Below are 144,179 nucleotides of genomic sequence, written 5' to 3' on the forward strand. Positions count from 1 at the left end.
CAGCTGGTTTCATGCTATTGATGAAGCCTAGAAAGATGAAAGTGATGCTTAATTCCACACAAATAGTCACCATTTGGAGAGCAGTAACTACAATGACAGTTTTATTGAAGACTGGCTAGTGCAATCAGGTCTATGAAATGTGTTTAGAATAATATGTGTGCTCTATGCCATGTATTTGAAGACTCCTAAGGGCTGCTCTGAGTAATGCAAATGCATTTCAACGTGAGTAAAAAGATGAAGATGAAAAAAAAAGAAGGCAGTAACCTTTAAGGGCTGGCACACACACACACACACACACACATAAAAACCAAGGAGATTAAAAATTAAGCCTTAAAACCATTTTATAATATTGATTCAGTACATTGGAGAGAGTAGAGCATTAATGGTAACTCAATAGAAGAGTAATTAGGGATAATGGTGTATCTACCAATTAAAGAGTTTAAACATGTTTTGGCAATGTTTTCTCATTTATGGTTTTTCTGAAAAATAAAATGCACCTTCCCCAAGAGTTTTCTCCTATTATCGATCAGATATTTGAAAACAAGATGGTACTGTCTGAAATGTAGAGACTATGTTGGAGCAGGAAAAACTGAGGTAGGGGAAATTAAGTAGGAAGTTGTTGCTTAAATTCCCACAAGAGATTATGGTGATCTAAAAAGGAGATATTAAAAAGTGTCAGTGGGATGGAAAGGAGTGGGTAACCTGAAGATATGTAGACGGAATAATGATCAGGACTTGGTGTTTGCTTGGGTGGGAGGAGAAAGGGTAGAGGGGTTAGTGACTATACACAGGTAAGGAGTTTGGGTATCCATGCAGGTGGTACACCTCTAGGGCATCCACAGGGAGATACTAGTAGGCCGCTGACTACAAGGATCTGGAGCTTCTGTTTTCCTATGGAAATCTACACATTTAAGTCCTTTGTCTGAACACTTTTCCCCAAACTCACATCATGGTACCCACCCTATCTTACATGTTCTGCTTCGCCTCCTAATGCTCCATCATCACACTCCATTAATTTCTTTTCCAACAGTTCTGAAGCATCCAGGACTCATGCTCTTCTCCAAGTCCTCACAAAATCACCCCTTTCAGATTTTCTCCTTTCTCCTCATTTTCAACAGGCCCACTAAAACGAGCCAACTACACACACTACCTTGCACAGGAAAGAGCCATAATACAAACACAGCCCTGTCTCCATTCATTTCACCCAGGAAGCATTTCTCTCTCCCCTTTATAGCCTCACTATCACCTAAAGCCACAACAATAAGAACCCAACACAAAAACAGAAGTCTGGAGACATTGGTCCAATTGCATACGACAAATTTCATTTTCAAACTAGAATAACACAATTTCCACACTAACAATGGGCAGGTTCTGACTGTTCTACTTGGCGCACCTTAAGGACCCTTTTATGTGGTCTTTTGTAAAACAAAGTCACGGTCTTCCAGAAAAGTGAGTTGAAATCTCAGTCTTTAAAGGGGGGCATTGCTTGTAACTTTCAGAAGACAGCTCCCATTTAGAATCCCCCATTTAATTGCATGATAATATGACCCAATGAATTATAATGAATATATTTAACAAATTGGCATCATTCTCTATATAGAAAAGCATGAAAAAGATAACAATATTGGAAGAAAAATTCTCTGGCTTACATTACTTAGGATTAGCTTTGGCTCTGATAACAGAGACCCAAACAAGTGGCTTGGACATGAAGGAAGCTTATTTTTCTCTTACCTCCGAACTGGAAGTGGGCATTAGGGGCTCTGCTCTTGGACTTCTAGAGACCTTTGATTCCATACAGCTCATCACTCTGTCATCTCTAGGCGGCAGGCTTCATCCTCCTGGTGCAAAATGACGTCAAGAGTCTAGGTTTCACATCCACGCTCTGGGCAGAAGGACGGAGGAAGAGTCTAAAAAGAAAGGAACAAGTACACAACAGACAATCTTTTAAGAACTGAGTTTAGGAATTGCCATAGGAGTTTCACAAGCCATGCCTAGTTGTAAGAGGGGCTGTGCTTTCTTTTTACCAAATGGCCATGCACGGGCAAAAATAATGGACAGTTTCTATTACAAAGGAAAAGGAGAAAATCGTATTTTAGGGGAAGACTACTAGGTCTGCCACAGACTGAATTTCTGAGCATTTCCTTAAAACAGATTCCTAGATTATTGGGTTAAAGTGTATATACTATATTTTAAAAGTTTCTAGCTGAAACAGCTAGCCAGTCATCAGAGGTGACATTCTTCTCTTCTTTCTGGACACACAGGCGATATTTCCCAGTCTCCCTGACAGTAAGCTGTGGTCGTTGACTGAACGTTGTCTCATGCAGTTTGAGCAGGAGTGATGTATGCCACCTCCCGGCCTGGTCCTAGAAAGTCTCCCGTGTTTCTCCCCGTTCCCGCTGGTCGGAATGGAGATGTGCTCCACACAGACTTGGGAGTCAGATATTAAAGATGAAGGCTGGTGGCATATGTCCTCCTACATAGTATTTATTATGTGTGCAAGAAACAAACTTCTATTGTTTGATTCATTATGCGTTTGGGTGTATTTTTGTCATAAGAGTTGACCTACCTCAACTGAGGCTCTTCACAAATACTATGACCTACTTTCCAGAAAGAGTCTATCAGTTTACATCCCATCAAACGGAGATTTACAGCAAGATGGAAACTTACTGTCCTGATTCCTCCCTTCTTTCTTCCAGCCCAGTTTTTCAGTTTTACCCTGACTAGCCTCCCGGTAAAAGGAGATTGCTAATGAGAAATTTAGAAAACAGATTAGCAGACTGAAATTCTATGCAGACACTTTTAACCAGATGAGCTTTGTGCATAATAGCTCAGAAGCTTGTACACAGTTGCAAGGACTGAGGGTGGGGATTTACTTAGCTATTCACATTTGCTAGGCTCTCCTGATGGGTAGTTCTTGACTGAAACACTACCTGACCAACACAAAGCATCTGTCAGTTCCCTCAGCATCTCGACCTCTGCTGAGGATGCTTTAGAGGAGGGCACACTCACACAGGCTCTGGTAGCCTGCAGCTTGAAATCTCTGGAGTGTCTTATCTCTGGCCCATGAAGGGGGAAGGGAAAAAGGACCTGGATATCCTAGGGCTTATTCTTATGCAATGGTTGTTTGGTTTATTCCCTGAGTGTGACTAATTGGAATTCTCCTCCTGCTGTGTTTTTCATGTTTTTTTTTTGTTTGTTTTTTAGGAGGCTGGATCTGAACCTCATCTATAACTGACATCTTGCAATAGTTGTGCTCTCAAAAAATGTTCTATTTAAAATATTCAGGCTATTGTAACTTCAAGTGGTTGTTTGTAAACTTAGAAAAACCTGGGAGAAGCAGAAATATCTTTCTATAAATGAAGTAACAAATTGGTAGTTGCTTTATTTCACACTTTTGGATAAGCACTTTTTTTGCATGATATTACTGAGGCAGTGCTCTAATGCAGCTTATTTTGTCAGTGCACATTACTTTATTGACATTAATATATTGTGCATTACATTTTTTCCTATAAATATGCACATGCTTCACTCCCTGAGACATTCTAAGATAATTAACCAACAAAATGTAAAAAAAAAAAAAAATTGTTCTAACTAGTTGGTTCACACCATAAACATTAAATGAACTATTTGCCTGAATTTCCCATCTTCCAACTGGTGACTTTTGCATGTTTACAAGGTTCAGCTTCCTGATTTATCAGCTTATGGCCTTCATTTAACAATACTGAGTGCCTGTTAGGCCAGGTACTGTTATAGTCCCAGGGTCTTTGTTTTGCATAAACATACAATCTTTGCTGTCAGGGACTTGAGACCTACCAAGGATAGATAAATAAACAAGCAAATTAGAAAACAGATTGTCACAGAGCGATAAGTGCTCCAGGGAAAATAAAGCAATGTACTGGAGAGTTCCTAGTAATCAGGAATTCAGCCACGTGAAGACCTGTGGGAGCAGAACTCCAAACCAGGAGCCATGTTCCTGAGGCAGTGGCTGAATAAAGTGGCTGAATCAATGCAAGGGGCTGAACCAAGCTCTAGTCCAATGGTCTCATTCATTCATTCACTCATTCAACCAAAGAGAGCAACAAAGAGGTCCCAGCTCCTGTACTGGAGTCTAACTTATCTCTGAAAATGTAGAGGTCACTCTTTTCTAACTCTCAGCTTTCAGTCATAAAATGCTGGGGGTCACACCCACTTCTCATCTGAGGTTCTGCTAGTTTCTCAATGGAGATCTCTATAGAATTAGGGCTTAGTTGGCTCAGTTACTCTGCATCCTTTTCCTTGCTTTCCAAAAAGTTTCCTGCTTGCACACTTCAATGTCTAGTGCCAGTTAGTTGTCAGGTTCATTCCCTGGACCCTCAGCCAAGATCTCCATTTAGCTTTCTCACTCCTTCCTCCTAAATCTACTATTGCCAGTTCCATTTACTTTGACACGGGTTATGGTAAAACGCTGGAAATAGAACAGATGAAAAGCGCTGACCTTCAGAATTAGGGAGGAGTTAGCATTGTCCCTTAGTGAGACGTGGCTTCTGGGGTGGAGGCCTCATGCTCTGCACTAAGAATGCTGGACAGGGGAGGCATCTAGAAGCTCTTGGGGCTCTCAAATCTTCCAGCCGAATTCCTCTCCAAGGACTTCAAGTTGTGCAATAGTCTTTAGTCGCTCACTGCCTAGACTACATTTCTGAAACGTTTGCAAATAAAGCACCAAGCCTTTTATAATAATTCTTGGGGAATTTCAAGATATATTCTTTGGCCAGCACAGAATCTGAGATTTCTTACTTTGTCTTGACCATTTCTTCTCTGCCACACTTGATGAAAAGAAGATGTACTTATTTTCCAGGGTCCCCTAAAATGCAAGCAGGCCCTTGTCTTTCAAATATCTCTGGAATTCATTCACTTCATTCCATCACTACCACCTGAGTTTACCATCTCCTCTGACCTGGACCACTGCATTAGACTTATAACTCATCTCCATGTCATTCATTCTCCACTCAGCAGCCAGAGTGTCCTGTTCAAAATGCAAGTGTGATTTTGTCCTGCTCAGGCTTAAAACCTCTCAATGGTGCTGCTTTGCTCTGTGATAAAAATAAAACAGAAAGGCTCCTACATGCTCTGGCCCCTCCCACATCTCTGGCCACCTTTCCAGACCTGTTTCCTTTCTGTGCCTTCCTGGGCAATTTACTCAACATCTTTGGGCCACAGTTCCTTTGTCTATAAAATACAAAGAATATCAACTATAAGCAAAGGAGATAATGTGTGCAAATCTCAGCAAGTATTGTGGGAGGCACAAGGCAAACAGAGAGGAACACTGAAGATGGAGACGATCATGAAAACTGAGCTGCTTCAGCCCCATTCTTCAGCATTTATTCAGAACTAAGCAGCCATTCCTCCTGGGGCTGAGGACCCAGCTTACATGGAGCAACTCTGGCTCACAACTCCTGACCCCGCTCCCCCCCGCAACCTCCCAAGTGAATCCCCAGGACCCCAAGGTTTCCAAAGCGATGAGCCAAGCTGGAGAGAGGATGGAGGGGTGAGCACCCAGCCTGATAACAGCCATGGCACACCAGGCTGCTGCTTATTGGCCTTGTTCCCCTTGGGCTTTCTGCCTCCTGGTTGCCAGGGGGATCCCTCATGCATCATCCTTGCTGGGCCTTGAGGCCGAACAGTCATCTCGGTACCCCAGAGTCATTTATTATTTCTTGCCATGTCAAATAGCCTTGAAATGTTGATTAATTGCTAGGCAGCCAAGTCTCAGTTTCAAGGATGCAGAGGCTGAGCTACTTATCTAGGATACACTCTCTGGTCTTGGGTGGACAAGTTTCCTTTTGGCATCCTGTAGCCTCATAGTCACTTCTAGTTTCCCCTTTCCAGCTTTTTTCTTGGGTTACAGCCAACTCATCTCTTCAGCTTAAAATAGCAATGGCCAGCCAGCGCCCTGGTGAGGCATGGCCTGCCAAAGGATAGCACTCACAAGCAGCCTGTCTTGGAGCTGGTGGTGACCCTGAGACGTAAGTCAAGGCCACAGTACCGTGTAGATGCTGACCCTGTGTATTAAGTGCAGGCTCCTTGCTTGTCTTAAAACACACACACACACACACACACACACACACACACACACACACACACACACACCCTCCAACACTTTCTACTTGCCAGACTTTCTACTATGCTAAGTACTTTATGCATAATAATTAATCTTTACCACAAATCTATAAAATAGAAACAATTATAACTTTCACTTTAGGAAATAGCCATTGAAAGTTTAAATGATTTACCCAAGGTTATTTAACTAGTAAATGACTGGGACTGACTCCAGAGCCCACACTTATAATTAGCCACCATGCTCCATGGACCTTATAGACCTTCAATATATAGACTCTCCGACCACAGGAACTGAACAAGTCTATAAATTTAAAGTACTCAAAGCAGTACCAACAGAGTAAGTGCTCAGCAAATGTGCTTCCATTCATGTAGCGACACCACAGAGTCATAGTGAAAGAACGGGCTCTTAGCCAGGCAGCCAGCTCTGCCACCAGAAATGGGATCTTTGCAAGCTATCTCTTTCCTTCAATTACCTCATCTGTGGATTGGAAATAACAGGGCAGTTATTTCCTAGGGTCACTGTGAGAAGTAAATGAGTTAATAGTTGTCAGTCACTTAGGACAGAGCCTGGAACTTACAGTGCATTTGCACACTACATATAGGTACACATGTATGAGCATACAATGAGCTAGGCACGGACTCTGGGCTACAAGTCCTAGTTCTTTCTTACTGTCTAAGTCACGTTGGATAAATAACCTGCCCTGACCAAGCCTCAGTTTCCTTACCTGTAAAACAGAATAAAAATATCTATGTATAGAGCTATTTGAGAATGAAATGAGACAAGGTATTCATGAAAACACAGAATTAAGCACATATTAGGTGCTTAATAAATGTTATTTCTTCTCTTTTCCCTAGCAGGGCTCTCCTTGTAGTCTCAAAGGTGTAAGATCATTTCTGCCCTCAAAGCTTTGCTACTGTCTCTCCTATTATGCTCTCTTGTTTCCCATTCCCCTTATTGCTCTCCCCTCTGTCATCTCGGGAACCTTCTAGTTGTAACTTTCTGTAATGCTCTGGGGGCCTTAGAAAATCTTGGAGATGTTTAATTACAGTAATTTTGAATTTCTAAAGGGCCATAGGTCAGTTGGCATGTTTCTTGGCCTTTCCTGTTGAGCGGAGCACAGGACAGTGTGTGTGTCCCTCCCAGACAGATGTGGCCCTGTCTGCTCTGCTCACTCTGGACATTTGAATTCCGACAGCAGTTGTCAATGGGATCCACATGGGATCCACCTAGTGCCGGTCCCTCCCTTGATGGTGTCTGTAGGAAAGAATTTACTTGGGGCATATAAACACATATACTAGTAAAGGGATTAAGTAAAAAGAACTGCCAATTCTTTGATACCTGCCTCAATTTGCCAGCATGCTGTGTACTCCTTGTTCAGGGACTTGCCTTCTTATCTTCCAATCATAGTTAGCAATTAGATTCCTATATTATTGTCCCCATTTAACCTGAGATGATTCACCCATTGAGCCTTCCAGCTGAGACAGATGGTTTAGGGGAGTAAATTTCTGAAAACTGGCTGAGCATCAGAATCTTCTGGAGTGCTTATAAAAAATGCAGGTGAATTACCATTCCAGACCTATGGCCAGTCAGGGGCCTATGCAACCAGGATATAGAACCAAAGACCCATGTTCAAATGCCGGCCCTGCATCTATAGTCTGCTGCACTTTATTGCTATTTGCAGCACTGGGGCAGAGAAGCAATAATCAGAATTTTCTAACAATCTACTCAAGTTAAATTCAATGCTCCAGGTAGCACTGTATAGAACCTTTCTGTTTGGGCACAGTAATACTTTTTGGGGGAAATGACATCTCCATCTGAATAAATGCATTTCATCCTTTTCGGATCTTGACTAGGCATAGAGTTGCATCCTCAGGAATTCAACCCCCAAAAGATAGGGGTTTCAAATCCACCACAAACATTGGCTTGATTAGGCTTTCTAGTGCAACATCTTCTTTCCTTCCTTCCAGTCTTTATTTCTTGACTATGGTTCCTTTACCTTCTATTAAAAAATAGCAGCTCTTTGATATCACAAGTTTTCATGTAAAGCTTCTGCAAATCCTTTTTGGAACTAAGCTGGAATTAAGGAATAGGCAACAATCCGTGTCCCCTAAACTCAGCTATCTGGAGTGAAACAGGCCTTAATTAATATGAGACACAAAGCAGTGTTTTCTAGATTTACCCAAATCACTATGTAGATGTTCCAACTAACTATCTATCCTCACATCAAGTTTATTCCCCAAAGTCTGGGAATCGCCAGTGATTCTCCTACAGGGACTGAACACCACGGCCCTGCTGTTACCACGCGCACCTTCTTGTGCTTACCGGGCTGAGGTCTCCGTTGCTGCCAACACCTAAGTGGCCTTCTGAGGCACTGCCTTTGGCCCTGTTCATGCCAAAGCTGTGCCTGCCCAGGGTCCAGGAAACGACATCTGCCTGGCTCGAGGCTGCTGCTGCTGCTGCCGCTGCTTTCTGTAACCTGGAGACATTTGAGCAAAAGTCTATTTTAGTTTTCACTTGTCCTTTCATTCCAACACCCTCGACTTAAGACTCAGGCACAGTCGCTGGGTGCTAGGCCAGAAGACATCTGAGTGACAAGCACTGTGCTGTTTCCAAAATACCATCAGGACTACCCAAATGCCACCCCAATCCTGGACCATTGCGATTGAACCTAGTAGGTGTCCTCCACTTCCTCTCCCGGTGGAGTGAGTCCTTCCTCGGAGGCTTCTGTCCCTCAGGTATACAGACCCATGGTGGGCCCACCCCACAGATCACCCAGGCATCCCCAGACTTAAGTCAAATCCTAATGGGGGTGGGATGCTAGCTAGCTTAAGCTCAGATCCCAGATATAGGTAATAAATGAATAATTGAGTAATTTAATAAATAAAAGTGGGAGAAAGGAATAGAAGGAAAAGAAAAATGGAAGGAAAGAAGGCAAGTAAAGAGAAAAAAATAGAAGATTTTGGAAAGCAGATCTTCATTCAAATTCTAAACACACACACACACACACACACACACACACACTGTCTCTCCTTCATTTGGTGGGGGGTGCAGAGGAAGAGTTTGTGGGAGATCCCACACTGCAGTACACATAGCAATAGCTTGGTGTAGAGAAACACATGTAAATGGGAGGGCTAATGCTCTCTGAGGCTGAATGAGGTCCTCTGCTCACTCCTGGTTCTCAGGAAATTTGGAACCTCTAGGGAAGGCCGGCAAACCGGAACAAGCTTTGACCTCTTGTCAATTTATTGTTCTAGTGAGAGAGCCTTGATACTTGGGATTTCCCCAGGACATCAAGGTGCAATGATTTATTTTAGCTTAATTTCATCTGTGCTGCTTGGAAGCTGTATAACTTCCTGGAATAAAGACTCCAGATAGTCAGGCAATGAATTTGAGATTCCAGAGCCGCTTTAACATTGCCCCATAGCTCAGCACAGCACCACATACTATGCTGGAAAGGGTCACAGGAAAACCATGAAGTAATGCGTTCCTTTTTCCTCAGTCTTGGAGAACGAGTTGTCTACTCGTTCCTGAGGACTGGGGAACAAGCTCACAGGCTCCTTAGCTCCTTTGACCATTGCTTCACATTTGCAACATCTAGAGCTTTCATACATGCAGCGGGGTCAAGTATCTGGAAACATGTAGGCCTTTAGCACAGCCTACTCCATGCAGGCAGAGCTGTTGGTGAGAGGAAGGAATGAACGTGAACATGGAGTGAGAACGTGAGCCTGCCCAGGGTCATCTTAAGTTTGGGGACTTAGCCTGACTGCCATCAGGGGAAGGGCCGGCTTCAGCCTCCCCTTTTCCTCCACCTGTCCTTTACTTATTCTGGCTTTGTACAGCCCATCTTTCTGTAGTCCTTGCATGCTTCATCCCTCTTCCTTGAGGAATAGGTGAGGTGCCTAATAGATCCAGTGATCCAGTCTTAGGTGGCATTCAGTATCTCTTTGATGAATGAATAAAGAATAAATGAATAAATGAATGAATGAATGAATGAACAAGCGAACAAATAATGGTCTAAATTATTATGTACATTTTAAAAATATGCATTAAAATAATTTCTCTATCTCTATAGCATGGAGGAGTGAAGATCAATGGCTTTTACAATGTCTTGCTAAACCAGAGAATTTAAGGAACATATTCTTTGTTACCTGATTTCAGAGTTAAATTATAGAAAATCAGGATTACTTTTTATTTGGCCATGGTGAAGGAAGAGGGGGTTGGGTAGGAGAAGGAGAGGCTTACAGAAGGGGAGAAGTCCATCATGGCACAGTGGGGGTTAGCTTCTGCCATTCTACTCCTCCCAAACAATTCCCAAGTGTCAACTTTCAATTCCCAAGGAAGGCTTGATGGATGGATGTTGACACCTGATGCTGACAAACCCATAGCAGCCCTCCCCTCGGTCTGCTGACTCTGAGCATCTTCCTCTTTCCCGCTGCTGTGCTCTGAATGTTCATGTCCCCCCCAAATTCACACGTGACATTCTAACCCCCAGGTGATAGTGTTAGGAGGTGGAGCCCGTGGGAGCCCCCAGGAATGGGATGAGTGCCTTTGTAAAAGAGGCTCCAGAGATCCTGAGCCCCTTCCAGCACTGAGGCCACAGCGAGAAGGTGCTGGCTATAAACCAGGAAGGGGGCCCTCACCAGAATGTGTATGTTGGAGCCTGGGTCTTGGACTTAAAGCCGTGAGAAAGAAAGGTCTGTTGTTTATAAGCCCCCAGGTCTGTGGTACTTTGTTGTAGCAGCCTGAACGGACTCAGATAACTATTCTCTTCCCTCTTACTCAAACTCAGGGTCAGACTGAAAAGCTAGTCTGGCACCCACTTTCCAGATGGATTAAGGTGACCCAAGTTTCAGAAACTATAGGCCCCCCTTGCTAATGTAGCACCTTTGTAAGAATTAGAAATAGGGATCCCGATGACTGGCACAGCTCCACAGGTGCATGGTGAAATGAATGGAGAGGTTGCTTTGTGTTAATGAGAAAAATATTCTGAATTAGCCCTGGTCCTGGCAGGAAATAGGTGACAACTGAAAACTGGATAATTGAGAAGAGTGCAAGGAAGACACCATTTATAGAGATGTGGGACAGTTTCAGGGGAAACCACAAGGAATGGCACACAGTACCCTGGTGCTGGCAACAGTGGGCAGTCATTAGCACCCAGGTCTGAGGAGCAAAGGGAGAGGACCCTGTACTCAAAACCCAACAGTAGCTATGGGAGCTGTGACCCTCAGCAAAGGGAGAAATAGACAATGGCCAATGGGGGTCGGGGTGGGGAGTGAAGGGGAGCCAAGAGAAACAAATTCTCTTCCCTTCGATCTCCTGCCAGCACGTCCCACTGGTGGAACCCAGCCAGAAGTTGGGAGTGAGGGATGCAGACCATACAGGCCAGCCATCCAGTCCACAGAGGAGGGCGGATGGTGGGGAGTGGCTCTGGAGAGGCAAATGGAAAATCTGAGCAGGAGGTGTCCCCTCCTTCTAGGCAGCTGCGGCCCTGGCCAGGCACACCTACGGAGCCAGCTGTGCACTGCATTTCAGCACCACTGACTCTCCTTGGCCAGACGCCCTTCTGCAGGGCACAGCCAGCTTATATAACCATATGTGGGAGTCCTAAGAACTTTGAGGACTACACCCCTTTTCCTGTGCAAAAATAGTACAAAAGGATCCAGTGCCCCAAACATAAACAGAGGAAAAGAAAACATTCCAAGGAGATGTCTCCTCCTACCACTCTTCTAATTCTGCTCTACTTTCTCTGTGAACCTCTTCCTTCCTTCACCAAATGGCACCACCATCCATCTGTTCACCTGAGGTGGATCCTGGGATTTATTTTGACCATCTCCTCCCTCGTCTTCCACACCCAAACAAACAATCGCCAGCATGCAGGTTCCCTTTTGGAAATGTGTCACCTCTTCTCTATCCCCACTCTGCTGCCACAGGTCATTATCCTCTCTCCTCAGACTAACCACTACAATCATTTCCAAACCCAGTTCCTGCTCCCACATGTATCCACTTTGTCTTCCTTTCTTTTGCACCATGGCTAGAGCGATCCTTCTAAAGAGCATTGATGGGACCACACCATCCCACTGCTTAAAATCCTTCTATGGTTTGCCTTTTTCCTTTGGCAAATTCAAATGCGCTAGTCTGACATAGAAGGCTCCTGAGGATCCTGCCCCACTAGTCCTGCAGCTGCAGCCTCATCTCTCACCATGTCCAGGCATGCTCCTCCTCCTCTGAACCCTGACCCTCTTGCAATTCCTCCAGTGCCCCATGCTCCCTCTCACCTCTAGGCCTTTGCCCAGGCTCTTCTCTCGCCTGACATGCTCTCTCCCCAGGACGACATCCAACTAAGGTCAATTTCTCCATCGAGCCTGAGGTGAAGTATCTCTCCTTTTTGGAAAGCGGCATTGGCCCTTCCTCTCTTCCCCTGCAAGCCGCAGGTGCACGCATTTGCACCCATTTTCTATACCCCATTAACACCTCTGTACACCCGTCTTGATAACATTTATGACATTTGCTCTCACTGTTAATTTTCTTGTTGCTCTCACCACCCTGCAGCCCACTGCCAGGCCCTGCCTGCCACAGGTCCTGCACGTGCGACCGGAAATGAAGTGGTAACGAAACGCAACCTTCCCGGGTTGCTGCTGCTTGACTTCAATTCACTGAATCCATTACCATGTGTGACTAAGGACTATGTCAACATGCTCTGCCCACCGTGTTTCTGACTGAGGGTAATTTGCCAGGCTCTGCTTTCCCCATGCTTTATAAGCTTTTAAGACAGAGAGAACACTATCTCCTAGTTCTGAATGATTTCTCACACAGATTCTGTTTGAGCATTTTGTCAGACACTGGAAAAAGCCAAAGGAAATTAAGGACATTAATGGGGTTACAATACAAGGCAAAGAAACCGTCTCTCAGCTCTCTTCTCTCAAGAATATGGCCTCCATGAATTTTTCAAATAAGCTATTTTAAAAATACCAGCCTGCCATCATTTACTTCATTCAAATCTAATTGAATGTGAAAGTACCTGAGTAAGATATATTTATTTATCTCTCACTGATAGGAAGCTTAGATAAAGAGCTTGGGATACTTCTGTATTTGCTCCTTCACCCCCCCTTACTTACTCAGCCAACTCACATTTGTGTTTTGTTTAATTGTCTGCCACATGCTTTCCTGGGGTATGAACCGGAAGACAACCATAAGGGTCACAGTGGTGGTGTTTGCATAGTGTTTGCAGATTACAGAACTCTCCCACATAGAGACCTCATTGAACTCACACATCTAAGCCAGGCATTACCATCACTGCATCTGTTTTACAGATGAGGGGATCAGAAACCTCAACTTCAAACCCTTTCATCTCACCTCTTACTCCAGTCACTGCCTCATCAGCCAGTTCTCTGCATTCCTGCTTCCTGCCCTGGGTGTCTCTGACCACTCAGATGGAGGATCTGCTGCATCTGGTGGAAACTCATGTATTGTGAAACTTAGAATGAAGAGGGGTCTGTGCTCATGTGGGCTCCCTTAATCAGTGGGAGACTGGCCAACAGATAAATGCTCCCCTCAGTCATCTGAGACCCATTTCATAGGGCTCCTCCCAATGCCCAGAGGCCCATCAACCTGTAGCAATGTCCAGCTCAATAACCTATCCTTGTGTTGGCTCTTCCTCCTTTCTCATTTCACTTTCCATTCCTCACGTCTCCTCTTTGGGGTCTTTTCCCAAACAAAATACTTATACACAAGCCTTTATAGCCCCAGCTCTGCTTCCAGGGAACCGAGACTAAGATAATGAGATTCAATGACTTGTCAAGTATCCAGAGTTTACATGGAAGACAAATTCAGCGTCAGGTCTTCTGACTCTAAATTTCATGTGCTTTCCCCTCTATCCTCCTTCCATGGGGAGAACTAATAGTCTGAGTTCTGAGAGACTTGGATATAGAAACAATTAACTACAAAAGAGAGGTGTCAATCAAAGGTAGAAGCAAATGAAGCAGAGAAAAGTGACTGAATCAATGTGGGCTGGTGAGGAAATGCTACACAGAGTAGTAACCAGGAGGCCTCTCCTAACCACACTCTCCACAGTCAGTCCATTCTGGTATTTTCTCTCCTAGCACAGTCATGTTCTTCTTAGAACTGATCACATTGTGTAAATATATACTTATTTCAGTTTGTTTAAGAGACAGATGTCTGTTTGGTTCACCACAATATTCTCAGCACCTAGCACAGTACCCGGGACATAATTGGTGATCAGCAAGTTGGCAAATCAAAAAATCAATCACAATTGGAAAACAAATCAATAAATTTGTTCCTGAATGAACAAATGGATGAATAAATGAATGGTATCACAGGCAACATGAACAGCATAAACAAAGGCCTGGAAGAATATGAGAATACAGCCTGTTCAGAGAATGTGTATGGTTGGTTATATAGGATGTATTTGTTCGGAAGAGTGGGGAGGCCAGGAGTAGCTGGGGAAAATAGTTTTTTTATGGTAATATTGAGGCCTCCATCCCAAAGCTACACAGCTGAGTATTGGAAGATAATATTGCCTCTGCCTGATAACTGGTTATGTAACTTGGGTTCTAAGTGTCTGCTATGGCCTGCAGTAGGTAAGTGTGTTTTCTTCTCTGTTAGGCATTTGGGACAGGTGTCGGCAGGGCCTGACCTTGTTTGCAGGAGTGGGCTCTCACATCCCAGGAATGCCTTGGATTATCTGCTGCTATTGTCACCTGTTGCCCTTTGTACAATTGGGTCCTGGCAATTCTCAGCCACTGGCTGTCCTTCCAGTTCTGGCTAGCTCAGAGCATCTGTTTAGGAGTCTTGGTGCCCTTCATTCTCTGCCTTGCTTTTCTCATCTGAGCTCTTACAGCATTTAACACCAGCTTTCAGATCCCTAATAATAACATAAGGCAGTATAGGATACCTTTCTATTCATTTATTCAAACGCATACTAATGGTACACTGTGGGACAGACACTGTCAGGCTGGTTCCTGATTCTGTGCATGCCGCACTGTTCAGATGCCCCTCCACTGCCTAATGATTCAGAGATTCATCACGGTGTGCTCTCGGCCCTGGTTTGCTGTGGTGGACTCACCAAGCTTCAGTTCTGTCCCTGTGCATTATGTGTGCCTAAGGAACTTGCTACAAAAAGATCAGATGATGGAAGAACTATTTCCTTGTGGTCCTGCCTTTTGCATAATTGAAGGAAAAAATCAAGATATTCTAGCTATTCGGCAACCCTCTGACAGTTTCTCTCCTCATTTGTAAAATCCCAGTTAGAAGTGAATAGCCACCTGTGTCTTCCTCGCTCCTTGAGAGCTAAATTTACACGTTTGGTGCACTGATATTTTAGGAACCAATAAAATTCACCTTTACCACTGTTTATTTTTAGTTTCCCTGCATTTATATTTAGAAGAGAAGCTCTGAAAGACCTCCAGGAGCACCATTCCTGCGATTTTGCCGGAGCATGAGGAGGCCACGAGGAAGGAAAATGAGTCATGCGTGTAATTTTCCATTTATTTTCTGGAACCAGTGATACTGCACAGACACATGTACCCAAACAGAGGAGGAGAGAGTGGGAGTCAGGACTCACCTTCCGTTGCTCAGACCTGGCCATTCACCAAGCCTCCCAGCTGGCACAGGTCTGCTGCTTTACTTGGAGGGTTCCTGAAAGAAAAGGCAAGTCAAAATTGTGAGAATCAGGAGGGGTGCTCCCTACACACTGAAGTAACATCACTCCCAACCTGCAACTTGCCACATTTTTACTTCTTTCCTTTTCAGTTTCTACAAAACATATCCCAGTGTGTTTTTTAAAGTTCTAAATAAGTATTATACTCACGTAGTGTACAATTCAAAAGGAAGACTGTAACATATATATCATAGACAAAGGGTTACTATCTCTAATATTAAAAATACCTCTTAGACACTGAGGGACAACGGTCCAAACACTTGATAGAAAAATGAGCAGAAGACATGAACAAACAATGATAGGGACATGTCGACAAGGACACACTGCCCAAATTCAAGGAGCTCTTCCTAAATGTCGGTAGATTATAACACACACAGTAAAATAAATATCCATGAGTCTGTACATAAATAATTACAAAAATAATTACAGTGGGAAAGGGAAAGCTCTTTCTCACAACAGACATCCAGTTTCTAATTGTAGGAGGAAACAAATGTGTAGAAGGAATGATGAAAATAGAAATTACTAATTGGTAAACACCATTAATTATTGTAGACAAGAATCACCCATAGATGCTGAAGTTATTAGGGTAAATATGTTGAGAAAAAAACATTTGTGTATCCTCAAAGTATATCTCCACAAAGTAGGGGAAAACAATAACTTTTTAAAAAATTATCTTTATTTGTTGAGAGTATTATAGATGTCCTCCCTTTTTTCCCCTTCTTGCCTCCCACCCCCTGGCTCCCACCTCACCCCAGGCCTTCACCTCACTATTGTCTGTGTCCATGAGCAATGCATATATGCATATAAGTTCTTTGGTTATAACTTTTTAAAGGAGAAAACTGACTTAACTATGTGTCAAAGTTAAGGTCACCAGTAACTAGACATACTGACATCACACGCCTCCTGATAATGATGAGCTGAGAAGAACACAATACAGATTCTGTGCTATTCTTGCCAAAAATGCATTACCTGAATTTCAACAGGAGGAAACATGAGACAAACGGAAATTAGTACCTTTTACACAGTAACTTGACAGTATTGGGCAAGGTCATGAAAGACAAATAAAATTAGGAACTGCCCTGGCTGGTTTGGCTCAGTTGATAGAGCGTCGGCCTGCAGGTTCGATTCCGGTCAAGGGCATGTACCTTGGTTGCAGGCACATCCCCGGTAGGGGGTGTGCAGGAGGCAGCTGATCGATGTTTCTCTTTCATCGATGTTTCTAACTCTCTCTCCATCTCCCTTCCTCTCTGTAAAAAATCAATAAAAATATATTTTAAAAAATAAAATTAGGAACTTTTTTTAAATTGGAGACAACATGAAAACTTGAATCTGGAACAGAAAAAGGACACCAGTAACATAATTGATGAAATCTGAAGGTCTGTAAATAGTTAATAGTATATTAAGATTAATTTTCTATATGGTGGTTTTATAAGGTGTTAACATTCGAAAAGTATAATACAAGAATTCCTTGATATTTTTTGCAATGCTTTTCTAAGTCCAAACATTTTTCAAAATGAAAAATGAAAAAGTAAAAGTGAATAAAAATTTAAAAGGAAGAAAAGGGTATACAGTGTTTCCATTAACCTATTCTCTATGAATCAATTTCTTCCCAGCAGCTACTATTAACAGCTGCTCATACTATATCCTCCCAGAAATTTTGTATACAAATAAGTACATGTTTATTCATATGTGTTTATGCATATTTATATATTAGAGATCCTCCCCTACATGTTATTCTTTTAATGACTGCATAATATTACATAGGTAATATATATTATATATTACTTTAATTACTGATGGTCATTGATGATATTTCCAATATTTGAGTATTAGAAACAATACTGCAATAAATGTTTCACTTCCTATATAGTAGTACTTGTAGTATAAACTTCTAGAAGTGGAATTTCTGGTTCAAAGGGTATTAAGAGTTTAATTTTTATTGATATGGCCAAATTGGCTTCATGGATATTTTGACAATTGTGTCTGGAAGATCTATCCATTTATGTCAATAGGGTGTTGAAATACCCTACTGTGACTGTATTGCTGTGAATTTCATCTTTTATGTCCACCAAGATTTTCTTTATATAGTTAGGTGCTTCTATGTTGGGTGCATATATGTTGACAAGGATTATATCCTCTTGTTGGATTGATCCCTTTAGTATTATGTAATGTCTCTTGTTATGGTCTTTGTTTTGAAGCCTATTTTTTCTAATCTAAGTATTATTATCCCAGGTTGTTAAACAATTTTTATTTCCATTTGCATGGAATATCTTTTCCCATCCCTTTACTTTCAGTTTGTGTGTACCTTTTTTTTCTGAAGTGGGTCTTTTGTAGACAGCATATATATGGGTCATGTTTTCTTATCCACTCAGCTACCCTATATCTTTTGATTGAAGCATGTAATGCATTTACATTTAAAGTTATTGGTAGGTACTTATTTATTGCCATTTTGTTCTTTATACCTATGTTTCTCTTTCTCTCTATTTTTGTTTTTCTTTGTTTTTTTAAAGAACACCCTTTAACATTTCTTGCAATACTAGTTTAGTGGTAATAAACTTTTATATATATATATTGGTCTGGGATGCTCTTTATTTCACCATTAATCCTATCTAATAAAAGAGTAATATGCAAATTGACCATCACTCCAACACACAAGATGGCTGCTCCCATGTGGTCAAAGATGGCTGCCCTCATGTGGACACAAGATGGCCACCACAAGATGGCCAGCAGGGGAGGGCAGTTGGGAGGGACCAAGCCTGCAAGGGAGGGCAGTTGGGGGCAATCAAGCCTGCAGGAGAGGGCAGTTAGGGGTGACCAGGCCAGTAGAGGAGGAAAGTTGGGGGCGACCAGGCCTGCAGGGAAGGGCAGTTGGGGGGGACCCAGGCCTGCAGAGGAGAGCAGTTGGGGGGGACCAGGCCTGCAGGGGAGGGCAGTTAGGGGCAAACAGGCTGGCAGGGGAGCAGTTAGGGATCAATCAGGCTGGCAGGGGAGTGGTTAGGGGGTGATCAGGCTGGCAGGCAGAAGTGGTTAGGGGCAATCAGGAAGGCAGGCAGGCGAGCAGTTGGGAGCCAGCAGTCCTGGATTGTGAGAGGGATGTCTGACTGCCCACCGGGATCAGGTCTAAATGGGCAGTCGGACATCCCTTGAGGGGTCCCAGATTGGAGAGGGTGCAGGCTGGGCTGAGGGACAACTCCCCCCCCCCCCCCCCCCCGTGCACAAATTTCATGCACCAGGCCTCTAGTTTTAAATAATAGCCTTGCTGGGTAAAGTAGAATTGGTTATAGGTTCTTGCTTTTTATCACTTTGAATATTTCATGCCAATCCCTTCTGGCCTGAAATGTTTCTGTTATGAAATCAGCTGACAGCCTTATGGAAGCTCCCTTGCAGGTTTCTGTCTTCCTCTTGCTGCTTCTAAGATTCTTCCTTTGTCTTTAACCTTTGCCATTTTAATTACAATGTGTCTTGGTGTGGGCCTCTTTGGATTCATCTTGTCTGGGAAGTTTTCAGCCATTATCACTTCAAATAAGTTCTTGATCTCTTCTCATTTTGGTACCCCTATGATGAGAATGTTGTTATGCTTGATGTTGTCCCAGAGGTCCCTTAGACTGTCCTCATTTTTAAAAAATTCTTTTTTCTTTTTGCTGCTCTGTTTGGGTATTTTCTGTTATCTTGTTCTATATATCACTGATTCAATCCTCTGCGTCTCCTAACCTGCTGTTGATTCCTTTAGTGTATTTTTTATTTCACATATTATCTTCTTGATTTCTGACTGTTTCTTTTTAATGGTTTCTATGTCCTTTCTCATGCTTCTATCTCTTTAAGTTTTCATTGAGATCCATTCTTCCCCTAAGGTCCTTGAGCATCCATATAACTATTATTTTGAACTTGGCATGTGGTATCTTGGTTGCTTCCATTTCATTTAAATTTTTTTCTCTGAGGATTTCTGTTGTTCTTTTATTTGGGGCATGTCTTTTGTCTCTCCATTCTACCTACCTTTTTAAGTTTGTCACAGTGTATTAGATAGATTTCTATGACTCCAAAACTTATTATGTGGTTTTATGATAAAAATCTTCTCTGGGGCTCAGTGGTGCAATTTAGATCACCTGATCTAGGTGCTCCAGGAATGTCTCTTGTGTGGGTTATGTACACTCTCCTATTGTAGTTGAGTTTTGAATGCTGTTGGCCCATGTGTGGGTGAGTCTAACCCTCAGGCTGACTGTAAGTATAGACCTCGATCACAGTGTATCACCACAACATGAGGAACTGTATTAAAGGGTCACGGCATTAGAAAGGTTGAGAACCACTGCACTAGGAGGAGGGGGGGCTAACAAAAAAGGGGATTAAAAAACCTGTTTCATTGGTGAAACTTTAGTTCCTATGGATTGACTAGACATCCTTGCACTTGTGTGAATAGGAGTAAAAAGCTAATGAGTGCAGAAGCCCAGCTCTCTTTGGGTTAGGCTTCTAAAAAAACACCCCCAACATACAGCCCTCCTCCTATGAAGGGAAAAACCAAGTTCTTTCCTCCTCCTGTGTGTCTCCTTTATTACCCACACCACACATTTCACTTTTGATTCCACTAGTCACCAAGTGTGTGGAGGTTTTCTCCCACATCAAGCAATTCTCCACAACACCATGGAGTGCCCTACAACTTAACTCAGTTGTGACACTGTCTACCTGGAGACAGTGTCATATCCCATGGGTTAAGGGCTCAGTCCCACAAGACTGCCCCCATCACATTTCAAGTGCCAATTGCAAGTAGTAAGTTCAGATATTACCCACAGCTTCTATCCAACTTGGGTACAAATTAGTGATTCCCATGACATCCTTTCGCTTTGGTTTTCAATTTGATAGGATGACTCACAGAACTCAAGGAAACATTTACTTATGTTCCCCAGTTTATTAAAAGATATGAAAAAAGTATGCAGATAAATAGCCAGGTGAAGACATACATAAGGTGAGATCAGGGAAGTCTGAGAGGGTCCTGAGTCTAGGAGCTTCTGTTCCTGTGAAGTTAGGGTATGTCACCCTCCTGGTTTGGATGTGTTTGCCAACCTGGAAGCTCTCTGAACCCTGCACTATTTGGATTTTATGGAGGCTTTGTCACATAGGCAAGATTAATTATTAACTCCGTTTCTAACCTCTCTTCCCCTCTCTGGAGATGGGGGGTGGGGACCTGAAAATTCCAAGCTTCTACTAATCATGACTTTGTCTTTCTGGTGACCAGCTCCCATCAAGGATCCCACCCAGAGTCATCTCAGTAGAACAAGATATTCCTAGTGCTCTTACGACTTAGAAAAATATAAGGGTTTCAGAAGTTCTGCGCCAGAAATAGGGGACAGAGATCAATAAATATTTTCTATTATCTTACAGTTTCCCTTTCAGTTTGTATGCCATCACTTAGAAAATTGTCCTCTTATCCAACTAGATGTCTAGTGCATTCTCCTGACACTAAAATGCTGTTCACATTCTGTGTGGTTTTTTTAACCTTTACCCAAGGATACTTTTTAGAAATTGATTTTAGAGAGACAGGAAGGGGGAGGAGAGAGAGGGGGGGGGGGGGTGGAGAGAGAGAGAGACAGAGACATCAACGTGAGAGAAATGCCAATTGCTTGCCTTTTGTATGTGCCCTGACTAGCTGGGGATAGAACACACAACCCAGGCATGTGCCCTGACCAGGAATTGAACCCTCAACCTTTTGGTGTACAGGATGATGCTCCAACCAATGGAATCACCTGGCCATGTAAACAAACTTTTGAATAAATCTTTCCTGCAAAGCACTTGACAAGTGCCCAAAGATCAGAGAGCTGGAAGTGAGTTTACTGGAAAAGATGTCACTATTGTTACTTTGCCTGCTGGGACAAGCTTATCTGGGAGGCCAAATTCCACCTGCCTTCATGGTAGCCCAGCTCTAGGCAGTGACATTGAGGAAAAGACACAGTTTTCACTCACCTCTAATCATTGTATTCAATTTCTTAACCTAAGTCCAATTGCCTTAGATCAGTGAGCAACACTATTCCTTCCTTTCAAAACCTCTGCACTCCCAATACTGTTCCCTCCAATCTTTGCTCACACGATTGGTCCCCTGGCCGCTCTTTCCTGGGGCGGAGCTTTCTGGTTTTCTCAGGCCCCAGGCAATCCATCTCCACTTTATACTATCTTTCCCTCTTTGGGCATCTCGCATCCTCTGAATGTCACAGCTACCAGTTTAGCTGCTTATCATTCTCAGATTATTCCATATGTGTTAATCTGATCTCCCCAACTAGTAGACAAGCCCTTAGGATCAGGATCCCCCTGTCCCTCTCTTCCATCCTTTCATATTTTAAATACTTATGGTCTGACTGTACCCATGGCACCAGAATACATATAGTGCTGGTAAACAAGGCAGACAGCTCTTACTAGTTTAGGGGCGGAGACACACTAGAAAGTGGGCAATTACAATAGAACATGATAAGGGCTAGCAGTTTACTCATTCATTTATTCATTCATTTAGATACTGGGGGAGATAAGTGCTCAAAATGCAGCCTGTCGATAAACTCATAGTCCAGGAAAGAGGAAGTCCATGATAGGAGAGCTAAAGGCGGGTCAACGTTGAGAAGGTGAGAGGGAGGTTGAGTACTAGAGGATGGGTAGTTGGAACTGAGGTTGATAATCACCGTTTGGTTGGTGCTGAGCTACACCTGAAGCTGCTGGGAATCCTCAGCTCTCCTTTCCCTCCACATATCTCTAGTCCAGGCTCTCTTCCTGGAGAAAATAAAACCAAGAAATAAACTACACAGATTGCATATGTGCGTGTTGCACAGTGAGGGCACCCCCCTCTCCAGGCTAGTGTCTCCCAGGAAGCAGCTTCTGGTGGTGGAAATCTCCAGAGAACACACTAGTTTGGGGAGCAGCATATTCATATTTTCCATTGAACAGTTGGATGTTATTTCCCCCTGAAACCTGCTAAGAATCCCAAACTACATGGATAGTCAACCCATAGCAATCCCTTTCTCCTTGAGGTAATAGCCTATTTGAAGAAACAGATTTCTCAATGGGAATGAACACAGCAAAATGTAACAAGACCGGCAGAGTCACCTTCAATTCTTTATCTCTGCTTCCAAATGGCTCCAAGCTCCTCTCCTGTCGCTAAGGTGGATGAGGGGGGCCTGAACAAAGCCTGCATCAGTCCACAGTTCTGGAGCTCTGCTCGGCCTTCTACCAAGCTCCTACTCTGTGTCACACAGCTTAGTGTTCCCAGGCCCCCAGTAAGAATTCTGCTGTGTGAGGATGAGTTGGCAGAATTTTGCCAAAGCCTGGGGTGGGAGGGATGGGCCCTGTCAACTCTGCATCATGACTGGGGAGCTGCAGACTCATCTCTCTGCTTGGCTGGCTCTCAAGGTCCCAACAGCAGACGTCACTCAAGATGAGGGTGGGGCAAATTCCAAATCCCCAGAATGTGTTCTGTATCCCCAGCATGACCATGCAGACCTACTCATAAAATTATAGGCAGGAGAATGTGCAACCTCTCAACACCAAATAAACAAATAATACTAATTTACATTTTCTAAAGAATAAAATGAATTTTTAGAGGCGGTGAGATCTATTTAGAGGGGAAAGCCAGCCTGTGGATAGAGTGGAGTAGCCTAGTTTTACAAATAGTTTCTCCCTCTGTGGTGATCTTACATATCTAACACAAAGGCTTTGTTCTTCCTTCAGTTTTAGAAATTTGCCTTTTGTTTTGCTTTACATTAAATACAAGCCACTAATAATTCCAAAATCTCATTGGAGACAGTAATTTTAAACTTCTCTTATAAGGTAAACTACCATGTACATATTTTGATTCCATCTCCTTCCACTTTTTAAAATTTCTCCTGGTGGTAATACTAACAAGCAAGGAAATTATTATTTTTTAAAAAGAATACTTTGTAAAGCATTGAAAAACACACACACATTTCTCCTTATGAGCCTCACATCTTCTCTCTGTAGTGAGAAAGGCAGGTAGGTTTTACCGTCATCTTTCAGATGAGGAAACAGGCTCGAAGATTTAGTATGACGTAGCCAAAGTTGCACAAGTGGAAAGTGGCAGAGTCAGATCTGAAATATTTTTTCTTTGTGTACTCCATGTTTAAGATTTGTTTTGTTAAAATGAGCAACAAAAAGGAAAAACTAAAGACCTGGATAATTCATAGTAGGATAACCAGTCCACTAAATGGGTTAATGGTTTGTTAATTTTTTAGTTACTGATGTTCCCTTCTATTAAAATTATGATGGGCATACAGCTAACCAAATTTCCCACTGATGATCACACTCGTATAGGATTACTGTACTAAGATGATTAGATGTTATTACGGAAATTTCTGAAAATACTACATGACAGTGTTAAAAGGGCCCAGAGAAGGATATGTTTTGATTTTTTAATGACTACTCAGCTTAACTCAGCGTATTTGTCCAGGTTTTGCCCTCAGGCATTCCAAAATATTCTGCAATTAGCTCAAGTGACAATGAATAACTGTTAAAAACTCTCAGTGATTAAAGCCTCAGGAAAAGCTTATCTAATTAAGATGAAAGATGCAGGCATGTATCCACTGAATCTTGGAGAAGACTAGGTAGGGCAGAGGGAGGGGAAGCAGGAGGGTTTGGAAAATTCCAGGAGGGGCATCATTGCTGTGGGACAGATTCAGTCTTCGTATCTCCTTGTTGAGCAGAAAACAAGAAACTAGCTTCCATGGCTCTCCCCACTCCTGGGTCCTGGTGTCCTCTCTGGCTGTCTAGTAGCCTTTCTGCTCTCCCAGATTCCCCGGGGAGGCAGTGTTCCAGTAGGTAGCTAGATACTAATAAAGAAAGGGAGCAAAGGGAATTAGACATTTTTAAGCATAATCAACTAGGAACATAGCCTGTTTAACCAGGAAGCTACAGCTTCACAAACTCTAGGGGACAGCAGCATTGTCCCACCAAGGGGATTAACCCCTCTCTTCCCCCATCTGGGGAGCAGCCTGCACATGGGTACCTGGGGAGCAGGGGAAGGTAAGCACATTGGTAATTGCTTAGGGGGTTGGCCCATTGGAAGCCTGTGAAAGCTTGGAAAGTTGATTGGTTAGTTTATAAAGAACTCCTGGTCCTTCCCAATCCTGAGATAATATAATCCCAGCTAACAAAGCCTCTCTCTCTCTCTCTCTCTCTCTCTCTCTCTCTCTCTCTCTCTCTCTCTCTCCCAGCAACACGTGCTTGCCAGTTCATTCATGTTTGTGTGTTCTCTCAGTACCAACCATGTGGCTCTAGTACCCACCTGGGCCCGCCGCAAACTGTGTGGCCTCCAAAGGACTAAGCTTTACTATGATAGACACTCTGGACACTGGTCTTTGTTTTGGCCTTGATGAAGACAAGATTGAACTTTTTCCATGGCGGGATGGACAAAGATGAGCCATTGGAAACCCAGGGTCAGCTTTCCATTTCCACCTGAATAAATCTTACCATACCACAATGCATGGATTGCTTTCCTGGTGATCCCGTGAAAAAATACAATTTCCATGGACAGCAGAAGAAATCAGTAATATTTGTCCAACTGCTGACTTTACACACCCAAAACCATTGTTTTCCATCCATCCCCCTGGAGCCTGTGGGTGACTGGCCTGTGAACCAGATAAGACACTGCAGCTTTACCCTCGAAACTTTCTCGAAACTTATTTGGGAAAAAACCTCCTACTCACCACTCATTCCATTTCCTGCACAAAGGGATTACATTTAGTGGGAAAAACAAATGTAAAACCCTATCATTTGTTTATCAGTGGGATAAGTTCAATTGGAGGAGGCTCCGCACAGGCAGGGACACTATAAGTCCATCTGAGAACATCAAGCAAGGCACACAGGACTGGTATTCACCAGACACAGGCAAGGAAGAGCATTATGGGTAGAGGGAACAGTGTATGCAGACTCAGAGATGTGGGAAAAAGGCATGCTTGGCAGACAGCAAAAATGTCTGCATTGTTGAGAGAGAGAGAGAGAGAGAGAGAGAGAGAGACAGAGACAGAGACAGAGACAGAGACAGAGAGAGACAGACAGCAGAGTGGTTGAGGACCAGGTCAAGTTGGAAAGACCTCATGTGCTTTGCCTTGGAGTTTGCATTTGACTCCACACCAGTGAGGTGGGCTGTTAAGCAGGAGAGGGACATGGTCAGCCGGGAGATTTAGAAAGGAGACCCTGGTTCTGTGGGTTAGAAGGGAAGAGACTGGAGGCAAGGAGGCCAGGTAGGACCAGTTGTAGGACTCTCAGATATTACAGAGGACAGCAGGCCCAGCCAAGGTGGGCAGTGACTCCACAATGACAGTACTTATAGGCACTAAAAAGGAAGATACCTTGTAAATAATCCAACTGATTAATGAAAGAACTGAAAATTCCTGAATGCCAGGAGTCAAATCTGGGGCTTCCATGAGAGGCCTTTCCCAAATAGAACTCAAGCAAGCTGTGCATTCAGGAAGACTGTAATGAAATGGGCAGAGAGGTTTAGGTTATTTTATAAGTTTATTTATTTTTTTATTTCCAAGGAATAGTGAAAACACTTAGAAAGGCTTTAAAACCAGTGTTTATTTTTTAAAAATCAAGTTGAACTTCTGATCAGACAGGTCTCTCACACAGAATTTTATAGGGGGGCAGGATATTTCTTTATTTCACTTTGGCTGAAGAAATTTCTCTATTGCTTCTGCACTAATTTGTTTCTCCTGCAATTAACCTGCCACCGTGTGGCCTAAGGAGAAATTTCAATTTTCATAGATTGGAGAGGGAGGATCGATGAAGTAGGAATCAATATTCTTTTGGCTAATATAGCATTGGCACACTATTGACTGCCAAGAATACATCAATGCAAGATGCCTTCCTCTAACTATATAATGCTCCTCTTACCCGCAATCCAAAGGGCATTCCGTAATTTCCCAAGAACACACGGGATAATAAGGAAGTGCTTTTTACACCTGTATGCTCTTGACTCCATAAAATGAAAACTAGTTTGGCCTTTGTATTCTAATGGAAAGAGAAATTGCCCTAAAAGCTATAGAGTCTCATAAGAATAATTTCAACTTAAAAAATTTTCTTAAAATGAATAAACTGAATTTACAAACACAGACGAAGCCTGGATTCTGAGCTCACACCCATTAAATTGAAATAAAAAGTGTGAACACAAACTGATGAGTGGCATCTCTTCTCTGGTAGCATCATGAGAGTATGTAATAATTGATCTTCCTGAGGAACAAGAAAGGGCTGCTTCTATGAGAGATGGGTGGTGCTTGATTCTACACAAAACAAATAAAAAATGACCCCGCCTGGAAATATGCCCTTTAGTCAGGAGTGCAGGGCAGTGCAGTGCAGTGCAGTAGGGGGGTGAAAGGGGCTGGCCCAGAGTCTGCTGGCCCTGCTGTGTAGACTTTTAACCTTTTAGTTCCTGGAAAACAGTGAGGCCAAGAAAAGAGTCCCAGAGAAGGGATTTGGGGGGAGGGGGTGGGAGTGGAGAGAACTGAAGAGCCAGACTCTGCAGACAGACTGGCTGAATTTCATCCTTGCCTTTACATCAACCCATTCTCAACCTCAGAAATGCTGTCTTTATTTTTTTAATTGAAATATAATTGACATGTAATGTTATATTACTTTCAGGTATACAGCATAATGATTGGATATTTGTATATATTGCAAAATGATGAAAGATATATTTTAATAGTTATGTTCTTCTAATACAATATTTACAATATAAAATTGTTAACATAGATGTGGCCAAAATTTCTTTTTGCCCTATTGTGAAGCAGGGGTATGCAAAACTAATTAAAAAGCATAATTTTTTAAAAATTTATTTATTGTCTAAAGTTTTACATATGTCTCCTTTTTTCCCACTTGACTCTCCCCCTGCCAAGCCATTCCCACCCAGGGCAAGCCTCCACCACCTCAGTGTCTATGTCCATTGGTTATGCTACATAAATAAAAATTTTATAGGATGTTTAAACCACCTAGTGCTAGTGGTTTCCCTAAATTTCCATTTTTGTATCTTTATTTTAATCTGACAACACAACTGTCATTAATTCTAAAAACTATTTCAGTCAATCCTCTTGTTTTCTAGATCTAAGCACATTGTTCACAAATGGTGATAATTAGTGTCTTCCTTCCTAATAGTTATACTTCGAATTTGTTATATATCTTAAGGAATTGGCACACAAACTGCATAAACTGCTTTGTTAATTTGATAACAATTTGTTATGAGTCTTAATTACTCTTTAAAACATGAAATAATGCAGTTTTGGGACAATGTGTGCTTATGATTTTTTTTTATTTTCTTTTTTCACGAATTTAGAATACTGACTTCCCCCTCAGTTCAGATGATGATGATGATGATGATGATGATGATGATGATTTACTTTACTTGTGATGTATCAAAGAATGTGAGAGCTGGCAGAAAATTGAAAGGTAATTGAGTCCACTTAACTACTGTTTGAGTTACTCCTTTGGTTTTATTCTGTTCTGTCATACAAATTGATGGAGAGGAAAAGGCTACTGTGTATAGAATCATGGAGAATATTATGCAAATCATGGAGAATATTATGGAAACAAAAGTGATGATGCTTGGACCCTCCCAGAGAGAGAAGCCGAGGCAGGCAGCAGGCATGGCTGGAGTTGGGTCTCAGAGTCTGGGACAGAGGTAGTTGTGAGTAACAGTGTACACCCAGGAGAGAGAGCTAAGGGTCACACCGTGTACACCCAGGGTCAGAACAGTGTACACCCAAGAGAGAGAGAGAGCTAAGGGTCACACAGTTTAGACTTGGGGAAGACATGAGGTAAGTACCAGGTGTACCGGTTAATAATGAGGATTTTGTAATCAAAGAAAACATGATAATTTCAAGAGAAAATTCAAAAGTGCTTTATTCAAAGTAATGTCCATCGCTAGCTACACATTTCCCCATCTTTCAGGTAATTTGTGGATACCATCCCAATAGAACTTGTTTTGAGGCAAACCATTCAGAGACCCAATTTTCCACTTCTTCGTATGTTTTGAAGTGCTGCTCAGAAAGTGAGTGTGCCATCAATCAGAACAAGTGGTAATCTGAAGGAGTAAGGTCTGGTGAATACAGCGGGTGCGTTACTACTTCCCAGGCAAGATCTTTTAACGTGTCTTTTACTGGTTTTGAAGTGTGTAATGGTGCATCATCATGAAGCAAAATTGCTGTGTCTTCTGGAACATTCTGGTCATTTCATGATCAAAGCATGGTTCAAATTGATTATTTGTTGTCAGTAGCGATCAGTATTAATGGTTTCACCTGGTTTTAGAAGCTCATAATACACCATACCTTCCTGATCCCACCAAACGCAGAGCATTGTCTTCTTTCCAAAGCGATTTGGCCTTGCAGTCGATGTTGATGGTTGACCTGGACCAACCCATGATTTTGTGCATTTGGGATTCTTAAAATAAATCCACTTTTCATCGCCAGTCACAATTCGATGCAAAAAAGACTTACTTTCGTGCTGTTGAAGTAACATTTTCCTGATGACTTCGGTTTTCCATTTGTCTTTCGTTATAGTTGATGTGACACCCATTTTCCTTCCTTTAAAATCTTTCCCATTGCTTGTAAACGATCGGAAATTATTTTCTGAGCAACAGTTAATCTTTCTGCAAGTTGTTTTTGAGTTTGACACGCATCTTCATCCAATAATGCTTGCAATTGTTGGTCTTCAAACTTTTTCGGTTGACCTGGATGTTCTTTGTCTTTCACATTGAAATCATCACTTTTAAAGCTTTTAAACCAGTGTTCACAAGTATCTTGAGATGGAGCATGTTCACCATAAGTTTCCTAAAGTATTCAGCAGCACTTTTCTTCAAAATAAAGTAATAAATTATAACTTCCTGCAAATGAACTTTTTTTTGGCACGAAATTCGACATTTTTAAGTGTAAAAATATCTATGATGTTAACACCTTCAGCAAATTTGACATTTGAAGTTTTGAAGCTTGTTGTCAATACAACAAAATAGCACACATATCAAATCACATATATATCAACATATGTGTAACTCCATCTATTGAAAAAAATCCGCATTATTAACCAGTACACCTAGTACATGGATCAATCACTTCTCTTCGAGATTGTCGCCTGTTGGATGGAGTGCACAGGAAAGAAAGGAAGTCACACAGATTCTACTCTCAACAGAGTGCAATGAAGTAGAAAACTGTGTGGTGACCTGGAGAGTGGTGTAGATCAGTAGTTCTCACCCTGGTTGCACATGAGAGTTACCTGGAGAGCTTTGAAAAATCCTAATGCCCAGGTCCCCCACCCCACTTTGGGAGTGAGACTCAGATATCATATTTCTTAAAGCTCTTCAGGTGATTCCAGTGTGTGGCCAAGGTTGAGAAGCACCCGTATATACAACATTCTTATGGGATTTCTACCTCCCAGCAGGTAAAAAGGCTATGTGATCTCAGAAGATTAGAGGCCACATAGCTATTGGCCTGCCTTTCCCAGACCCCTGAAAAGAGGTACTCTAACCTGTAACCTCAGCTGTAAGGAACACTTGGTTTTGTTCGGACCAGGGTTTGGATTGTATTAGCTCAGTTGTCATCAGCTGGTGGGAGAGCTGGATTTAATTTTGCAACCCTGATCTAATTTATTCCCAGGCACCCCATTCTCAGAGAGTGTCCTCCTGACTGATGTTTCTAGGTTTCATTCCTGTGCCTACTAGAACTAGAATCAAGCTCAACACACCAGCCAACTTTACTGGGATTCCCTTCTCCCTAGAGCTAGATTGTGACCCTTTGTCAACAGCTGCTAGTTGAAGGCTGATGGATCTTACCATTGGCTCACCAGGTTGGACATCTCTGGTGTCAATTCTAGCATGGAAAGAGCTGAGGTTCTAGAATCCTCTGGGGCATGGGATTTGTGTTGCCAGCTCCTCTGTGGAGGTCATCCCATGTCTGGGTAATTTTCTGGAGACTGAACATCCCGGTTCTCAGTTGCCTCCCTTGTCCACTGGCCCACTGTGCCAAATGGTTAGAACTCAACATCATGCCACCCAGATGGTAGGAGGGTAAAGCCTGAGCACTCCTCAGGCAGCTCCAATGTTTTGGTGACTGTGAAGTCTGTGGAAGGTGCTTAAAGAACACACACAGTATTCCTCCATGAACTCATCACCCAGAGTCACCATAAAGGCTTCTGAAGGAAAGAAAGGGATGGGGCAAATGAGATATGAGTAATGGGTAACAGAATAAGGGGCTCCCTGCTTAGAGAGTTGTCTAAAGCAAAAGTGTGCAATCAAGGTACTGATGGACCTTCCCATTTCTATAACAGACATCACTCACTGATTTCAACATTCTTGCCTCCTGCACCCAGACTTGGACTTTAAATTGATCTTGATATAGCATTCTGGGCATGCACTTTGAATGAGAGCTGTCATGGAAGTTGAAAACCATCATCCAACCTTTCTTCTTCCTAAGCCACCAACACAATGTAGATGTGCATGGATGAGGGGAAGTCAAAACAGGAAACCAGCCCTGACCGGTTTGCTCATTGGTTAGAGCATTGGCCTGCGGACTGAAGGATCAGAGGTTTGATTCCAGGTCAAGGGCATGTACCTCGGTTGCAGGTTCAATCCCCAGCCCCAGCTTTCTCATGTTGATGTTTTCCTCTCTCTCTCCATCTCCCCCCTCCTTTCCACTCTTTCTAAAAATCAATGGAAAAAATATCCTCACTCCTTGGGTGAGAATTAAAAACAACAATCAGGATACCAGAGTGGGAGCCAGTGCTATGGTGAAGCAAACTAGTTTTTAAAGGTCTTGTAGTATTAGAATTTAATACTTTCTCTATGTAATCATGGCTAATTTACACAATTCTTTTTTTTCTAATTTTCTTTTTACACCTAATGCCATTTCCTCTCAGCACAGTTTCTCCCATAATCCCATCCCCCTCTTTTTTCTCTCTAAATCAGTGTGCTGTGGAATTGAAAAAGGAACATGGCTGCCTCGAAATCCCTCCTGACCTCAGGCAGGCTGCCAATGTGAGGCTGTGCACAGAAAGGAACCCAGGAGCAGTCATGAGATCCAGAAGTGCCTCTCCATGCTGAGTGGCCATTCATTCCTATTGGCATCTAATTTGTGATCCTTTTCCAACCCCTGCCAGTGTTCCCTGAGCATGTCCTTTTTCTCAAAGTCAAACAAAAACACAAGAAAAGAACATGCAGTCCAATGGAAGGGAAAGAAAAAACACAGAAGCTGAAAGATTGCTTTCAATGTGGTTTGGGGTGGGGCTGAGGGTGGAGGGCTAGATGAAATTGAAGGCTGTTACCGTTCCTTTAGAATCTACCAACTACAGTCTGGCAGCCACTCATGATTAAAGCTGTTTTCATGTCTCCAACTGTTGGCAAAATGTATCCACTTGGATGTCCCACTGTCAACTATGAATGTTATCATCATTATCCTAGTGCCCCCAAACTGAAACCTCAGAGTCATCATTGATGCTCCCTTCTTTTTAATCTCTAGCATCTAACGGCATCAGATTCTCCTCTGAGAATGTATATAGATACACTCCTTTCTCTACCTGTGACTGCCACCTGTCCTTGTCCTCATGGTTTCTTCCTTAAATTATTGCAGCCACTTGGTCTCACCTGCCCTCCAGCTTCAACCCCTTCACTACCAGACCAATATTTCCAAACTCAAATTCCATCTTTCTACTACCCTCCTCAATAATCTCCAATGGATTCCCATGCTGACATTCAAATCCTAAAACTCTCTCTGGCTGCATTGAAAATCCTCAATACAGTAGTCTCCCCTTATATTTTGGGAATACATTCTAAGACTCCCCAATGGGTGCCTGAAACTGTAGTTAATACCAAAATCTGCACATACTATGATTTTTATCTACCTATATACTTGTGATAAACTCTAATTTATAACTCAGGCACAGGAAGAGATGAACAATAATAAGTAATAACAAAATAAAACAATTATAACAATATACTTTAATAAAAGTTATGTAAATGACACTGGGGCTATTATTAGGTAAAATAAGGGTTACTTGAACACAGGCACATGGATATCTCCATAGTCAGTCAGATCATGGAGATGGCTACTAAGTGATGAATGGGCAGGGAGCATATACAGTTGGATACAGTGGACAAAGGGATGATTCACATCCCTGTGCAGCAGGACAGTGCAAGATTTCATCACGCTGCTCAGAATGGTGTGCAATTCAAAACTTAGGAGTTACATATTTCTGTAATTTTCCATTTTAGACCAAGGTTTACCAGAGGTAACTGAAACCATGGAAAGTGAAATGGCATATAAGGAGGGTACTATGTAATTGGTCACCATATTTCTTATCTACATCATTTCTAATTATCTCCTAATGGCTGCACGTGTGCTTCAAAAATCATGTTTTCATACACACAGTAAGCCCCTTGCTTTTGTACAAGTAGCCTTCCACTGGCCTTTTAGCATCAATGTGTTCCTAGCAAGACCTCCCCACCCAACCTCACCACTACCTTTGAGGCTAATTTTATTCTGCCTTTTACCATTGTGTTTGTCTCTTTGAAAACCTCAGGTCTCCCTGTTCATCTCCATCTCCGGGACTCTAACTCACATTCCCTTTTATCACCCCACCTCCCACTGTTTCTTACCTCCTGAAAGAATTTCCATATGCCTTTTGGAACTTACTGTCCGTCAGCAGCAAACCTTCCTATATGCTCAACTTCTCCTCTGAATGGAGAAGATGAATCTCCTTCTTCCTCTTTCTCTCACTGAAAGTCGACTCTCTCCTGAAGATACAGCTTAGATAAAGCTGCTCCTACAGCTTTCTCAAATAGGGGCTGCTTTCCCTTGCACATCTCTCAGGCCAGGGGGTCTAGGGGAGGGACAGGATGGGAGGAGGTTGGTGTTTTTCCTTGTTTCTATTTGTTACTTCTAGATCATTCTCCTTCCTCTCTAAAATCATCCAGCTTTTACATTATGCCATTATATTATACTAGAGGTCCAGCGCACAAAATCGTGTGCAAGTAGGGTCCCTAGGCCTAGCCTGCGATTAGGGCCATGTCCGATGCTCCACAATGCCCCGTGATGCCCCGTGACCCTCGCTGCCCCGTGACGCTCTGCGATGCTCACTGCCACCGCCCCCCCCCCCCGCCCCCTGCGCTGCCCTGTGACACTTGCCGCCCTGCAACGCTCCATGATGCTCCGTGATGCTTGTCGCAGCCGCCCCACGATGCTCGCCACTGGATGCTCACTGCCGCTCGCTGCCCGCTGCTGCTCAACAGTCCCCAGTCCCACCCTGCTGCTACCCCCCCACCCATTCACCATGCTGCAATAGGAGCCTGTGAAGCTGGGGGGAGGGGAAGGGGAGGGACCGAGAGGTGGTCAATGCACCTCATGGCGACTGGTCGAGCGGTCGTTCTGGTTGTTAAACTTATGGTACTGGCCTTTTATTATATAGGATTGCCTACTGCTCTTCTTTGTGACAATCACCTATCAATTCACTGATTATATTCCATTATTCCATGAAGATTTCAACTCCTGACTTATTGTCACCCTCCCCAATATACTCCTGTTATGATTATTGATGATGTCAATATAATTGATCCTCCAAATAAATTGATTCCTCAGTTCCTTGACCTCATCTCCTCCAAAAGTTATATTATAGATTTTAGATCTACCAATAACTATAATCTTCCATATTATATATTTTCAATCATCACTAACTATCTTTAGCTTACTTCCTCTAGTGCCTGGCTTCCAAGAATCTTCAACCACATCAAAACATATAACGTATTGGTTTCTCCACCTTTTCACTAACCCTTGCTGACCTCTTATCCTCATTTTCCTATTTTCCAATAATTATATTTACTTGCTTGCATAGAGCCTGAGTTTCCTTGCCTCTCTTTAATTTTGTTGTACTCCCTTGTTTTAAAGAATAATGTTTAAAGATTTAAAAACTGGACTCCGTTGCAAATATTAAATGAATAGAGATCAAATATTTTATTCAACTAATTAATTAATGAGGGAATTAGGAATAAGTTATGATTAGTTCAAAAAGCATTTAAAAAGTTAAGTATAAGATTGCTAATGAGATACAAACCTGGGTAACATTCATAAGGGTCATTAACTATGAGTTCCACTAGGCAGAGATTATTTGCATCTCTACTAGACAAGAAAACTATGACTTAATATGCAACTTCACATATTACCTTGGACCTTTAATTCATAGTTAACAGTGAATCTAACTAAGTTCATTCCACTAGATATTCCATGGGTGGCCTCATTACCATGTAACAAAGAAGGGCATTGAACTCACAGTTCTACCTTACTTTCAAGTGTCAGGAAATTTTTCTGAGAAGTGGTAAAATCCCAAATGTGGTTAAACTCAACTATTCTGCACTCATACTACACAGTTAAAGATGTCTGGAAAAAATAAAACCAATGATCTGGCTTGAAACTCATGAAGAACATGTTCTATTACACAATGATCATGCTCTATTTACATAGCCCATGCTCTCCCACTCTCCTAGATAATTATGTCACATTTTCTCTCCCCCACCCCCACCCTTGGTGATTTTCAACTGGTGTGCTGCAAGAATTTTTAAAATATGCAATACCTACCTGAGGGTTAGTCAGGGGCACTGACCTTTTTCCCCTTAGATTGTCAAATTAAAAAATGTCAGCAGCCAGCACAATAGCTATCTGGTGTGAATGAATCAAAATTATACATTTTTTGGACAGATCAGCAAAAAAACATATATTTTTGGTGTGGGGCAGAATTTTAGTAATTAGTTTATGTGTGCCATGAGATGAAAAAGTTGAGAATTGCTACTCTAAGCCCATGATTTTGCAACAATTTCACGGACAAAATAGAAGCAATAAAAAATAAAAATCCTAAACTGTCTTCACCACGTTTATCTTCTTGTGTGCATCTGTAACCATATATTTTACGTTCTCTTGTATTACTGGCTGAACTGTCCCTACTCCAGAAAAGGTCAAGGACTCAAATTTAGGAGTCTGGCCTTAATCGGGTAAGAGACCTAGACTTAACCTTTTACCTTAAACAACACGAACATGAGACAAACTATATGAAAGAGCAGAATTCAGGCAGCATAGGATAGTGAACTTTAAGAGAAGGGAAACAAATGAGATGAGATGAGGCCTGCTATTGCCCCAGCTTACTGTCCAGAGGAGCTGCAGACTACAGTGCCAGGAGGGAAAGCCAACTAAAACTTAGCAGTCTTACTGAGCTGAGGAGACATATACTGGAGTTTGGGCAGATCAACATATCTATAAAAATAATAGGAGGCAGAAGTCCTCTTGAGTCTTGGACTAAGTGCTAGTCTAGATAATTTGTATGGGAAAACCATCCAAAGCTGGAAAAACCCCACAGGAATAGAGTAGGTAGAAAAATCGATAGAGGTCACACAGAACTGATTATAATTTGTTTGCACCAAACTGGAGTAGGAAGATCTCCTAATATGTAGGACATCTGGCAATGTCCCCAGGAGTGGGGTTGAATTAGCCCTGAAATAAAGCCTTGAAAAGATCAAACTAACTCCAAGTAGTTCACAATGCCCCAGACAAAGCCCAAAGATATTAAAAGTGATACATTAAATCTTGCACCCAGTAATATAAAAGTCACAATAGTCTGGCATCCAATTTAAAAAAATAGGAATACAAAGAAGCAGGAAAACGTGACCTAGATAGCCAGGAGTAAAAAAAGCTGTCAATAGAAACAGACTCTGAAATGACACATATAATAGAATTAGCTAACAACAAAATTAAAACAGCTATCATAAATATACTCCATATGCTGAAGAACAAAAGCAAAACAAAGATATTTCAAAAGATCCATTTTGAAATTCTAGAAACAAAAAATATTTGAAATGAAAAATACACTGGATAGCAGTAATAGCATATTACACACTGTAATAAGAAAAGTTGAATACATAACATTAGAAACTACCCAAATTAAATACAGAAAGAAAAAGACTGCATCAGTGGCCTGTGGGGCAATGCTGAGCAGTCTAATATACACATGTAATTGGAGTCCCAGAGGAGGGGAGGTAGAGAGAAACAGAAAAAAATATTTGAAAAATTAATAGCCCCAAATTTTCCAAACTTGATGCAAGCTAAAAACCCCAGTTTCAAGAAGCTTAATAAATCCCAAACATGAAGAAAAATCACACAAGGCACATTACAATTAAATTGCAAAAACCCAATGAGAAAGAGAAAATTTTTTAAATCAACCAAAGGGGGTTGATTTAAAAAAAAACACAGACACATTACCCATAAAAGAACAAAGATAAGAACTACAGCAGACTTGTCTCAGATTTGTAAGCCAGATGGTATCTGTAAGGTACCAACGGACAAAAGCTGTCAACCTAAAATTCTGCATTGGCCAAATTAAGGCAAACTCCAAGAGCAATGACAAGCACACAAAAGCTCACAGCAGTTTTATTTGGAATAGCTGAAACCTGACAACAACCTGTATGCCCATTAGCAGGAAATGGCTGAACAAATTGTGACACATGAACTATCAATACATGTGACAACATGAGTGAAACTCAAATAATTATGCTAAGTGAAAGACTCCAAATACAAATGAATCTACACTGCATGGTTCCATTTACATAAACTTCTAAAAAAAAATCAAACAAATCTGTACTCACAGCAAGTCAATCAGTTCTTGCCTAGGGAGGCAGAGGCTCGAAGTTGAAAGGAATTAAAAAAGGAAATGAGGAAACTTTTGAGGGTGATGGCTATGGTCATTATTTTGATAGTAGTGATGGTAGATACATATGCCAAAGCTTATCGAATTGTACAATTAATTTTTTTGTATTTTTTAATTTGTTTTTTCCAATTACATTTGACATTCAAATATTATATTAGTTTCAAGTGTACAGCATAGTGGCTGGACATTTCTATAACTTACAAAGTGATCCCCCGATAAATCTAGTACTCATCTGGCATCATACATGCTTATTACAGTACTAGTAGCCCTGTGCACGAATCCGGGTGCCAGTAGGTCAGTGCTGCCCTCCTGCAGCACTCCGCCCGCTGCCCCACCCTCATGTAGCTCCCCCCGCACCCCCCATAGCTTGCTGCCCTGCCCCCTCCTGTAGTTCTCTGTCGCCTGGTTATAGTTCACTGCCCCACCCTCTTACAGATCCATGATCCAGTCGTTATGTGGTCGGTCGTTACGCCTCATGGTGTAATGGATAATTAGCATATTCCTCTCTTATTATATAGGACTAGAAGCCCGGTGCACGAAATTCGTGCACGGGGGGGAACCGGGGGGGGGGGGGGAGTCCCTCAGCCCAGCCTGAACCCTCTCCAATCTGAGATCCCTCTAGGATGTCCGACTGCCCGTTTAGGCCCAATCCCTAAACGGGCAGTTGGACATCCCTCTCACAATCCAGGACTGCTGGCTCCTAATCCCTCACCTGCTTTCCTGCCTGATTGCCCCTAACTGCTTCTGCCTGCCAGCCTGATCACCCCCAACCACTCCCCTGCCAGCATGATTGACACCTAACTCCTCCCCTGCTGGCCTGGTTGCCTCTAACTGCCCTCCCCTGCAGGCCTGGTCACCCCCAATTGTCATTCCCTGTAGGCCCAATCACCCCTAACTGCTCTTCCCTGCTGGCCTGGTTGCCCCCAACTGCCCTTCCCTGCAGGCCTGGTCCCCCCCTAACTGCCCTCCCCTGCTGGCCCAGTCACCCCTAACTGTCCTCCTTTGCTGGCCTAATAGCCCACAACTGCCCTCCCCTGCTGGTCTGATCACCCACAACTGCCCTCCTCTGCCAGCCATCTTATGGCGGCCATCTTGTGTCCACATGGGGGTGGCCATCTTGTGTTGGAGTGACGGTCAATTTGCATATTACTCCATTAGATAGGATTATTAACTATATTCCCTACACTGAACTTTACACCCTCATGACTATTCCATAATTGCCAATTTTACATCCTAATCCTTTCACCTTTTTACCCAGTCCCCTAACCCAGCTCCCATCTTGCAACCATTAGTTTGCTCTCTGTATCTATGAATCTCTTTGTTTTGTTTGTTCATTTATTTTGTTTTTTAGATTTCACATATAAGTGAAATCATATGGCATTTGTCTTTCTCTGACTTATTTCACTTAGCATGACACTTTCTAGGTCCAGCCATGTTGTCACAAATGGTAAGATTTTTAAAAATATATATATTTTATTGATTTTTTACAGAGAGGAAGGGAGAGAGATAGTTAGAAACATCGATGAGAGAGAAACATCGATCAGCTGCCTCCTGCACGCCCCCCACTGGGGATGTGCCCGCAACCAAGGTACGTGCCCTTGACCAGAATCGAACCTGGGACCTTTCAGTCCGCAGGCTGACGCTCTATCGACTGAGCCAAACCGGTTTCAGCGCTAAGATTTTTTTTATGGCTCAGTAATATTCTGCAGTTTATATGTACCACATCATCTTCATCCAATTGTCTATGGATGAGCTTTCCTATCTTGGCTATTATAAAGTAATGCTGCAATGAACATAGGGGTGCATACATCTTTTCAAATCAGTGTTTTTAATTTATTCAGATAAATAGCCAGAAATGGAATTGGTGGTCATAAAGTAGTTCTATTTCTAAATTTTTTTAGGGACCTCCATAGAAATTTTTATAACTGCAACAATTTTCAGTCCCATAGACAGTGTATAAGGGTTTCCTTTTCTCCACATCCTCACCAACACTTGTTTTGATGATAGCAATTTTGACAGGTGTGAGGTGATATCATATTGTGTTTTAATTTGCATTTTTCTGATGATTAGTGATTGAGCATCTTTTCATATGTCTACTGGCTATCTGTTTATTTTCTTTGGAGAAATATCTATTCAAGTCCTCTGCCCATTTTCTAATTGTATTGTTTGTTTGTTTTTGGTATTAAGTTGTATGAGTTCCTTATAAATTTTGGATATTAACCCCTTATCAGATGTATCCTTGGTGAATATCTTCTTCCATTTAGTAGGTTGCCTTTTGGTGTTGTTTATGATTTCCTTTTATGTGCGGACACTTTTTAGCTTTATGTAGTCCCATTTGTTTATTTTTTGTTTGTTTCCCTTGTTTGAGGAAATATATCCAAATATATATTTTTTTTTCCTAGGGGTTTTATGGTTTCAGGTCTTACATTTTAAGTCGTTAATCCATTTTGAGTTTATTCATGTATATGGTATAAGAAAGTGCTCTAGTTTCTCCCTTCCCTTCCCTTCCCTTCCCTTCCCTTCCCTTCTCTCTCTCTCCCTTTCTCTCTCCCTTTCTTTCTTCCCTTTCTTTCTTCCCTTTCTTTCTTTCTTCCCTTCTTTCTTCCTTCCTTCCTTCCTTCCTTCCTTCCTTCCTTCCTTCCTTCCTTCCTTCCTTCCTTTTCTTTCTTTCTTTCTTTCTTTCTTTCTTTCTTTCTTTCTTTCTTTCTTTCTTTCTTCTTTCTTTCTTTCTTTCTTTCTTTCTTCCCTTTCTCTCTTTCTTCCCTTTCTCTTTCTTCCCTTTCTCTCGTTCTTTCTTCCCTTTCTCTTCCTTCCTTCCTTCCTTCCTTCCTTCCTTCCTTCCTTCCTTCCTTCCTTCCTTCCTTCCTTTCTTTCTTTCTTTCTTTCTTTCTTTCTTTCTTTCTTTCTTTCTTTCTTTCTTTCTTTCTTTCTTTCTTTCTCTTTCCATGTATCTGTTCAGTTTTCCCAGCACCATTCATGGAAGAAATTGTCTTTACTTCATTGTATATTCTTGCCTCCTTTGTCATAAATTGACAATACAAATATGTGCTTATTGCTAGGCTCTCTATTCTGTGTATCAGTTTTATGCCAATACCATGCTGTTTTCATTACTATAGCCTGTAGTATACTAGTAGTTTCATATCAGTTAGCATAATATCTCCAACTTTGTTCTTTCTCAAGATTGCTATGGTGATTCAAGGTCTTTTGCAGTTCCATATAAATTTTAGGATTATTTGTTCTAATTCTGTGAAAATGCCATTGGTATTTTGATAAGGATTGACTTAATCAATACATTGCCCTAGGTAGTATTGATATTTAGTTTCAAGTGTACAGCATAGTGGCTGGACATTTCTATAACTTACAAAGTGATCCCCCCGATAAATCTAGCAATCTTTTTCAATTGCTTTCTTCAATGCCTTATAGTTTTCTGAGTATAAGCTTTTTACCTCCTTGGTTAAATTTATTCATAATTATTTTACTTTTTGATACAATTGTAAACAGGATTGTTTTCTTAACTTCTCATTCTCATAGTTTGTAACTGGTGTGTAAAATGCAGCCGATTTCTGAATATTAATTTGTATCTTGCTACTTAACTGAATTCATTGATCAGTTCTAATAGCTTTTTTGTGTGAAATCTCTAGAGTTCTGTTTGTAGTATCATATCATCTGCAAATAATAATATACTTTTTCCATTCCAATTTGGATACCTGTTATTACTTTTTCTTGTCTGACTGCTATAATACTATGCTGAATAAAAATGATGAAAATTGATATTCTTGTTTTGCTCCAATTCTTCAGGAAAAGGAAAAGGCTTTTAGCTTTTCACCAGTGAGTATGATGTTAGTTGTGGGTTTGTCATATATGGCCTTTATTATGTTGAAGTATTTTCCCTCTATTAACAGTTTGCTAAGAATTTTTATCATAAATAAATGATGGATTTTGTTAAATGCTTTTTCTACATCTATTGATATGATCTTACAATTTTTATCCTTCATTTGTTTATGTAGTGTATCACATTAATCAATTTATAGATATTGAACCAACTTCAATATAAATCCTAGGAATAAATCCCATTTGACCATGGTGTATGATCTTTTTAATGTATTGCCGAATTCAGTTTGCTAATATTTTGTTGATGATTTTTGCATCTTATGTGTATCAGAGATATTGGCCTATAATTTTCTGTTTTTGTAATATCTTTGTCTGGTATTAGAATTAGGGTAATTCTGGCCTTGTAAAATTAGCTTGGGAGCCTTCCCTCCTCTTGAATTTTTTGGAATAGTTTGAGAAGGATAGATCTTACTTCTTTGAATGTTAGGTAAAATTCACCTGTGAAGCCATTGGTCCAGGACTTTAGTTTACTGGGAGTTTGTTTTTTTTACTGATTTGATTTGATTTTGTTATTAGTATCACTATGTTCATATTTTCTGTTCCTTCTTGATTCAGTCTTGGAAGATTGTATTTTCTAAGAATTTATAGGTTTCTTCCAGATTGTCCAGTTAGTTGGCACATAGTTGTTTGTAGAATTTTCTTATAACCCATTGTATTTCTGTGGTGTCCAGCGTCACTTTTCCTTGTTCATTTCTGATTTTGTTTATTTGGGTCCTCTCTCTCTTTTTTTGATGAGTTTAGTTAAAAGTTTATCAATTTTGTTTATCTTTTCAAATAACCAGTTCTTTGCTTAATTGATCTTTTTGCATTTTTTTTTTTAGAATCTATTTCATTTATTTTCACTCTGATATTTACTATTTCCTTTTCTTTACTCATTTTGAGCTTTTTTTTTTGTTCTTTTTCTAGTTTCTTTAGGTTAGATTGTTTATTTGAGATTTTTCTTCCTTCTTGAGGTAGGCCTATATTCCTATGCATTTCCCTCTTAGTGCTGCTTTTGCTATGTCTCATAGATTTTATGTCATTGTGTTTTCATTTTCATTTGTTTCAAGTATCTTTTAATCTCCCTTGTTCTCACTATTAACCCATTCACTGTTTAGTAGCTTGTTATTTAGCCTCCTTGCTTCTCAGTATTTTTATTGTAATTAATTTCTTATTTCATACTATTGTGGTTAGATAAAATGCTTAATATGATTTCAATTTTCTTAAATTTATTGAGAGTTGTTTTGTGGCCTAACATGTGGTCTATCCTGGAGAATGTTACCTGTGCCCTTGAAAAGAATGTATATTCTGATGCTTTGGTGTGAACTGCTCTAAAAATACCAATTAAATCCATCTGATCTAATGTGTCATTTAAACCATTGTTTCCTTATTGATATTTGTCTGGAAGATCTATCTATTGCTATCAATGGAGTGGTAAAGAACCCTATCATGACTGTATTATTGTCAATCTCTCTTTTTATGTTGGTCAGTATTTGCTATATATATTTAGTTGTTCCTACATTGGGTGCATAAATGTTTACATAAATCCACTTGTTGGATTGACCCCTTTATCTATTGATATGATTTTATGAGATTAGTTTCATTTCCTTTCTGGTTTATTCCTGACTCTGCAATATCCTCTTCTCTTTTATATCTACATTCATTTCCTTGGTGATTTCACTGAGTCTTGCAGCTTTAAATGTCCCATATATGTTTGGTAATAACTTGTAAATTTATATCTCTAACCTAAATTTCTCATTTATTAAAGGGACTTAAATATTTACTTACTTATTTATCATCACTAACCAGGTATTTAATGAGAATCTCAAACTTAACATGTCAAAAATGGAAAAAAATCTACTCCCTCCCAGTCTTCTTCATGTCAGTAGTGATACTTCTGTTCTTTCTAATGCTTTTCCCTAAACCTTGATGTCCTCCTTTAAGTCACTTTCTGTTACATATTACAGCCATTCTGGCAGCGAATTCTGTCAGTTCTGCTTCCAAAATATATCCAACCATGTCTTACCATCTTCACCTGTTACCACTTGGTCCAAGTCACAATTATCTATCACCTAGATTATCGCAATAGCTTCTAACTGATCTCACTGAGCTCACCTCTGACTCGCTTCCATCTCTTTTCAACATCAGCAGCCAAAAGGGTTCTTTTAAAATATAAGTTATTTTATTTCCATTTACCCAAACTCACTACTAGACCCCCATATCACTTAGAGTAAAGTGACTGAATCTGCAGGCCAGGGAGAGACCCCACCCTTGCGTATTAGGGCCTTGTGTGAGAAAACAAAAGAAAGGCTGTGAGCACTGGGCCTGGTACATTGCAGGATCCAGAGAAGGCATACAAGTTTAAAAATTCTGCCACAAGAGGGGGCAAGTGTAGTCAAAGAAGGTCTGAGAAAGCCTCAGAATCTCTAGCAGGCTGATGGAAGGTATTTCTCTCCCAAATGCAGTTAGAGAAGATTGCAGGAGGTGACTAAGAAGACATAGATGCAGAACTTCAAGGAACATGAAAAATTAAAGCAACGTAGCATCAATAAAAAAATCACAATAATCTCCTGATAACTGAACCCAAAGACAAGGAGATCTATAATTTACCTGATAAAAATTTCAAAATAGCTGTTTTAAAAAAACTCAATGAGCTACAAGAAAACACAGAAAAACAAACAGGAAATCAGGAAAACAATACAGGAACATATGAGAAGTTTAACAAAAAGATAGAAATCATAAAAGAGAACCAAGAAATCGTGGAGATGAAAATTTCTTCTCAAACTCTTCCAAAAAATTGAAGAGAAAATACTTTCAAATTTACTTTATGAGGCGAGCACTACCCTAATACCAAAGTCACATAAGAATAGTACAAGAACACTAAATTCTAATATCCATGATAAATATAGAATACACCTTTTTAACAATATATTACCAAAACAAATTCAACAATACACTGAAAGGATCATACACCATGATTGAGCAGGATTAAGTCCAGAGATGCAAGGATTTTTAACATATGCAAATTAATAAGTGATATATCACATTTATAGAAAAGATAAAAATATTATTGAGATAAATGCAGAAAACACACTTCATAAAAATACAACATCCTTCCATGATAAAAAAACATTCAACAAATGGATATAAAAGGAACATACCTCATCATAATAAAGGTCATATATGAAAAGTCAACAGTTAACATCATATGCAATGATGAAAGGTTGAAAGCTTTTTATCTCACATCAGAAACAAGACAAAGGTACCCACTCTCCCCACTCTCAATTCTAGCTAATACTGGAGGTCCTAGTCAGAGCAATGGGTAGAAAACAAAATAAAAGGTATCCAAATTGAAAAGAAAAATGTAAAATTGTCTTTGTTTGCTGATGATATAATATTTATTTTATATAGAAAATCCTAAAGATTTCATCAAAAGCTGTTAGAACTAATCAACAAGTTCAGCAAAACTGCAGGACACAAAATCATCATACAGAAACCAATTGCATTTCTATACAGTAACAATGAAACATCTAAAAAGGTATTTTTTCTGCCTCTCTCTTTCTCCTCCTTCTGGGATTCCAAGTACATATGTTGTCTGAAGCACTGTTCTTCTTTCCTTCAATCATTTTTCCTCTCCATTCTTCAGGTTAAATAATTTCTATTGATGCATCTTCAAGTTTAGTTTTTTATTTCCACTATCTCAAATTTACTGTGAGACCATTTAGTGACTATTTTATTTTGGTTGTTATAATTTTGGATTCTGGAATTATCATTTGGTTCTCTTCTTATAGTCTCAATTTCTTTATTGAGATTTCCTATTTGTGAGTCATATCATATTTTCCTTTTAAAATTATTTAAGCACGGGTTCATTTAATTCTTTTAATATATTTATAAGAGCAGCATTGAAGTCTTTGCTAAGTTCAACATCAGAGTCAATTTCTACTAATGGTTTTCCCTCTGGCTATGATCGCATTTCCTGGTTGTTTCATTCCATGTCTCAGAATTTTGTGTTGGAAATTAGAATTTTAAATAAAATATTGTAGCAAGCCTGGGGTCTCATATATTGATACTAGAGGCCCAGTACACATATTTGTGCACCAGTGGAGTCCCACAGCCTGGTCTGTGCCCTCTCGCAATCCAGGACCCCTCGGGGGATGTTGGACTGCTGGTTTCGGACTGACCCCTGGGCCAAAACTGGCACTCTGATATCCCCCGAGGGATGTAGTAGTGTGCAAAGTGGCAGGTGGCCGGGGAGGAGCCCGAGCCTGGTCCGGGCACTGTGCTGCTCCCGCTCATCCCGGTCCCGCTGCGCCGGCCATGGAGGTGGGAGAGGCTCATGAGCCGCAGCTGCACTCGCCAGCCCTGAACCCAGCATCTGTTGGTCAGCTGAGCAGCGCTTCTGCTGTGGGAGTACACTGACCACCAGGGGGAAGTTCCTGCATTGAGCGTTTCTCCCTGGTGGTCAGTGCACGTCATAGTGATTAATCAAACGGTTGACCAGTTGCTTAGGGTTTTATATATAGTTACTAGAGGCCCGGTGCACAAAATTTATGCACTGGGGGGGCGTGTCCCTCAGCCCAGCCTGCCCCCTCTCACAGTCTAGGAGCCCTCAGGGGATGTCCTACTGATGGCTTAGGCCTAAGCCACAGTCTGGCCTCCCTCTGCAGGAGGCGAGCAGGCTAAGGGGAAGGTGCTACCTGTCACCCACTGCTGCTGCCACTGCTGGCTGCCGCAGCCGCCAAGGTGTTTTCATCAACACGGACTCCAGTCCCTTCACCATGAAAAAAGGACAACTTTCTTTAGGCATTTTCAAGATGTCTCTTTCATAGGATATGCCATTTCTTTCTTTTTTTTTTTTTTTTATCTGCACCTGAGGATATTTTTCCATTGATTTTTAGAGCGTGGAAGAGAGGGGGAAAGACAGAGAGAAACATCAATGTGAGAGGCACACTTCGATTGTTTGCCTTCTGCATGAGCCCTGACCTGGGCCCCGGACAGGGAGGAGCCTGCAACCTAGGTACATGTCCTTGATCAGAATCGAACCTGGATCCTGCGGTCCACAGGCTGAGGCTCTATCCACTGAGCCAAACCAGCTAGGGCAGGATATGACATTTCTTAGCCCCTCCAGCAGTGGACCTTTGTTTTTTCCTCCAGAAGTGTGGTGGAAAAGCCCTAGATCACCTTCTTGGATTCTTATTACCCAAGTTACCAAGAACACTGCAAGTGGCATACGGGGAGCTTAGCCAATGAGTGATCAAAAATGGTGTTTCCTCTGTAGCTCATACGCAGAGGCTGTCTCCCAGCAGGGGTGGGCACCCCTGTGTGTTGTGTCTCCGCTCCAGGCCTGCCCTCAGCCCCAGCCGCGCTGCGTCTGCTGGGGCTGAGGGCGGCACACAGTCCCCTCCCACCCATCTGTGCGCGCAGCCTCCTCCTGAGCCAGTCATGACTGTTACAGCATCCTGGCTAATTTGCATATTACCTCTTTATATACCGTATTTTCCGGCGTATAAGACGACTTTTTAACCCAGGAAAATCTTCTCAAAAGTCAGGGGTCATCTTATATGCCGGGGTGTCATCTTATAGGGCGGGTATATCCCAAACTCTATATTTTAACTGGAAAAGTTGGGGGTCGTCTTATACGCCCAGTCATCTTATATGCCAGAAAATACGGTATATAGATAAGCAGGTTGGTGTTGTTTTAAGAACTTGTAATGTGTAGCTGCTAATGTCCCTGCTCAGTCTTTGTTTCTCCGGTGTGTGTTTTTTTTGTTTGTTTGTTTAACTCTTTTGTTTTTATTTTATTCAGACTCCCTGGGAATCACACCTCTTTGTGCATCCTTAGTGGTTAGCCAGCAATTGGTCCTAGTTTGTGTTCAAACACTTCTGGCCATAAAGCTTCCACTGTCAGTGGAGCTGAGTGTGGATTGGACAATACATACAAAACTCAGGCATTTCCAAGTCTGCTTCAACTTTTACTTTCTAGCGGACTCTTTTGAGCTTCACACACACAGGCTCACCTCATCTCAGTCTACCTGGATGTATAGAGTATAGAGAGCTTGTCTAATACTTCTTTGGTGCTCTTATTTCCAGTCTCTCTCTATACGTTTTTGGCTCATTTGCCACTCACTCTGACCAGACCACACCTTAATCTTGAAGAGCTATGGATGTTTCCTACCAAGTTTGCTACTTATATTGACAGTGACTCTGGGCATGCACTTTTGCTCTCTGCTCCCAATCAAATCCGTCCCCATCCAGCTGCGAAGCTGCTGGTTTTTACAGCCAGCTCTATTCTGGAAAACTACATTTCTCACCCACTGAGCTGGAGGGCATGGGAGCAGCCCCAGGCAAGAAGGCTGCAAACTCCCACTGTTCTTACTCAGAGTGCTAGTAGTGTTTCAAGAATACAAGCTTCTTAATTTTGTGTTTGCTTTTAGTTAATTTCCAGAGCCCGTAAGTGATTGCTATTTTTTGACAATGTTGTCCAGTTTCATATTTGTTTTTGGAAAGAAAAGTTTTTAATTTCTTCACTCCACCATGGTTGAAAGTCCTGCCTCAAAAATATTTTTACTACAATTTTTGGTTAAATCAATATTCATCATATACATACTATAAATATATAAATGATTTTTATCTCTGAAGTAGATAGTAAACTATACTTATTTTATTTTTCACTTTAGTTTTTTTCTGAAGTTAAAAATAGTTCATTATTTCATTTGCTTAAATTAACTCTTCCCTGGCCATCATCTCAACAGAGTTTTACTATGATCAAACATATCAGATAAACTATCACCTTTTTTTCTCTGAAGATATTCTTCTTAGAGTCCTTCATTCTTCTATTCCAATCTTGACTATTTTTCTGTGGGTCTATTGTACAGCTATTATTATTTCCTTTGTCTCTTCTGAGAACTTTGTCTCTTTTGACTGGGTTAGGCACATTATTTTCTTGGTAAAATATCCTTGAATTAGAGGCCATGTAAAATAGTGACCTAAAACATGGCTCCGGAGTTAAACTTCCTGATATCAGATCCCAACTTTACATATTAGTGTTGATACCTTGGAGACAATGCCTATATTTACTTCAATATTTCCATCTATAAAATGGTGGTAAAAATACATTCAGTTGTCCTGAAGATCAAATGAGCAAATATATAAATATTAACTACTATCAACTTGGAGCAGGTTTTGGTGGAGCATGTGGAGTTTTTGGAGAAATGTGTAGGAGTATAATTTTTGAGACTTTGCATAGCTAATAATTCTACTAACACTTGGTTATCTGATTGAGTATAGAATTCTAGGTTGAAAATTATGTGTCCTCAGAATGTTAAAGTCATTTCGCTTTGTAGCTTCGAGCATTGCTGTTGCTAAGTCTGATACATTCTGATTGTCATCCTTTTGTGTTATTTGGGGGTTTTTAGGGAAGTTTTTAGAATATCTTATTCTTGGTGTTTCAAAATTTTATCTGATGTGCCTTGGAATATTTCTTCTTTTATTAATTGTACTGGCTACTCCATTGACCCATTACTCCAAGATTGTGTGTGTGTGTGTGTGTGTGTGTGTGTGTGTGTGTGTTTTGATAATTGCCTCCTCATTTCTCTTTTTCTGTTCAGGCTTCCTGCAACTCATTAATTACACAGTCAAGCCAGGGATTGAGCCCCTAGTCAGATTATCTCTTTACTCCTATTGTCTTACTGAAAAACAAATTTCTCATTCTGTAAGAGTTCTCTTCTAAACTTTCTATTGAATTATTCTTTGATTTCTACTATCATGTTTTTCATCTACAAAAGCTCTTTTTAATTTTTTTTCCTTTTTTATTTTATACAACTTTCTGTTTTGTTTCATGGATGTAATAACCTCTTATCTTTCTAATGATGTAAATACTTTTATTTTCTCCTGCTCCATGACTTATCTGTGTTTTAGTCTCAAGTTTTCCTTCTTTTTTTGTGTGTTTTTTGTTTTGTTGTTGTTGTTGGCTTTGTACTTGGCCTCTCAAAGTGAAGGCTTTCTCAACTATTTGGTGATACTTATCTCTTTTTTTTTTTTTCATACAACAGTGAGGCACAAACATTTCAAAGAAGATAAGACTTGCTGACTGAATAGCAAGAAGACTTTTTTATCATGTGATCCCCAAATAGCAACCTAGGTCTTTGTTTTTGAGGCTGATCAGTGTCACAATAGTTAGCTTAACTAGGATATGTTAGGTAGTTGCAGTAATAAGTAAACTTTTTAAAAAAAAATCTTAATGGCTTAACACAATCAATGTTTACCATTCCTCCTGTGTGTCCAATGATATTTGGTGATGAGCTTGGCTCCAGGTATAAAATTAGTCCAAATCATCTTATGACAACACTATTTAGTCATAATATTTCAAGTGTTTGTCGCAGTAGGGAAAAAGAAAGCATGGAAATTTTTGAATTGCCCATTGATTGCTTCCATCCAGAAGTAATACACATGACTTCTTCTCATATGTCATTGACTAAAGCAAATCACATGTTCACTAACCTCAAGAGTGGGACAGTCCTCCCAAGTGTCCAGAAGGAGAGAGAATCAGCAATACTTAAGAACAGCATTAATATTTATCACAGTAACTGAGTCGCTCCCTTAACGATCTTATTCTTGGTTTTCTCATTCCTCCTTAGCAGATTACTCAGAGACTAAATATCCGCTTACCTAAGTATTGGGAAGTAAGTTGCTTCCTTTTCTTCTGAGGAATAAAATAAGTTGACTAACTTAAACAGACCTCAAGAAAAGGTAGATGTAAGAAACAACAACAACAAAAAAGCATTATTTTGCCTACTAAACTTCCTGCAGAAGTTAGAAAGCAACAAAAGCCTTTGTTTTTTTTCTTTTTCCATTATCTTGTGTCTTCCTGAAGTCATTCTTGATCTTATCATAGCAACAGTTAAGAGATGAAACCAGGTGGAATTGAAGGTAGCAACAAATAAGTTGTAGTTTGGCCAGCTTCCAAGTGACTCCTTTTGCAATTTATCATTAAATTTACGCAGCTGCACATGAAAAGGAGGGAAGCTGACAAGAAAGGCTCTCTGATAGAAAATTCTTTTAGAACCCACAGTTACGAACAACAACTGTGACAATTTATCTGCAGTGATGGTAGAAATTCAGGTTTTCAGGGCAGAAACAATTTAGATTCTTCAGTGATAAAGGCATATATCACTTTCAAACCCTGGAGAGTGAATATGTCCCAAACATTACTGTTTTGGGATACGAGACACAATAGTGATTGCAAACCAGGCAAAATTGTCTCCACAAGTCCATGAGAAAAATTTAAAACCAATCTGATTCTCTGCCTCTGGTTCCAAATACATAGGTCCTCTGGTTACGTCGGAGATCCGTGCCTACGGCGATGTAACGCGATTTTCGCCGTAAGTCGGAACCCACCTACGTAAGTAAATACGTCACTCACATGGAGCACATACACAACAGTAATGAAGTAAAACAGTAAAAAGAAAGATAACAATTTTTCAAAGAAAGATAACAATTCCTGACCTCTACTTGTGGTAAATAAATAATAAAAAACATAAAGCACACATGTACATAAGTCGAAATGACGGAACTTTTTTTTTTTTTTTATAAATAAATGGGAGATGGCGACGTAACCATGAAACTAATTGCTCAGGTTGCACATAAATGGTTTCTGGCTCAGTGTCGGGTTTTTTTTAAATGCTATTGGATGCTAAAATAATAATAAACAACCACATATATTCACTAAGCAAATGCGTGAAGCTTAAATTAGCATCTTTGTCTTAAAATATTTATTTGTTCCAAAATTTTGACCTAGATTGGCCAACAAATAAAAGAATGCCCTAGCTTTGTCTCCCTACTGGGCCCTCTGAGCACAGGCCACCCCAGGCTCATCCCCAATATGGATAGAAAGTAATAAAAAAAAATCTCCTGGAAATCAATGGAAAAAATACCCTCAGGTGAAGGTTAACAATACCATAAAATAAAAAAAACAAAAAAAAAGAGGTAAAACTGTCAGTATTTGCAGGTATTATATATAAAAAATCTCTGAAGACCCCACAAAAAAAACTGTTAGAATTAATGACTGAATTCTATAAAGTTTCAGGATACAAAATCAACATACGAAACTCAGTTGTGTTTTTATACACTAATAACAAACTACCAGAAAGAAAAATTGAGGAAACAATCCCATTTACAATTACTTAAAAAAGAATAAAATACTTAGGGATACATTTAAGCAAACAGATGAAAGACCTGTACACTATAAGACATTGATGAAAGAAACTGAAGACAACACAAATAAATAGAAAGATATTGCATACTCATGGATAGAAGAATTAATATTGTGTAAGGTCCATACTACCCAAGGCAATCTACACATTTAATGCAGCCCCTATGAAAATTCCAATGATATTTGAAAGCTCTGGTAAATAGTCACTCAGCTTATGACTATGAAGACAACTGTTTCTGTCCTATAATGATGCCTTCTGCTATGATATGGAGATTCCTAGTACATGGCCGGCTCAAGTAACACTGGTTAGGCTAACTGGCCTGGTATTGCTGTGCTGCTAGAGGGCTTGAGTCTTCTTTTAAAAAAGTTACACATTCTGTCTTCTCCTTCCTATCAGCCCTCACAGTTGATGGTGCTCATCACAGGATGTTGGAGAAGAAGTACATTGCAGCTGTAAAATGGATTATGCAAGAGATTCTGGACTCTAGAGAGCAGGGGAGCTGGGGGAAATGTCAAGAACCAGAGGAATTGAATTCCTATTCAGCTTTGGTTTTCTTCATGCCCACAGAAGACTGCAGTGTGCAAAGCACAAAGTCAGCAGGACTGACTACCAAGAGGCCAGGACACTCTGTTCTATAAACATCTGTCCTGAGACCAAAATAGCCCAGGTCTTTAGTGGCCAAATTTTAACAGCTATAAACTGCCTCCTGCTTTCAGTATAGAATCACTAACGAAATTCTCATTTTTCAGGTTCCACTGTTTCAAAACATTAAAAATATAAACACCACAAATGTATTCTAGGAAATACAAATATGCATAAAGAAGAAATTAAAAGTCACCTATAATTTCATTACCCAATGGAAACCACTAGTAACATGTTGTGACAGTGGTCGGCAAACTCATTAGTCAACAGAGACAAATACCAACAGTACAACAATTGAAATTTCTTTTGAGAGCCAAATTTTTTAAACTTAAACTTCTTCTAACGCCACTTCTTCAAAATAGACTCGCCCAGGCCGTGGTATTTTGTGGAAGAGCCACACTCAAGGGACCAAAGAGCTGCATGTGGCTTGCGAGCCACGGTTTGCTGACCACTGTGTTATGACATCCTTTTATATATTTTTCTTATATTTTGCAGTTTTATAATCTATACTATTTTGCAACCTTTTTCTTACCAACACTTTGTGTCTACACAAAGATAATAAGATAATATAATTTTACATTATTTTTGTTAATTACATAACACTAGAGGCCTAGTGCATGAATTCGTGCACCAGTGGGGTCCCTCGGCCTGGCCTGCAGGATTGGGCTGAAACTGGCTCTCTGACATCCCACGAGTGGTCCTGGATTGTGAGAGGGCACAGGCCAGGCTGAGGGACCCCACTGGTGCAAGATTGGGGCCAGGGAGGCACGTGGGAGGTTGGCCAGCCGGAGAGGGACTGCGGGAGGGCTCCAGGGCATGTCTGGCCTGTCTCACTCAGTCCTGATCAGCTGGATCCCAGCAGCAAGCTAACCTACTGGTTGGAGCATCTGCCCCCTAAGTGGTCAGTGCACATCATAGCGACTGGTCAACGGGTCGACTGTCTGCACCCTGATGGTCAGTGCATGTCATAGTGAGGGATTGAGCAGCCTTAGCATATCATTAGCATATTATGCTTTGATTGGTTGAATGGACAACTGGATGACCAGACACTTAGCATATTAGGCTTTTATTATATAGGATTCTCTTGTATGAATGTTAAAAGGCATTATTTTAACTGGATTGCATCCATCTATACTTTTCTCACCCTCTTAGTCCTCCAGGTGAGTTCTGTGCTTTCATTTGCCCAGGTCAGTGGTCGGCAAACCATGGCTCATGAGCCACATATGGCTCTTTGGCCCCTTGAGTGTGGCTCTTCCACAAAATACCACAGCCTGGGTGAGTCTATTTTGAAGAAGTAGCATTAGAAGAAGTTTAAAAAATTTGGCTCTCAAAAGAAATTTCAATCGTTGTACTGTTGATATTTGGCTCTGTTGACTAATGAGTTTGCCGACCACTGGCCCAGGTCAATACGTTTTCTCCATGAACCAGTGCTTCCCTCTCATTAGGAAAACCCAGTCTCACATTGACCTAGCCTGTGATGCTCCCCTTGCCACTTGGCCCACTTCCCAAGACTCTCTTCAAGACTCTTCATTTCTGTCCACAGAACAGGTTCATGTTCAGTCAACTAGTTCTTATAAAAAGAGGAGCTTTGCTAATGAGATCATGGTGTCCTGTTCATGTGAGGCCCAAGAAAGAGGAAAACCTTCCTTTCCCAGGTCTAATCTTTTCCAATCATGTCACCAATACATGTTTCTAGAGAAAGAGAGGAGGTAAAAGGAGAAGGGGGTTAGGAAGACAGAAAGAATGGCTGGCTAGTTGTAAATCTACTGCCACTTGGAAATAGAACATAAAGACCATGGCCGACTGGTGCTCAATCTGCAATATCACATTTATACTAAATTAACCTCTCTCTTTAGTATCAAGTCTTTAATTTTGGGAAAATTGAGACCATAAAAGCACAGTAATGTTAGGTGTTGCTGACAGTTGGCAATTCAATGATATCTCAGGATCGATACCAGTGAGTAAAGGGAGGCTCTAAAGAAGAAGGCTATCCAACATCTCAAAGTGATGGAACAGACAGATAAGGAAAACGGTATAATCTTGGCTGAGTTAATTATAACTCCTCTACACATAAATTGCTGGATCTATAAAATTAAGTGTTATATAGGAAGTGCTCAACACCATTTCCCTCCCCCCACACATACATCTCTTCTCTCTCTACTTCCAAGCTCTTAAACCAGCTTCTATCCTACCTTTAACAAAAATCTCCCATAATAGAACTTACATATTTTGGAATAACTTCAGACACAAGTTACAACCTTAAAGAGATTCAGAATCTATAGGAATAGTACATCACCTAAATTTTAGTACAACTGATACTAAAATTTTGAACCACATTACCTTACCTGGAAATCTTTTATAATATGGACCTCTACATCTAGGTGAACCAACACTCTTACTGTTGTTTTCCCATAGATCAATAAGAACTGAACTAACATTTCTAAATCTAGACAGTTGTTGGCTCGGTGCGACTGGCAGGGATAAAATTACTGGCTATTCAGGAAAGGTAAACATTTGCATGTAGGATAAATCATGCTGTCATAATGTCAGGCTAGTTATTGGAGTAGAACTTAAAAAACAAAAACCCTCACCCACACCCCTCAACTCACCCCTTTCCCCAATGATTTCAAAGGAAACTGTAGACTCTGAAATTTAATGATCACATATTTATATTCTTACCTACAGTGACCTTGGGTAATATAACATAATTATATATTTATGTGTAGGGAATGTGGAGGGAGGGGACAATAAGGACAGGGCCACTGAGAGGGGCTGCTTTTAGGTATGGGTAGAGAATAAGGGAAGAATAAAGAAGTCTGAAAACTATGTATCCCCTTATGATGTTCAAAAACTAACACAACAAGAAAGACTAAAAATATTTTTTAAAATTGTTTTTGTTGACAGGCTATGCATTTTTACCCTAAAGTAGCTCTACACTGAAAAATATGGTTCAAAGCTTTGCAAGCATTGTATTTATAGAAGTGTTAGAAAGATATTTGCAATAAGATAAGCAGTTTTTTGTAAAGCCCTACCAGGCGTCCTCAAACTACAGCCCGCGGGCCACATGTGGGTGTTTTTGCCGTTTTGTTTTTTTACTTCAAAATAAGATATGAGCAGTGTGCATAGGAATTTGTTCATAGTTTTTTTAAAACTATAGTCCGGCCCTCCAATGGTCTGAGGGACAGTGAACTGGCCCCCTGTTTAAAAAGTTTGAGGACCCCTGCCCTAGACAGACTTCAGGAGACTGAGGTATAAAAAGAACAAAATGATAATAATAATGAAATGATGATAACAGCCACTGTTTACTAAGTGCCAGAGACTATGCTAAAATATACATAATCTTATCTAATCCAAATTACCTTCTTTTACAGATGAAGGGACTGAAGTTTAGAGAGATTTAGTAAACTGTCCAAGATCTCATAGCTGCTAAGAGCTGATGCAAGAATTGTAACATAAATTTATCTTCTCCAAAAAAACCCATGACTTTCTTCATCATAGATGTCTGTGTTTGCATCTTCGCTTGGCTACTTCCTGGCTTTTACCGGCAGCAAGGAACTCAAACTCTTCTTGTGAAATGACCAAGATATTAGTACATACTTCTTAAGATTATTGAGAAGATTAAATTTACAAGTATATTTAAAGTACTTAAAATATGACTCTGTTGCAACACGTTAGCTGTTACCCATGTTGATGGCACTAGCTTCCTGTGTGGGTAGAATAACCACTGAAACTTTATCAGCATCATTTTTTCCTCCTGGGTAAAATGAAGAAGTTGGGCTATGTGAAGGCTCTGACCACCTACGATCATTTTTCTCTGAAAAAAAACACAACAACTGTAGGTAGCCAGGAACAATTCTAGCAGCAGCTGGAATGAGGGATGAAGGAGAACTAGGCAAAGCATGCCTGCCAGCTGACTCCTGCCTCTGGAGTGTGGGTCAGATTTGAACACTAAGACTCAGATTCATGGCGATTACCCTTAGCATCCAGGGCAAATTCTACAAGTGGTAAAGAAGACCTTTGTCGTCATTTATATTTAATTTCATCTTCATGCTGGTTTGAGGGCTATTCTTATTTCTTTTTTAGAGTTATAAACCACAAAGACTTTCTTACTTAATTCTTTATCTCCTTGCTCTGGATCTTGGAAAAAAAAAGATACTAATAGTTTTACATTTATTGTAGCTAACTCCACAAGAATATATATCCTGCAAGTAGATTGATTTATCCCATTTGAATGTCTGCTCTGGATATGTGGAGTTAAACTGTTTCTATGATTTGCTTTATTTTATATGATTTATATGTTTCTCCAGCCACAATAATACATTTTACAAAGCTGTTATTATGTCACCATGACAATTTAATGTCAAAGAAAATTAATGGTAAGAAAAAGGAATCCATTTAATGTGGTGAGAGTTGACCTACCAGCTTTGCCATTTGAACCATATTATTATAGCAAGTTGTGCTGACATATTTTGACAATTCAGAACAACGATTTACTCAGTAGCTATCACCCTTTTATCAACAAGGCTTTTGTAAAACTACTTTTAATCAGCAACATCAGAATTTATAAATTGCCTTGAAGAAAAGTGGAAAGATGCATTCAGCTGAGGGTCACAGGTGGAATGGCCAATGCCGAGGCAATTCATTACAGATCGCAGTCCAAGTAGCAGCTCCTCAGGAAAGCTTTTCCCCAAGGCCCACCCCCAACGCTGGTCTGCCTCAGGTTCCTTTATTATACACTTTCAGAGCGTGGTACACATCTTTCTCCATGCACTTAACCTCAGTTTGTGATTATTCATTTAGTATAATTATTTGATTAACATCTGCCTTCCCCCGACTAAACTTTGACAGAAATGGTGCCTACCATTGTGTCCTCCTATCTAAATTAGTGCCTGACTTTAGGTAGGAGCTCAAACAATATTTGTTAAGAGGATAAACGAATCAGTACCTCTTTATTCTATTTTAATGAAGTCTGCTTTTCAATGTACACAAACATTGTCGATACTTTGTGTAAATCTATTCTAAATATTATTTCCTCTCAACTCAAAACTTTAATTTTAATATTTTTCATCCAACATGAATAGTATTTCAGTCTATTGTGGGTTAAATTATCTTTATATCATGTTTCTGTATCACCTGGGGGCTTTATTTGAAAACGTAGGTCCACAGACCCTTTGCAGAGCTACTGAATCCACACATCTCTGGGTGGGGTCTAGGGTTCTTTCTTTTTTAACAAGCACCACTATATGACTGTTCTATTTTTAGTAAAGTTTGAGAACAAATGCTGTAGTAGGTTAGCCTAGAAATCAAGGAGAAAATGTACTGAGCCCTGAACAACTTCTACACAGACTTCTAGAATAAAGCCTGCTTCTAAGTGGGAGAATGACTTGACTATGTTCCACAAAAAGGTCACATTTTTTGCTTCTATAAATAAGTAGGAACAAAACCCAAAAATATTTTTGGCTTTCCATAGGCTTGATCCCCAAACCATATGGAACAATAAGCCAGAGGAATTCCAACATGACATATGAGACAATGAGCAAAGGATTTGGCCTGAAGTAACTCCTGAATATAAATTTGCATTAAAAAGGCAAGCTAATTCAACTTTTTTTTTCTCTTCAATGTAGTGTTCAAAATTTGCTTTTCCACCAGCTTAAAAAGACTGATAAGTGTAGTTTCTAGTATATTTTCAGGCTCCTTATGACAAAAGACACAATTTAAACACTGTCTCAAGAAGAGCCTGATCCACTGTTGCATGCCTTGTCATGGATTGCAGGGAGCAGACACTAAACGTACAAGCAGAAATAGAAACGAAGAAAAGTATTTGTCCCCTACTGTCAGCAGTTGGGTGTCTGTCAGCCTACTGGGCCCATGTAACTAAGTGGCAAACACCTGAGAGTATAAAATAGGGAGGAGCAAAGCATTTAGGGCAGGCCTGGCGATGATGTGAAGTGGGTCTCTTTCTCCTCCTTCATGTTGGAGATGCTTATGGGAGACCCGAGTGGTTAAGAGAGCAGTGGCCACCTGGCATTCCACACCTCTGAACCTCCCTTTGTGCTCTCCAGGATCACCAGCCATTTATTTATTTACTTATTTAGTTGTTTACCTCTGAACCCAAGCTAGAGACCAAGGCAAGGCCATGTGGACAAGAATCAAGGGATTTTTATTGTGGTCAGAATGATGATTTACAGCTAGAATCAGAGGTAATGACCTGGTGAGTGTTACTAAGTCCTGGCTAGTGATTCAGTTGAGCTATTAGGAATTGTGGGGAAAATTTCCTTGGATAAATATTCAAGAGCAGTGATCACCAATTTACAATCCCTGTCAGGGAAAAATTTTGAGGAATGGCCCACAATATAAAAATATTTACTTATTTATAAATTACATGTATGTGCTACTCTAGTTTTACATTATAAACATTATAATTATACACAAAAAGACATTGAATTAGTCTACTAGAAAATTCAAATAGTACTCCCAAATGTTGTCTTATTGAGCTTAAATCAGGTTTAGACAGAGTTGCTTCTGTACATGTGCTAAGGAAGTAGACTGAGTGTGGCTTTTATGACTTTTATTTCTAAGAGGTTTTGGTCCTTAAGTTTTCATTGGAATGTAACAAGCAATCCATTCATGTTGGTGGGGGAAGGGTCTCATTTTGAATCATCAAAAGGTTCACAACAGCATGAATTATAATAGGAAAATAAGAGCAGCAGCTCAGATGTTAAATAGTAGAGGATTGTTTAAATAAGTGTTATGTTTATACAATGAAACATTTTTTATTTCCAATAAAGATAAAAATTTTAAAGATGCTTTAATGCTATGGATTGAACTATTCCCCCAAATCCACATGTTAAAGTCCTAATCCCCAGTACCTCAGAATGTGATCTTATTTGGAAATAGGATCACTGCATTTGCAATTAGTTAAGATGTGGTCATACTGGAGTAGGGTGAGCCCCTAATCCAATATGAATGGTGTCCTTATAAAAAGGGGCATTTGCACACATGGACAACACTATGGGAAGACTGAAGTAAGCTAAGAAATGCCAAATATTGCTGGCAAACCACCAGAAGGTAGGAGAAAGGCATGAAATGGACTCTCCCTCACAACCCTCATAAGGTGTCAACCCTGCTGATACCTTGATTTTGGACTTCTAGCCTCCAGAACTGCTGGAAAATGAAATTCTGTTTCTTAAGCCACACCGTCTATGGTGCTTTGTTATGGCAGGCCTACCAGACTTAATACAGGCACCATGCCCTGACATCACATTAATTTGAAAAGATATGACATAAAATGTCCACATAGGGTGATCCTAATAGTATACACACACACTCACATACATATATGTACATAAAACCCCGGAAATGTTATTGTTTATCTTTGAGTTCTGGGTACTTTTTATGTTTATTTTTTCCACTATATTTTCTAAGTTTTCTGCAAAAGGATTTAATTTTGCCCTGACTGGTTTGGCTCAGTGGAAAGAGTGTCGGCCTGCGGACTGAAAGGTCCCAGGTTCGATTCTGGTCAAGGGCATGTACCTTGGTTGTGGGCACATCCCCAGTGGGGGGCGTGCAGGAAGCAGCTGATCGATGTTTCTCTCTCATCGATGTTTCTAACTCTCTATCCCTCTCCCTTCCTCTCTGTAAAAAATCAATAAAAATATATATTTTTAAAAAAGAATTTAATTTTGTGCCAATATCTGTACTTTCTAAGTTAATTTTATTTAAAACATTTTAAATTTTTTTATTAAGGGAAATTTGGGACTATCTGAAATGTAACAGCATCTGCATCATAGGGTACCAGAAGGAGAAGAATGCAAGCCAGGAATAGAGAACCTGCTTGAAGAAATAGTGACAGAAAACTTCCTTAGCCTCATAAAGGAAAAAGTCACACAGATTCGTGAAACACAGAGAGTCCCAAACAAGATAAACATAAAGAGACCCTACACTGAGATATGTTAAAGGGGCTGCTTTAAGAAGAAGAAATAGAAAGGAACATAGCATAAAAATATGGCAATAAAGCCCATCCTGCATGGCTCAGTGGTTGAGCGTCAACCTGAGAACCAGGAGGTGCTGGCTGGATTCCCAGTCAGGGCACATACCGGGGTTGTAGACCTCACTCCTCTCAAGGTGAAGGCCCTCACAGCCAAGACATCCCTCCACACCCTCCGCCTGCTGCCTCTGGGAGCAGGGCCAGCCTGTCTTGCAACCCCACCCTTCCTACCAGTCTCCCAGTGATTTTTGCCCTTCCTTATTTAAAAGTCTCCTCTTAAGCTCGTCTTCAGTTGGCAATTCAGGGTGAATGTTCCCCAAATTAGTTTTATTTCCAGTTTGTTTCTGGGAGGAGGTGTGAGAAAGACCCACCTACTCCGCTACCATCTTGGAACCTCCCCCCACCACCACCACCCGAGCTGTATCTTATGTGAGATTGACATTGGTTCTTTGAGGCTCTAGCTCCTTAGTGAACTTCAAAGTGAAAAGTGAGCGGAAGGGCTGTAAAGAAGCTGAGCATTCCTGGCTCCCATGGTTGCCACCTCACTATCGTGAAACCTCATTGACATTCTTTACTGTTTTAATTATATCATACTATTTGTGGACGTTTTCCCACAGACTACAGAAAAATGCTGGAGTTGAAGGATGAGGGTGTATGGTTCACAGTGGAAATAAAAAAAATAAAATAAAAAAGGAATAGAGAAAGAAAGAACTCTAATCCAGAACCCAAAAAGCCCCAAAGTTAGGATCTGGGAGAACTTCGGGGAGCGTCAGATAAAATTTCAGGAGCTCGATGGGAAGAGGCAGTGTTTGCAGCGCTCACAAGTTTATAAGGCAATTATCATGGAAAAAAAAATGCCTGGGAGTAAGAAGAACTCTTTTTGAGACAAGAAACAATTATTCTCAACCACATGATTTCTGATCTTGAAGTGTTCTTACCCCTTTCGACCTGGAGAGGCATGGAAGGCTTGAGCAGACCTTTTGAAATATTAGAGGGCAAAATGTAAGTCAAATCGTTATAGTGCATCGCCTGGCAGACAGCACACATTCATTTATGGTTAGTTTAACATTAATTTATCCTGGATGAATGGTGCTCCACACAGGGACACCATCCATAGAGAATACCACGGGAACAGGACCCCCTGGAGTTGTGCAATGTAGAGGCATGGTGCTGGCTAGGGACCAGGTGCTGTTCTGGGCCCCAGGGATAGAACACTAAAACAGACAGCTAAAGGCCCTGCCCTCAGGAGACTGATCTAGTGGGACAATGAGTAAGCAAACAGATCATCAGTTCAAGACAGGGAGAGTCCAGTGAGGAAAACAAAGCACGATATGGAATAGAGTGTGCCCATGGAGGAAATGTGGACTCTCTTTCACAGAGAAGTCAGGGATGAGACTTGTTTGAAGGATATGAGCAAGCTGTGTGACTCTCTGAAGGAAAAGCATTCGAGGCAGAAAGAATAACAAGTGCATAGTCAGTCCCTAAAGAAGAACTGCTCTTGGTGTCTGAGGACACGACAGGAAGGCCAATGTGCTAGAGATTGGGCCATGGGAGGAATGTTTAGGAGGTGAGGTCTGAGAGAGGTAGAGGAGTTTGGATTTTAGTCTTAGAGTTGGGGGGAGGGATAAGTTATCAGAATTCTGCTTTTTAACCCTTTGCACTCGCTTGCTTTTTTCTCGATTCCTTTATTCTACTCGGGATTTAATTTTTTAAATACCCCAGATTTTACAAAGCGCGGCAGTAGAATAAAAAACTGGAGTTTCTTTTCATACAAACTTATTTATTTGGATTTTTTTATATTTCAAATTATTGATACATTCAATACAATTCGACATACGAGCTGCTACCGATGCTAACCGTGTGGAGTCACACTCGACATCCGAGTGCAAAAGGTTATTAAAGATCACTCTGGCGACAGTGTGGAGAATCATTGACTGTGGGACATGAGAGAGGAAGTGGTAGTGTGCTGGAGCCATAAGAGTGACTGCTAAATTTTCAGTTTTGTGAACCAGTTGTTACACTCAACCATTACTTAAAAATCAAATTACGTAAGCTCACAATTAAATTGTAGTAACAACAAAGCTCATAAATAATGAAAACTCACTGCTACCTACTTGTTTTACTACACTTTATCATTATCTATGCTCTTGAGGGTATTTATGTATTTTTATCTATATGGTGAAAATAGTGTATAATGGGTGCTATTGTGCCTCTCTTTCCAACTCCACATTCAGTGAGGCCATGTTGGTAGCTTGAAATTGGCTATGCTGGGAGTACTTACACCACAGAAATTGGCAAAAGGCTACAGAGTCACAGCAGGGCTTCCCCCTCTGCCCTCCAGAAAGGCAGCTGCTAAACATTTACCAGGGCACCACTGCCACAGGAAGCCCAGAAGCCCATGTGGGAGGTGATGGTGACCTGAATGAGGGTGGTGGCAGGGGAGGTAGTGTCAGTACAGGTGTAAAGGTGAAATTAGCGGAACTTGCTGATGTATTGAATATGAAAAGTGAAGACAGGAATAATAAATAATAATGACCTCTAAGATTCTGAACATGAGTGTCAATATAAATTTTAAAATTTGAGAACAAAATAGAAAACTCTTGTGATAATGTAGTAATAATAAAAATTTATTGTAAAATTTCCTCTTCTAGGGCTTTTTGTCACAGCTTTTAAGATATAGCTATCCTTTCTATAAGACTGCAATAATCATACTAGAGGTTGATGAAAACTTTGAATGTGGTTAACTACATAAAGTCAGGACTTGTCTTTACTTTCCCAGGACTTAGCGCAGTGCCTGCTATATAGTAGGGGATCAGTGTCCAAGGCAGTCAGTCATATCCCTGGAATAAGATGATCCTTTGTAGTTGGGGCTTTGCATGTATTTGGGGACCTATAAGAAAAGCCATAGTCATTTCATCTGAATCTAGCTATTACATCAATTTATTTGAAAGCTGTAGCTAAAAAATTTTTTTTTAAACTGTCACTTTGTAACACAGGGCTCTCTAACTAACTAGTACTGCATACCCGGTGGGCTATATTTATTGGTACTAAAGATTGCCTTTTGAGAAATTATGTACTATAGCAGAGGAACTTTATTTTGAAGAAAATCAGGCCAAGATTTGTTTGTGAATTAGCATTCCCATTATAATGCCTCATTTGGTAGGAATGAGAACAGATTTATTTCTCAATGTAAAATTCAAGTTTAACTTTAAATTCCACTAGTTGCTTTCTATAGCCATCCTTCCAAAGTTGATGTCTCCTCCATATGCAGTTGACTTCACTGCACAACTCAGTGTTTTTCTTTGAAACACTTATTACACTTTTAATTAGCTTCATTGTTTAAAGATTTAATTGATAATTGCCTGCCTCCTCTGTTTGAGTGTAAAAAAATGGACAAAGCCCAGCTGGCATGGCTCAGTAGTTGAGCATCGACCTATGAACCAGGAGGTCATGGTCTATTCCTAGTCAGGGCACATGCCCGGGTTGTGGGCTCTATCCCCAATGTGGGGCAATCCCCAGTGTGGGGCATGCAGGAGGCAGCCGATCAATGATTCTATCTCATCATTGATGTTTCAATGATTCTCTCTCTCTCCTTTCATCTCTGAAATCAATAAAAATATATTTTTTAAACAGGGACAAAGACGCTGTATTAAGCATTGTTGTAGCAGGACCTAAAAATATTTACTGGAAAAGAAAAGGATTATTTAACTAATGAGCATAGAAAGGGTATAAAGGCACTTAATTTATCAAGTGAGCAATACCTCCCATTTTATCCAGTAAACATTTCCCCTATTGAGGCCTACTAAACAGATCTTTGTGAAAAAAACAAAAACAAAAAACACGAACAACAGAAACATAAACAGCTCCTATTTGACATTGTGAATAAAATCTTTTTTAAGAGGTAGGGGCAGTATGCTTCTGTAAAATTTTGGAAAGTATTTTTATTTGTTGCAAATAGCAGATTTAGTTTATCTAGAGCTATCCTTTACTATGTTCTGGGTGTTGTTTCTAGCTGGGGAGCTGTCAGCCTGATTCTGCAGCTCTACTGCAGATTCCCTGAGCTTACTAGTATCTATTAATAAATTCATTTTTCACTAAACTAACTAGAATGGATTAATCTGCTATTGGCAACAAATAAAAAGACTTTCCAAAATTTTACAGAAGCATACTGCCCCTACCTCTTAAAAAAGATTTTATTCAGCATGTCAAATTATTTTCGTTGCTACTTCTTAACTGTAATTTTGCTACTGTTATGAATCGTAATGTAAATATCTGTGTTTTCCGATGGTCTTAGGGTCTACAGCAGCGGTTCTCAACCTGTGGGCCGGGACCCATAGGTTGAGAACCGCTAGCAGGGTCGCCTAAGACCATCGGAAAACACAGATATTTTACGATTCATAACGGTAGCAAAATTACAGTTATGAAGTAGCAACGGAAATAATTTTATGGTTGGGGGTCACCACAACATGAGGAACTGTATTAAAGGGTCGCGGCATTAGAAAGGTTGAGAACCACTGCTCTACACTCAGCTGATGCTGAACCCCTAAAGCAGGACACAGGCACAGCCACCACCTCCAAAGCATGACTCTAGGTGGTGACTGCTTTTTTTTATACCACTTTCCTCTAAAACCAAGTCTCAGTTTTACTTGGGTGTTAGAACTGGAGTCATGTGTAGATCTCAAGGCTGGACTCATAACGTGGAAAACTACTCAAATAGGAATGATGGGCAAAAAAGCTGGGTAGACGAAGCATCACATATGTCCACACAGTCCTCTTGTTCTTCCATATTATAACTATGCTGCCACCACTAACAACAAAATGACCATGTCAACATAACCCAACTCTCCATTGTACAAACAAAAGCATACTTATCCTCCCCTCAAAAGCAGAGAAGAGAAAGCCTTAACGATTACTGTAGCCAGCTAAGGTCCAGGATCTCCAGGTGATATACTCTCCTCTAATCCTGTCATGAGTGTATCTGTGTATTCTGAATCTAATAAACTATAACATAAATTTGATCAATACAGTCTATGTGAAAACAATAGAACAGGAGAGTGAAAAAATAGAAAGTTATCTAAAATATATATATTTAAATGATATTTAAGAAAAAATGGGTAGGCTCCATAATCCTCATTTCTGGTTGATATTGATGACTTCTACCCTCCATTATTCATCCCGTGTTCTTTTTGTCCTCAGTAAGTACCTCAGGTATTTGGAGTTCTCCTAGTAGGTTGACTTATATCATCTTTCCTAAATGATTAAGTCCCAGATAATCCTGCCTATGTGAGATTGTTTCAGTCTTCCAATAACTTTTGTTATAAGATATACTGCACTAAAGAGATCCAACTCCTGCTCCTGTTATATATTAAGTACACTATTTTTCCATAGAAATCAAGAGCAATCTCCCCAGCCAATCCATTTTTATTTTTTGCCTGATTATCCAATGGTATTTGCCTGCTTATCCAAAACGTCTGGGCAGCTGTCTCAGCTCCAATTCAGTGGAACTGTTGGATGCCCTAGTGGAAGCATTCCTTCCTTGGGTACTCACGCAGGCCTCTAAACTAGCAGAGGCCAGTGTCATCGGCCAGGAAGCAAATATTTTGTGAGCCTATCATTAGGAGCCATAATGAAAGGTGCTATTCCCACTTCCACCCTTGGTTCCTAGACACATGCTTTGGCCAAGGGAGAAACTGGTTGACTTTGTATAGAAGCAGAAGATGCCTTTGTCAAATTTGTTGTTGTAATGTCTTACCAACCGGTTATTGTTTATAAAGTCACAGTAAATGCTCAAACACCATTAATTATCAAAGGTAAATACTTTCCCAAATGAATTTGTGTTACCTTTGGGATTTTTCAATAAACAACTGTCTAGAATTCCAAGGCATCATATTTCAATGATATCCTAATAACGGAAACAGCAGAGAATAAATCCATGAAAATAGGAAAAGAGAATGAATCCATGGAAATAATAATACTGCTAGTGAAGAAGTAGAAGTGGACAATTAGAACTTTCATTCCTACCATTTTAGAATAATGCTCTGCATAAGTCGGCTCCTTGATGGAGAACAAGCAGCCTCCAAATCTCAAAAGCTTACGAGAAATTATTCTTTATCATATTACATGTTCGCTTCAGTTTAGCTGTGATGCTGCTCTACCTCTTCAAGCCAGGACCACCCTGGGGCAGCAGACCTGCACATCCTGGACTGTGAAACTCCCGTGGCAGAGGAAAACAGGAATGAGAAATGGCAGAACTTCAGGAAGGCTCTTCATATTTTGCTCAAAAATGCCATGTGTCAGTTTCACTTGCATTGGCCAAAGCAAATCAGATGGCCTGATGTGGGGACAGGAGCATCTTGATGTCAAAGGGGGGTGGGAGGGTAAATACCTGGAAAATAGCACAATCTACCACATGGCCTAATACTAGTATTTACTCCAGTCAAGGCAGAATAATGCAATTTAAACTGAAAGTACTTAAAATACATACATACATATATATATATATATATATATATATATATATATACATACATATATATATATATATATATATATATATATATATATATATATATACATACATACATATATATATATATAATTGATTTTTTTACAGAGAGGAAGGGAGAGGGATAGAGAGTTAGAAACATCGATGAGAGAGAAACATCGATCAGCTGCCTCCTGCACACCCCCTACTGGGGATGTGCCCGCAACCAAGGTACATGCCCTTGACCAGAATCGAACCTGGGACCTTTCAGTCCGCAGGCCGGTGCTCTATTCACTGATCCAAACCGGTTAGGACTAAACTGAAAGTACTTTTGAAAAGGCGTTTTAAGCTTTTAATTTGATTGGACGAAAATGGATTTAAATTAGCAATCAAATATTTGCTTGGGGCTATTCAATTTCTTGATATTTTTCTTTCAGAAAAGGCATAATCAGTAAGTTCTTTGATCATCTTTTTTGACCGGTATTAGAATTTCAGTACAAAGGTGCTCTCTAGTGCATCAAGAAGATATTGACTTTTGTCTCTATTGATTCAGTATAAAGAAGCCCAGAATTTAGGCAAAGGAGTTATTGCACTAATGTCTGAGAGGGTAAATAAATTTCCTAAGGTCATGGTCATGGTCATATTAAATGGTGTGTGCTGGGTTCAAATCAAAGAAATAAATATTTGCTATACTCAATATTCTTCCTACTTCATAAAAATAAAGAAATCCTTGTTACTTCACTACTCTTGAGTGAAGAAGCTCTATGATTTCTCTGTGCCTTTAGTGATCTTAAACCTCCTTCGGGATGCTATATAAGGATAAGCCTATGTCCTTAATTATGTCACCAGGAATGTTTCCCTGCTGTATTCTGCCTCATGATTGTGATTACATGTTTGACTACATACTTGGAAGAGAAAGACCTACTGTGATGCTTGAACCAGCTGCTACTACAGATACCAGAATTGTATTGTTTCCATCAGAAATTTTGATATATTTCATTGATTTACTGCTCTGGGTCGATCAAAAAATATTCTAAGATTTCATAATAGATCTATATTTATTGAATGTGTATGAAAGGGATGATCAGCAAGAAAAATGCTCAAATAAATTTGTTCTCCAGCTATCAACAGGAATGATCTTCCTATAAAGAACACATATTATAAGGGAATTTTTAAAATTTCAGCAGGCAGTTGATAATTTACCTTAGCTATATTACATAAAGCAGAGTGGGAAATTGTTTGCATGAAGGCATTGACTAGAAGTTGCACCTGGAATTGTTTTTTATACTTTAAAATACTCTAAAGGAATGTCTTTGATAGGCTTTACTACTCAACGTAATTCACCAAAGGAATTTTTTTCTCCATGAGGAATAAGCAGAAATCTTAGTTTAACATATACCAGTATATTGAATTTATAGAATTATTTTAGCAAAAAACATCTGCAGTAGATGCTTTGTCAATAGGATTAAAGTAGCTTATGCAGCCAAACCCAGGTTTGTTTTGTTTTTTAAATAAACATGAGAAGGATGGAGAACTTGAAAAAAAATAATTTAGATGTCATTTTGAAATACATATATAGAATGACCTGGAAAGATAGAGGGTTGAGCAAAGGGGGAAGGAAATAGATAAAAAGGAAGACTTGCCAGCCAACTAGTAAAACATACTATAAAGTTACAGATATTAAAAATCAGTACTGAGCCAAAAATACAGAGACAGATCAGTGGATCAGAATGGAGTACTGAAATAGTCCCATGATTATATGTGAATTAGTATGTAATAAAGATGCCACCTCAAGTCCGTGGGGGAAATGTGATTCATTTAATAAATGACAGTGTGACAACTGACCAGTGTTTTAGGTGAAGACATCTGGATTTCTATATCACTCCTGGACCTTTGACTTCTCTTAATTTGCCATTAAGATGTATATTTCAGAAGAGATCAGGCACATTCATGGTGGTATGGCCATAGACTATAGTTCATCCAGGTAAAAACTATATTTACTTCAGTCTCCACTGTATCCCTAATAACCAGCATAGTATCAGGTATACTCATAAAATAGTTGTCAAATAAATGAAAGAATTGTCACTTATGATTGTTAGATACTATTGTTTCTTAGAGTAGGACTGCATATTTATTTGTTCTGTATAAGACACTAATGGCTAGGAAGGAATTTAGAGATGGACCCTCATCACTTGTGGGCAAGAGGTCAATGAAAAAAACTAAATATATCCTGGGGAGGATTGCTGGGGCAAACAAGACTTGGGTAGGCCTCTCACCTCTCAGCCAGTTACTCTGCTGAATTATTTGTTGACATACTGAGATTTTGCCTTTTCTATCCCATGAGATGAACTGATGACTTAAAAGACAAACAAGAAATCATTTTAGATGCTGATATATGTACAATATATCTAAGCATCACACTTGTCTTTTAGCTACAAATATCGGTCTTTGAAAGGTACTGTGGCTCAGAATTTCCACCATTCCCCTATCAAAGGAGATCTATATGTTTTAGATAGTCTATCATGAAATTGTCCAATATGGCATTCTCTTGTTGATAATCAATTGCCATGGAGTTCATTCAATATGGTGGAGCACAACATATCGATGATGATGATAATCATTATTATTGGCTAAACTTCCTCAACACATGCTAGAACCACAAGTGGAGAAAGCAGCCAGTTCCTCTCATGCCAAGACTGCTAGAGCAGAGTCACCTGGTGTGTCAGTATCATTAGGTGTAGTGGGTGGAGCATGAGTTTTAGATCAAGACCTATCCAGTTTCAAACCCTGATTTAAGTACATACTAGAGCCACTATGGGGTTTTCTTCTATCAGAAAGACTCTATCGAAGATTTTGTCCCTCCTGGCTAGTTCATTGCTAACCCAAGACACCAAGAACCGGAGACATCATGAGACCACCTCCTTGTGTGGTCTCCACCCACTTGTGCCCTCTTCCCTTGAGCCAGACATTGGTGGAGGTAAGCAGAGTTAAGAAGGATGGCAATAAAATCATAAATGCTCGTAAGCCCATTCAGGAACAAACCAAATAACAGAGGTAAAGGGGTGGAGAGTTGGTCAGAGAGAGAGAAAAGAACATAAGCAAAAGCTGAATGGTCAAGTGGTTCAAGCTCTAGACCTGGAATCAAGTGGGAGAACAAGTAAACCTAAAAAACTGTAATGTGGTCACGGTGACTTGTAAAAAGCAATTGAGCCAGCTTCTGCAATTCGAGGAAAAGAGATGAAAATATCCCAGAAAGTGCATTTATAGACAGAAAAGAGAGATATAAAGGAAGAAAATTTCTAGAGCCCAGAATAGGAGAGAGAAAAGGGAAGAGAAGATGGAAATTAGATAAGGCATTTTGAAGAAAGATAGAATTTATTTCTTCTTGGAATCGTTTCTTTTGTGTAAGCTCTTAGTGGGAACTGCCCAGGGGTGGGTGTTTTACTTGCACAGTGCTCTAGACACACCCCCTGATAAAGGACACTTCCCATTCTTCTTGGCTGACTCCTTCAATATCAGTTTCCTGAACTCACACAACTCACTCTGAGTTGCAATAAAGGCTACATAATGCCATTTTTTTCAAGGCCTATGAGTCCCGTAAAATTAAGGCTGAATGTTGGGCAGTTTTTGATAGATTTTAAAGTCAGCCATGCCCTTTTTCACTTAATTTATTCCATTAGCCATAGGAGTAGACACTTTAGTGTCCCTGAAAGGGAGAGAAAAATAAAGTAAACCTTTGACTCAAGATAAACTTTGCCTACATCTGAACCTCTATGAGGCCCTGCTCAGTATGTAATTTGAAAATTTTCAAAGTCAAGCCAGATCCCCTAAACCCTAACTACTCAGGAATTGCTACCTATTCTCTTCTCTGAGCCATTTAAATTGCAAAACCAAATTTGGAGACAATTAGAAAATGAAAACTTAGTGGATCCCATGCCCATGATTGTCATCTGGCTCTAAGGCTTCCCAGAGTTTAGGATGTCATTATATGTTAACAATTTTAGTAAGCCCTTACAGTAAACTAGAAAAGAAGTTTTAGGAATAACACACACACACACACACACACACACACACACACACACACACACACACACGTGCATACATTTAAAATTCAGAAATTGATGGAAGTCAGTCCTATATGGGATGGGTCTCCAATATCTTTACAGAAAGAAAATAATATAATCAGAGAAGCTGCCAGGGCCACTGCTCACTCCTCACAGAGGCCCAGATAGGCACAGGTGTCAAGCTACTCAGAGTGGGTACCCTGGAAAGAAATGTGGAGCCGGGGAGAGAGGAAACCCAGCTCTAAGACAGGCAATAGCCAACAAAAACATAATGCAAACCACATATGAAGATTTAAACTTTCTAGTCATCACATTTATAAAGTAAAGAAACTGTGTATTTTACTTAACCAACATTTCAAAAGATGTGGCCATTTCAACAGTTAATTTAAATATAACTAAAATGTAAGATGAATGAGCCATTTTACATTCCCTCTTTATTTTTTTTACTAACTCTTTAAAATCCAGTGTGTATTTTATTCCTAAAAACAGCACACCTCAATTCAGTAGGCTAATCACATTTCAAGCGCTCAATAGCCACATGTGGCCAGTGGCTACCATATTAGACCTCAGCGATCTCTCATCTATTCCTGTGACAGGCTCTTCTCAGGGAATAAAGGCAGCACGAGGCTCAGGCTCAGGTTTCAGAGTCTGTGACAAGCAAGGGTGGCTTTTCCAGGTCCGCCAGTGGTTCTCACCCTTTTTGGAGGTGACACACTCATGTGTTACAATCAGTTCTAAGATATGCTGTTACTTGTTACCAACAATTGCAAACAATTTATAGAGGAATCCCAAGATTGCCTGTCTCATCTACTTGCATTCTGACATTCTTTTTTTATTTTTTTATTGAGGTATTATATGTGTACATATCTTACCATCCCCCCCCACCCCACACCCATACATGCCCTCACCCCCCAGAGTTTTGCATCCATTGTTTATGCTTATATGCATGCATACAAGTCCTTCGTTTGATTTCTTATCTACCCCCCCTCTCCCTAACTTTCCCCCTGTAATTTGAAAGTCTGTTTGTTGCTTTACTGTCTCTGTATCTATCTTTTGGTTCATCAGTTTATAATGTTCTTTATTATCCATAAATGAGTGAGATCATGTGGTATTTTTCTTTCATTGACTGGCTTATTTCACTTAGTATAATATTCTCCAATTCCATCCAGGTTGCTGCAAATGATGAGAATTCCTTCTTTTTTATGGCAGCATAGTATTCCATTGTGTAGATGTACCAAAGTTTTCTGATCCAGTCATCTGCTGACGGGCACCTAGGCTGTTTCCAAATCTTAGCTATTGTAAATTGTGCTGCTATGAACATAGGGGTGCATATATCCTTTCTGATTGGTGTTTCTAGTTTCTTCGGATATATTCCCAGGAGTGGGATTACTGGGTCAAATGGAAGTTCCATTTTCAGTTTTTTGAGGAAACTCCATACTGTTCTCCACAGTGGCTGCACCAGTCTGCATTCCCACCAGCAGTGCACGAGGGTTCCTTTTTCTCCGCATCCTCGCCAACACTTGTCGTTTGTTGATTTGTTGATGATAGCCATTCTGACAGGTGTGAGATGGTACCTCATTGTTGTTTTGATTTGCATCTCTCGGATAATAAGTGACTTTGAGCATGTTTTCATGTGTCTCTTGGCCTTCCTTCTGTCTTCTTTTGAAAATATTCTGTTTAGGTCCGTTGCCCATTTTTTAATTGGATCATTTATCTTCCTTTTATTAAGTTGCATAAGCTGCCTGTAGATGTTGGAGATTAAACCTTTATCAGTGATGGCATTTGCAAATATGTTCTCCCATGCAGTGGGCTTTCTTGCTGTTTTGTTGATGGTTTCTTTTGCTGTAAAAAAGCTTTTTATTTTGATGTAGTCCCATTTGTTAATTTTCTCTTTAGCTTCCATTGCCCTAGGGGCAGTGTCAGCGAAAAAGTTCTTTTGGTATATGTCTGAGATTTTGTTGCCTGTGGATTCCTCTAGTATTTTTATGGTTTCCCGTCTTATGTTTAAGTCCTGTATCCATTTTGAGTTTATTTTTGTGTATGGTGTAAGTTGGTGATCTAGTTTCATTTTTTTGCATGTGTGTGTCCAATTTTCCCAACACCATTTATTGAAGAGACTGTCTGGACTCCATTGTATGTTCATGCCTCCTTTGTCAAATATTAATTGAGCATAGTGGTTTGGGTCGATATCTGGATTCTCTATTCTGTTCCATTGATCTATATGTCTGTTCTTGTGCCAGTACCAGGCTGTTTTGAGAACAGTGGCTTTGTAATACAGCTTGAAATCTGGTATTGAGATCCCTCCTACTTTATTCTTCTTTCTCAGGATTGCTGCAGCTATTCGGGGTCTTTTTTTATTCCAGATGAATTTTTGGAGAGTTCTTTCTAGGTCTGTGAAATATGCTGTTGGTATTTTGATGGGGAGTGCATTGAATCTGTAGATTGCTTTGGGTAGTATGGACATTTTAATGATGTTGATTCTACCAATCCATGAACATGGTATGTTCTTCCATCTGTTTACGTCTTCCTCTATCTCTTTTTTCAGTGTCCTGTAGTTTTCCGCGTAGAGGTCTTTTACCTCCTTAGTTAAGTTTATTCCTAGGTATCTTAATTTTTTTGGTGCGATGGTAAATGGGATTGCTTTTTTAGTCTCTCTTTCTGTAAGTTCACTATTGGTGTATAGAAATGCCATAGATTTCTTGGCGTTAATTTTGTATCCCGCTACATTGCCGAATTCATTTATTAATTCTATTAGTTTTTTGATGGAATCTTTTGGGTTTTTTATGTACAATATCATGTCATCTGCAAATAAGGACAGCTTCACTTCTTCTTTTCCAATTTGGATGCCTTTTATTTCTTCTTCTTGCCTAATTGCGATAGCTAATACTTCCAGTACTATGTCAAAAAGGAGTGGTGAGAGTGGGCATCCCTGTCTTGTTCCTGTTCTTAGGGGAAATGGTTTTAGTTTTTGCCCATTGAGTATGATGTTTGCTGTGGGTTTATCATATATAGCTTTTATTATGTTGAGGTGTGATCCTTCTATTCCCACCTTGTTGAGAGTTTTTATCAAGAAAGGGTGTTGGATTTTGTCAAATGCTTTTTCTGCATCTATTGATATGACTATGTGATTTTTATCTCTCAATTTGTTTATGTGATGTATCACATTTATTGATTTGCGGATATTGTACCATCCTTGCATTCCTGGGATAAATCCTACTTGGTCATGATGTATGATCTTTCTGATGTATTGCTGGAGCCGATTTGCTAGGATTTTGTTGAGGATTTTGGCATCTATGTTCATGAGGGATATTGGTCTGTAATTCTCTTTCATTGTGTTGTCTTTATCTGGTTTTGGTATTAGGGTGATGCTGGCTTCATAGAAGGAGCCTGGAAGTGTTCCTTCCTCTTGAATTTTTTGGAATAGTCTGAGGAGGATAGGTTTTAGTTCTTCCTTGAAAGTTTGGTAAAACTCTCCTGTGAAGCCGTCTGGCCCCGGGCTTTTGTTTGCCGGAAGCTTTTTGATGACTGCTTCAATTTCTTCCATAGTTACTGGCCTGTTGAGCTGTTTAGATTCTTCCTGATTGAGTTTTGGAAGGTTGTATTTGTCTAGGAATATGTCCATTTCCTCCAGGTTGTCCAGTTTGTTGGAATAGAGTTGTTCGTAGTATTTTGTAACAATCCTTTGTATCTGACATTCTTTCTTGAGGAAGAAAAGGGTGTACTGATGGCCATGCTAGCAGAAATTGCGTATAACCCTTGCATATGTCCATGGGTGTGTGTCACCCACGTAAACACCATCACCTCTGTCTTGTTGCAGGAAAAAATAAACAAGTACAAAAATCTTCTAGTGAGTCTAACACCATAATGCCTCACTCAAAGCAATCTTGATAAATACGAGGTAAATCTAAAAGACCCCACCCTCAGATGATCCCTAGCTGGCTGTCTCTACCCATTTTACTACGTCCTGCGGTGAAATCATAAGGTGCATTGAGTCTGATTCCCAAGGTTACTTTCTGCCCTAACATTATAGGATTCTTTGTGTTCTTGTGGGCCCAGGGGGTTCTAGAGAGCAAAGGTAGTACCAAATGATGGCGTTTCAGATACTTTATGGACAATAAGGGAATTCCTAGGCATCTTCAAACTGAGAAGCGGGGCCTTAATCATACCTCATGCGTGCTCACCTGAGGTGACTGCGCTTAGGGCTGGCCTTTCCCTATTGCTTAGCGGAGTAATGATCCTGTTTTAGCTGTTTCTCCTAGAAATTTATACCGTTTTCACAGTATGCAACAGTAAGAATAGATAAACTCGGAAAGCATCCCCAGGCCAGGGACTGGTCGGTTCTCTCAAATCTTCCCAAGTCTGAGGAATCACCTCCAGCCAGGTGTCGGGACTTGGTGGGGTAGGCCACCATTTACCACCTCCCTGCTTTGGCTACCGTGGAACAGACCCTGAAGCACCTGGAGGGAAATCCAAGCGTCCTCCCACCCTAAGCCAGTTATTGCAGTCTGCAGTCTTTTTTTTTTTTTTTTAATGTTTTTACTGATTTCAGAGAGAAGAAGGGAGAGGGAGAGATAGAAACATCATCGGTGACAGAGAATCATCGATCGGCTGCCTCCTGCACGCCCTCTACTGGGGATCGAGTCCTCAACCCAGTGCCTGGGAATCAAACTGTGACCTCTTGGTTCATGGGTCAATGCTCAACCAAGGAGACACACCAGCTGGGTTGCCTGCAGCTTTCTGGGCTTCTCTCCTGACTTGCTGACCTCCCTGCACGTTCTGCCGCATCCTTTATTGCATCCAAGTTCCTAACTGAACCTAGGACCCCTGAGACTACTCCAGTTCATACTGACACACAGCTAGATACTGGGCTGCTGAGAAGGCCACTAAAAATGTGACAATTTCTTATCTTAAATCCAATCGTTATTACCTGGAGCCCTCATGGTAGACATGAGCACAAACTCACTCATTGTAGGCAGGACTTGTGTGATAAGTACAGCTGCTGAAGTGACACAGATCAATAACGTAACACAGACTTCAAATCATCACCTGAGGTGCTTAAAAGAGGCTGTAGACAGTATAAAGTCTTTCTTCCGGAATGATGGACATAGGAAATCACCAATAGACAAAGCACAATAATAACTGTTGCAGACAAAAGCTATCGGTGAATACTAAAATTAGTGGCAAAGTATGCTAAGAAACAAAATTTTTACATAGATTCAATGTATTTTTGCAAAGACCTATTCCGATTGTTAGAAATGAGGCGAGCCCCTCCAAACCAGGGGTCATGGCAGAAACACAAAGGACACTCGGGAGGCAGACAGCAAGGCAAACATCTTTCCTCCTGCAGGAGGGTGCACGGTATAGTGATTTGACAGTGGAGACACTGAGCAGACATAATCTTTTTTAAAATATATATTTTTATTGATTTCAGAGAGGAAGGGAGAGGGAGAGAGAAATAGAAACATCAATGGTAGCTTTTCAGTGGTAAGAATTTAGGTAACAATTATTCTTCATTTTGCTTAGCTGTACTGTATATTCAGACTTTCCCTGTAATGCGCATATTATTTACTAGAGTAACAAAAATAAACAAAATAAGTAAAGGAGGAAAAACAGTAAACACAACTAGTTTCATCATTCATAGTGTCCTAGGACAAACACAAATGGCAACCAGGAGAGGCACTACTTTTCTCCCTGGGGAGGGGATTAACACGCATAATAGGCTGTTCCCAGGAGACCCTGGAAAACCTCTTTAAGGTCAGTTTGCCCGAGGTGGGGCCTGATTCCGTTTTGGGACATCAGTTCATTCAGCTCCTCATTATGCAATAGGTTGTGAGGCGGAGATTGCAAGTGTAATTGGCAGGCATCACGTGTTCAAGTGCAATGAGTTTAATTGATTGGAAGAGCAGTTTGCTCTGAGCTGATGCAATAACTGCTAGGGCTGAGAGCTGTTTGAATGTGTGAAATGATGCAATAATTGCCTGCCTTCAACAGCAGCTGAATTACTGGCCAGGAACTTAGGTGCTTAAAACTGTACTTTGAATTGGTGATTAGAGAGCACACTCCAATTAGGTATAAGCGACCAGGTCCCCATAACCCAGGGGCACAGCTTCTGTCTCTAAGTGATAAGGGTCAGTTAAAGCCCGAAAGTCTCCTTAAATCGGACCTGTGGTGCTAGAACCCCTGCAGTACAAGTGCTGAGTCTCAGCTGTCTGTGGAATACCTAAAATAAGGATGGCTGCTGAGGACCCCTCCCAGGAAACACGACCACCAGCTGCATAGCCCAAGATAACCTAGACAGGCTCCCAAGCTCTCCACCTGGCACAGGACCCTAGGGAAAACCAAAGTGTGGGGGACGGGCCAAAACCTTCTGCAGGTCCCTGCCAGGCTTGGTCCTGGGGGTGGGGGTGGGGGTGGGGGTGGGGCAGTCTGAAAATAAACTTGCATACAGGAAATGGAGTTCAAGCAGGAGCAACCCTAAAACAGTCATGAATTCTTGCTCCAAAGTCACTTGTAATAAGTGCAGCACCACGTTTCCTGGCACTGCTGCTTCCATCGCCCCTCAGTGGACGCACGTGGCAGAATGCCAAAGCCAGGCTCAGTCAAGCTAGTGGGAAGGCAGAACTTAGGGGTCCAGGTAGGCTACTCTCGAAGGGTCTGCTAACCCAAGGATACGTGTTAGTGTCGAGAGTGCATCTCCTGGAGGCAGTCCTCCTTAAAACAGCATTTCTCACAGCGGAGTCCTTGATAATTATTGACCCTCCTGAAATATCTTTGAAATAGGCCTCTTCTATGACAATGGTGGAATACAGAACTGTACGTTTGGCAGTCAGCCATGACTGCAGAAGGTAACATTAAGGACCCAGCAATTGTAGTCTTCTTATGACCAAACAAATCTTGAGGCTCTAGAGCAGGGGTCCTCAAACTACGGCCCGCGGGCCACATGCGGCCCGCCGAGGACATGTATCCGGCCCGCCGGGTGTTTTTGCCGCCGCTGCCTGTCCTGCTTAGCAGCCGACTTAGCAGTGTGCATAGGAATTTGTTCATAGTGGTTTTTTTTTTAAACTATAGTCCGGCCCTCCAACGGTCTGAGGGACAGTGAACTGGCCCCCTGTTTAAAAAGTTTGAGGACCCCTGCTCTAGAGTTTTACTTTACCATGATCATAATAATTCCAGTCTTGAACATTTTAAAGGTGGAATTCACATATATCCACCTTGGCTACTAACCAAACAATAAAAATCTCAATAGAGCCCCCCCCCCCCCCCACCTCCCACTAGATCTTTTGACTTAGACAAACTGGCTAGGACAGTGGTCGGCAAACGCATTAGTCAACAGAGCCAAATATCAACAGTACAACGACTGAAATTTCTTTTGAGAGCCAAATTTTTTAAACTTAGACTTCTTCTAACACCACTTCTTCAAAATAGACTCGCCCAGGCTGTGGTATTTTGTGGAAGAGCCACACTCAAAGGGCCAAAGAGCCACATGTGGCTCGTGAGCCACAGTTTGCCGACCACGGGGCTAGGAGATAAGTGCCTCATTAAATATTGAGATGACTTCCAAAATTTGTAACTTTGGTTTTGGAATCATTTTTACCAAATCCAATATTTATCTTGGAAATGGATGATATGACCAAAAGGGCTTTAAGTTGATTTCTAGGTGGCTGCTTCTGAATTATTTCTACTTCCAATCACTCAAAGAGGCCAGCCAGGTTTTCCACTTGTTATTGTTTGTTTTTTGCTTTTTACTATATTTTACCCTCTGTCGTGGTTGTTTACTTGTTACTAGACAGTCCTTATCAAGTTTGGCACTTGAAGCTTGAGTCCCAGACATGCCAGACCACAATGCAGATAAAACTAGCTTTAAATTATTAGCAACAATCTTGATAGCAGGTGAGAACACAAAGTTCCTCTTCAAAACACACAATGTGGACATGTGTAAAGTTCAAATGTGACAGCAGGGCACTGAGGAAGTTTGTAAACCTCAGGGTCCCTCATGTCCTATGATCAGAGCCTGTCCTCAAGAGTGGGAACTCAGTGTCTTGCAAGGTAGACCTTCCAACTTCAGGAAAATTTGGATATTCCTGGCGTAATGGGGCCAGGCAATGGATAGGTGCCAGCTTTCTCAGTTCCCCACCCCCACCCCACAAGCAGACTTACCCTGTTCCCTCCACACTCCTACCGGTCAGACCGGTTCTCTGGTTTTGTGTAAGAACACAGGGTGGAAAGACAGAAGAGGAGGAAGGGGAGCCTGTAAATTGGGCAGCGAGGTGTCCGGAGCTATCGTGGCCTGTGAGAGAAGGAACTGGATAAGTGACAGGGAACTTTAAGAAAGCGGCTGAAGATTTCTGCATGGCCCTCATGTGGAACTAGAAAAACAAGGACTTCATTGGTCTACAGACAGCATCTGTCTTTTCACCTGTTTATCACCACATTCCCCCTTTTTCCATTAAGCAGCCTGATCTTCTTTGTGCGGGGTCACATCACCCTCAGACTGGGAGGTTTGGTTGGGGAGCTTCTGATCCCTACTCCCCCACCCCGGTTTAAGGGCAACATGTGACTCCAGCTCAGCTAGTCAGCACCATTCTTCCAGTCATGGAGTTTGGTTCACTGAAAAGTCAATCCCTGGGGTGTGCTAGAGCCACTGTAAATGAGACTGTGTCTAAGCAGGTGGCCAGACTGTGGGCTGTGAACTGGGACTCTCAGGCTCATCCCACTCCCAACCCCCGACCCCCACCCCTCAGAGCCTGGTGAGGCTCTGGGTGGGGTGGGAGGGACAGGGATAGAGAAACAGATTTCCAACAGATGGGAATGCAGGGGTGACTGGAGTCACTCTATCACAGCTGGCTTCTTCAGTCATTATTAAGTGCCCCCTTAATTGTCTTAATTAGCTGGTTTGCGCTGGGTTCTGTTCCTTGCAATTCAGAGTTTGCTAATTCAGTGCTGTTTTGATGACATGCTTTGGGGACTGAGTCACCTCATGCAGCGTCCTCTCATTGACTATTCCCTTGAAACAAACAAAATAAATCTCTCCCCTCAGACAGGTGATTTCTGTTTCTCTTTCTAGCATTCTCTTCTTCAGTCTAACACTCCCAGTTCCTTTATACTTTTATGGTATTTACTCGTATAACACCAAGGTGAAAGATCAGATGTCAAGTTCACTCCTCAAAAGGGGGTGGGGTTCCTTGTCTCTGAGTTGCCTTATCTTCAGAAAAATGAAGACTAGTTGAAACTCCTCAGTGTTCACTTAAAAGTGTTTTTAAAGGGCATTCCAAGCAAGCAGGGCCACATGAGCCCTCATTAGAGGTTACTACCTACAAGTCATATCAGCATGACCCAAGTCATTTATTACTTATATTTAAGTTTGCAAATAGTGTGCTGTTAAAATAATTTTCTGTAACTTAGAAAATATAAAAGTTTTCTCTTGAATAATATTGCTCTCACCCACTGGCCTTCTGCTCTTCTCACAAGAGGAAGAGAAAAGGACTAGAGCCAGCAGGACAACAATGAGTGAACGAACAATCCTCCATCATTTGTGCTATGGCATAACAGGTGTAGGGACCACTGTGCTGGACTCACAGCCTGTCCAGAGGGGATAGGGGCTCGTTTGCCCTTGTGTTTTCAGAGCCTGGCAATGGTAGGTTCTCAATATATGAGTAATGAATGAATGAATGACAAACAGATAAACAAGTCACACTTTCTTGGGGCAATAAGGAGAGTAACTTGATGAGAGCAAGGTCAGTTTGAGTCAGAGAAGGCGGCGTGGAGTCAAATAATGAAGGGCCCTAAATGTCAGGCCAGAGCATTGTAGAGAACAGCCTCAACAGTGGCAGGAGAACAGAGCTGAGGCATTAGGATACCAGAACCCTAATCACAGTTCAAGCACTAATGCTCTGAGTCACTTCCCTTTGAAAGGTTTTAGTTTCCTCCTAAATGAGTAAGTCATAACATGGCTTTTTCCCCATTTAAAATTGTGACTTATAGGCATCTAGAATGACATGGAGAGCCATTGGCAATACCACAGCCCCTGTGCCAGATGGCGCTTTCCTATACACTTTTTGGCACATGTTGCCCCATGTCATTCTCCAGCCTGACCATCCTCAAAGTTGAAGACTACCATATTTCTTATGTGCCTCCATGATGCCTAGCATAACAATAAATTGGGGATCATAAATTGGTAACCCATGGACTCTCTCCAGCTGCAAAGACATTTAGGTTGGCTATTTTTATGAAAGATATAGCAGGGAGATTAATGGCCACCCAAAGATGTTCACATCTTAATCCTCAGAATCTGTAATATAATACATTATAAGGCAAAGAGAATTTTGCAAATGTGATTAAATTTTTTTAATAGCAAGAATTACTTGGGCAGGCCAAATGTAATGAGGATCCTTAGGAAATAGAAGAGAAAGGTAGAAGAGTCAGAACCAGAGGGCTGGCATTATGAGAAAGACTCGATTGGCCATTGCTGGCTTTGAAGATGGAGAAAGGGGGCCATGAGCCAAGGAATGCAAGTGACCTCTGGAATCTGAAAGCAAATTCTCCCCTAGAGCCACCAGAAGGAACAAACCCTGCCAAAACCTGGATGTTAGCCCTGTGAGACCCATTTCAGACTTCCGAACTTCAGAAGTGTAAGATAATGTGTGCTGTTTTAAGCCACGAAATTCATAGTAATTTGTTATAGCAGCAATAGGAAACTAATATAGGAGGTAAATCTGAATGCCTTAGTCAGTGCAGGCACTTCCCATGTCAGGCCTACTACTTCTGATTGTTCACCACTAGGCTTGATTTTGCTATATCTGTGACCTCTGGTTAAGCCATTGTCATGACTCAAGTTGCTAATTGGATTTTAAGAACATAGGATTAAGAATCAGGGGAAGATTGTGGCCCATAACCAGTGACAGGACTGTGGACCTGTTGGTTGATCTCATTTGGTCTCCCTTTCCTTATTTGTAAAATTAAGGGGCTATACTAGACTATCTCTAAGGACTCCTACCCTAGAGTATCATGGTTCTGTGGCTGATTAGTAATGGTTGCTATCTTATCACTATCATATAATTTGGGTTTCTATGAGGCAGTGGCTATTACTGCCCAGTGATTGGGATATGAGTAGTTCCCAGCACCCTCTCTGGCCATGCTTGGTGGCAGCCCTCAGCAAACATTCACCAAATGCCTGCCTCAGGCTGGATATGCATCACCTGAGAAGAATGAGGACTCAGACTTTGGTCCCTGAAGTTGCTATTCAGATGCAGTAATAGAAAAGACCAATGACCAGATCTAGATTCTCGGCAGCACCAGAGACATAATATGTGTTAAAGACAGCTGAGCCCTAGTTAGTTTTGCTCACAGAGCATCAGCCCACAAGGGCACGTACCTTGGCTATAGGCTCAATCTCCGGCCCTGACAAGGATGCATATGGGAGGAAATCAATTGATGTGTCTCTCTCACATCGATGTTTCTCTTTCTCTTCCTCCTCCTCCCTTCCACTCTGTCTAAAAATCAGTGGAAAAAAATATCCTTGGGTGAGGATTAACAACAGCAACAAAAAAGGCAACTGATAATTGACCAGGATATCATTCTAACAAATTCTATAAACAAGGAATGAAAACCCTTCTATTGTCTGCCCCTCGGCTTTTCAATCTCCCCTATTTGCTGACACATTCCAAGGTATGGATATTGATCCTGTAAGTGTCATTTATGTTTTTCCTCCACCTAATAGAAAAGAAATAGCAATATGTATTAAAAATGAGCATTTTTTTCCACCTTTTTTTTCTCCACTGGATTTAGAACAGGGAAGGAAGGTTGAAAGAAAAACAGAAGATAGAATGCAATAGGTGGTGGAAAAGGTAGGTAAGAATGTTCCCAAACTCAGTTCAAGGCACCAACTTGACATTTTCACACTCTGAGGGGAATTTTATTTTAGGGAGAGAGCGGTGGATTGATCAGCTGTGCTGGGGTGAGGCTTGATTGTCTTCCTAAATAAGAGCCTTGTCCGATAAAGAAGTTTTTAAAATGGCCTTTATTTTCCAATTTGTAAAGTCATAAAAAATCTTATTAAAAGTTTTTTTAAAAATCCCTTTATTTTCATGAAAAATTTTCCAGGTAGTAAAGTTAGCTAGGTTCTACTTCAGTGGACAACATCCCTTCAGGATGTAGCTCTTCAGCCTATACCCGAGTCACCAGATCTCCTGCTGAGAGGAGATTGTGAAGAAATGTGAATTGCAAGTTCCTAGAGATGTAACTCACAGCTTCTAAAGAAGGGACAATCTCATCTTACCTTGTGACCCTACATATTTATATACTGAAAAGGGAGTCTCCAAGGAGAAAATGTGGAGGAAATGAACTGGGGTTTCTTCCTTTACCTCCATTCTGAGACACTACAAAGTGTCCACCTGTCTAGAGTGAGAGTGTCCAGGTGGCCATTGAGACATCTACTGTCCAGGTCCACAGGGGGCCATGTTCTGGTGGGTCTCTGCTGCTTGTGTCCCATACTTGAACCACAGAATGCTTTGACCAGGCCGCCCGTGGTCCCTCTGCCTAGATGCACCACACTCCACTTCTCTGGGGTCCTGCTTCCCCCCAAGGTGTTCCCCAGAGCCTCATCTCTGCTGTATCTGGACCCACAGTTCTCTCTCCTCTCCATTCTGACCCTGCAGAGGATGAAACTTTTCCAGTGTGAGAGTGAAGCTCCAAACTAACCTTGGTTCCTTCAAGATTTCTGTGTTTATCAGTAAATCTTGTTCTCCTTCTTAACACTTCCCAGACACCTAGGAGTCCAACTTTTGGAAAACAAAACCTAGAAAGAATTGTAAATCACTTCTATTTCCCAGTCTGCCTTATTCCTCTTGAGGCAAGGAGCATGGAACAGTCAGCTTGAATGAAGGTAAGAGAAAATATACAGAGAGAAATAATTAGTACCTCAAAATATTACCTAGCCACGTTAGGTACTCTTTATTAATGGTACCCCAGAGAAGGTTGCCTACTCTTGCCTCTAGAAAAGGGAGTGTCCTGTGAACACAACTTCTTAGTGCTTCTCATCCCTTTCCAGCAGCAAGAATACAAAAGAGGGACTCAATAAACGTTCCTTCTTATCTTCTTTTGGGAATTCAATCCCAAGGTTAAGGTTTTTTGCTCAAAGAGCTAAATTCTTCCTCTCCTGTATCTTACTGTTTTACTGTATAACAAACCAAAAGAAACCCTCCTTATCTCCATTGTCAAACTCCAAAATTCTACAGTTTCAAGAATTTTCTTTCATTGCTCTTGAAATACAAATATCTGTTCATCATGTTTAATTTTTTCTATTTTAATGTTTTAATTAACCCAATGTGTAAAAATATTATTATTTCAACATATAATCAATGCAAATTTATTAATCAAATATTTTATAGTTTTTTTGTTTTTTGGTAGTAAGTCTTTGCAATTTGGTGTGTATTCTATGGCACATATCAGTCTGGAGTGGCCACATATAATCAATGGCTACTTCAAATGTTTTTTAAGCTCTGACAACTTGAGAAATTGATCTTGTGTTACCTTGTTTAATCCTATGTAATAAAAGGCTAATATGCAAATTGTCCCCTCAGGAATTCAACCAGGAGACCGGGAGTTCAATTGCTTGCTATAACATATGCTGACCATCAAGGGACAGCATGGAACATGGCGGGTGACCAGCAGCAGTGGCGGCAGTGGGGCACTGATGAAGCGAGGGAAGGAAGATGTGGGGAGGCCAGGAGGCGAGGAACCTGATCAGCCCTGATTACCGGCCAGGCCTGGGGACCCTACCTGAGCACAACTTTCATGCACTGGGCCTTTAGTCTAATATAAAAAGTATAGTGCTTTAACCAGAATGGTCAGAAATAGAATTAGTTACTTGGTACAGCCACCTCAGCAAGGCTCCTGTTACAGGAATACTAGGATTAAAGAGGGGTACAATAAGTAAAAATAAGTTCAAACAGGGATGTCTTTGGTTATATTTTACATAGAGATTTCAGAATATCAAGGGGAAAGTATGAAGGAATTCATAGTTCAGCCAGAGACAAGGTTTGAATTCTAAAGTACCCTACACAGAAAGATTTTCAAATGGATTGTTTCAAAACTGCATTGTTCAGTCAATTGTTTGGAAATTGAAAATTTTTTTAAGTTAAAAACTATAAATTTCCCAGGCAAGTCCAGATACTATGGTTAAAACAAAACAGGAAATCATCAAAATTTTTATTTCTCTTAATGCTATCCTATATAATCGTATATAATAAAGAGCTAATATGCAAATGCTTGTCACACCCTCACACTGTCACGCTGTAAAGGCTCAGATACTCAAGACTGGGGAGAGAGGAATGGGGACCAGCCAGGCACAAATGAGCTCACAAGAGAGGAATGGAGACCAGTCAGGCACAAATGAGCTCACGAGAGAGGAATGGGGACCAGCCAGGCTGTGGCCCGGGAGAGGGGCAAGCTGCCTGCCCTGCAGTCCCAGGCACCAGTGGCTGCACCTGCATCCCAGGAGAGGGACGAGCCATATGCCCCACGGTCCTGGGCACCAGCAGCTGGGCCTGCATTCTGGGAGAGGGACAAGCCACCCGCCCCATGGTCCCAGGCACCAGCACCTGCACCTACAGCCTGCAAGAGGAACAAGCCGCCCGGCCTGTGGTCCCGGGCACCTGTGGCTATGACCTGGGCGAAGCTGCCGGCCCATGGCCCCCTGTGGCTGCGGCCGGCCCAGGCAAAGCTGACCCGGGTTCTGGGTTCCTGCAGCTGGCCAGAGACAGGGAAGCCCGGTTCCTGGATGCCTGCAACCAGCTGGAGGAGGGAATCCTGGGTCCCGGGTGTGGGGCAAGGCAGAGGCGGTTAGGGGTGATCAGGCCAGCAGGGGAGCAGTTAGGGGCGATCAGGCAGGCAGGAAGGCGAGTTTTATCTGTCATTTATACCTCAATAAAACTAAAGAAAGAGCTCAAAAGAAAGATCTGAAAGGACAAAGCTGTTTCCCAATAACATTGCATCCCAGAACAAACATCAAAAGGAGCCAGCGGTCCCAGATTAAGAGAGGCAGTGGGACATCCCCTGAGGGGTCCTGGATTGGAGAGGGTGCAGGCTGGGCTGAGGGACCCCCCCCCCCCACCTGTGCACAAATTTCATGCACCGGGCCTCTAATTATTTAATAAAGAAGAAGCTAAGAAAGTGGTAGCTTCAGTCATGTTTGTTCAGTTTCCTGTGAGAGCTGAAATGATATATTCAATTTTTCAAAGGTTTCAGATGTTTAGGAAATTAGCTTCTTTTATGATGTCCAATTTTATTTCCTTCTTTGTTCTTAATTCTACATTCTTGCCAATAATCTTAGGGGATATCAGCCACAATCATATGCAGTGGAGGTAAGGCTAAAAATCAGGAGAGTGAGGAAATTTTGAGAGAAACTAAGGTAGCTTGGCAGGAAATTAAAGAGAAATGAGAAAGAGAAAAGGACTAAAAATGAAAGGTGCACTTATGATGAAGAGGTCACTTGAGATGTAGTTAATGGAGCTGAAAAATGAGGAAGGTGTGCAGTCACCCCAAGAAGGATGCAGGATAGAAATGTGCAAAAGTCAAACTCCAAATGCCCTTAGAGGCGAGAAAGGTAAATGAGAGATGCAGGCTGGTTATGAAGAAGTAGGAAACAGTGGGGACTGTTGTAAACTGTAAAGTTTCAGGAAATTCTAATTTAATTTTTTTTGTCACACATCAGTGTGAGCCGAAGCAAATACACCTGCAAGCTGAGATTTGTCTTCTGGCCACCTTTCAGCATCTCTGGCAGAGAGATTAAAAGCAAGAGACCTGGAGGCAGACTGCCTGGGTTCACATTCTGCTTAATCACTTGATGGTTCTGTGACCTTAGTTTCTTTGCTCCTACCTCATAGAATTATTGTTCAGATTAAGTAAGATGTCATGGGTAAGGTGCTTTGCATAGGGTCTGGCAGACCTCTAATAAGTGCTCATTAAGCACTCACTAGAACACAACCCTCTGGTCAGTCTGTTTGTTGCTCTATCCCCAGAGCCACAGTGTCTGGCACATGCTCACTATAGAGTACCTGGATGAACAAAACAAAGAGAAGTAATTATAGGGAAGAAATGTAGAGTCATATAAAATTCTCCATACTGACTATGGGGCAGCTCAGGTTAGGGTGATTGTTAGGCTACGTTTTAAGGACTATAAAGTATGATGATTTCATGAACTCAAAAGTGTTTAGAACTAGAATGCAGTGGGTCTTGCTTCTGGTCTGTGATGGTTAATTTTACATGTCCACTTGATCAAGCCATGGGATGCCCAGATATCTGATTAAACATTATTCCTTGGTTTGTCTGTGGAAGGTATTTCTGGAGAGATTAGATTAGTGGACTGAGTGTAGTAGGTTGCCCTCCCCAATGTGAGTAGGAATCATTCAATCTGTTGAGGGCCTAAATAAAACAAAAAAGCAGAGAAAGTGTTTCTAGCAGAAATAGAATAGTAGAGACTAGCTATGATTATAAGAAATATTAATCATGCTCTGTTAACCATGACTGTTTTGTTCTGATTAAGGAAAGTACATTCTAACCTGGCTGGGGGTTGTATACCCAGAGATCCAAGTTAATCATGGAATACAGTCCAAGAACTGCCTATTATCATGGAAAGATTAACAACCTGGTAGTGGAAACAATGGAGTCCCCTTCTCTCCTTCCCCCAGGCGCTGGCCCTTTGCAAACCCCCAGCCCACATTGCCTGTAATCTTGTAACCATTATACCCATTTTTATTCCTTTTGCCTACTTCCCCATGTAATCTTTGTTCTTGTACCCCATATAAGCAGCTGGCTTACAGGGAGGGGCACAGAGCAGATTTTCTCTCCCATACTGCTGCCACTATTTGAATAAACACTCATATATGATTCAACCCTGTCTCTGCTTAGGCTCAAGTAGTGACAGGCAACTCAGACCCAATGGTTGTCAGGTTTCAAGGTGATGGATATGTTAATTAACTAGATGGTAGAAATTCTTTTACGATGATGTATATGTATATCAAATCACCAGGATGCACACATTACATATCTTAACGATTTTATCTGTCATTTATACCTCAATAAAGCTAAAAAATGAGCTCAAAAGAGATCTGAAAGGACAAAGCTGTTTCCCAATAACATTGCATCCCAGAACAAACATCAAAAGTATTTATAGAAACAAAAAAATATCCAGCAACCAACAAGGTGAAATTCAAAATGTGTGCTATCCAATAAAAATTACCAGGCATTCAAATGCACAGGAAAATGTGACCCATAATGAGAAGAAATATCAATAAAAAACAACCCAGAATTGTCACAGATGTTAAAATTAGCAGACAGAAACATTAAGATAATTATCACTGTGTACCATATATACAAAAACCTAGAGGAAAATTTTAATATGTTAAGTGGATACATAGATGATTTTTTTTAAAGATTCAAACTGCACTTCTGAAGAAGAAAACTACAATGTGTAAGAAAAAAATATTTGGTGGGATTAATGGCAGTTTAGGCATTGCAGTAGAAAGAGTAATGAATTTGAAGATGCAACAATAGAAATTATCCAAAATAAAACACAGAAGGAAAAAATACTGAAAAAGTAATAGTAGGATTTATTCCAGGTTGCAAGCCTGGTTAAACATTTGGAAATCAATTAATGAAATCTATTCCAGTATAGGCTAAAGAAGAAAAATCACACAATCGTATCAAAAGATGCACAAAAAATATTTTTTTAAAAATCTAACATCTATTTATAATAAAAATTCTTACAAACTAGGAATAGAAGAAAACTTTCTCAACTTGATAAAGGCTATCTACAAAAAAACTACAGCAAACATCATACTTAATGGTAAGAAACTAGAAGTTTTACCACAAAGATCAGTTACAGGGGAAGGATATACCTTCTTACCACTCCTTTTCAACACCATACTGGAAATTCTAGCAAATGCGATAAGACAAGAAAAGGTAGTAAAACGTATACAGATTAGGAAGGCAGAAATAAAACTGTCTTTGTTCGTAGATGACATAATTGTCTATGTAGAAAATTTAAAAGAATTGACAAAAACCCAACAACAGCAACAAAACACCCTGGAACTAATAAGTGATTACAGCAAGGTTGTAGGATATAGATTAATATACAATCACTTTCCTATATACCAGCAGTAAACAAGTAGAATTTTAAATTAAAAACACAATACCAATTACATTAGCACCTCCAAAAAGAAATACATAAGTATAAATCTAACAAAATATAAATAAGATCTATATGAGGAAAACTATAAAACTCTAAAGAACAAAATCAAAGAAGAATTAAATTAATGGAGAGATAGTTCCTGCTCATAGATAAAAGACTCGATATTGTCAGGATGTCAGTTCTTCCCAATTTGAACTATAGGTTCGATCCAATCTTGATCAAAATCCCAGCAAGTAAACTTAAAACTGATTTTTAAGTTTATATTTAGAGGCAAAAACAACAACAAAACAAACATAAAAACAACCCAGAATAACCAACACAATATTAAAAAAGAAGTTGGAATACTGATATTATCTGACTTTAAGACTTACTATAGTTACAGTAATTAAGACAGTATGGTGTTGATGGAAGAACAGACAGAAAAATGGAACTGAATAGAGAATCCAGAAATAGACACACATAGTCAACTGATCTTTGGCAAAGGAGCAGAGGTGGTGCTGATACCATTGTAAATAATTCAGTTATTAATAACTGGAAAGGAGCAAAGGGAAGGACAAATTTTATAGGCATTCACTTGTACAGTTTTGCCAGGATGTTGCAGCTTAACACTCCTCAGGGAAGCCACTCACCTCATTGGGGGAAGGGACTGGATAGGGGAAGAATATATTCATGCCCAAAAAAGACTGAATGACATATGAAAGGTACTTTTCTGTCAGTCACACCTGGGAACAGGTCATTGATTAGAGTAGGCATGGCCACTGCAAGTGCAGGAAGATTTAAGATATTTAAGCTTCTACACAAAGGAGTTTTCTCTTTTGCCTCTTGGCATGTTGCCCTTGACTCCTGACCTGTGGGACTCTCATGCTCCTGCATTCACCCACATGGCCAACAACCAGGTGGACCCCACACGCAATAGACTGATGGACTCTAGTCTGATGCTACACCAGACACAGCTCCACCATGGAACAGAAACACTGGACACTGGCTTTGCTTTTAGCTCTGCTGAATCCCCAGCTGCATATCTTCCAGGACTGGATTAAGGAAAATGGGATTTTACAATCCGAGGGATGTAATTCCACACAAATAAAGCTTTCTACCACATCTCATCCTCCGGGGCCTCCATAAATGCTTATTCCAGCAGTACCCCAAGAAGTCCACTCCCACTAGCAATGGAGAAAGGCAATTCATGCATTCCTCTGATTATAACACAAATGAGCAAGGATAGTCTTATTAACATACTAGAGGCCCGATGCATGAATTTGTGCACAAGTGGGGTCCAGCTGGTCCGCCCCAATCAGGGCCGATCGGGCAGGGCCAGCCGGAAGGATGGGCTGTGGGAGGTTGGCAGGCTGCCCTGCTCCTGATCGGTGTATGGGAGGTTGGCCGGGGGGAGGATCCCCGGGCAATTGGTGGGCTGGCCCCACCCCCTGGTCAAACTCCGGTGGAACTCCCAGTCAAGGGGACAATTTGCAAATTACCTTTTTACTATATAGGATGGTGCTAGAACAACTGGACACCCACATACAAAATAATGAATCTAGACACAGACTTTACATGCATTACAAAAATTAACTCAAAATTACCATAGACCTAAGTGTAAAATGCAAAGCTATAAAATACCTGGACAATAACATAGGAAAAAAACCTGGATGATCTCAGGTATGGCAATGACTTTTTAGATACAACACCAAAGGCATGATCCACGAAAGAAATAATTGATAATTGGATCTTTACAAAGGAATGAAGAGCACCAGAAATTGGTTGAATTCCTTCTCTGTAATTTGGGTTTGGCATTTGTGGACTTGAAGTTTTTATCATTATTAACAGGACCAACATGTATATTTGTATAGGTTGTACATGGTATACATATATGATTCAACAGTACCAATCCTTCTAGAGTTCAAAGACTCTCTTTTTGGGTGGTAATCTCAAGAGAAGTTTAGATAGTCCAAAAGACTACCTTCTTTGCTCTAATATGAATAGTGTATTGGCTGAACCAATTCATAAACTCAGGTTATGAGCTTTATCTGAACAGAGTGGGCTTGAACAGGTTTGAGAAGATTTCACCTTGGAAAAATATGAGCCTGACCAGCCTTGAGGCAAGCAAACATATTTATCAAGTATTTATTACATTCATGACATCATGCCTAGCATTGTAAATGTCTTTATTTACACAGGAACATAGTAGATAGGCAACTTAAACCCTCTGCCCTGCACTTTCTTCATCTCTCAAACAGGGATAACATTGCCTATCTTACAGAGATGTAACCAGAATCAGAGATGGTGCACAGAAAGTCCTTGGCACAGTTCTTGACACAGAGTTAAGTATTTCACTTTTCTAATACCAACTCACCGGTCTGCCATTCAGTTAGCCTCTTCTCCAGGGCGATGATGGTGAAAGGCAGAAAGACCAGAGTCTAGAATCTTTCTAGGCAGAGTGTGGTGCCAAGACCAGCAAAACAGCACGTGAGAGCTTTCTAGAATTGCAGAATTTCAAAACTCAACACAAACCTACTCAATCAGAATCCTATGATTTGTTTACATATATGAATTTGAGCATTGTTCCAGAAAATTGTTCTTCACAGCATTTACCTTTCTAGCCTGGATAACATCTCTAAAGCTCCAAAGTAACTCCACCTAGATAACCCCCTACTCCCCCCACCCCCTTACCCTGCCTGCTTCTCAGGTCTCTTGTGCTCCTTCCCAGTCATTTTCTCCAGCGACAAGAGGAGGAAACATATACTCAAAAAAGGTAAGCCTCAGTGCTGATGTCTGATTCCTGCCATTTGTAACCTGTCTGTCAGAAGGGGAATGAAGTGTCACCTATCTGATTTTCATTTGGTTTAAGGCTTCCTTGCCTATTTTTCAGGTTCAGTTCTCTGTATTTTTATAGCAAAACTATGGCTCCCTGCCAAGCATCAAACATGGTATGGGTGGGAAACTGTGGTCCACATAATAAATGCTCTCAAACCCATAAAGAAAAATGTCTAATTAATTCTGTTCTTGAATATCCTCCTAAAAAGCATTGTACATAGAGAAAATTGAATGACCAGTTCTTGGGATCTCAATACTGGCTTTAACCTCCATTTGTAGAATCTGAGGACATTGACTCCAAGCAGATAACAAAGTATATTCAGCTGTTGCCATTCATTAGGAATGGGAGTGTTTCTGGCTCAAAGAGACTGCATTTTTAAAAATTGCAATTACATAAACAACTAGAAATCGAAGAAGTGAGAAGTGTGGTGAGGTCCCCAAGGGACCACCTAATTAGTATTCCCACACAGGAGGTATAGTCACATGTTGCACTACACAAGATTCTGGGTTCTCTGGAAGAGATGGGAATAAGGGATTTGGAGAAGACTGTTAGGCCAATAAGAGCTCTTGAAAAGGAGAATGACGAAGAACTACTGTTCTGGAGAGATCTCATCCTGAGGCTCTCAGTCTTCATCCTGAACCACCAGTGCATGTTAAGAATTACTTTGAGGAGTGGCATTTTTTAGTGTCTCTCATATGTCTTCCTTAGAGGAGCTTTATGTCCCCTTATGTTTCTAGAGAGAGGATGATATGAAAGTGCTGAGGGTCTAAAAGACGTGAAACCTCATGGCTGCTGTAACAAGCCCATTCTGATAAAAGCCTTGTAAATAACTTGGATCAGAGAGGACCTGCCATCCTCTGAGAGTGAACAGCAGCAGGAGCTCCAAGAGTGGTCCAGACAAAGGCACCTGATGGTTTGGTCTCAATAGCAACTCAGGAGCAGAATGTGGTCTAGACTAAGAAAATTACTGGGGGCCGGGGCGGGGGGGTGAGGGGAGGGCGGGGCCGGGGACTAGTAGGAAAGCAAGAATAGGGGTAGGGGTCCCTGGGAATGTCAACACTGATCTGTCCCCAGAGAGAAACCTCCTGTGTCATCTTTGTTCCTTGAGTGTGCCTCTGCTACCTATACCTACCACACTGAATCCATGTTTCTTTCTTTGACTAGACTAAGACTCTATGAGGAGTTGGACTGAGTATTGAGTCTTACTAATTTTGCAGCCCTGCTCCCTAACAAAGAGACTAGAATATTAGAAATTTCAGTGGGGTTCAGCGGCAAAGGCCACTTTACCACTTCCACTAATATACAGACCCCTTGACTGTCATCACTTTGCTGGTGTGGTTTTCAACTAAGGTCTCTAATTAGCATGCAACTAGAACACCAATGAAGGAAAGATCTGGGTAAAAAGACTAAATTAGAAACTCAGTTACAAAATTATTATGGTGATTTGGTTGAGAACCTGAGAGCTAAAGCTATAATTCCCTGATACTCAACTAAGAAATCACAACCACATTACTGCTATGGACTTAATGTTTGTATTCCTTCAACGTTCATATGTTGAAATTCTAACCCCAAGCTGATGGTATTAGGAGGTAGAACTTTCATAAGACCAGTGAGTGTCTTTACAAAAAAGACCCAAAGAGCTCTCTTGCCCTTTCCATCATGTGAGGTTACAGTGAAAAGATGTCATTTATGAACCAGAAAATGGGCTCTCACCAGACACCAAACCTGCTGGTGCCTTGATCATGAACTTTCAGCCTCCAAAACTGAGAGAAATAAATTTCTGTTGCTAATAAGCCACTCAAACTACAGGATGGGGCAAAAATAGGTTTACAGTTGTTCATATGGAAAATATAAGTTAATAATAATACAAGAATAAACTGTGTTTCATGCACCCACAACTGTGAACCTAGTTTTGCCCCACTCTATAGAGTATTCTATTATAGAAATCCAAACTACTCTATTCATCTATTCATGAAGGAAGTGTTCTGCTTTTTTGGGAATGTTCTGCGTGTTCAGCACAACTGAAGAGTTTTTATGCAAAAAATCATAATGTTACAAAAATGGCTTCAATTCTTCACCTCTCCCTGTACCTGCATCTGTTGCAGTAAACTCTGTGGCTCCTCCCATCAAGAAGTGCAATCTATTTTCCCTACCCCTTGAATCTGGCCTTGTGACTTGCTTTGGCATAGAACGTGATGGAAGTAATGGTGTGCCAGTTCTGAGCTTAGGTCTCTGGAGACTTTGCACATTTCCACTCTCTCTTGCAATCATGCCACTACTATGTAAACAAATTCAGGCTAGCCTGCTAGATGATGAAAGACATGTGGCCTGGTCACCAGTTGATTCAGCTGACAGCCAGCCAACCACCAGATGTGTGAGGCCATTGTAGACCAGCAACTCAAGAAATAGCCAATTGATACATGTAGAATGTTTAAAAGCTGTTTTTTACTCTGGCCAATAACTTTGCTAGTTACTTTCTACCTTCACTCAGACCGTATCTTCAATCATTTTAATATTTTAGAAGAGTCAAGGGGAAAATGATAAAATTCTCATATTCTTTCTTGACAGAGACCTTGAGGTTAAGTTCAAAAGAACTGATCCACTTGCAAAACTGATTCTTTCCAGGTTTACTGGCAATTGGAAGCAACTGATGATAGAAATACTGACGTTATAGTTGTATGCTAGTCAGAGACCTTACTAGCCTGAAATGTTTTATACTGAAGAGAGAATATGCATGCATGCTTATGAGGCTCATTTACAAAAACAACTTAATCTAGGTGCTGAGCTAATACCAAAATGGCAGAATCAAGTGTGTCACTATTAAGAGTTATGGTAATAAATGTTTATTAGTTAGAATTAGGTTCAGCTGTGACAGAAAGACCCAAATGACTATAGTTTAAACAGGATTGCAGATTATTTATCTTATATAAAAATCCAGAATGGAAGATTAGGATCTGATGCTTCAAGGTGCCAGGGGCTCAGACTTCTATTTGGTTGCACTGCTATGGGTGGCCTTGACTCCATGAACCAATGTGGCAGCATGTGCACTCTACGCAGCAAGATTAAGGAAGGGAAGGGCCTCACATCCAAGCCCCCCATAATTAAGCACACAGATACAATCATGGACCACGAAGGCCAGCATCTTATTAGCCTATTAGTCACCAGGCACACTGAGCTGCAAGGAAGGCTCAGAAGGGAATCTTTCCTTTGAAAGGCCATGTACTTAATTAAAAATTGGATTACCATGGAATTGGAAGTCAACTAATAGTCTCTGCTGCAGAATGCTTAATATCATCACATGATAAATTTCTACTAAGGGCTCTCAGATGACTTGGGTTCCCAATTTTGTTTATATCTCAGTGTTTGTAAACCAGAAAGCAATTTCTCACAGAAAGAATGTTATTTCTGATGGTTATGTTCCTTAACCAATAAACAAAACTTTTTTTTTAGCCTACAATGTCTTTGAAATGTGTTTTTTTTATTTATGCTCAATAACCCCTTATTTTATAATTTCAAGAGGAAAAATACATTCCTAATGACTGCAGATTATCTATCTAAAAAACAGAAAGAGACCTCATGAAACAGCAAAGGCTCAAGGGAAAGAGGACCTCTTGGGTCAGGAGGGTACCCTACATTTGCATCAGAGAATATAAATCTTCCTGTCTAGGGCATTAGGCACACACTAAGGTTCTGACGTGGAACACAGGGACAAATGGGGAATGACACACTGTCTCATTTTAACCTATTCATCCTTTATTTTGGAGAAGAAACTGTGTTCTTGGAGTCCACATGGCCCTACACATGCTTACAAGATACATGAAGATGGGTGCAGTCTTGAGCTATCCCAGAGCCTGAGGCAGTCCTTTGCCTTCACTCTGCCCCAGTTCCAGGTTTCACCAAATGGAACTGCAAAGACATCCAGCTTCCCATGCAGTCCAGTCTTTCACCAAGTCCATAACTGGCCTCATCTGAAAAACCCCCAACTGTGTGTATGTGATAAACCCCTTCACACTTCCAGAAATAGAGACCAAGAAGTAGAGAACAGGGCAAGAGAAAGAGACAGTGACAGAGTAAAATTTGAAAATTCACAGCAGTTGAGTTCTGTCATATCATAGAAATTCTAAATTGTGGAGGACACAGACCATGAAGATTTCCAACACACAGATCTCCAGCATGATTTAATTTGGCAGTTTATGTTGTTTCCTGCTCCCATCAAACAATTCACCACTGCTGACAGATGTCTTTGCTGATTATCGCTGGGAGCCTTGCTACTTTGAAAGGTATTGATTAATGTTTCCATCTTCCCAGCCTTAGAAACATTTTCACTCAGCTGCTTGGGAGAGTTGATTAACAAGCCTCCTTCATATTTTCAAGCCCTCTGAAAATCCATGTTAGGCTATATAGACCACATGGGGAAGAGAAATCAAGGTTTGAAAGGACTAGTTTTAAATGGGCTTCACTTCTTTTTTAGTCAACTCTTCAGAAATTGACTTTGCCAGCTGGCCAAAGGGCATGCCTAATGATAACATAGCCTCCTTTTAACTCACTTTCCAACAGGCAAGGGCTAGGTAGCCTTTTTTTTACAAATATCATAAGCAGACTAAGTTTCTTTTGAGAGGTTGAATTTTGACTCGACTTCGATCACAAGAAGGTCCCAGAACTTTCCTTTGGCTATGAACAAAATTACTTTTTCTATTGAGTATTACTAAAGTCATGGTCAGCAGGACAAATATGTTCATAACCTCTCCTGCCACTTCCTGTGGGAGGCTGTAATACTATAGACACTACCACAAGGTTCAAGAATGGGAACAATTTGCATAGATCCAGAATGACTAAGCTACACAGAGGGCTCATAGCAACTGAGATACACGGTGTAAGATCCAGGCTGCTTCCAGCAGAGCTAGACCTGCCTTCTCCTTCAGTAACCAAATAAGATATTTCTTAACTTCCCTCTTTTCCCCTTGGCATTAAATACTAGCCAAAAGCCCTGCCCTTAGATTCTGGTGCCTAGTCTTCCTTTTATCCCAAGGATATAGGGACATTCATTCAAAAATATGTTCTCCATTGAGTAACATTCTGAGTAGCATTTCTCACAGCAATAATATAGGTGAGTTGGATTGTCTCCTTGGAAAAAGCAAGGGTGATGCTCATACTATTTGACAACACAAAGCATGGCAGTTAACAATCCAAATGGATGTTGGGCACTTTGTCAGAGCAATAAATACCCCAGAATGTCAGCCCCGTTATGAGTGGGGAGACTTCCCCTGGTGACCAGTCTCCAGTTTAGAATACTCATCTCTTGTTTCCATCTTTTTTAAACAAGGGGGGATAGCTCTTTATTGCCTGGGACTCTTTCTTGTAGGAGATTCATCCTTCCATCTAGAAGTTTGAGTGAGCTTTTAAAAACTTGGTTAAGGCTGAGAATCTATTTGTAGATTCCAAATACATTCATCATTTGCAGAATGCCCCTTCCTTCCAAATCAGTCACCATGGCTTGTCAATTCTACCACCTAAATAGTCCAAATCACTCCCGCCTTTTGTCCCCACTGAGACTGAGGGCAGGCAGGCATCATGTCTTGTCTGAATTTCTCATAATTAGTCCCTTAGGCATGCCCCTCCAATGGAGCCTGCACACACGTACAGGGAGGGTCTTCTAAGCTCAAATCTGATTGTGTCACTTCAGTGCTTAAAATAATTAAATGCTGCTCTGTAGTGAGATAGGGTTATGTGGCAAAAGGGCTGTAACTAATAAGGGCTACAGGAACTGTCAAGGAGATAGTAAGACCAACCCCCAAGGATTTATGTCTTAGAGCCAGCAGAGAACAGCTCAATCCAACATGGCAACTAATTTCATCTTCCGGGTAACCCCTAGCCTCAATGTACATGCATTGTAATACATTAGCATATGAAACCAAACACCCCACGCCACCAATGGAAATGGAAAGCCCATGTAAGGACACAAAATGGCCTTGGAGCTCTTCAGAGAAACCTCCACCCCTTTCTTGGAAGTATCCTGGATATTTCTTTCCCTTACTGAATGCCTTGCCCCTCAATTAAATGGGTCTTAATAAAAGAATTAAATCCCACTAGGGAAGTGCTGCTCTGTCTGTAGGGTAGCCACTCTCTGTCTCACTCCTTCACTAATAAACTCTCTTTCACTTTAAACTCTATGCTGGCTCAAGTTTAAACTCTTTCCTGATCAAAGCCAAGAACCCACAGTGGGTCCCAAAGCCTCAGGTCCCTGAACCCCAGAAGGCCTACATCACTAGGATTAAAAAATCCTTTGTAATATTCCCAGGCACTTTGTGATGTGTCCCTACGATATTCCCTCACTCCCCAATCAAAGGCCAAAGCTCTAGCCAAGCCCAACTACTTGTTCCCTGAAAGCACAGTTCTTCCTCACTTCACGAACTGCACGAGCTGCTCTCTCTCAATCAGGAATGTGGGCTGGAAGCCTTTCCTGACCTCTCCAGGTCTTTGTTCTCTACAATCTCATAGAACTCACCTAAACACTTTCATTGAGGTACTTTTTATAAGTTGCACCCTGTATCTTTGTCCCAACACAACATTTCCACAAAGTGGTGAGACCCCAAAGGGTGGTAACCTCTAGTCATTTACGAGTAAACTAGAGGCCCGGATTCATGCACTGGTGGGGTCCCTCGGCCTGGCCTGTGGGGATTGGGCCAAAACCAGCAATCCAACATTCCCTAATGGGTCCCGGATTGCAAGAGGGTGCAGGCCAGGCTGAGGGACCCCACAGGTGCATGAATCCTTCCCCCTTCCCTCTGAGATTCATCAGTCTGTTCCATGTTTCCATGCCTGTGAGTTGAGCGTCTGCCCCCTGGTATCAGTGTGCATCATAGCTTCCAGTTGAATGGTCACTTAGGCTTTTATATATATAGATTAGACATTTACTCCCAGATTGAGTGGAGTAGTTGAAAGAGTGTGGGTTTAGGACCTTAGGAGGACACATTACTTAAAATAATCTTGGTTAATTCACTTAGGTTGTAGAATATAACATTGTCATTTTTACAAGTAAAAAATAATAAAATCAGCAATTTCATATAAACTTACTATAAACCAAAATCTCCTGCCCTGTGAAATGTAGCTATTAGTCTCCACCTGCCAAGTCTGCTGTGAGATGGTTTAGCATTGAGGTTAAAACTTAGGTGGCAAATTTAGAACTGGGTTAGAGCTCTGAATACAAACTGTGCATGACCTTGGACAAGTTATTTCACCATTTTGGACCTCAGTTTCCTCATTTATAAAATTGGGGTTAATAGCAATGCCTTGTTCATAGAAAAGTGAGAATTAAATAGTTTGCATAAGAGGCTGAGTTCACAGTAAAATCTGTAAATGGCAGTTATTGTGGACAAAAACGATGATATATATGGCTCACTGTAAAATTCTCTAATTCCAATTGCTCTGAGTATAGCTTAACAATAAACCAATTTGTAATCTGATTGCTTTGTTGATGAGTACTATCTTTAGAGCCTGAATACCTTCCTCATCATTTAAAAGCCTCCATTTCCATTTATATTGATCAGAATCCTTGGTTGGCATGTCTACATGTTTCCTTCTCTTTCTCCTTCATGTCTGTAGAGTCCATGTGCCACCATTATGACTTCAAAAGGTTGGAACAGAATTACTAGGAACCTCAGCACCTGCCCCAGCCCTTTTCTCAGACTCCCATTAACTCCTGAAAAAGACAAGAAAGTTACCAAGAAGCAGTGGTTGGCTCGACCTATGTGGCTCAGTGGTTGAGCATCGACCTATGAACCAGTAGGTCATGGTTTGATTCCTGGTCAGGGCACATGCCCAGTTTGTGGGGTCAATCACCAAGGGGGGGTGGGGCATGCATCATCACTGATGTTTCTCTTTCTTCCTCTCTGAAGTCAATAAAACATTTTTTTTTAAAAAAGCAGTGCTTGGACAGGCATGTGAAGAGGCTATTTTACTTGTAAGGCAACTGTGAAACCACCCCTTATCCCAAGATGTGAGATGTAAGATGACCATGCTCCTCTGTGGGATGTCTCCTGGGTTGGCCTCTGTGTTTATAAGGTCACAAGGAGCCCCAAGCCTGGGTTTCCTAACTGCCTCACCCACTGGCTCTGCTCAGTACCTCACAGAGCAAGATATCAACTCCACAAAGAAAGATACCACGGAGCAATCTGGCCTGCTCAGGCCAGGTCCAGCATCTTAAGGCCCACCCATTTCATGCACATTTTGCAGGCATACCTCAGAGAGATTGCAGTTTGGTTCCAGACCACCACAATAAGCGAGCATCACAATAAAGCAAGTTGTAATCTTTCTGCTGGTGGCGAGTCTTGCCTTCAATTTGTAAAAAAAATCCAACATCTGTGAAGCGCAATAAACAGGGTACTATTTTTTTCTGTTCCCCTTTGCTGGCCCTTCAGCAAATGCCCATTGGATTTGGAACACGTGCCTCTCTCCTCTTACCTACTTCAGAAATGGCCCTGTGATTGCCGGCTCTTCTCTGATTTTGAGGAAAAGCTGTGTCTTTCTGAAAGACTTTACATTAACGTTCCCTGGAAAGAGAGACACGTATTTCCCAAGGTGATCCAAAGCCGAAGTGAGGTGAACCGCAGTGCAGCTACACTGAACTCGCCCTCCCCTCCACAGCTTCCTCTGACGCTGGGTTAGAGGCGGTGCTCCAGGGGGAAGGAACCGAGGCCTCTGCATCCTTGCGTCACCGGGGCCACAGCCACCGAGCTCTGGGAATGGCTTGCCAGTCCCCAGCTCTGCACCCCTCCCTCCTGGCCATCACTGCTCTCCACTAGGGGACAATTCTGTGCCCTAGGGAGCCTGTGCGCAGCAGCTGGAGCAATTAGCTTCCTCGTTCTTGCTGCTCTAACCTGGTTTGGGTTCTCATCCTGATAACTAGCTTTCATATGAGGTGAACAGTCCCCACTTAGCATTCTCGTGACATGACACTCCATTTCTAGAGGTGAGGGCCTGCCTCCCTCCCACCAGCCCTTCTGAACACCAGGCCCTCCATCTCAAAACCCAGCCAGAACTGAAGAGAACTCTCTGCTGCATGACGTGGTGCGGTGCGGGTAGCGGCTGGCTCACGGCTGGTGGCAGGAGAAAGTGTGGGAACAGAGAAGGGACAACAGAGGAGAGGAAAGACACAGAAGAGGAAAGAGAGAGTAGAAAAGAACATCCCGGGGGGGGGGGGGGGGGGGGGGAGGGAAGAGCCAGCAAGGAACCAAATGGCACAGCTGTTGGGAATCTAGTACTTAACTTTTCTTCTCAAACAAGTCTCAAACTGAATATGACTTGGTTTTACTCACCTGATTCATCGGGGTCCCCTCTCCCCTCCCTCCTCCCTCGCCCTTTGCCTGTGCCGGGAGGGGCCTCTGAGAACAAGGCCAGTAGGAAACAGACAGAAAGCTACACTCAAGCATTCCTTCTCAGCTATTCATTTGTTTTTAACACAGGGTGTGCACCTGTGAGGCAGCAAGGACACTCCTAATTACTGCCTTAAAAAGTGTCTAGCTCGTTTATACATTCTGGCTTTGTTTTTCACTTTGCCAAAATGCAAACCTTGGAAGGGTGTATCTTCAGTCTGGTCACAGTCACTGTGACTCCTTGGCCCACCAATGGTGTCCCTGGCATTGTGCCCACTGGGCCCTAGCAGCTCTATAGGGTAGTCCTGAATTTGATTCTGGGACTTCTGTTCAAGAATTTTCTCTTGATGCTACCAGTTTTCTTGGTCTATTCAGAAAGCATGCGATATACAGTATATCAGTTATCACAATCTTGTTAAAGTTAGAATTTGCTATATTTCTCCTGTTTCTATCACGATTTCTGGCAGGATTTTCTTCCTATAGCACTCCATTTCTCACCTCTGCCACTCTAGGACCTAGATCAGGCATCCTCAAACTACGGCCCGCGGGCCACATGCGGGTGTTTTTGCCGTTTTGTTTTTTTTACTTCAAAATAAGATATGTGCAGTGTGCATAGGAATTTGTTCATAGTTTTTTTTAAACTATAGTCCGGCCCTCCAACGGTCTGAGGGACAGTGAACTGGCCCCCTGTTTAAAAAGTTTGAGGACCCCTGAAGATTATGCTAACAGTAATAACAGCAAATATTTACAAAGAACTTATCTGGCAGGCACTGAGCTAAAGACTTTATAGGTATTCTCATTTTAGTGATATGACAGAATCGAATCCTGAAAAGCCACTTACTGCAAAACACCTGTAAATGATTCATAAAATATGACAAGCAGACCTGTAAATGCATATCTGAGTTGGCGAGAAAGAGTAGGAATTCCCGAGGGGAAAACAACAACGGAGAAGAGCCAAAGGCCGGGGTGTCAGCAAGCCTTAACGGCCTTGACTGTCCTAGGGTGTTGCTTGACCTTCCCAAACAAGGAATTTGGACTTTAATAGCCACTTTGGAAAGGAAGACTAAGTCTTGAGCTCATTCCAGGTAGAAAGTTGGGCCTTGAATGCTTGTATTAGGAAAAAGCAAAGCTAAAAATCAATATGGAAGCATCCATGTTGAAAATTAGGTAACAAACTGCAAATGAAAGTAGTAACAAAGAGCAGAATGCACACAAAACAAAACACAGGCAAGCCACCTAAAGATAGAGCCCCTGGGGATACTTCGGTGGAAAGAGGGGGCTAGAAAACCTTCTGTCCACTGGGAAAGGGGAACTAAAGAAACTTGCCCATGTTGGCCTGGTGCTGGATTGAAAAGCAAAAAGCTCTTAGAATGTTTAAACGGGGGCCTGTGCTGGCTCAGGCTGAAGTAGGCAAGCAACAAGCGAATAAACAAGCACAAAAGGAGTCCTTGCTTGGCAAGGACCCTGACACAGGACATAACCGCCACACAGGCTGCATCCACTCACCATCCGAAGAGAGGCCTGAAAAGCTGCCGAGTCCAGTCATTTCCCCAGTCCCCAGCGGCTGAGGCGGCATCCATCCTTTTTAAAAAGTGTGGTGCTGGAGCTAATTGCATCTGCATCACCTGGTCCTTGTTAGAAATGCAAATCATTGGGCCCAGCTCAGACCAGCAGATCAGGACCTCTTGGAGTCCAGCACTCTACTCTGTGTTTAACAAGCCCTCCACATGATTTATTTTATTTTTTATTGATTTCAGAGAGGAAGGGAGAGGGAGAGAGAAATAGAATAGGCTGCCTCCTGCATGCCCCCCACGGGGGACCGAGCAGGCAACACAGGCATGTGCCCTGACAGGGAATTGACCTCCCAGTTCTCAGGTCGATACTCAACCACTGAGCCACACTAGCCAGGCCCTTCAGGTGATTTTTAAAAGCTTTTTATTTTATTAAATTTATTGGGGTGACAGAGGTCAACATGAACATACAGGTTTTAGATGTGGGTTTCTATGTTACAAGATCTGTATACTGCACCATATAGTCCAGGTGATTTGATGCACTCAATTTGAGAACTTTATACCCGTTCTCCCTCCCAAAGACTGCCCCAAGACAAACATACTCAATAAGTGCCAATAAGATTGGGAGTTATTGCTCTAGGTCTTAAATATAACGTATGTCTACCAAATCCTAACAAATATAATTTTTAGAACACCAAACAATTTTTATTTTAAAAGTGTTTGAACATATGAGTCATTCCTTTCACATTTTATATTATAAAATAGTAGACAGTTTAAACAAGATTTCAGTTAAAAAAATGAAGTCCTCTCACATGATTATTTATAATTCATTTATGTTATAATTAGCACACGACAGAGATACCAATTATGTTCACATGACTGGAGCATCCATTTACATAAATTATAATGCTAATAATCTTCTATTTTCAGCCCAGAATTTGGGTGTACGTGCTTTATTACTTGGGTAGAAAGAATCACTACCTCTTAAATAGAATGAGCATGTATTCTGTTGTTTGGAATACATGAGTAATTTTGAAATTAGGACATCTTGCTTAGGACCCAACTAAATCATCTAATCACCTCTGATTGCTTCTACCCTGAGTGTTAATTCTTATAGTTATTCATAGTGTTTATTTCAACTTCATGCACGTCGGAAATGGTGATTGGTCTCATTAGCAATAAGAACTTTTGACATCATGTTTTCTGTTTCTTATTGTTGTTTCATCAGAAAATGTGTTCCATAACTTCCCTGTGTTGTATTGTAGTAAAGACAGGGAGGTCTTGTTGCTTTAAGCAGGATCTTAGGATACTTGTGGGTACTCTGCATTGATAGAGCGACTACGAACTGGAGTTTAATTGCTGACTTCTATGAATATAGAATTTAAGTGGGCAGCTTATTTTAAAATGATCAGGCCCTGGCACACAAAGTGCATGCCAGTAACTATTTACAATAAAAGACATTATTCAAGTGGCAAGAGCCTTTGTGTTTATAATGCAAAGCATGTCTTAACTAATTTCAATATTTCAGACTAATACAATCAGTGATCAGAATGGCCTTTTATACCATCCCCATTGCTTCCATTTATGCCCAGGGGCAGGGTCTATTGGCACACGTGCAGTAGATATAAGAGCAAAGTAATTGTGAGCACTGCCATAGGTGAAAGTGTGTTTCTAGGCAAGCTCCCTGCTCTGCCCAGGCCATCTTTGCTGGTGATTCCATTTCAACCTGAGTCCTTCACCCCACATTTTCTGTCCTTTAACAACACTCCCTAGGTTATTTCAAATATGTTCTCTACTCTCCAGACCCAATAGTCAGGTCTTTTTCTCTTCTTGACAGAAGGTATTTGATTCAGGCAAATTCTGGTGCCTGTCATTCCATCTTAACTGACAGAAGACTGAGTTACCATTGAGAACAGCTCCCACCCAAATCATACGCATCCCATACATATCACCCTCTCCAATATCAACATCTCCTTCACTTCCTTTTCTGTACCCTGCAACATCAATACCCCCACCAGTATTGCAATGGGTCAGGAACATCTTCACAATCATTATCATTATTCCAAATGTCATCGCTATTTCCCACATGCCAAAACGTAGTATGGTATGTTGGGGGGAGGGGTGGGGAGGAAGGGGGAAGGAGCTCTGAAGTCGATCTGAAACACTTCAAATTACAGCTGTAGCTCTCACCACTTGTGAGAGCCTGGGCAAGTTCCTTAACTCGAATGTTTTTCCTCATCTGTAAATAATGGGGATAATACCTTCCTCACATGATGTTTGCAGAGATTAAATGAAATTACATAAGGTATATAACCTAGTAGGTGCACAACAATTGTTGGTAATTTTTGTATATTGTGGGTATTCAATAAACACAGAACAAGCGACCGAATGAGTAAATAAATGAGCAATTTTTCCTTGGAGATCAAAAGGAACTGAATGTTCTTAAGGAACATTTTATCTGCCCTAGAAGTAGTTGTCAGTGGCAAACACACACATGCGCGCATGTGCACACACACACACAAACACACACACACACACACACACACACACACACACACACACCAAAAAATGTTTCTTCAAGTAAAATCTTATGCAGAAGGCCAACAATGAGAACAAGGAAAATGGAGCTGCTTCAGTTAGAGCAGGAACAGGGACCTGTGGTCCTCTTACTCAGACCCATTTGTCCTTTTTTGTCACTTTTGACCTGAGAGTCTAAAAAGCATAGTTTGAAAACCACAGATCCGGGCTATATAAATTTTATTATATCCTTTATTTAGGTTCCACATTTAAAAAAATTTATTGGCTTCTTAGAGCAAGAGTGAGAAACATCGATCTGAGAGCAGAACATTGATCAGCTGCCTCCTGCACACTCCCTACTGGGGATCGAGCCCACAACCCCAGCATGTACCCTGATGGGGAATCGAACCAGCAACCTTTTGGTGCACAAGATGATGCCCAACAAACTGAGCCACACTGGCCAGGACTAGGTTCCACATCTTTTTTGTTAGTTCTATTTTCTCTGTGCTTATAATCTAAACGAAATATTTATCATATCCTCTAACTTGTGTTGTTGATACATAGGAAATCTGCCTTTGTAGATAAGTACATTCTCTTAAAAATTCTTTAAGTATTTCACTTGATTCTCCTGGAGTTTTCCAAGTACTCTATAATCACATTGGTTGCAAATTATTATTTTGTCTTCTCCTGACCAATATTTTTATTTATGATTTGTTTCATGCTTTAGTGTATGCACCAGGACCTCCAAAATAATGTCATATAAAAATGGTATGCATCCTAGGGTAGCCCTTGATTTTAATTAGCTTTTTTTTCTAGACTGGCTATTCTGTTTTGGTGCCACAGTCCCAACCCATTGAGATTCTCATTTAATTTGTCAGGCAACAAACAGTAGGTCTTACAAACTCCCCATAAGTGATTCTTATGGAGGTCTTTAGCTGCTTATTTTAATATAGATATTCCTTATCATGGTTAGGAAAGATTTGCTATTCTTTTTTAAAAATCCTCATCCAGGGGTGTGTTTTAATTAATTTGAGAGAGAGAGAAACATCAATATGATAGAGAAACCTCAACTGGCTGCCTCCCATGTGCACCCTGAACCAGGAATCAAACCTGCAACCTGGGTATGTGCCCTGACCTGGAATGAAACCTGCAACGTTTTTGGTGTACAGAATGATGCTCCAACCAACTGAGCTACCCGGCAAGGGCAGATCTGCTATTTTGAGATGTCTGAGGTTGGTTAGTTTGTTTTTAAGTTTAGAAATAGTATTGCAGCTATCGATTGAGAAGATTGCATTACACATATATTCTTATTGGATATATTCAAGTGAGGAACAAAACTTCCTTGTATTCCTAAATTAAACTCAACTTGGCCATGTGGCATAATTTCTTTATTGCTTTGAGTTCAGTTTATGTTTATATTTCGGACTTCAAACACTGTTTAGATCATTAAAAGAAAAACCAAAGTTTTTATTATACTTAAATTCACGGATTTTAAAAAATATTTTGGGTATAAGGAAATTAGATTTTGTGTGTATATATGACTGATGTCTTCTCATGTATACTCTGTCCTGTTTTAGTAATAATAATAATAATGGTAATCATAAAATGACCTTGTTTAAGAATGTTTGCCATGTTCCTTTCATTTCATTTTCCATGCCCACCCCCGCCCCCCCGACATCAACATTCACATCAGTATTTTAATGAGTCATGAACATCCACACAATCATTAACTTATTTCAAGTGCCATTACTACTTCCTACATCCTAAGAAGTGGCGTAGTGTGTTGGAAAAGGAAAAGGAGCTCTGAATTACTTATATGATTATTTCATTTGATTCTTTTATTTATATATTGTAAATTCTTTATATCATTATTTTATTTATTTCTCATTTTTATACATATAGAGACTGAAGCACAAAAGGATTAAAAATCATGCCCAACTATTTTTTATTTGTGCTGTTCCTAATAGAGCTAAGACATGGGAGAGTCAGGATTTCAACTTGAGTAGGTTGGCACTAGAGGACATGCTTTGGGGCACTTTTTCATGTCACCTCTCACTGCCATCAAGTGCCACCTATGTGACCTTGGGTAGCAGATCAGTTCCTTAACTTCAGTTTGCTCCTCTGTGAAATGGAGATAATAGTTAACTCTTCCTCATAAAGTTGCTAGGAGAATTACATGAATTACTACCTATAAAATGCTCAGAACCATACCTGGAACTGAGTAAGAACTAAATAAGAGTTGGTTAAATAGATCCTAGCCAGGCAATTTGGTTCCTGAGGCATATCTATCACCTCTTTGGTATCAAGGTATACTAGTTTTAAAAAATGACTTCAGTAGCTTTCATTCTTTTAATACTTTTTCTAAAAATCAATTTTAGTCATTTATTTTTCCCCCCAATCATTCATTTTCTATTTTATTGGCATAGGTATATAGAATTTTTTAATAATAAAAAGCTTTATACTTGTTACCACCTTTTACTTTTCTAATTTTCTTTGAATCTTCTGTTTTTTAAAAAAGTTAGTTTTGATTTTAATAATTTTATTTTGCTTATTTTTTAAGAAGCCAGTCCTTATTATTTATCTCTTAATGCTATTAATGTTCTGCTTTATAAATAATTAACTTCTGATTTTTATGTTTGTCTCTTGAGTAAAAGGCATCATTTATCTAGTTTTAAAGTAATTACTTTTTTTAAAAATCATAAATTTGCCTGTCTACAGCTTTGATATATCCAACTATTTTTTATTTGTGCTATTTCAGATTACCCTGCTTTGGGGTATTACTTTCATCTCTGCTCACAGTGAGCTCTTTTCTCAGTCATATTTACTTTCCCTCCACTTGCTGCCGCAGGCTACTCTCTTTTGGCGCCTCTCTTCTAAAACAGGTATTCTCCTGACTCAGTTTATCTTTTCCCAACATATGGTGGTTATACATAGTTTCAATGAGAGGAGATTAAAATATTATCATTGTTTTTCTGATCCAGTTACATGATTCATACTCACAAAGGGTCCATTGATAGTTTTGCTATAAAAATAAGAAGTAACTAGAAAACATGATAAAAGAATTGGCCATTTATCATAACAGAAGAAAGAAAAGAAGGAGGAGGCCTACCAGCAGGAGGAAGAGGAAAAGAAGGAAGAAGGGAAGAAGAAAGGTAGGAAGGAAAATAGAACTAAACTTAACAAGAAATATGCAGGAACTATATAAGTAAGACTTTCAGAAAACTTTAAAACTCTTATGAGAGACATTTATAAAGAAAAACAGCTTAAATATAAATAGTTATTTCTTACATTGGAATAGGAAAAGCTAATATTATAAAAATGTTAATTCTCTCTAAATAATTAAATTTGTTGCAACCCCAGTAAAATAACTGATTTTCAAACATCAGAGCAGCTGGTTCTAAGATTTTTGTATAAATATCAAAGTCAAACTTAACCAGAAAATAATGTCTGAAAAGGAAGCATATGAATTAAGCAAGTTCTACCAGATAATAAAGTATAATATATTATAAAGCGAATGTGATTAAGCTCAGTGAGTAAATCATGATAGAAAATCCAGAGGTAGATTCAAATGCATATGCAAATTTAGTATATGACAAAGGTGGCATTTCCAAGCAATGCATTGTTCAAATAATAGTAATAATGATACTATTTAAGAAGTTATAACATCTTTTTCTCATAAATGTTTTAATTATTGTTATAATATTATATACTTTTTATATGTTGTAACATTTGTTATGAATGTTATACATTTTTTTATATAATGAAAAAATAAAATGAAATTTTAAAGTCCTAGGAGAAAACAGGGAGTTATTTTTATATTTTAAGGCCTTTTTATATTTTAAGGCCTTTTTAATATTTACTGAATACCCATTGCAAGAATTTTGTAAGCTCTTTACATAATATATTTATTTATTTACTCTGCATACTATGTTATAATCCCCATTTGAGAGAGGAAAAATTAAAACACAAAAAGGTGAAGTAAATTTGGCCTTTGACCCACAGCTCAAGGTGGTAGAGTGGAAATACACAAATAGTTTTAATCTAGAGCTTGTGTTCTCAACAATCCTACTAAAGAGGGAATATGCTAATTGACCATCACACCCTCACAACGATGGTGGTGCCAATAAGGAGGGAATATGCTAATTGACTGTCATGCCCTCGAAAGTGGCAGCGCACACAGCCACAAGATGGTGGTGCCCAGTCCCCTTAGCCCCGCCAGGGTGGCAGGCACATGGCACCTGCCTCCGGAGTCCCCCAGTCCCCTCAGCCCCAGCCACACAGGGCAGGCCCGAGGCACAGGCAAGCCTCAGATGGCGGCTGCCCGGCACCCAGAGCCGGCCCAAGGTGCAGGCAAGCCTCGGATGGCGGCTGCCCAGCTGCCCAGGGCCAGCCCGAAGCTCAGGTAACCAGGACCAGGCCGAGGCTTGTGCTGCTGGCAGTGGCAGCAGCGGAGGTGTGATGGGGGCATCGCCTTCCCCTGATCACCAGGTTGCCTCCCGCCCCTGAGGGCTCCCAGACTGTGAGAGGGGGCAGGCCAGGCTAAGGGACCCCCTCTCCAGTGCATGAATTTTCATGCACCAGGCCTCTAGTTATGATAATAACTAACAAGCCACCTGGGAGTTAGTTGCCTATAGTCAACGTTTGGGAGCCATAACATTAGAGAACATGGAAGCTACCATTGGGGAGAAAATATTTGCTACACCAAAGTGTGTCTCTTTGGCATAAGGACTATATTAGGTTGATTATTTTTAAGAGACTAAACACTCAGGAAAAACTTCTGACCATACTCTTAACTGTCTAAAATATTTGAAAGGGTCTGATCCCAGAATATAGCTATCACCAGAGATATCTACAAAGAATATGTAGATAGATGTAGTGGGGGATATTCAGCAGGGCCTAGATATCAGTTTGCTTGGTGTCCTCTTGTCTCTGAATGGCCAAGCAAACATTTGTTTACCAAACATTTGCTTTTCCATCACCATGTGAATTGCCTTCATCACATTTAAAGTCCCAAACCACTACCCTTTCTCCTTAGCACAAGATGTCATATAAGCCTCACCTGCCCAATTTGTTCTTGGGCCCCCCATATTCTTGTGAAATGTGCATTTGTATGAAATTAAAATAGATTTTCTTCTGTTCATCTGTGATATGGTAATTTAATTCTTGGACCAGCCAAAAGAACCTAGAAGGGTAGACAAAAATTTCTTCCTCCCCAACACTATGTTTGTTGGATCAATTATACTAAGTCTCTGAAATTGTCCATAATAGCAGCAGGAGCAAGGTGAGAAGAAGAGTAGGAATAGGGTTCCAGAGAGTTCAATGAAAAGTGAGTGGTGCTCAAGAATTGAATAGATGGAGTGAAGAGGGTTGAAGCAGAAATTTCAAGGGAGGATGAAGAGGATTTCCGCATGAGAGTTGAAAGGTAATGGTCTGGTGGTGGTGATGAGGGACCTGTAGAATACTGACCAGTCTCTCCCTTAATTTGAAGAGTTTTCTCCTTACTGGAACAAACTCTCCAACATCTACAGATAAGACAGCCTTTATCTTTGTTCTATGTTTGCTTCTGCTTTCTGGGATGACTCTTAATTTCAGTTTCCAGTTTTGTGATCTTATTTTGTTTTTCCGTGGGCATCACTCCATGTTCCCAGAATGTTCTGATGCCTTTTCTCATCAAAACTAATCTGTCCTGTTTTTAATTCCTTAGTGTGACTAATATGATCCACTAGAAGTAAGATGAGCTTCCCGTTAGATGATAATGGACTAACATACTACTCTACCCAAGAAATATATTTGCATCTTGGAAGATCCTCCCAGAAATATAATGTCATAACCCATCCAAGCCTACAAAATCAGCAGATAAGCACCCTTCTTGGCGTACCTCAAAACACAAGAGCTATGTGTTTTCTAGAGTTTCTTCTTTTATGAATTTAAATCTCACATGACCAAGTAGCACAAAGGCAATGCTTTAAATTATTTGAAGTTAGAACATGAAAGGAAGATAAACTGCCAGAATGATACTTTAAATTGTTGGGAAGAAGGGTAGAATAACAGTGTCATAAACCCACTGTTTAGGTCATTTATGCAGGACACCCTACGTTCCCAGGATTTTAGGTTGAGCAACGTGTGATTTATGTAGTAGAAAAAGCTCCATCCTTAACTTTCTCCTTTATGCTCTCTCTGTACCTGGTCACCATGAAAGCTGCCTGTCACCTACTAAAACAACCCAATCAGTAACATGGTAATTAAGAACCTATAAAATACTGTGGTAGGCATGTGTGGGCAGAGGATATGAAGTCTAAAACATGATCCCTGCCCTTAAGAAACTTAAAACTTAAAGGAAAGCTAAGACAAGTAGACAAGAATAATTAACTAACAAAGTCAGAACCTGTGTTCAAGTAATAACTACTTCCTGTCAGCATCAAGGATCAAATACTTTATTGCTTTGGATTGTTAACATTGGCAATGTGTTAGAAAGTTCCCTCGAATGCTGGAATTCTGTGAAAGGTTGGCCTTTTCTGTGCATTGTGACATCGGCCAGTCAGAGCAGCAGGCTCCTCATCCTCTGCTTCCTGCAGAATGTGCTGGCTCTTCTGTCTGTCTACAACACCACCCGGCTGAGCAAAGTAGGTCACATCAGGTCTCTTGGCTCAGAGACAATGAGAGGCACTGGAACATATTGTAACTGAAAGAGATCATGATGATTCCTTCCACAGAGACTTTTAAGAGTAGAAAGGCCAACAAGATTATAGTTGTAATTATTATTTTTATCTTTAACTCATCCTTCTATTCCTTTGTTATATAGCCTATACTCTAGTAAAATACACAAATTCACCTTTCTATGATCTTGCTATAGAATATTGTAAGAAATAATATCTTTCACTTGTAGGACATTTTCATTTATAGAATTCTTCCACATATATGAACTTTTTTGATCCTCAAAGCAAACTCTATAGAAGTATTACTGACCCAATGTACATGGCTTCATTTCAGCCTCACGCCCCATTTCACTCCACCACTAGAGCTGAGTAAGCAGTGATTTTACCCATCCTCATGGGCAGGATCCGCCCCCTCCTTGTAGAGCAGCCACACCTGGTTCTAAATGCCACCATATTTCTTTCTGTAGATACTACCTCTTCAACCCACCAACTCTCTCTGTACAATTCAATAGGCAATTACTGAATACCAACCATGGGCCAAAACACCATACTAGAAACTGAGATGACTAAATTGGCACCCTCAAAGAGTGGCTAAGCTAACTATGGAAACAGGGAAGCAAATTATTATAATATGGCACCTATGACAATAGAAAGATGCACATGGTACCATGATAGTTTCAAGAAGGGAGTAATTAACTCTGCCTGATAGCCTTAATTAACTAATTGCCAGTTAAGCCAAAAGTTAAAAAGATGGGTAGACAGGATAGAGAGGGCACCCCAGATGCAACAGCCCATGCAAAGATAAAGGAATGGAGAACTGCAAGAAGGTCAATTTAATTCACCTCTCATCCATATCAATATCCAATCTGATTGGAGCAAAACACACACAGATTCTTCAGAGCCACTGTCCTCAAGTGAGGTCAAAGGCTACTCACACATACCCTTACATTAGTACTTCACAACTTCTTTCTCTGCAAACCTCCAAATGCTGCCAACTCCTTCTTCACTCTTATCTTATAACCTGCTTTATTATTATTCTGAGCAAATTTAATCAGTGAGAAGAGAACTTGCAAAACCACCTGCCACCATATCTACCATCACACCTACATCTACTCCCATGTCCTCTGCTCTCACCAGTGTTAGAGGATCTGTTAATCCCTCCCTGAGCCAACTCTTCATTGGACACTAGACTTGAGGCAATCTTGCCTTCTCAAGAACATTGCTGCAAATAATTTTCTCTGAGTCTCCCATAACATCATTTCTATCTGCAAAATGGAAAATACAAAAATGATATTATTTCTCAAATCTTATAAAAGCCCTTTCTTGATCCCACTTCCTTCCCTCCCCACCACTGCCTCATTTTTCTTCTTCATTTTGTAAAAAAAAAGTGAAAAAATTACCTTACCCACTGTCTACAGTTCTTCTCCTCTGATTACTTGTTGAACCCACTCCAATAGGCTTTCTCCCAATGCTACTAAAACTGCTCTCATATGTGTCAATGACCTCCACATTTCAAAATCTAGTGCTCATTTCATTTACCTCATTCTACTTAACTTGCCATCAACACTTGATCCATTTGATCTCTCCCTTTGCAAAACATGTTTTCCACTAGGCTTCCAGTACTTGATGCCTCCTAATATCGCTCCTCCTCCTTCAGTGGCCACTCCCTCCAGTTTCCTTTGCTGGTTCCTCTACATCGGCCAGAACTTTAAGATCTGGTGCCATTAGGGCTTGGTGCTTACACTTCTTTTCTTCCTCATTTATTCTCACTCTCTAGGTGATCTCATCCAATCTTATAGCTTTGAATATAAGTAAACCATACCTGAGTCCCACCTGAATCTCTCCTTTAAATCCAAATGTCTATATCTGACTACGTACTCAAAATGCAGTGGGAATGTCTGATATGCATCTCAAAATTGCCGTGTTAAAAACAAAACAAAAAAACCCCCCCACACAAAAAAAACCTGGTGTGTGTGGTGGGGAGGGACTCCAGATATTTCCCCTGAAACCCATTCTTTCCATGATCTCTAACACACAAATTGAAACTACCTCTGTCCTGTAGCTCAGGTAAAAAATCTTGATGTTATGATTGATTCTTCTTTTTTCTCATATCTTACATTCAATGGACCAGCAAATCCTATTATTATCCCCACCTTTAAAATATATGCATAGTCATAATCCTTACCATCTTTACCACTTCCATCCTGGTCCAAGCCACAGTCATTTCTGGACTATTAAAAATAACTTAATTATTTGTCTCTTTGCTTATACTCTTGTTTCCTTTCCCATTCTACCCTTCAGACAATAGGTGGGATGATTCTTTTAAAATGTAAGTTATATCATGCCACTCAAATAACTTTGTACCTCAACAAAATAAAAGTCAAAGTTCTGCTACATAATACATGATACATCCCTTCACACTTCTCTGACTAAATAAACTAATGAGTGAATGAGTGAATGGATTGAAAGGGAGATGAAACTGGAATGTGTAGCACTGAAGAGTTAGGTGCTGAACAACCTTTTTAAAAAATATATATTTTTACTAGAGGCCCGGTGCACTAAATTTGTGCACGGGGGGTAGGGGTGTCCCTCAGCCCAGCCTGCACCCTCTCCAATCTGGGACCCTTTGAGGGATGTCCAACTGCCCGTTTAGGCCCGATCCTACCAATGGGCAGTCGGACATCCCTCTCTCAATCCAGGACTGCTGGCACCCAACTGCTTGCCTGCCTGCCTTCCTGATTGCCCCTAACCGCTTCTGCCTGCCAGCCTGATCACCCCCTAACCACTCCCCTGCCAGCATGATTGCCCCTAACTGCCCTCCCCTGCAGGCCTGGTCACCCCTAACTGCCCTCCCCTGCAGGCCTGGGTCTCCCACAACTGCCCTTCCCTGCAGGTCCAGTCGCCCCCAACTTCCCTCCTCTGCCGGCCTGGTCACCCCTAACTGCCCTCCCCTGCAGGCTAGATTGCCCCCAACTGCCCTCCCTTGCAGGCCTGGTCCCTCCCAACTGCCCTCCCCTGCTGGCCTGATTGCCCACAACTGCCCTCCCTTGCAGGCCTGGTCCCTCCCAACTGCCCTCTCCTGCTGGCCATCTCGTGGTGGCCATCTTGTGTCCACATGAGGGCAGTCATCTTTGACCACATGGGGGCAGCCATCTTGTGTGTTGGAGTGATGGTCAATTTGCATATCACTCTTTTATTAGATAGGATAGAGGCCTGGTACATGGGTGGGGGCCAGCTGGTTTGCCCTGAAGGGTGTCCCGAATGAGGGTGGGGGTTCCCTTGGGGCATGGGCTGGCCTGGGCGAGGAGCCTGTGGTGGTTTACAGGCCGGCCACGCCCCCCGGCAACCCAAGCGGAGGCCCTGGTATCTGGGATTTATTTATCTTCTATAATTGAAACTTTGTAGCCTGGAGTGGAGGCCTGGGCCAGCCAGGGAAGGCGGAAAGCTTGGCTTCCTCCATCTCCAGGGGCAACCCAAGCCTCCTGCTCTCTCCAGCTCCGTGGCTGCTGCCATTTTTGTTGGGATTTATTTATCTTCTATCATTGAAACTTTGTAGCCTGGAGTGGAGGCCTGGGCCGGCAAGGGCAGGTGGAAAGCTTGGCTTCCTCCATTGCTGGGGAAACCCAAGCCTCCCTCCTGCTCTCTGTGGCCGCAGCCATCTTGGTTGGATTTATTTGCATATTCGCTCCTGATTGGCTGGTGGGCATGGATGGTGGGCATGGCTTGTGGGTGTTGTGGAGGTATGGTCAATTTGCATATTACTCTTTTATTAGATAGGATTGATTTCAGGGAGAGGGAGAGAAAGATAGAAACATCAATGATGAGAGAGAATCATTGATTGGCTGCCTCCTGCACGCTCCCTACTGGGGACCAAGCCCACAACCTGGGCATATACCCTTGACCAAATCAAACCCAGGACCCTTCGGTCTGCTGCCGACACTCTAGCCACTGAGCCAAACCAGTTAGGGCTGAAAAACCTTTTTAACCAACCTAAGGAGTTCAGACTTAATTTTAATATAATGGGTAGTCATCAAAGGTTAAGAATCTTAATAAGATAGCTATTTTCAATAATTTCTATATCTAACATTCAACCCAGATGTGACCTTCTATACAAATCCTAACTTATCTGATTTATCTACCAATTCTCCATCTTCATCCAGAAATCCAGCCATAGCAAACTCCTTGCTGCTCCTTTAATATTTCACATTTCTAAACTTCCATGCCTTTGCCCTCTCTGTTCCTTCTGCCCAGAATGCCCATCCTTCTTTTTAAGTCTATCTGAAACATGTCTACTCATCCTTCCTGACTCACCTCAAGTGCCATTATCTTTGTGAAGCACTCCCTGACTGCCTCAGAGAGTTATGTGTTTTCTTCTTTGGGCTTTCAGAGTAAATTTTATCTACCTCTATTATAGATATTACCACATCACTGTAGATATTTATTGACATATTGGCAAGTCCTAGGAAGACAGGACCCATTATCATTTCTTGATGAGGCCCCTGTACTTTGCACACACAGTGTCTTCAACACAGATACTCAACACATGTTTGTCAACTGAAAAGGAATCAGCAAAATAGAATTAAAATTAGTAGAGGAAATGTATAAGAGAAACCAAGCAAGTGAGATGTCGGCAAAACCAAAAGAAGAGGAATTTTCATGGAGTAAAAAGTGGTTGGTAATTCTGGGATTTAAGTAAGTTGATAGACGTCATTGTATTTAATGAGTAGGAGAGATTTAGAGATAAAATGGTCAAGGTTTGTTAGCATAAATAGAAATTATCTTATTTTTAAATAGTGATCTAATATGAGAAACTGGTGCTCAAAACATCATTAGAATGGCTGAAGAAGTGGAGTGTAGGCTGCACTCCTGGAATCCTAAGAAAACACTTCAGAATTGTCCTACAGAGTAATCCCAGCCTTTGCCACCGTGGGAAAGCTGGAAACAAGAAGGCCACCACTAGAAATGTTGGCTCCACAGCCACTCTACTTGCTAGGTCTGCACCAGCCCAAACACATTCCATACAACCTGCCTTTTGACACCAATTACTAGTCCCTGAATCTCTGCTAATGCTGCCACATGAAAACATATCTCCATAATCATGTGCATGAGTTTTCTTTGCTGTGTAACAAATTACCACAAACTCTTAAAACAATACCCATTTATTATCCCAATTCTGTAGGTCCAAAGTCCAGGTAGGCTCTACTGGGTTCTCTGCTTAGGGTCTCACCAGGTGGAAGTCAAGATGTCAGCAGGCTGGGTTCTTATCTGGAGGCTCTAGGGAAGAAGTTACTTCCAAGTTCATTCAGGTTTAGCAGAATTGAACTTCTTGCAGTTGTAGGACTAAATGCTTAGTGACCTGACTTTTGGTTAGGAATCACTCTCAATTTCAGGAGGCTATTTACATTTCTTTTCACTGGCCTTCTTGCAGGTCCTCTCACAGCACCACAACTGGTACAAGATCCCCCATGTGGAACCCCCTTCACACTATTTCCTTTGACCTCCATTACTGCCTCCAGCCAGAGAAAACTCTGCTTTTAGGTGGACTTAAGTGATAAGATTATGCCCACACAGATTAACTCTTTATTTTAAGATCAACTGAACCATATAACATAACATAATCAGGGGAGTGGTACCTCATCTTATTCCCAGGTTCCCAGGATTAGAATATGTAACCTTGGGGGCTATTTTTAGAATTCTGTCTATCGCATTGTGCTTACCAGAAAAAGCAGTATAACCAAGTGATACACCTTTTACCTTATGAATTGGTTAAGATTCTCCAGAGAAACAGATGTATGTCCATATAGAAAGAGATATATTATAAGGAATTGGCTCACATGATTGTAAGGCTGACAAGTTCCAAGATCTGCAGGGTGAGCTGGCAAGCTGCAGACCCAGAAGAGCTACTGGAGCAGTTCTAGTCTGAAGGCCCGCAGGCAAGAATCCCAGATAGAGCTGAAGCTTCAGTCTGAGTCTGAAGGCAGAAAGAAACCTATGTCCCAGCTCGAAGGCAGCCAGGTAGGAGGGATTCCCTCCTGATTGGATGAGGCCCACCTACCTCAGGGAAAGTAATCTACTGATTCAAATGTTAATCTCATCCAAAACACCTTCACAGAGCATCCAATATAATATTTAACCAAATATCTGGGCATCCTATAGCCCAGTCAAGTTGACACATAAAATTAACCATGACACCTTCTGAAACTCATGCAAGAACATCCGATTGGCTGAACATAAGTTCTGTCTAGAACTCCAGCTGCAGTTCAGGAAGGTACATTAGAATAGTGTCTTTTAAACATTTTCACCTCGTTTACTAGTACAAGAAACAAATATTGCATCACAATCTAGTGTAAGCATGCACAAATAAAAAGAACAAAATTTCATGAAACATTACTTATCTTTACTAACTGTGAGGTACTCTGATATTTTCTTTATGGTTCTATTTGTTTTTAAACCATGCTGATCTTGATCCTTATTTTTTTGAAGGTTTTATGACCTTCAAAAAAATAAGGCATCATTAGGAAGGTGAATTGATTTTGAGGGTCGATCTATTGTATTCATCACAAGTGATCTTTGGGAAGCAATTATTCTTGTTATACGTCTCACAATGTCTGATATGCAATACCATGTTTGTTAAGTTGAATTGAATATAGACAATGGGCTTTCAATTAAATCTGAAGAAAGACTGAAAAAAATCTGAATCCTTTCACAGGGTTAGGTCCATAACTATTCAATAAAATCAAACAATTGACATCAAGGAATGTTCTTTTTCTGTCTTCACCCCCCATTGAGAAAGGCTTAATTTGCCAATCCACCTTCTGAATCAGACCTTCATGATTAGACATCCTGTTTCTGGATTTCCAGGGCTGTACATGTCCATACAAAGAATTTTACCTGAATGTTCATAGAAACTTTGTTTATAATAAGCTTAATAGAACAACCCAGATGTCCACGGGCATATTAATGGATAAACAAAAAAGTAATGAACTATTGATATACACAACACTATCAAAACATTGTAATATATGGGACCCATTATACAAGGGGAAAAAATGAACATCAAAGGGCTATTCATGTGAAAGTGCAGACATGACTAAATATTATAAATAGGTGTTGAAGCATGTAGAAATTGTCAACTTCTGTGCCAATAAGCTTCATGTCATAAGTGTCAACTTCTGTGCCATAAGCACTTAATAACTCCCTTAGATTATTATGCCAATGTGTAAGGCACAATTTAGAGAATGTTATTACTCAGACAACCATGCCCTTTCAACAACTACTTGAGTTTCACATTTTTGTTGCACAGCTTCCTCCCCACGATGGTGAACTCTGCACTAGGAAAAATCCTGAAGAATTCATCCATTTTGAACTGCTCAATCTCTCTTGCAAAACTGCTCTCCAGCTAAATGACTCATTTGATTTTTGTTACTTGGTAAGGAGTGCAGCACTTCCATTTAACTGTATTCATTTCCTAGGAAGTTTATAAGGATCAGCCCAGAGAGTTCAACTTGAATTGATCCTTTCTCTCTATTGCCACATCAATGGCAGAATTTCACACAGTAAGATTTAATTGTCTGATTGAGAAAAAAATTAGGAATTTGAAATCCTTAAACAAGGATCATATTATATAGTTCAGTTGCTCAAGAGTGTGATGGGAATATGGGCATTGTATCATCCAGGAAGTGGAGTTTTAAGGCTGGCTTGCCAGGCCTGTAACAAAACCTAAATATTGCTTAAAGACTAGAAAACCTTGAAACCAGTAAAATTGCAATGGTTTGGGGCTTTTACCATTAGGATTGTCAAATATCTGGATGTATGTTCTATACAGAAACAATAAAACTCAATTATTCATTCAATAAAGATTTAATGAGCATCTACCATGTGATATTTATAGCTCTGCTATAAACACAGAAGTGATCAAAACAGACCACTTCCCTGCTTATTATATAGTAGGAGGAGGCAGAGGACAACTCACTGGCAAACAAGTAATTAAGGAATGATCAAGAAAGACAGTATACTGGGACTCAGCATCTGTGACATACCACCAGCCCCACGGTGCCTAAAGCAAACACACATGCCATGACCATCTCATCTGTGAACCATAGTTCCAAGATCTGTGACACATCTCTAATTGCTACACATTATAGCTGCCAGGGTGTTTCCCCTTTCTCTCAATTACACTTATTTTAAAGAAATGATGTTATTTACTGAATGAAACAGAAGATTCAGAGAATCAGTGGATGCCAAAGGACCAAGTTTGAAATAGCAGCCCTGGGGATCCAGAGGCAGGATATCTAATCACATTTTCTTTATAAACAGCTTTATTGAGATATAACTGATATACAATAAAATATATATTTAAGTTATATAATTTGATTCATTTTGATGTATGTATATACCCATGTATACATCACCATATCAAGGCAAAGAACCTATCTGTCACCTCTAAAAATTTCCTTGTGTCCCTTAGTTATCCCTCTAACCCACACCTCCCCAACTTCTATTCCTAGGCAATCACTGGTCTGTTTTCTGACACATAGACAATCTTGCTTTTTCTAGAATATTATACAAATTAAATCATATAGGTAATACTCTCTTTGGGTAGATTAAGGGAGGTCTGGCTTCTTTCACTCAGCATAATTATTTTGAATTTTATCCATATTGTTGTGTATCAATAGTTCATTACTTTTTTTGTTTATCCATTAATATGTCAGTGGACACCTGGGTAGTTCCACTTGGCCTATTATAAACAAAGTTTCTATGAACATTCAGATAAAATTCCTTGTATGGACATATACTTTGACCTCTTTGGGGAAAATACCTGAGAGTAGATTGAGTCATATGGTAGGTAAATGTTTAACTTTTTAAGACATTGTCAAATTTTTTCCTAAAGTGGTTGCACTACTTTTTTTTTCATTTCCATCAGCAATGTGTGAGAATTTCAGTTGTTCCATATCCTAGCTAACACTTGGTAGGCCAGTGTTTTAATTTTAGACATTTTAGCAGGTGTATAATGTTATCTCATTGTAGTTTTTATTTGCATTTCCCCGTATGATGTTGAACAGCTTTTTGTGTACTTATTTGCTATTCATATGTCTTCTTTGGTAATGTGTCTTTTTAAATCTTTTGCCCATTTTTTATTGGATTGTTTATCTTTATAATACTGAGTCGTAAGAGTTTATATATGGTCTAGATATAAGTCCTATGTCACATATATGATTTGCAAATATTTTCTCCCAGTCTCTGTCTCTTAACAGTTTTATGAAAAGCAAAATAGTTATTTTAAAAACAAAAATTCTTATTGACAAAGTACAATTTTTTTCTTTTAATAAATCATGTTTCTGGTGTTGTAGCTAAGAAATCTTTTCCTAATCCAAGATCATAACAACTTTTTCTTTAGGTACTTTAAAACTCCTGTTCTACTATACTATAGATTGCATTGGTGCTGATGATAAATCTGTTTTCATTTATATCTTTTTCCTCTGGGTCCTCAAGATTTTCTCTTTCTCTCTGGATTGAAGCAATTTCATTATGGAATGTGTTGGTGCGGTTCCCCTTGTTTCCTACACTTGGGGTTCATTGAGCTTCTTAGACCTATTTATGCATTTATAGTTTTCATCAACTTGTAAATTTTTTGTCCTTTATTTATTCAATTAGTTTTCTTTCCTGTTCTTCCCTTTACGAATCAAACTGTATGAATATTAGACTATTTAAAGTCTTCTTTTATCTCTGTGTTTCATTTTAGATGGTTCCCAATGCTATCTTCAAGTGCACTAATTTTTTCTTTTGCAATGTCTATATGATAGTAATCTCATTCAGTAATCATAAACTGGATTTTTCATTTTAGTCATTATAGTTTTAATTTTTAGAAGTTTGATTTGGATCTTATTTATTACTTGCATGTCTCTAACATACTCAATCTGTCCTATAATTTCTTGAACATAATAGTTATAATTATTTTAATGTCTTTATCTATTAACTAGAGGCCCAATGCACGAAATTCATGCAAGGGGCTCAGCCCTCACAGCTGTAGCGGCTTGCCTCAGGGCCCTCATAGCCCCGGCTTCGTCTGGAAGGTCATTCAGAAGGACGTTCAGAAGGTCATTTAGCTGTCCAGTCTAATTAGCATATTACACTTTTATTGTTATAGATTGTATCATCTATATAATTTCTGGGTCAGTTTCAATGGATTGATTTTCCTTCTCATTGTGGATTTTATTTTCCTGCCTTTTTGCAAGTCCAGTAATTTTTTTTATTGGATGCCAAACATTGTGATTTTTACCTAATTGAATATATTTTTATATTCCTATAAATATGCTTGGTTTTGATTGTGAGAAGAAAGTTACTTGGAAATATTCTAGCCCTTCAGGTCCCTCTTTTAAGATATTTTTAGGCAGAACAAGAGCAGCATTTAGTTGAGGGATAATTGTTCCCAGTACTGATGCAAGACTCTCTAAGTACTCTTCTAAATGGCATGTACGTTTTGAGGTCTTCCACACTGGCTATTAAGAACAGGCATTATTCTTGGCTCTGTATGAACCTGTATATTGTTCGCTCTAATCCTTTGAGTGTTTCTTCCCCTGATCTCAGTTAGTTTCTTCATACTCAATTGAATACTGAAGGCAGATACTGTTGATCTCTGGAGTTCTCTCTCTGTGCAACTTTCTCCTTCCTGACACTCAGTCCTGTGAGGTCTAGAAGCCTCCCTGAACTAGTAACTCGATCTCCACAATTCAGGAACACTGCTGGGCTCTGCCTGGTTTCCTTCTCTCTATACCACAGCCTTGAAACTCTGTCTCATCAGTAAGCTAGGGCACTTTAGGGGTCCCTTCACTTATTTCTCATTCTCAGGGATCATTGTCCTTCACTGACTGATATCTGATGTCTTCAAAACAGTTGTTTCATATATTTTTATCCACTTTTTTTAGTTGTTTCAAGAAGGAGTAAAAATTTAGTCCCTGTTACTACATTTTGGCTGGAAGTGGAAGTGTTAACTCTAAACTACATTTTGATGTTGAGCCTTACTTCTCCAGTTTTGTTTTCTGATTTTTTTCTTCTTAGATGGTAGATTTAATGTGGACATATGGGAAATGACAATTGCTAGACATGGGGAGAAATTAGAGGAAATGAGCTGACAGATGGGAATTTAGTTTAATAAGAAAAAAAAATTAGGAGTGAAATGAGAACAAGCAGTCAAATCCTGGAGAAAGAAACTAATGGAGATTATCAAAGCCATCTGAAATTCCCAAACCTCGCTCTAACAGACCTATATGTGGTTGAAGACGGACCCAAGGTATTCTCTTCAACTTGGAAACTTTAATCTGTCAGTGATTTTTACTAATTTTTACTGGTCCTCATAGCAGACCAACAAAGGCAAAGCTTAGGAATTTATCATATCTGTTTCTCAGAGAGGAAAACACCAGAGAAATGACAATATATGCCCACATAAAAACTTTACACAGATGTTCATAGCAGCATTAGTCATAATAGTCAAAAAGTAGAAACAATCTAAATATCCATCACTGATGAATGGATAAATACAATATATCATAAGATAAAATATTATTTGACAACAAAAAGAAATAAAGTACTGACACATGCTACAACAGGGAAGAACCTTGAAATAATTATGCTAAAGGAAAGAAGTCATTCACATCTATACTAATAAAAGCCTATGTGGTCGTCACACCCTCATGTCATAACGCCCTCATGCCGCAATGAGAGATCACCAGGAGGCTGCATGCGCGTGGGTGTGGCTGCATGAGCTGCAAGGCACATGTGGGTGGGCGGGAACTTGACCAGGAAGTGCATCGGGGGGAGCGGATGGCGGCTGCTGCTGCCCAGGGCCGGCCTGAGGCTCAGGCAAGCCATGGATGGCAGCTGCCAATGCCCAGGGCTGGCCCAAGGTTCAGGCAAGTCGTTGTCCAGGTTCGGCCCAAGACTCAGACAAGCCGCCGATGGTGGGCTAGCCCAAGGCTCAGGCAAGCCATGGATGGCGGCTTGCAAGGGCCCAAGGCTCAGGCAAGCTGCAGTGGCTGCGAGGGCCAAGGCTCAGGTAGCCTCGCAGCTGGCAGTGGCAGCAGCAGAGGCGTGATGGGGGCGTCACCTTCCCCTGATTGCCGGGTCGCCTCCTGCAGAGGTAGGCCAGAGGCAGCAGCAGCAAGGGGGTAATAGGGGTGGTGCCTTCCCCTGATCGGCCAGTCGCCTCCCGCAGAGGACATCCCCTGAGGGCTCCCGGACTGTGAGAGGGAGCAGGCCCCCCTGCATAAATTTTCGTGCACCAGGCCTCTAGTATTACATGATTCTGTTTATATGAAATATCCAGAATAGAAAAATCCATAGATACAAGAGCAAATGAGTGGTTGCCTAGATCTGGGAGGAAAGGCAAATGGGAATGACTGCCTAATGGGTACAGGGTTTCCTTTTAGGGGATCAAACTAGCTCTTGGATCTAGACAGACAGAAGTGATGGCTGAACAACACTGTGAATGTATTAAATGCCACTGATTCAGAAACTTAAAAATAATTAATGATTAATTTTTTGTCATGTGAATAATTACCTCAGTAATTTTTTAAAGCCTGGAATCCAGGACCAATCATTTTAACCATTCTCACGAGCACCCCATAGTTCACTTACCCTTTTGGCTTTCTGCTCCACTCTTTCTGACAATTCCCAAGCACAGATTATCCAGCCACTGACTAACCCCTGGTGGTTCCATGGCAGCCCTCAACAATTCATAGTTCCAGAAGTTGTTCCAAAACTTTGCTGGGTATCTAAGCTATAACACACCCCTCTTCCCTTCATGCTTAACAAATGACATTCATCTTATAGCACAAAGTAAGTAGAAACTATCCATTATCTGGCACTTAGTAGGAGCTCAATAAATATGTATTGAATAGGTGGATGACCATTCTCCATTCTCCTGCACTTCACTACGACCAATATCAGTATCTACATCCCTTGTTCCCTTTTCTCCTTTCCCCCTTTCCCAATGAAGTGTTGTTCAATATTCCTCCCTCCCAAGCTAGACTTCTTCTCACCTTCCATGGTTTCCTAATGCCCTGGGAAGAATACAGGCTCCTTATCAGGACATTTCCAGCCTCAGTTCCCCTCACCCCTGTGACAGGGACTGTTTGTCCTGCCATCTCACCTGTCTCTGCCATTTCTTTTGCTTGAACTTGGCAAATTCAGTCAGTCTTCAATAGCTACCTCAGTGCCCATGAAGCCTTCCCCAAGTCCTCCAATCAATGAAACTTATCATTGGATCCTATATAATAAAAGCCTAATATGCTAAGTATCCGGTTGTCCATTTAACCAATCAAAGTGTAATATGCTAATGATATGCTAAGGCCAATCAACCGCTTGTTATGAAATGCACTGACCACCAGCAGGAGACAGTCAACCAGTAGGTTAGCTTGCTGCTAGGGTCTGGCCGATCAGGACTGAGCGAGATGGGCCAGACATGACCTGGAGCCTTCCCGCAGTCCCTCCCCAGGTGGCCAAACTCCTGCATCTCTCCCTGGCCCCGATTGTGCACTGGTGGGGTCCCTCAGCCTGGCCTGCACCCTCTTGCAATCTGGGACCCCTTGGGGGATGTCAGAGAGCAAGTTTCAGCCCAATCCTGCAGGACAGGCCAAGGGACCCCACTGGTGCATGAATTCGTGCACCAAGCCTCTAGTTTGTCAATTATTAGGATGTTATAGGTAGCACAAACAAAAACCTTCAGGGACCTTTGGGAAGACAGATTTAATGTACATGACAAATTGAAGCAAAGTGAAGGGTAAATTAATACTACTAATAATACATTATTTACTTTTTTTACTCAGTCTCTCATGAGTGAATAGTAGAGTTTTCCAGTGGCTACATGGAATGCTGTATCTCAACAACTTGAATGCAGAAGCAGATATGAGAATCCGCCTACCTTTTATTAAACCAATTATTAAATAGATTGGCAAAAAATGTGCCCTAGCCAGGTAACTCAGTTGGTTGGAGCATTGTCCCATACACCAAAAGGTTTCAGGTTCAATTCCCAGTCAGGGCACATACCTAGGTTGTGGGTTTGATCCCCAGTCAAGGCTCAGACTAGAGGCAACCGATCAATGTTCCTCTTTCACATTGATGTTTCTCATATTCTCAGGTGAGGCTTAAAAAAAAGAGAGAGATTGGCAAAAGTGTAAAACAATGCTCTGCTTTTCACTGATTTTGGGGGGAAATATTGTATTTTTCATTAAAATGCATTATTTGTGTTAACATGTATTGCTTATTACTGTTTTTAAAATGATTTAAATATTAAAATATTTTTGAAATGCCCTGGTTTTCATTTCTAATACAATAAACATTAGTAGGCATGATGTACATGAACAAAAGCTCTTTGTGGTCCTCAGTAATTTAGTAAAAAAGGGGTGCTGAGACCAAAAAATTTGAGAATCACCCCATTCCAGTACTGCTAAGCAGAGCTGTGGGCCTGCCTGAGGTTGGGTATGGCACATTTGCAATGGAGCTGGTTACTCAGTTTTCTTCAATGGTGACTATCGGTCTTGGAGCAACAGGAGAAAGAAAGAAAATGTGTTGTTGATCCACTACTTGGGTTTGGCTGAGATGCTGTAGTGGACTAGGTCAGGCTGCCTTGTTCTTCTAGATAAGGAGGATAAGCCAGTTATCTTAATAAATTACTCTTTATATTTTGCAAGAATTGGGAAGATTAAGAGGTTTCTTAATCCTGAATTTCTTTTTGCTTCACCAATCTTCTTCGGATCATTTTAATTTGGTTAATTATATACTTAGAGCAGTTTTTCCAGCTTTTTGTTGTCCAGCTGTTATGGAGAAAGGCTGTTGACGACGATGATGATGACAGTGACACTGATTCATCCAGCAAGTATTTTTTGAGCATTTAGAATGAGAGACAGGCACAGTGCAGACTCTGTGGATTCAGCAGTGAATAAAAGAAGCAGTGGTGCTTGCAGTCCATTGGGGGAGACCAACAGGACAAAGAACTGAAATAGAAACCATGGTAGATGATAAATGCTAGAAGGCAAAAGTGAATTAATCTTGAGAGATAATAGAAATGGGTTATATGTGTGAAATGCCAGATAGGATGACCAGAGAAGGTCTCACTGAAAAATGACATTTGATTAAAGACTTAAAGGAAGTCAGGGAAACACGTGGTGACTAAAGAGAAAAGCGATCCAGGCAGGAGCCACAAACACCTGAAGGCAGGAGAGTAACTGGTGCATTGATGGACAGCAAGGAGGCCCATGTGGGTTGCTGGAGAAAGAGTCGGGGGAGGAGTGGGGGGTTGCGGCGGGGGGGGGGGGGGGGGGGCTGGGGGGGGAGTGGAGACCAGGGGAGGAGAGAAAAAAGAAGAGGGAGAGAATGATGCAAATATTGTCAGCAATAGATAAGGCATAGCAAAATTTGACTGTCAGCTCCCATCTCTCATATTACCTGCTGTAATTCTTTTCCTTTTTTTCAGCTGAGATATAACTTATGTACTTTAACTTGTTTTCGCCACCATACAATGTTCATTCTATTTTCAGCATCTAATGGAAGCAAGAATATGGCAAAACCTAAATGTTCAACAACAGAGTTTAAATAAATTACGGCATGCTATGTGACCTTTAAAATTCAGAACTCTGCAGAACATTTATGAGTTATGAAAATGCTTATATCACTAGATGAAAAAACATGGGATTCCAAGCTACAGAGCTGTTTTGCTTAAATGCCTGCATATGTACATCCTTCCCAGATAATTATACCACGATATTAAAAGTGCTTACCTCTAGGTAGTAGAATTATGAGTGTTTTTATTTCTTATTATTTTCTAACTTTTCTACAATAAACTTGTATTACTGCCATAATCAGAAAATCATAACATGTAAAAGTAAAGTAAATAATTCAGTCCAGTATCATTTGAATCAATAAAATATTTCAACTCATAAATTTATTAGTTACCCTCAAAGTATTAGGGTGATTTAAAATTGCCCACTGTTAACACTGATAGGATTTATAATACCATGTGAGTCTATGAGATTCACATTTATTTGAAAATTATATCATTGCCTTTTTACCATAAGCTATTTGCTTTAGAACAGAATTAAGTGAATGGATTCTTTTTGACCCCTCTTTATTGCAATTAATATATTAACTTCCAAAACATTGTCTGAAGTAGGTCTGTCACAAAGATTATATTATATTAAAAAAAACACCAAGAACTAGTAGAAAATCAAGACCCACTAATATTTTTTTTTGACCAAACACCTTCTTCCAAAGTATACTATATGATAATAGAGGTGAACCTCTTTGATTACTTCAGTGTATAGATTTTAGAACATACTGAAGTGATAAAACAAAAACATATTTTATGTTGTATAACCTTAGGCCTCTAACTTCCACAAAGTTCAAAATATAGAACGTTACCAGTGCCCTGGTTTCTTTCCCTGTGATTACTCCCAGTCACTACCTGTCTCCCTCCCCAAACTTAACCAACTTCCTGACTCTGAACACCATAGATTAGATTTGTTTGAAGTTTATAAAAATAGAATGAAACAATATGTATTTTTTTTTATGTCTGGCTTCTTTCATTCACATTATGAAGCTCATCTATGCTATTTTGTGTAGCTGTAACTCCGTTGTTTTCCTTGCTGTGTTATACTCTCTTGTGTGAGTATCCCATGATTTAGTTATCCATTCTACTTTTTTAAGATATATTTTTATTGGTTTTTAGAGAGAGAAGAAGGGAGAGGGAGAAAGAGAGAGAAACATTGGCATGAGAGTGAAACATAGATGGACTGCCTCCTGTACGGCCCCCACCGGGCATGTGCCTTACTAGAATCAAATCAGCAACTTTCCAGTGCACGGGATGATGCCCAACCAACTTAGCCACACCTACCAGGGCTCCATTCTACTTCTGATAGAGATTTGGGTTGTTTCCAGACTGAAGCTGTTATAGTGAAGGCTGCTATGAACATTTCAGTTCCATTGTGCTTAGATGGAAGCATAGCTGTTAAGTGTGTTAATGTTTAGTTAGCTGCCTGCGTCTTAAACCTTGGCTGCACATTAGAATCGCCCTGGTGCCTGACTGCCAGTTCCACAAGTAATTCTAATCTGAGCTGGGGTTAAGAACCACTGAGCTAGATGTTGAAACCCCCAGACAAAAGGAATAGAGGACTTTACTAGGTCAGAGAATTCTGAATAAATTATTCCCAGAAAGAGGACAATGAAGTGCAATGTAAAGCTTAGGTTGTGTCCACACTGACTATGATTTTCCATGTTTTACTTCAGGCTCCTAAACCAAAAGTCTTCATGTCCAGCTTTATAACACTGTAGTGGCCTTCATATTATTTTGAAAATTCCCCAAATTCTCAAAGCAAAGTTACTGTAGACATGTTTTAAAGATGGCTCAGTTGGTTGGAGCATCGTCCTGTACACCAAAAAGGTTTGATACCTGGTCAGGGCACATACCTAGGTTGCAGGTTCGATGCCCAGTTGGGGTGCATACGGGAGGCAACTGATCGATGTTCTTTCTCACCACGATGTTTCTCTTTCTCTTTCCCTTCCACTCTCTCTAAAATCAATAAGTATATCTTCAGGCAAGGGTTTTTAAAAATCTGGGAGTAAAAAGAAGAAACATGTGTCATGATTTGGCACACTTTGGGTGGGGAATTGGATTATCAAAATTTTAGACAGACACTAGTTTGGTGTTCTGGCTCCATAAATATTCAAAAAGGCAAGAGTTAATTTTCAGTGGTCCAGATCAGAGCCTGAAATTAAATGAAATCTGCTTAATAATTATTGTTGCAACTGAAAATTTGGTTCGTGCTTTTAACTCCCTGTTGTTGTTTTTTTAAACTGTTTTTTGGACCCATGCCCGGGAGCTATCTTGAATGTACTTCAGAGAATGAACAACAAAAATGAACATGTGGCTCTAGAAAATACAGCAACAGATAGCATTGAAAATCACAAGACTCAATCTCTAATATGCACTGGCAAATAGGAAAGAACAAGGCCATAAATGCAATTATTTTGTAATGTGCATGGAATATGTTAAAACGGAATATTGCTTATGTTTAGTCAGGTAGTTGAATGCCTTCACTTTGTAGTGTGAGTTGTATTAAGGTCCCACCCCACCCTGGATAACTCCTTCACCAGCATAACTTGACATGAGCTCAACCAAGAAACATTATTTGCACTTTGATCGCATGCCAGGATTCATATAAAGACCCGATTCCTGCCTTCAAAGAACTTACACTCTTTGGGGTGAGGCAACAGGCATGAACTGAACCAGACTTCTGGTTGGCAGGCAGGAAAGAGGAGGACATTTCAGATAGGAGCAAAGGTGTAGGGAAAGAAAGGGGCAGATATTTGGAGAACAATGAGAACAGCCCTGTTGGAGTTGAAGATCGAAAGCAGTGGCTATTAAAGACTGTGACTGTGACTGAGGCAGAACAGAAGATGGTGTATATACATAACCCATCGGCTCTCCATTGCTGTGCTGAAAGCAAAGAATTGGGAACAATCACCTAGACAAGCAAGATGGTAATGTGGTGGGCAGTAAGACAGACCTGAGTAGAGCAAGGACTATGGACCGGGTACAGAAGGTCACCAGGGCAGAAAGTCCCAAGGGCCTAGCAATGGGCAAAACTGGGAAAGCAAGGACCTCACCCCCAGGGTAACCTTTCCTCCCCTAGCATACTGATGGTCATAAAGACCCCCTGACCTTTCCTCTCCTGGCACATTGCTAGTCATGCAGATGAGACCCCCTCAGAGGGAGAAAGAGTGGGGCCAGAGAATAGCCCTTAAGCATTAAGCCCCCAGGACAATGAGGTTCTGACCCACATCAAATACATCTAGGCCTCAGTTGCATTTCAGCTCCAGGCCCAGAAAAGCAGCAAAATTAGACAAGTGACGCCATGGCTGACATCAGGACCAGCTGCATTGATTAATGACTGCTCTGGCACTGACCAATCAGTAGAGACCAGAACCCAGAAAGTACACACCTGGAAAGCTAATGAATATTTTATTGGGATCCTCCCCTGAGACCTCAATGCCCTCAAGACAGAGGACCCAGTGCGGCTCTCTCTAGGGAGCATGCCTGCTCCTCTCCCCACCCCTTCCCCCAGGTACATTTTTCTTGCCTCTCTCTCTCTCCTAAGCTCCAAGGGCTCTTCTTTTGCCTCTGTAACTTGTTTCCTGAGCCCATTTCTTCTATGGATCGCTTCTTCTATCTCTGTGGCTTTCTAAATAAACTTTCTCTTATAGTTTGAGTCTTGACTCTGAATTCTTTCTTAGCCAGAACTCAAGTACCAAGGTTGCTAAACCAAGGTCTGGTCTGACTCCACTGCTCAAATACCTAGGTGCCTTTTTCACCACCAATAGTAACAGCTGAGCAACTGGACAGAAGCAAAACAATCCTAAGCAAGTTTTCCAAAATGTATGCTTTAATGCCCCAAATAGTAGCAATTGAAATCTATGACCAACTTAAGACCACTCATACGATGCTCTGTTAATATTCTTCCCAGCAGTTCAAGCAGGAAAACTAGATGAAACGCATCTTTTATCCCTCCCTCATCAACCTCCTTTCCTTGACCCACCCAGCAGGAGGTGCTTTCAGCTCTACCTCCACCCTACACCAAGCCAGCTGGTATCTCACCATCTCCCAACTGGTCCTCCTGCTTAACATCTGTGCCCCTTTATTCTTCCCAACCTGAGCCCAACTGATGGTTTACACAGCAGCTAGAATGTCATCTAAAAAATCTTGAATCTCATCAAGATCATTCCCCTGCTGCCTAGCCCATTTGGCTCAGTGGATAGAGGTTCGGCCTGAGGACCAAAGGGTCCCGGGTTTGATTCTGGTCAAGGGCATGTACCTTGGTTGCAGGCTTCTCCCCAGCCCGGGCCCTGGTCAGGGCTTGTGCAGGAAGCAACCATCGATGTGTTTCTCTCGCATTGATGTTTCTCTCTGTCTTGCCCTCTCTCTTCCACTCTCCCTAAAAATCAATGGAAAAATATCTTTGGGTGAGGATTAACAAAACAAAACAAAACAAAAAACAAAACAAGAGGTCATTCCCCTTCTTAAATCACTTCTCTGGTCCCCATTGTACACAGGATAACATGACCACCAGACCCTGAAGGGTCCCACCCTGTCCATACTCCAATGCCATTTTTCTTCATGGTCCCCTTTGCTAGCTAAGTGGGACACACTTTCTTCTCCTGGTTCCTCAAACTGGATCTGCTTTTTCCAGCCTCCACTTAGAAGCACTTTGTGTTTCTTCTTTTTCTGAATAGCTTCTATCCTGGGTCAAAGCTTAAAGGTCATTTCCTCACAGAGGCCTACTTTGACCAGTCCCCCAATCTAAATTTTGTCCCTTGTGTCATTCTCTCTCATAACCTTTAGTCTTCTATTTCATGGCACTTATTAAAATTTGTATTTGTACCGTGGTTGGCAAAAGTAGGCTTGTAGCTGTTAGTATGCAAACCAGAAATTATTCTTGTATTATTATTTATGTATTGATTATTGCATTTATTATTATTATTAAACTACTAGAGACCCGGTGCACGAAATTCATGTCCCTCAGCCCAGCCTGCACCCTCTCAAATCTGGGACCCCTCAAGGGATGTCCAACTGCCCATCAGGCCTAAATGGGCAGTCGGACATCCCTCTCACAATCCAGGACTGCTGGCTTCCAACTGCTTGCCTGCCTGCCTGAATGGCCCTAACCACTTCTGCCTGCCAGCCTGATCACCCTCTAACCATTCCCCTGCCAGCCTGGTCGCCCCTAACTGCCCTCCCCTGCCGACCTGGTTGCCCCTAACTGCCCTCACCTGTAGGCCTGATCACCCCTAACTGCCCTCCCCTGAAGGCCTGGTCACCCCCAACTGTCCTCCCCTTACAGGCCTGGTCCCCTCCAACTGCCCTCCCCTGCAGGCCTGGTTTCCCCCAGCTGCCCTCCCCTGCAGGCCTGGTCCCCCTCCAACTGCCATCCCCTGAAGGCCTGGGTCCCCCCACAACTGTCCTTCCCTGCAGGCCTGGTCACCCCCAACTGCTCTCCCCCACTGGCCATCTTGTGGCAGCCATCTTGTGTCCACATGGGGGCAGCCATCTTGTGTGTTGGAGTGATGGTCAATTTGTATATTACTCTTTTATTAGATAGGATTGTTGCCCACCCCTGTACATGTAAATTTGTATTTGTTTAAGGCTTGAAGCATCATGAAAATATGGACCATATGTGTTTGATTCATCACTGTGTATCTGAGCCTCACACCCTGACATCTAAGGATTGCAATAAATATATCTACAAAGCAAAAGACAAGTATTGCATGATCTCACTCTAAGTGGAATCTAAAGAACAAAGTAAACTGATGAACAAAATAGATCCAGAGACATAGAAACATGGAACAGACTGTCAAACCTCAGAGGGAAGGGGGAGTGGGAAGAGATTAACCAAAGAATTTATATGCTCATATGCATAACCCATGGACACAGACAATAGTGTGGTGAAGGCCTGGGGTGGGGGGTGGGTGCAGGCTAGAAGGGGTCAACAGGGAAAAAGGGGGACATCTGTAATAGTTTTAATAAAAATACATTTTTTAAAAGTAAATAATAAATATATCTACAAAGCATAAAATGGAGGGCATTTCAACTACCTCCCTGTGTGCCACACTACAATATTGATTCAAATCCTCAATATTCTCTACCACTACATTTTGCAACTCATTACTGTAAGTAGTCCCTATTCATATATGAACAAGGGAAAAGTTATATCCCTCAAGCATAGAAGAAAAATTTTGCATTTTGGATAGCCTCATATGACCATTTGACCTACAAAGGCCCCACCCTTGAGATACAATGTGTATGGATGTGGTGGGAAGTATGAGGAAATCATAATAACAAGGCAGTGTTTATTGAGTGTGATGTGCCAGGCTTCCTGCCACACCTTTCACAGGCACTATCTGTAATCTTACAACTATCCTGAGCATGGGTATTATAGCCCTATTTACAAATGAGAGATGATGTGCCCACAATCACAGAGCTAGTTGGCAGGAGGGACTGATGGAATAAATTATTTTAAAAATCCACAATCAGCCTGGGCCGGGTGGCTCAGTTGGTTGGAGTGTCATCCTGTACACTAAAAGGTTGTGGGTTGGATTCCCAGTTAGGGCACACACAGGAGGCAATCTACCGACATTTCTCCCGCCCATCAATGTTTCTCTCTCCCTCCCTTCCTCTCTAAAATCAATAAAAATATCTTCGAGTGAGGAAAAAAAAATCCACAATTGCACAATATAATCTGTGAAATTAGCAAACCATTGTGGATTTTCTACCTCTATTATTATTTCCCATATTTGTTGAAATGATACTTACCAATGCTCATTTTATTTTTCTTAAGAGCCATAAGTTCTTAAGAACTTCTTTCTTTTGAATAATAAACAATATCATTCAGAAATGAATGTTTTCTGGTCCCAAAGTTTGGTTGGAGAGACTGTAGGATTGAAAATAAAACTAAAATCAAATGAAGGTGTTTATAAATACTATGTGTGTGATCCAAATGATAAAAAAAAAAAAATAGCCTTTGACCCACATACTTGGGAAATATGGGCCTCCCTAGTATGTGTCAGGGAGTCCGTAGGCTGGGTGAGCAAATTATTTAAGCATGTGTAAGGACAATGATGTTTCCTTTGGAAATTCTCAATGTACTAGCAAGCACTGAAACCATAACTATTCAAGATGCAGCATTGTTAGGGAGAGAAATCCAAGATGACTTGGCATGAAGCAGGAGAGTGCTTGAAAGCTTTAAAACTTCTTCAAACTTGGACATGGTAAAAAAAATCCTGGAAGGGAGATGTTGTAGAAAAAACTAGGAGACCTGCCAGGTAATCCTGACTTGGGGTATACAGTTAAATTCCTTTCTTTGTGGCCCTTAAAGCAAAGTTTTAAACAACACAGACTATTTTAGAGAGAAATACCACATTTCTGTTAGAGGAAAAGAGCTTCCTGTAAGAACTAAGAAAAAGAGAACTACTGTATGAAGGAGTTTTATTTATGGGGCATGACAAAAGTAGGTTTACAGCTGTTTGTATTGAAAAATAACACAATTAATAAATAAATAATGCAAGAATAAACTCAGTGCTTCATATACTCACAACTAAGGCCACGGGAGCCTTCAATGATACTCAGCCGCTATTGTTTTCCTAGTCTTTGTCTTTGGCATTGTCTAACACAGAGTGGGTACAAGTGCTGGGTAAGAGGAACAGAAACTAAGGCAATCATTAGGAAAGTTTCATCTTTGTATTAGCCTCAGCTCCCTTGTGGTAAGCAGGGCAGGTGTAACTAGGAACAGACTGGCATCAACTTCCACATCTCCTTGTCATCCTTTGTTCACTCAGGAGACATTGAGGGGGGTTTTTTGTTGCTTTTTGTTTTGTTGTAATCGTCAACCAAAGACATTTTTTCTATTGATTTTTAGACAGAGTGTAAGGGAGGAAGGAGAGAGAGAGAGAGAGAGAGAGAGAGAGAGAGATCGATTGGTTGTCCTCTTGTTTGCACTCCAACTGGGGCCAGGGATCAAACCTGCAACCAAGGTATGAGTCTTTGACCAGGAATCAAACTGGAGACCCTTTGGTCTGTGGGTCGATGCTCTAACACCGTGGTCGGCAAACTGCGGCTCGCGAGCCACACACGGCTCTTTGGCCCCTTGAGTGTGGTTCTTCCACAAAATACCATGGCCTGAGCGAGTCTATTTTGAAGAAGTGGCATTAGAAGAAGTTTAAGTTTAAAAAATTTGGCTCTCAAAAGAAATTTCAATTGTTGTACTGTTGATATTTGGCTCTGTTGACTAATGAGTTTGCCGACCACTGCTCTAACCATTGAGAAAGACTAGCCAGGGCTCACTGAGGAGACTTTGTTTCCTTGCTGGGTATTGTGTCTGGTCTCTGTAGACTTTAGATTATTCTCTCTTGGCCAGGACACCCTACTTCAGTCTTTTCCAGGAGTGAGTATTTGATTCTGCTCGGGAAGAGCTTGAGGATGGCAATAAATCTCATCTCTGAGTTTCTTCTTGTTTAAAGCTTCCAAGCTGCCCTAGCTGGTTTGGCTCAGTGAATAGAGCATGGGTTGCAGACTGAAGGGTCCCTGGTTTGATTCTGGCCAAGGGCACATGCCTGGGTTGCGGGCTCAATCCCCAGTGGGGGGTGTGCAGGAGGCAGCCGATCAATGGTTCTCTCTCATCATTGATGTTTCTCTCTCTCTCTCCCTCTTTCCTTCCTCTCTGAAATCAATAAAAATATATTTTATTTCTTAAAAAGAAAGCTTCCAAGTCATCAATCTGGCATGGTGTATGTAAGTAATAATTCTTCTTAGTTATTACTTAGTGGAAATTGATATTTGAACCACTGTTGTAAGTTTATCAAATGACAAAGCCTGTGGGGCAAGTGTCATGAGAACTAACCATACACACCACCCTAGCTGCGGCCTCCCGCTGCTGCTTCCTCGTGGCTCTGAGCAGGAGGAGCAGTGGCCACAGCCGGGCTCAGCGGGAGTAGTCAGGGCTCCATCCACCACCAAACTCAAGGAAGGAAGATGTTGAGAAGAGGCATTCCCTATGTCTGATTTGCCTGCACCTTAAGGAACAGAGGTAGGAAACACTCTTTGAAAATGAGTGTCTAATTCTGGGTGGAGGCAGAATGTCCTGTGGAAAACTGAGCGCAGAATTCATCTCAGAAAAAGGGAGGATTATTTAACGTAGAAAATTACAATAAAATGGGTTTCAGAAAGAGAGAGAGAGAGAGAGTGAGAGCGAGAGCGAGAGAGACTCTAAACCCCCATTAATAATAAATACTCTTTAGAGCACCAAAATGAACCTCTTAACCATGAAGGCAGATGGGAGCATCTCCCAGTTTATTCCAAACAGCAAATTATCAGATACATTTTTTTCTAGGTCACCACCTTGGTAAAACAACTGGTGCAGAAATAACATTGGGCCCTGTAAATAGGTTAATTAGTGACCCCAACATGATATATCCAAGCCCAAATCCCCGCCTATACCTATGAATGTGACCTTTGTAGACATAATTAATTAAGGATCTTGAGATGAGATCACCCTGACACAAGAGGAAGGCCAGAAAATATTACTTTGACCTAATTCAATAGCCTTTGCAATACTTAAACATGAATAATTTCTGCATTAGACATAACAGCATGTTTAAATTCTAGAGCTCTTACCTAAAATCTCTATGATATTAAAGCAAGAGGGCTGCAGGAAGACCCATGCTCATACCCTTGTTGAAGTAGGATTCCCAAGTAGGTCCATCAGGGTTTTATTTGAAGGAAAGCTCCATAAATCTCATGTAGACATGGGTGGGTTCTGTGGGGCTGGCAGCCAACCTGTAGGGCTAAAGCTCCAAGTGGGTAGAAACTGGGACGCTCTTCATCTCTAGGACAAGATCCAAGCTGGGGAAGGGACTTGCGCCAGGGGAGGAGGAGGGGGTGGGAGGAGGAGGGGCTGGAGGGGAACAGGCTTAGCCTGCAAAGTGGGGCGGTGTTGGAGTGAAGCCCAGTTTTGTATCTTATGCCTTATTTTCTGGCTCTTCTTCTGTGTCAGATAGTTAGAGATGGGGCAGCAATGGACCGATATGCAAGTCAAATGATCAGTTCAGAGCACCCATGGAAAATGGGCTGTGAATCCAGGCTCTGTTCGGAACTGATGGGCAGTGGGAAGAGGGTGGTTACCCAGCCCACTTGATGGCTGTTGGAACAGAAAAAGAAGAAGCCACTTGCCAATGTGGGGACCTCATGAGGTTTGGCAGGAGTGGCAATTTTGGATATTGCCTCAGCAATAGTATGACATCCATGTCTAGAAGGGAATCATAACAGTGACCAGGAAAAAGCAAGGGTAAGAGCAATGGTATAAGCCACATCAGAAAACACCATGGACCCCTGAATTATAAGGGATGATTTGAGGGTTGAGGCTGTAGCTGCTTAACAGCTAATGAAAGCTGGAGCAAAAGGCCATTGCTAAACCACAATGAGATCCCAATTCACACCCACTAGGATGCCTACTATAAAAAACAAACACAGAAAATAAAAGTATTGGTGAGGATATGGAGAAATTGGAACCCCTTGCTGAGATATAAAATGGTGCAGGCACTGTAGAAAACACTTTGGCAGTTCTTCAAAAAGTTAAAAGTAGAACTACCATATGATCCAGCAATAGTTCTAGGTATATATCCAAAAGAATTAAAAGCAAGGTATTAAAGAGCTATTTGTACACCCATGTTCATAGCCGCATTAGTCACAATAGTCCAAAGGTGGAAGCAACCCAAATGTTCATCAATGAATGAGTGGGTAAACAAAATGTAGTATATAGTACAACAGAATATAATCTAGTCATAAAAAGGAAGGAAGGGAGAAACCAAGATGGCGGCATAGGTAAACACCTAAATTGCTGCCTCGCACAACAATTTCAAAACTACAACTAAAAGACAAAACAGACATCATCCAGAACCACAGGAAGGCTGGCTGAGTGGAAATTCTACAACTAGAAGGAAAGAGAAAAGTACACTGAGACTCACAGGAGCTGTGGAAGGCAGAGGTATAGAGGTGCATGCGCGGAGAGGGCTGGCAACTGAGTACGAGGCTGGCTTTCTCAATCGGGAGGGAGAAAAAATCTCCCGGCTGCTCTGAACTCCAGTTCTGGGCGAGACTCTGGGGACTCAGACTCAAAGGGGAGAAACTGGACTGTCAGGCAGTGGGCAAAACTTGAGGGCAGCTTTCTCTCAGAGGTGCTTGCAATGATTACCACGGGGCACTGAGACCCAGGGGCCTCTTAGGGCAGGGCTGACAGGAAGCCATTGCTGTTTGCTCTGCCCTGAGATCCTGCCCTACAAAGCCATTGCGTTTGCTCTGCCCTGAGACTCCACCCCATCCAAGCTGAGCACAGAGACTTTTGCATATGAATGGCCTGGTCCTTTGAATTCTAAACTTACCTAACAAACTGCAGCTGAGTCAGTGAGACCCAGAACATCCAAAAGAAGGCCCAAGGCCCTGCAGCAGCTTGCATTGCTTCACAGCTGGGCCTCATCTGGGCACCTCCAAAACCCAAACAAAGAAGAGGAATCTGCAGATCTCTCCATAGCTCCTGCTGGGAGGCCTCAGGCAAAGGCTAAATTAGCACCTCCTTGGAGATCCAAGAGCCAGTGTACCCAGGGGTCAGAGTGGGACCATCCAGATTACAACTCCTCAGATCCATAAGGGACACACTCAGGGGGCAGACTCAGTGAGCACCAAAGCCTCACTGAAGCAAGTCTTGCCTCATAAGGGTGTCTCCAGCACAGAAGTTCTCCCATCGTAGACACAGCTGATCCTCACAGCCAATTGGCCTGGAGGTCAATTCCTCCCAGTGATATCAACAGCAATCACGGCTTAACTACAACAAGACTGTGCACACAGCCCACAAAGGGGTGCACCAAGAGTGTCCACCTCAGGTAACTGGGGAGGCTGAGCCACTGGGCCCTTTGGACACCTAGCATACAAAGCCACTCTATCAACTCAGGGAAGCAGCGAAAATGCGGAGACAAAGAAACAGGTCACAAATGAAAGAAATGGAGGAAAGCAAACGACTGGATATAGAGTTCAAAACCACGGTTATAAGGTTTTTCAAGAATTTTCTAGAAAAGGCCTATAAATTTAGCGAGACCCTCGAGGATATGAAAAAGGACCAACTAGAAATTAAACATACACTGACTGAAATAAAAAATAATATATAGAGATCCAACAGCAGACTAGAGGATCGCAAGAATCAAGTCAAAGATTTGAAATACAAAGAAGCAAAAAACACCCACCTGGAAAAGAAAAAAGAAAAAGAGCCCAAAAATATGAAGATAGTGTAAGGAACCTCTGAGACAACTTCAAGCGTACCAACATCAGAATTATGGGGGTGCCAGAAGAAGAGAGAGAGCAAGATACTGAAAACCTATTTGAAGAAATAATGACAGAAAACTTTCCCCACCTGGTGAAAGAAATAGACTTACAAGTCCAGGAAGCACAGAGAACCCCAAACAAAAGGAATTCAAAGAGGACCACCCCAAGACACATTATAATTAAAATGCCAAGAGCAAAAGACAAAGAGAGAATATTAAAAGCAACAAGAGAAAAACAGTCAGTTACCTACAAGGGAGCACCCATACGATTGTCAGCTGACTTCTCAACAGAAACTATGCAGGCCAGACAGGATGGCAAGAAATAATCAAAGTGATGAATAGCAAGAACCTACAACCAAGATTACTCTACTCAGCAAAGCTATCATTCAGAATTGAAGGTCAGATAAAGAGCTTCACAGATAAGAAAAAGCTAAAGGAGTCCATCACCACCAAACCAGTATTATATGAAATGCTGAAAGGTATTCTTTAAGAAGAGGAAGAAGAAGAAAAAGGTAAAGATAAAAATTATGAACAACAAATACATATCTATCAACAAGTGAATCTAAAAAAATCAAGTGAATAAAAAATCTGATGAACAGAATAAACTGGTGAATATAATAGAATCAGGGGCATAGAAAGGGAGTGGACTGACATTCTCGGGGGGAAAGGGGTGTGGGGGGTGCGGGAAGAGACTGGACAAAAATCGTACACCTATGGATGAGGACAGTGGGGGGAGATAAGGGCAGAGGGTGGGGTGGGAACTGGGTGGAGGGGAGCTATGGGGGGAAAAAAGAGGAACAATTGTAATAATCTGAACAATAAAGATTTATTTTTTAAAAAGGAAGGAAATTCTGGCAAATGCTATAATGTGATGACTCATGAGAACATTATGCTAAGTGAAATAAGCTTCTTACAAAAAGACAAATACTGTATGATTCCACTTATATGAGGTACCTAAAGCAGTCAACTTTATATAGGCAGAAAGTAGAATTATGGTGTTTGCCAGGATTTGGGGACAAGGGGAAGGAGGGATTTTTGTTCAATGAGCACAAAGTTTCAGTTGTACGAGATGAAAAGGGTTCTGGAGATGGATGGTGGTGATAGTTGCACAACAATGTAAGCAAAGTTAATACCACTGAATTGTACATTTAAAAATAGTTAGGATGTGAATTTTATGTTGTATTTTACTATCATTAAAACAAAACAAAGCAAAAGATGTTACTTCATTCCCATATTCTACCCTGTATACCCACACACACTCTACATACCCCTATCCCCACATTCATACCTTTGAGGCTGGGGTTAAACACAGTTCATTTTTGTTGTTGTTGTTGTTGTTAATCCTCACCCGAGGGTATTTTTTCCAATGTTTTTTTTTAGAGAGAGTGGAAGGGAGGGAGGGAGAAAAGAGAGAGAGACATCAATGTAAGAGAGACACATATATTGGTTGCCTCCCACACAAGCCCGGGCCCGGAGCCCGGGATAGGACTTGGAATCAGGTACCTTCCCTTGATTGGGAATCAAACCTGAGACCCTTCAGTGTGAGGCCAATGCCCTAGCCATTGAACATCACTGGCCAGGGCCACAATTCACTTTAAAAAATATATATATATATTTTTTATTGATTTCAGAGGAAGTGAGTGGGAGAGAAAGAGAGAATCATCAATGATGAGAGAGAATAATTGATCAGCTGCCTCCTGCATGCCCCACACAGGTGATCGAGCCTGCAACTCGGGCATGTGCCCTGATCAGGAATCTAACTAGTTCATAGGTTGACGCTCAACCACTGAGCCACACTGGCTGGGCTCACAATTCACTTTTTATGCTGCCAAGCTAAGCCTGAAGATATCTGTTCCTGTATGACTGATTCTATCAAAATAAATTGTGCTTCAATGTTTAGTGCCTAATGGGTATCATAAGCCATCTGGATGGTAAAATTAAAAACCGGGAAGGCAATTTGACTCCTGGTCTCCTTTTGTGTCTATCACCCACTGGCCAGGCCTTGTTTATTCTGCTTCCCTGATCTAGTTTACATTTATTTCTGACTCTTACTATTTCAGGTCTCCCACTTGGGTTTGACAACAGCCTCCTTCCTCATCTCCCTGCTTCTAGTTCCACTCCTCCTAGACTCATCTTTCCCCTGGGCTGCCAAGGATCCTGAAGTAAAGCAAGCCTGACCCTGCCCCAGCTCTGAGAACCCTCCGACGGTTGTCCACCGCGCTGGGATGTGCCTTCTGAGACTTGAAAGGTTGCAAGGTCCCCCATCATTCTTGGGGGCAGCCTGGCTCTCTAGCCTCACCTCCTGCCTTCTGCCAATTCCCAACTCCTGCTGTGTCTCCCAAGTGTTACCCTTGAGCAGTATTCATGATCATCCTCTGAGCATGCTGTCTCATGTCTGGGATTTTTCACATGCTTTTCCTGGGTCTAGAAAGGCCCTCTCTGCCGGACAACCTGACAAACTCTAGTTAGCTTTCCCGACTCAGCTAAGACCAGAGCCTCCTCTTATCTCTACATCACCCGCAACCCCATCCTGAAGAACTCTAACCTCTCTTCCCTTTGTACTATCTCTTTAACTTAAACGTAATTCTATGCTGGTACATGTCACACGGCATGAGAGTTCTTACTTTTTGTACGTGTCACTTCCCTACTGAACTGGAGTTTCTTAAGCGTTAGGCTGCATGGTTAGCTTGTGATAAATGCTTGCTAAATAAAATCTGTTAAAGAATTCAGTCCACTAGAGGGGTCACGATTATAAGATTTCAACCATAATTATACAATTAGATCATATTTTTATTAAAATTAAAGTGATCATAAATGGAATCAGTTTATCCCATGATTATATATCAACATAATCATAATTATAAAATTTGTCAATCAAGGAATGTTTACATTTCCAAGGAACTGCAGATCCCATCTAGTCCCATTTTTCAGACAACTATATCAGTATATCAGGATTTGAGGCCTGGGCATCAGTATTTTTTTTTGAAGCTCTCTAATTGGAGGAAAGGACTTTAAAACCTTTGTCAGCCAAGTTTATAACGCTCTGATCCCATTTATTTGTCTACGAGTAGGCAGCAACTTCCTATATCTATCCCAGGAAGATACACATCTTATTGATTTTTCAATTGTTTATTATTCTTTCTTTAGAATCTCTGGGGACATGATTCTAGAGTCTAGAGTCTCTTTTGCCTTATAGTGTTCCTCTTTAACATAAGTAAATAAAATGAAGTGTTAAAAGAAACCTGTATCTACCATAATTTATTTTTCAAATAAAAGATGGTTTTTATATTTTTTTAAAACAGTCTTGAAGTCCTTTTCTGGGTATCTGATCTTTTATCCTCTGCTTGGCATGCTGTTCTCTTAATTTACTATGTCTTTGAAAAATAATTCCAGCATTACTGTTTCCTAAGAAGTTTGGGGTCATGACAGACGGAGCCGGCTAGCAGAGAGTTTATTTTTAGCTGAGAGATTCTGATCCAAGCTCCATAGCCAGTGGCTAACACCCGGCTTCTTTGTCCTGCGCTGACACTCTCCTATGCTTGTGGGCAAATTGTCCTTTTCAGGGAATATCCCAGGTATGAAATGTGTGCGTGGCTACAACAAATATATTTCTTAGCTTCTCAAGCTAAAGTGGAGCCTTTCACCGCCCCAGATACGCGTGGCTACAACAAATATATTTCTTAGCTTCTCAAGCTAAAGTGGAGCCTTTCACCGCCCCAGATACAAACCTTTGAGAGGTCCTGTCAACATTTTTGTGTTTTGTAAAGTGAACCAGGGCATCAGAGGGAGACCTGCTGGACGGAACGATGATTATGAAGATCACTTGGGCGTGTTTTGAATCTGAAAAACTGCATGTACATTCTAAGTTCTGTCATTAATTAAAAAAACACACAACAACAACAACCCACATCTCTTTTCTACAAACTGAAATCACTCTTATTTAAAACTTCAGGCCCAAACCAGAATTTGCCTGTCTTTTTTAAATCATCTCCTAAAGAATGCAGGCCTCTGATTTCTCATTTGCCCCAGATGCACACGCAGCCATTCCTGCATGATCTTTCTTGCATCAACCCTTTCCTCCATTTCTCCAGTTTCCCCATTCCCCTCAAACGTTACCCTCCATTCCTCTGCTGTTTCCTTTCCTGTGTACACAGTCAGGACTCACTCTGCCAAGCTACAGCAACCAGCTTAACTAGCTCTCTTCCTTGAATCAGCTTTCTTTGACTACTGTCACAAATTGCCACAAACTAGTGGCTTAAAACAATACAAATTTATTATCTTACATTTCTGGGGTCAGAAGTCTGAAATGACCCTTGTGAGACTAAAATCCAAGGGTCATTAGGACCACGTTCCTTCTGGAAGCCTTGGAGGAATCCATTTCCTTTGCTCGTCCAGCTTTTGGAGGCTGCTGGCATTCCTTGGCTCCTTGCCCCGTCTTCCATCTCCAAAGCCCAGCATTCCGACTTCTGCTTCTATCATA

This window comes from Cnephaeus nilssonii (genome assembly GCF_951640355.1).
Source record: "Cnephaeus nilssonii genome assembly, chromosome: 12".
Lineage (NCBI taxonomy): Eukaryota > Metazoa > Chordata > Mammalia > Chiroptera > Vespertilionidae > Cnephaeus > Cnephaeus nilssonii.